This window comes from Rousettus aegyptiacus, unplaced genomic scaffold, assembly GCF_014176215.1.
Source record: "Rousettus aegyptiacus isolate mRouAeg1 unplaced genomic scaffold, mRouAeg1.p scaffold_m13_p_5, whole genome shotgun sequence".
Taxonomy (NCBI): domain Eukaryota; kingdom Metazoa; phylum Chordata; class Mammalia; order Chiroptera; family Pteropodidae; genus Rousettus; species Rousettus aegyptiacus.
Window position 1 is genome coordinate 99,811,179 of NW_023416308.1, and position 121,896 is coordinate 99,933,074.

A 121,896-nucleotide genomic window follows, 5' to 3' on the forward strand; every position below is an offset into this window, starting at 1 on the left:
GGAGGCCAGCGGATCAACCACCTGGGGCAATAATCCAGGAGAGGAAATAAAAACCATAGGAAATGTAATAAGATCAGAAAACTTCTCTTTCCTAGCATCCCCACAGAAAGTATTCTACATTGTTAGGAGGAACATTCTGAAAAATCCCTTGAGCGTGGGTAACACTCCCCAAGGAACATGCGTGAGAAACACTGGCCGAGTACTGAAGGGTGCCTGGCTTGTTTAACATTGAAGTGTCCGATGGGCATAGTGGGGACTGCAAGTTTGGGGCCAGAATGCAACAGCTCAGCACTTTGGGTGTAAGGCTGAGTGTTGACAACAGCAGTCCTCCTTTCTCTACCCTTCCCTCCTGCTTGCGGCCCAACGTCCTTGTCTAGTTGCATTAGGCAGCTCTGGGGGCAGAGGGATGTACCGTCACAAAAATCCTGACGGGTGAGCCACAATCCTGCCTCACGAAGTGCTCAGCTTCTCCTCTAATCAGAGCTGAATGAAGACTTAGAGCACACTGATTTGATGGGGTAGGTACTAGCCTGTCCAAGTGCCCATATATTTCAGTCCAGACACACCTATCAGAGCATCCATTACAAAATAGGAACTTATCCGCAGCCCTCGCTAGAATGTATACACCATAATAATCATTAACACTTGAGCGTTTAATACTATGCCAAGTGTTATTTCATTTAATAGTCAAAATAATCCCTTGAGGTGAGTACTATTTCACTCCCATTTTACAACCGAGGAAACCGAGGCACAAAGAAATAAAGTAATTTACAGAGCTGGATTTTGAACCCAGGCAATGTGGTTCCATCTTGTGCTCTTAACCTGTGTAGTACCTTCCCCCTTGACGATGGGGACTGAGTCATCCTTTTCACTGATGCTGAACACAGACGTAACACACAGAAAAATTAAATAAATATTTGTTGAATGAGTCTTCAATTCGTAGGAGACTGTCATTCGTCTGTTCGACAAATGGGAAGTGGTTCCCACATGCCCACCACTGTTCTGGACAGAGGCGCATAGCTGCATGCCTCAGTAACCAACCCCCTTCTTCAGTCTCAAACTGGATGAAGACGCTTCGTCTCCCACATTCCTGCTGGATAGCCATCCCACCTCTGGCTGAGGAGGTGAGAAGGTCATTGCCCCAAATGGTAACTCCTTTTATTTTTTATTTTCGACAGCTCTTTGATTTTTTTTTTTTCTGGCCTCCCAGAGCCTTCTACCTGAAGTGGCACAATCTTGCTCTACGATCTCATCCACATGACAGCCTTTCACATATGTGATGATAGTTCTCATATCTCCCTTAGGTCTTCTTTCTTTTCATCTAGATCAAGCTCCCTGGGTTCCTTTCTCAGTTTATGATCTGACATGATTCCTGCAGGCGATGCCTTTCATTCATTCACTCACTCATTCATTTAAACTTTTCTAATGACTTACAAGGTACGAGGTACTTTGCTAGGCCCTACAAATACAGCAATGAAGGACATAGTTCCTCCCCTCAAGAAGCACAGGGTCCACTGGGTGAAGGAGGCATTTAAAGAAACAATTTCAACATATCCTAAGTAACAAGAAGTATAACTGGGATATGGCAGGACAATAGAAGCACCCAGTCCCACAAGTGAATTTTAAACTCTGGAGCCATTCAGTTTGACCGTGTCCATCTTGCATAATGACCACCGGGCCTAAAAACAGTAGAAGAATTCTTAAAAATATACCTCCGCCCTTCTGACTTAAATGTTATTTTAAATTTAAATTTAAGTGTTATAGTAAATGTCCTAAGAATGCAGATCAGGACTGTAATTATTATATTTAGCAGATGGCTAACTAAAAAACAAACAAACAAAAAACCCAAACCCCTTAATTTCATGAAGTGCTATTAGGCCTACCCTGTACAAGTGAAATGAGAAACAGATGGTTAGATAGATAGGTAAATAGATAGACAGATAGATAGATGATAGATAGATAGATAGATAGATAGATAGATAGATGGATGGATGATAGAAAATTACTTTACATTATTTGTCCTTGGTAAATATCTTCTTGTTTCAATCTAGCAAAGCACTCAGATACAGCGCCAGGCCTAGGAACCAGGGCCGAACTTCCAGTTCTGCTACTTTTAGCTGCAGGACCAACCTCACAGTTCTGTTCAGAGGATTAAAAGGAATATTATCTGGCATATTACTCATTCTATAGTTGGCGCTCAATAAATGCTAGTGATACTTATTCTTGGCTCACTGATTCGTCGAAATGTTGAAAAACCTGTGTCCAGCACACAATGTATAAGGCCGCACCTCACTTCATGCCAACCGCAAACCTGACAGCGTGTCTTCTGGTTTTCAATAATCATTCCACTCCCAATTCCATTCCTCATCCTCATCTGCTTCCCCTCAAACCCAAGCATTCCTTGGCCTGAGCTTCAGGCTCTCAGAAGGTTGACAAACCAGCATCGCCACCTGGAGGACAGCATGAGAATCTGGGTAAGAAAACAATTTCATGGCACCAGATAAACTAACTCAGCTGTTTCGTGCTGGCGCTAACGAGACCAAGTTCACAGGTTCATCCCCAAAGGGGCCAATTAGCTTTACACAGAGAGACACTTCAGAGCACAGCCTGAGCCTCTAAACTTGGCCCCCCAGTTCACGCATCTGTGGCTGATGGTTAAAAAGTGGGTTCATCAATCCAATCTCATTTTTCATAATTTCTTAAAAACTTAATTGTAAGATGGTGTGGAAACATGAAAATGAACAAGACATGCTCCCTGTTCTTTAAGAGTCTTCGGCCTGCAGCACTATTTCCCGAAATGATTCCTGAGACATTAATAGGAGTTATGAGAATAAATGGCTCCACAGTTTTAAATTAGTTTGGGAAACACTGATCTAATCGAAGTCAAGAAGGTTCTTTATGGAAGGGCTTCTCAGAGCTCTTAACATGCTAATATGTGCTATTAATTTTCCAAGAAGGAAACGTACTGACAGTGTTTCCGAGATTTGGATGGCTGTACGGCATTTCCTTCTCCCCTCCTTTTTTAAAAAGAAGAATAGTAATGAATCTTTAGGTCCAGGGTATGACTGCTTCCACTGGGCCATCTATTTTAGGAAGAAACTCATCCATGGGGAAAAGTTCACAGTCTATTGCTATGTCAAAAAAAGAAGAAGAAGAAAAAAAGCAGACTATAGAACAGTATCCCATGTTGAAAAGATAGAACAAAGATGTACACATACTTGGGAGGGAAAAAAATGAAAAGGCATAAACCAAAATGTTAACCCTGGTGATCTTTTTAGTTGGAAGGATTGTTTTTTGTGTTCTTTATATTTTTTTCAAGTTTGCTTGCATTGAATATACATGCAAATTTTAAAATAAAACCCACAAAGCACATGTTCTAGGTGATACACCATCTTTATAAGACTATGGTTATAGAATACTAGTAAAACCTAACATTTACTGAAGGCTAAGTGCCCAGTGCATGAATTATCTTGATTATCTCGCTGAAACCTCATATAAATCATATGACATGAGGTATCATTTTTTTTTACCCAATTTAAAGTTGGAAAATTAAAGAAAATTAAAGAAAGAAAAAACCCTGTGGAACCAAAATTAGAACTCATTACATCCATTTTTGCTGTCTACCCCTCTTAGCCCCAAGACACACACATACACACACACATACACACACACACACACACACACACACACACACACACACACTATAAAAGAGATGATACTGTTCTCCAGGGAGAGAGACTATTAGAGGGCACAATGACATAGCTTTGCTACATGACTACTAGCTGCCATTTATCAAATGCTCACTGGTGCCAAGAATTATTCTAAGTGTTTTGACGTAAATAAACATGTAAACCGAATAAAGGCTGGGTTCTCCTAGCCCTTTAAGATATGCCTTCCGCAATAGTGCTTGGGCCATCTCTCTCTTACAGGCCACTAGAAACCCCCAAAACTATTTATTAAACCACGAAAAAACTATGTATTGGGTAGAGCAATTTAGCTCTCTCCAGCCTATATAGCCATATTCAGCTGCGGTTCCACCATGCTATATCCAAACACCGTTAACGGGCATGCTCTCTCAAACGGCAGGCCTCTACCCAATCACATGCTAGTGTTCGCTGTCCCTTCCCTCTTTGGGAAGGGCACAAAGGAAAAATCTATTTCCACACTGATACGAAGCATGCCTTCCTCCTTTAAAAGGCAGAAGTGTCTATAGTCAGGTTGGAGTTAAAATATTATTTTTTTTCCATGACACATACAGTATCAAATTAGGTTATTGTATTAATTCCATTTTACATATGAGGAAACTGAGGTCAGGTAATTGGACAGAGGTGCCAGTGCAGGTACGTGGCTGGACCACTATCTGAACCAAGCTAGTTCAACTTCACATGTCACCAAGGAGAAGAACGAGGACACTCGGAGTCACAGGGTCTTCCACTTTTCTGAAGATGTGGCCCTTACACTATGTCAGCCTGACTAAGTTTCTGCAGTGTAAGTAAGAACAAACTGGCTAGACGACGTTCCCGATTGAAGCAAGCACACAATTCTTCATTTTCAGGTCAAGAAATCTGGTCCCACAGACCAATTAGAAATAATTTTTTAATAGCTTACCTCACTGACAACAGTAGCCTCCGATAGTATTCTTCCTTTTTCTCTGCTCCCCACGCCAGCTCCTGTTTCTTCTTTCAGAGCTGGGCAATCATTCACACTCAAAAATTACTCCATTATGTGTTTAATGTTTTTTAAATTATGAAATTTTTTTTTCCTTTTTCCTACTTGGATCTGGGAGGAGATGGTTACAAGATCCTTCTCCTTATATAGAGATATCTTTTACCCCAGCCCAAGGTCCAAGGCTCCTGCAAAGTTGAACAAACCAGTTTTTTGTCTTTCCACTGCCTTGCAAGTGAGCTTGCAGCTAAATTTTCCTGCCAACTGGGCCTTAAAGAGCAAGCATGGCTCAGGGCAGAAGGGATCACAAAGCAATCTTGGACAATATGGGTTCTTCATTAACCTGAAAAATGCCGCTAGCACCTTTGACCAAACGTTAACACCAAACAACTTCAGCATCTTGTGATGTAGCTGGAGTCTGAGAAATGGGGCCGTGGGTTGATTGGAGTCCCCAAAATAAATCTTTTGCCATAGAGCAGTTACAGTTGCACAACTGAAATATCAACCCTTTGGAAAAGCTATCAAACCACTCATGCAATTGAGCAATATCATCACGCAGAGCACTTCTCAGATGCCTGGTGTTCAAAGCACAGTGCAGTGCGAGTTAAGCAGACACAATCTATTATGTGCAACATTCCCAAGGCAGGATATATGTTTTTGCTGTTGGCAGTGAAACTGGCTCAGACAGATGTCAAAGAAGTCCTCTCAGAGGACAGCATGGTACAGTATAATAAAAACTAACATTTACTGGGCCCCTTTCATTTGCCAGTTCCATGCTACATAATCTTCAGGGCAACCTTTAAAGGAGGAGCTGTTGTTACTCTCGTTTTACAGATGAAGAAACACAGGCTCCCAGATGTTAAGTAACCAGCCCAAGATGATATAGCTAGTAAGTGATGGAGCAGAATTCAAATTCGAGAACCCCCAGTATCATGGTTCACACCCTTACCTTTCGCATCATACCTGCATGATTTGTATAGAGTGTTTCTAGCGTGAGTGTTGGATAGCCCTGAATTCAAATTCTGGCTTTATTAATCAATTGGATCAGGTATGTGACTTCTCTAAACTTTCATAATCTCATCTGCTAAACATGAGGATGCTAATGCCTACCTCACAGAGGAGTCAATAAAGAAACCCTTTGGTAACTATATTGTAGCCAAAGATCCACATGGACCAGTCCCAGAACCAGAAACCTTTGTACATGCACAGCAGAAAGAAAAAGACTCCTACATTAATAATTATTGTTGTTGTTGTTTTTATGAAGCCTCTAGCCTACAGTAGGCTACAACTCAATAAGTTGTAGCTATTGTAATTATTTTTATAATACTTTTAAGTTATGTCTTTAAATAACTAACTCAGTGCATCTAACTGAAATGCTACTTAAATCGATCTACTTTCCTACCCTCCCCACTCAAAAAGAACAAAGCAAAACTCTAAGCTGTTTCTTCTCATTTGTGCTAAAACAGAATAAGATGTGTAGCAGAAGCCCCATCTGAGCAACCTCAAGCTATGTTCCCTCAAAATTTTAGGTTGATCTTTACGTATTCGGAAATCTGAAATCAACAGAGCCCAGGACACAGGGTCTCCTGGCAAAGCCATCTGGAGGTGAGGCCCACCTACTGGCCTGGTTTAAGCACAAGTACAACCTCAGGATTGGAAACAAGGCTTAGGTATTTGACACCTAGATTTTCCACCGTCCCAGCTCATGAGAATTTGTGTCTGATCTGACCCAGCAATCCCTACTTCTCCCTTGATCCAAGACTTTTCTTGTATACGACTCTTAACATATATCATTTATCCTCTGCACAGCAGACAGAGCGGTCTTTTTAAAGCGTAAATTAGGCCACGCCAACTCCTCTGTTTAGTTAAAACTTTTAATGACTTCCCATTGCCACAATAAAATCCAAACTTTTATGAGGGGTTATAACAAGATCCTACATGATATTGCCACTGCCTACCTCTCTAAGCTCATTTTCTTCCAATTCTCACTTCACTTACTATACTCTAGCCAAGACGGCCTCCTCCTGTCACCAGCCCTTACTGTTCCTCCTGCCTAGAATACCACCTTAGCTAAAACATTAGCTCCCAGTATCAGGAAGAGCAGCTGGTGAACAGTAGGTCCTCACTCCTCTCTACACTCATCCCCCAGTTTCCAGTGCTGCTCTACGCCTTGGACTTCAGCACAGCTTCTGTCTGCCTTGGCTTGGCAATCCTTCTGGATTTCATTGTCTCTCTTTTTGGCCTCAGCTCATTTGACACTTTTGATTCCATTTGACTCTTGGTTCCAGCACCCAGATTCCTTGGATTCCAGCATTACTCAGAGCTTTGCTCGAGAAACATTTCCTCTGCTATCCTGGGCCCCAGGCCCATTTCTCAGTGAAGAAAGATTTCTGTTTGCTAGCCCATGTGGGAGCAGCAGCCTACACTGGCTCTCAGGACTATAGGAAGGCTTCATGTATAAAGGCCCACTTTGCCCACTTAAGCTTGAAGCAGCTAAAGCCAAAAAAGGAAATGGATCACTCCGAGGGAGATGAGATCCTTTCTTAGTCATTTTCTGCATGTCAGGTAGCCAAAACCATTGGTCTATCCAGGAAACTGGCTGAAGCTTGCCTGATCAGAGCAATCAGACCCAGAACAGAGCTTCCTTCTCATCCTGGTGGTGGCCAGCTGAGACAGCCCATCACACAGGGTATCACACACATGGTATTCCCCGCTACACACAACAAAAACAACTTCTACTATTGTCATTGATTGAACTCTCCAATCAGTACTAGGTGTAGGTGCTATACATTCATGACCCCACTTAATTTTCCCAACAAAATTAAGGTTGGTGATTAGCCCTTTAACAGATAGAAAATCAAGACTCAAAGGCAGGTAAAATAATTTGTTCAAGGTCATATGAGTGCGAGAATGTGAATTTCTGACTTCAAACTCATGCTTGCAAATCCTTACCTTCTAAGTATTCATTCATGGGTCTACACACACACACACACACACACACACACACACACACACACCAAATTATATACTCAAGAGCTAGGATTTATTTTTTATTCATCATCTACATAGCACAGGGCCTCATACTTAGTGGATGGTCAGCATGTTTTTGTAAATGCATTCCTAATTCTATTGCATTAGTGTTAGACTTCATATATACTATAACTAATTGATTAATATAAACATCCATTGCTGTAACGCACCACCGTTGGCTCTCCTATTCCCTACTATTGGCCATTTGAACTATTTCCAATTTTTAGTTTTAATCTGCAGTACAGTAATTTCCTCTTACTGGAACATGGAATGAGAGTGAGAAGTAGAAGATGAACCTGACAAAAGAAGAATAACATTCTGCATCTTTTGTGAGACTATTCAGGGTGAATCCAATTAAGTAATATACTAATTACACAAAATAGATAAACAATCCTGGGTTATGATAATAAAATTGTCAGCCTTTTCTAGTAAACTTAAATACCATGATTTTCACTAGAAAAGCTCTTGTGTTTAATATATTATAAAATACACGGTACCTTCCTATCTAGGCAAGAATCAAAAATTTTTTCAAAAATCACTCTATAAACAGAAATGTCAAAATTTTATAATTTAGAGAAAAAACACATGTGGCTACTTTTTAGTTAATTGAACTTGGTTAATAATGTACCAGAGGCCTTAAAATAACAGTACTTTGGGTCTGGGGTTGCTAGTTCATATTTTTTAATTTGGTTTTTGAGTCCTTTTGTCAAACAACCCTCAGGTACCCTCTAGTGGATGAGATGAAGAACAGTTTGGTGCCAAAAGTGCCATTTGTCATCTATTTGTGTATTATATGCCTAAAAGTAATCATAACTCATACTTCCCGACTTACATAAAGGATATGGGAATAACGATTATTTTTAAGAAACACTTTACATATTTGCAGTCATTCCTAATGCCAGATTTATTAATGTATTAATGGCAGAATTTGGATTTATTAATATTAATAGGTTTGGGGCTTGATAGTTTATTTTAAATAACTGCTACTGGAAATTTACCTTCTATTACTCTCTTTTGAAATATGAGTAAAAAAATTAATGCGATGATTTTAATCATCTTAAGTAGGTCATTAATATCTTTTCAAAGGACACATAGGTAGGTCAAAGAAACACCACAATGCAAAGAATTTTAAAATACACAATACAACCCAATGATAATTTCTGCTTTAAGGTGACTTCAAAAAATGACATAGGCAGAGAAGGTCAGTACTTTCCAAAATGTGGTCTGTTCTCTGAGGTGTTGATGGGAGAAAGAGTGGGTACACTCTTGGTTGAGAAATATTTCAGAAGATTAACTCACTCCCCTTATTTTTTTTTCAATTACAGTTGACATTTGATATTATTGTACATTAGTTTCAGATGTACAGCATAGTGGTTAAACATTTATATAATTTACCAAGCGATCCCCCCAATTAGTCTAGTACTCACCTGGCACTATACATAGGTATGACAATATTGACTGTAGTGCCTATGCTGTACTTTACAGCCCCGTGACTATTTTGTAACTACCAATTCGTACTTCTTAATCCCTTCACCTTTTTCACCCAGCCACTTATAGAAACTGAGGACAAACTGATTGTTGCTCATCCACCCCCTTGTTTTGTTTCTACACTCAGCTCGTAAATTTCTGATAATTTGCCTTTCTGTATGTACTACTTGCTCATGAGAAGAGAATGCGGTGGATTACATGACACGAGCTTTTCAGTCAGCTTCATAACTCAGATTATCGTTGTGAATTTAAATGTTGGCATCATGCTTGTGTAGAAATATATAAGCATGCGTTCCTGTATACATATAGTTAGTTTGTTAGCTAGTTAGTGAATACGGTCAGAGCAAACATACAAATGTTAACTAAACTCTTAACAGTGCTTTTTTTAGGGGGGAGAGGGCGGGGAAGAAGGGAATTTCACTTTCAAAGCTATACTTTCTTTAATATTTAAAATTTTTACAATAGGCATGCTTATCTTTTATAATCAAATATATATAAATACATATAAATATTTTCCTAGTAATGTCCCTAAACACGTGCCCAGACTAATCCAGCCTCTCCCAAGCACAGCCCATCCACCTACCCACTTTGTTCTCTCCCCAAATACCCTGCGTGCTTATACACAAAAGAAAATATCTGGCTAGTTGCTCTTGCTTGGTTCCTATAGTCGAAGCTTACAGCGCCCCCTTGAGGCTTAAAGACTCCACAGTGCTACCCAACTCTGGTTGTCTGAGAAGATAGAACTCACAAAGGTGACTGGTGCCAGAGCTGCAACCTAGACAGTCCCTCGAGACCATCTTGTCATGGCCGGTGTTTCATTCTTCCCAGAAAGTTTCAAGCTCTTTGTAGAAATAGTTTTTTCTCACTGAAAAATATAAAAGTCATCCTCACCAGACTCAAAACTTCTACTTGTTCTGTCTCTCTAACTCCCTCTCCGTCTCCCTCTCTTTCTGCTTCCCCTCCTACTCCTTCTTTTTACACACACACACACACACACACACACACACACACGCACGCACGCATGCACACCAGTGGTGTCCAGTAAGTGCACCCCCCTGTTATAGCCACACTCTCAGGGTGCTGACAAAATCAGGTTTCTGCATCAGCAGGATAAAGACCAGACCCCAGGTCCAGATGAACTCATCAGAATAAACACGATCCCATGGGGCTCTGTCTGGGACCTGGGTAAATTCCGCTTGCGACATCCTTTCTGCCTCATTTTCTGGCCTTCTTCAAAGTGAAACAAGAACCTAATCTCCAGGGTGTGATAATAAGTTAACATTTATTAAACACTTAACACATACCAGGAAATATTCTCTCTGTTTACTTGTGATGTATTATCTCATTTAAACTTCACAGCAACCCTCTGAAGTAGGTACTATTCTCCCCATTTTATAGAGGAGAAGACTGAAGTTCAGAGAGCTTAAATAAATGGCCCCGAGTGATAGCACATGAATGCTCATCTTCTTGTAAGAAAAGGGCATGGAATTCGTATGGAGAAATTCTGTTGCACACATCTGATGAAAGGTTCTGCAGTCTGCACCTAAGATAGTCTAACCCCAGGCTTTTCACTCTGGGATGCATATGCTTCCTGGAATGGTTGGAATGTCACTGGCTGTTGATGCTGTAGGTAAATACATGCATCATCTAAGAGTATTTTTCCTTCCAAGTTTTTGGGGGTGCCATGTTATTTATTTATTTGGTAAGACCGATGGATATATTTAGGAGTATAATGCAACTATTCTGTGTTTTTAAGATAAAAGGTAAAAAGATAAAATAAAATTAAAAGCATCCTTCTGGTGCAAGGCTGCATCTCTGAATCCTCTAGGGTGATGCTTCTCATACTTTGGAGTTCGTGAGCATCACCTCTGGGCAGGGCCGGTCCCATGAGTGTAAGAGCTATACAGTCCCACCCACACTTGGTTTAATGCTCTGCTGCCACTGTCTTGAAAGTCTTGCTCATTTTTAGACTCGTGGCTTTGCATTCTCATTTTGCACTGGGCCCTGCAAATTATCTAGCTGGCCTTGCCTGAGGATCTTGAAAAAATGCAGATCCTGATTCAGTGTCTGGGTAAGAGTTCTGCAATTCTAACCAACTCCCAGGTACTGCCTGTTCTTGGTCCAAGGACCACACACTGCATGGCAAGGCCCAGTCTTTCTCTCTAGTCCACGGTTTGCAGTACTTAACTGGGAAAGTTTGAGAAGCGGTGGGGAAGGGAGGCAGTGAATCATAGTAGTCAAAATGATAGCCATTAAAAACATACGTCTTTACTGCCACTGACTCTGCAAAACACCACAAATTACCTCCTTATGGTTTAGTTTTCTCACCTGCAAAATGGGAGAGTTGTGAGGATGAAATGTGTGTCAGGCATCTTACATTCAGAGTGTTCAATAAAGGTGAGCACCTTAATGCTTCACATCAAGCATACGACCGTGATGGAAAAGAAAACATTTAGGGTGTCTCTTCGTGGTACCACCCCCTCCCACTCTCCAGTCTTTCTTTTTTGTACCCAGAAAAATCCTCTTAGAGAAAGCAATTCTGTTAAGGAAGTATTGTAGGACCCGCTTATTCTTTATGGGAACCTGCTTTGCTGACACCATAAGAAATACCATCAATAACAAGAACCGTAAACACCGTATTAGTTTGCCAGGGCGGCCATCACAAAGCACTGCAGAATGGGCCACTTAAACAACAGAAATTTGTTTTCTCACAGTTCTGGAGCGAGAAGCCCAAAATCAAGGTGGCAGCAAGGTTGGTTTCTGTAGAGGCCTTGGCTTGTTGATGGTCTTTTGTCCTGTGTCTTCACGTGATCTTCCCTCTGTGAATGTGTGCCAACTTTCTCATAATGGCACCAGTCACATTGGATTAGGACCCACACATATAATCTCAATTAACCTTAATCACCTCTTTAAATCTGAGGTATTGGGGGTTAAGGCTTCAACATATGAATTGGGGTGGGGGGGACACGGTTCAGCTCATAACAGGTACAGAGGACAAAGCAAAAGAAACAACACGTGTCAGAGCATCCATATGCAACCCATTCTTGATTTCAGCATTCAGGGCACTGTATCCTTTATTCTTAGGTGAATATTCCACAGGATGAGCAGCGCTTCCATGGTGGGGAGGCAGCCTGGGTCAGGTGCTCTTGAGTCCAACAGAGCTGGCTTTGAATCTTTGCTCTGCTATAAGCCACCAAGAATTTGGACAAGTCACTTCATGTCGCTGGGCCTTAGCGTTCTTACGTATGAAATAAGGGTCACAATAATGCCTATCTCATAGGTTAAAACTGAATGGGTAACCTATGCGCAGCAGATATTTTCTTTCTTATTCTGCAAAAGAAACTGCCAACAGTTTGTTACAGATTACCTTGGAAGGGGTCTTTAGAGACTTCCTACCTAAGAAAACTTCTAGAGGGCCTGATGTGTAACTGAGGGAAGGGCCCTTCTGAGGAGGGTTAGGGTTCAGTTTACAGAGTGAGCCCAGGGATCTTTTGAGAAGAAAAAGACTGATCCATATCCCTATTCCCAAACCTTCTCCCTGAGAGTTTGAGTTAAGGAGGCATATGCAAGTGAATGTGGGCAACCCATAAAAGGATCTAGAAATGGGGAAAGGCAACAGGTCCGAGTCAAGAGATTTGGGACTTGTGGTCAGCCTTGGCCACGAACCCAGAGAAGAGTGTGAGGTGGGGATTCTAGGTCCTTTAAGTACTTGATGCTGTAATTGGTTCTGCCTATCCCTCAGGGCCAGTGTATTTTAAGATCAATAATCCTAGAAGCTCAGCTCTATTAGGAATGACAAAGGGCCTCTTGAGCATAACCCAGAGGCAACCCCTTCCATTGAAAAAACTGCTAACAAGGAGCTGGTTGGTGGGCTGAGGCCCTGCCTCTGGAGCGTCTCAAGCAGTTCTGCTGCTGCTGTCTTGCTAAGTTATTGAGAAGCCGGGCCTGACCTCACCATCCCAGAGTAGCTTGGCTTCCGGCGGATGTGGCTCCAGGTGGATGTGGCTCCATGGGGAGTAAAATGAGAGCAGTGGATGGTTTGGCTGTGAGACCCCTCACAGCCCTGGGGGACATACAGTTCATCCTCCAAGGACTCCCTCCACTCCCCTGCAGGAGATTCCACCCTAGCAGCTGGGGTTACTCCAGGAGCAGAGACCTAGGGCCTACTGCCACTGCCCGCCATGACCAGCTTCCGCCACACTCAATGCCTTTCACTGCAGTCAGTCCACTGAAATCGGACCAAACCGTCTGAACTTCTTGCTGCGAGACACATGTCAGGGCTCCTGGGTTCCAGTACATGTAAAGGGAAGGAAGAAGATGGAGCCCTGAGCACCAGTCGATGGGACTTGTGAACTTCCGGCTCTTACCAGCAGGTGGGGCCTCAAACAATGCGATCTGGGCATTGACAGAGCATTGGACCCAGTAGGAGGGAACCCTCTAGCTTGCAGTACATTCACTAACACAGTAACCACCTTTTAAAACATGGTCATTATTATTTTATTATGGGAAAGGCAACTGCTCACATAATCTTCCCACCACCACCAATTTGTTTCCATAAAGTGAAGAGAAGGACTTTCTCCCTGTTAGCAGAAGAGCGAAACGCTAGTCAGGGATATAATTTTTCCTCAACCTTCAAGGACTGAATAATAGACATGAAAAGCCCTGAAGTAACCTCCCTTTTGCGTTCTCACCTACCCTTCTACCCTTACTCTTTCCATTTCAGTCGCCTACTAGAGCTATAACCATAGCAACCCAGCCGGTGGGAAATTATGGAAACTCCTACTCATTCTTCTAGAGTCAGGTAAGTCTTCACCTGATCCGCGAAACCTCCTCCAAACTTCACTTCAGCCTCGGAGCAGACCACCTCACAGTTATCACGCCACGGATGTCCTGTGCACACCTGTATCAGAACACTTATTGCACGGATTAGGCCTCTCGTTTACTTATTTGTCTCTGTCACAACCCCATGATCTCCTTGGGCCTATTTACACCTCCAGTGCTTGGATGAGTGCCTGGCACATAGGGGCTGCTAAGCACGTTTCCCACTCATGAATGTCGGAAATATACAGGAGGAGGATAGGAGACTGTACTGAATTGGTGTGGGAGGGGCGGGAGGCAGGTTATCCCAGGAATGGAGTTGAGCCAGAGTGGCCTAAAGCGCACTGACCACACAGCCGGGAGGAGATGGAAATCACGTCCTCCTCCAGGAAAGCTATGCCTGGCACGCTCTCCTGTCAAGGGGAGCAAGAGGAGGTAAGAAACGGGAGAAAAGCAGTGAGGATACAAACAGAGATTAGAGGTGGAGGGAGGGAATCGGGAGGGAGAAATTGAAATCAAGATCAGTGTGCAGCCCTTGAAATAGGTCAAGACAAGATGTTCAGGACTGATACTTGGTGAGAGGGGGCTCCAGTCCTATTTTTAAATGATGATGACTGTATGGTGGAAGGGGGAGAGAGGTTGTAGGACAGCACAATTTAGACAGGGAAAAACATCTGTGCAGAATTCCTCTTCGTTGACTCAGGGAGATAGGAAAGGAATCGATGTGGAATGGAAGCCTTGTAATCACACGTGTAACCTTTCAAACTGCTAAATTACAGACATCATCTTGCTTAAAGGCAATATGGAGTGATAGCTAAGCCGACCTTCATTCAGACCCCAGGTCTTTCACTTACTAGCTATGTGAATTTAGATGAATTACTTCAGGTCTCTAAGCTTCAATATATCCTATAAATGAAGAATGTTAAAACCTCCCTCTTGGGTGGTTCCATAGAGTAGTGGTTAGCATGTCTGCTCTAAATGCAGAAGGTCCTGGGTTCAAGCCCCAGCGTGAGCCACGGCCCATACTCTGGGTGTGCCAGGCCCCCCTGGGTGTGCCAGGTCTGTGGGGTGTATGTCATGAACGTGTGGGAGGAGACCCCTCCATCTCCAGAGATCCAGTTCTTAAGGGGAGACTGCAACGTTGGTAGGTCAGGGGTGAAGGTACTGGGGAGGGGGTAATTAAAAAAAATAAAGTAACTGACTTAAAATAACCAGAAAAAAAAAAAACATGTTTTTTAAAAAAGAAAACCTTCCTCGAAGGAGACTAATAAGGAAATTTTAAAATAATATATGTAAATTGATAGCACAGGGCCTGACACAAGTGGACAATTAATACCAGTTTCAGCCTTGGTCTGGTTTTCGCTTTGCAGTGCCAGCCATGATGTGCTTCTCAAACGCTTCTTTCCGAATCCATCTAAACTACACCCCATATTAATCGTGATTTGTTTTTTTTTAAAATAGGGCGTGAGTGCTCGATATGATTGTACAATCCAAAATTAGTACAGGTGTCCTTTTTCAGAGCCCACGGAAGACCATGTGGGTACTTGCTGGCTTTTGGACTATATATATTCTTCTTCTGTCTCTCATCGGTTACCTGGTGGATGCAATCTGTGTCCTTTCACTTTTTTTTTGGTTCTTTCACCTTTGAGTGATGAGGCAATAATCATTGCTGCAGGAGCATTTACTCAGCCAAGCTATTTCACCCTCGAATATACTCTTTGAAAATTGGGCCGTCTTTCATGGACGGAGATGATACTGTGACACTCTTCACCTTCTATGGGCCGTGTTAGTTTTCTTATGATAACAATAGGTTGTGAGCCATCCGCAAACTGTTTCAGTTGGGATCTCAGCCTTATTAATAAGAAACATGATTGGGGGATCGAAGCAGTAGGCTGGGAATTTGTGCAATTACAATTCTAACCTTAACCCTAAAACTGTCACATAGCGGAGGATGAGTGAGTGGACTTATCGACTGAAATTTCAAATAAGAAGTCTCAAGGAGGGCTCTGTTTGTTCGATAGCCATCCTACATACAAAAGGAGGCAGTGGTCTCTCCTGTGTTATATCATTAACCTAACTTACAGCACATTACCCGTCATTTGTCACTACTTTATGGTAATAATGAGATTCCGTAAACACGTTGGAGGACACAAGGAGTCAGTTTTCAATTTAGAGCCAAAACTCAGGGCAAAACACTCATTTTATCTGCTTTATCATTGAGAGATATTTGGAGATACCCAATAGCATTCTTTGTGCCTTAAAGCTGATCATAAAAAAAATTACCTATTCAGTGAAATGGTCAGCATATACTGATGAATTCAAGTCTACAGATGCTTCATTCCCAAATGAAGGTGAGTCTTAGATGGATATTTCCGCTTGTATGACCTTAAACAAGTCACTTAAAAACTCCTTGAACCTCAGTTTTCTCAATAATTCAATATTATACATTCTTTCCTAGCACACATGGAACATTTACAAAACTGACCCCAACCTAGGTTACAGAGAAGTCTCAACAAATATGAAATAGTTTATCATTCAAATACAATGAAATTAAAAATTCTTTAGCAAAAACATAACCAATCACCCCATAGTTAGAAAATTTAAAACACTTTTCTAAATAAGTGCTTGATCAATTAAGAAATATAATAAAAACGATAAAATATTTAGGACAAAATTACAATCAAAGGACTATATATCAAACAGCTAAAGCAGTTTTTGAGGGTATATTTATAACCTTAAATACATATATTGGAAAAGAGATTAAAATTAATTTATCATGCAACTAAAGCAGTTAGAAAAAGAACCACAGATTGTATGCCCAAAAAAGAGGGGGAAAAAAGAAAAACTAAAGATAGGTACAGAAATTAATAAAACATTAAAAAGGAAGATGAAAGAATATTGACAACACCAAAAGCTTATTTTTTGAAAAGATTAATATAGTAGACACTCCTCTAGTGAGATCTATTAGAGAAGACACAAGTAAACAATATCAAGAATGAGTACATAATTACAGTAAATTTTAAAATAACCATTAATCTAACTCACAGCTCATAATCAACTTTATGCCAAGATATTTGAAATGCAGATGAAACGAGCAAGTTTTTTTAAAAAAACCATCAATTACCAAAATTGAGTCAAGAAGAAGTAGATAACTCGAGTGGGCTTTACAATAAGGAAATTGAACAGTTACTTTAAAAATCTATCCATAAGAAAACAATGAGAAATTATTTTTTAGTGGGCAGATTGCTAAAAGTCAAAATGCATGACAATGCCAGGAGTTGTCAAGGATGATAGGATATGAAAATTCTCAAAGTCATGTGATTGGAATGCAGATTGGTACAACCACTTGGGAGAACAATTGGCAGTAGCCTCTACAATTTTAGAAGACACATACCCCATGACCCAGCAATTCTGCTTCCAGGAATTTGCTCTAGAAAAAGCCTGGCACACATCTACAAGAACAGATGTACATCACTGGTCACTGCGGTATCTTTCCAAATGGTACAAAACAGAAAGTTATGTCAATTTCTATCAGTAGGAGACTAGATAAGTAACGTGTGTGTGTGTGTGTGTGTGTGTGTGTGTGTGTGTAGGGAGAGAAACACTAGGAGGTGAAATGAGTGAACTCACAGACATGTTTCGAAAAAGATAAATCTTTTAAAAAAAACTTTGAAAAAGCAAGTTGCAAAAGAATACATATTGTATATTATGTAAAAGTTTTAAGAACACAAAAAATAATAATATCCATTGTGGATTCAGTTGCTATATAAATAGATATAGATACACTATTTTTAAGACCTGGATGGGATGATTCAAACCAATTTAAGGAAAATGGGATGGGAAAGTATTCAATCATATCTATAACATTTTATTTCCTTAAAGAAAAAATATATGTAAATGTGTCAAATCTAGGCAATGTTCATGGATGTCTCCATATTAGTATATTTCTTTTGTAAACTTTAAATGTTTGTAATTTTTAAAAATATAGGGAAAATAGTACCTACTCTGTCTTCTTCTATAAGCATTGAAGAATATTTTTCAAATGTTTTGTGAACTACAAAGTTTTAAATGATTAGGAACTGGTGTTCTCTTCGGCTGTCCTGCCAGTGGGGATCTCCTGTGTGGCAGAGCCTGAGTCAGAAGTGGGGAGCCAAGCCTGAGCTTCTATCACTTGCAGTTTCTACAAGGTCAATGTTAAGATCATTGCCAACATGGAGTGCTGGCTACAGCTCAAGTGGCATGTCAAAATGGATTTAGTCAGAAGTATAGAGAGGCAGAATTGGGAGCTAAGGAAGAGAAGGAAAAGGAGAAAAAAAAGATGCACTAAGAAGATGGAAACACGAGCCCAAGGATCTAACCAGACAAAAGGAAATAAACAAATTCTGGAGGTGAAGGCTGAGGTCCATAGCAGGTTTTTACACGGATCGGTAGCTCACCTCTTTGTGAAGAATGGAAAAGACCGGGAGTGGAGTTACTATTTCTGTTAGCTATGTTACCTTGCCGTTTTGTAGGGTTTGCTTCAGCTGTTCAGGCAGCTTCTTTGATAATGCTTCTTGAGGTTGTATTTCTTACATGTCATGTTTGTCTTTGTGTTGTGGAGTAAGTAAATGTGTGTTCACCGTCAGTTAAGAGCATGCATTCTAGGATTAAACAGACCAGAGTTCGAATCTTGGCTCTACAACTTACTAGATGTGTGCTTTTTCAAGTTGGTTAACTTCTGTGAGCCTTCATATTTTCATCTGTAAGATAGGGCTGACGAAAAAGAGGCCTCTTCCTCACTGGAGTAAGGAATCAATTAGTAGCATGGTACCTGGCAAATAAAACAACACTGACCATTTTCTGTAAAAAAAATTTTTTTAATAATAATTAAATCGTGGTTCCTATAATACTGTCAGTCATCTAAAAGCAACAGTATATTTCACCAATGTAGACCATTTCCTTATTCCAGAGTAGCGTAAGGAGAGACAATACCAATTACCTAGGTAGTTGATTCTTTCCCGGACCAGTCCCTTTGCAGACATGTGGGGTTTCCAGGCAGCAGGGTCCAGGTCCTCTGCTGAAAGTCATACAAATTCCTCAGCCTTGTCAAACCAGTCTGATCAGGGCACATAGCTTCAAGTAATTTCCTTTAGTTCCTGCTCTAGCCAGGTCTATAAACTGAAGTAACCAAGGAAGTTGATTCTAACATTTGGTTTTTAAAAAATAAGAATTAAGAGAAAATGTATTCTGGATCTAGATATGATAGTTGCAAAACATTATGAATGTCTTAAACATCACTAATGGTATTTTTATGTCATGTGTATTTTACCACAATAGAAAGAGAGAATGATGCAAGGCTAACCCCTGAGATCCACAGGCTAATCCACCAGACACAAAATTGGACTGCAATTCCAGTAAGAACAGAGGAGACAAGTAGTCAGTCACTTTATGAACTGACGGAGATGCATAAAAGATGTAAGTATATTGTTCATAACGGATAAAAGAATTCCACGTCATATAAGTGACCTTTAGTTTATAAACATGAACTGAAATCTGGATCTGTCCGACCTCCAAGAAGCAACTGTGTTTTGGGTTCAGCAATTCGAGTTCAGCTTTATGGAAATAAATGACATTTGTCAGGTTCCAATGGCGGCACTCTCTGGCTGCAGTAATGGTAGTGCAGTTCTTCATCTATCGAAGTTGTTTGGATTTCACATTTCCTACGAATGGTATACAACTTCCCACCTGTTCTTTCCCCAAAATGTAAGTCAGGCATTCATTATTTTTTGGCTTTATATTTTTAAAGAGACATAGGTGATCTGACATAGGTGATCTTTCGTTCCTTGTTAAGGGTTTCCAATCCAACGTCACCTGGATTGGAACCACACTTGGGGCCTTCAAGGTCCCCCGCACAGGAGGGAGAATCTCCATGGGAAAGAGGTTTCAAGGGCATCTCGGTACCCACAGCAGTCATTTACTGAGGGCTTATGCTGTGCCCAACATTTTGCTAAGCTCATCACAAATGTTATTACAGTTAATTCTCATAATAATCCTATGAAGGCAGGTACTGTTACTACATTTTACAGATGATGAATCCTGGAGATATTAACTTTCCCAAAGTAACATGGTTAAGAAGTGGCAGAGCCAGGAGGATGAGAACTCAGGGCGTATGACTCCAAATCTTGAGCTCTTAACCACTAGCTCTGTGGCCTCTCTTTTCCACCTGAGTGGAAAACTGAGTTTCACCATTTTTTCCCCCACCTCTTGCCCTGCTTTCCTCTGAGCTGCCTCTGTCCTCAAGCAGACTTTTTCCACATGGCAGCAAAGATGGTCCCAGTAGTTCTGGGTTTGTGTGATTCTTGTTATCTGTGCTTCCCAGCAATTGTCCTGGGGAGGTCTCTGTGGTGGGGTCCCAGCATTTTGGTCACCAATAAGTCTGCCCTTCCCATGTGAACATGCCACTCCTCGCGCGAGAAATGGAGTCTTTTTCTTTTTCTCTTGAATCTGAGGTGGTTTTCTTGGACCAATACAACACAACAAAAGTGACATTCTGGGACCTCTGAGCCCAGACCTGTAGAGTACCACCAGCCTCTGCTTTCTCTATCATGCCATAAAGACGTCCTGGCTATTCCATTGGAGAAGGGCCACACAGGCAGGCCCTGCAGGATGAGATGCCACATGGAAGGAGGCTCCTATCGGAAGATCGAGGCACCTTAGCTGAGAGCCATCGATCACCACGGCATCAGGCCCTTCAGCTCAGCCCACTCGACAGCTGAACGCAGCTGCAGGAGTAAAGCCAGCCAATGCAAATGAACACTCAGTCAACCCAGAGAACCGCGAGAAATAAATCGTTGAGGTTTAAAAGTTACCAGGTGTGGGGATGGATGGTTATGCAGTAATTGGCTAGTCATGGGTCACATCACATGTCCAAGAGCACACAGGCCTCTGATCGGAAAGGTGTGCTTTACCTGGGTCCTCCCTTGGAACCTCAGTGGCTGCTCCTAGAAATGCTAGGCAGATGGAAAAAACTACGTCCACTTGCTTCATGGGAGTTTATATAAATGTAGGAGAAAGAGCAACGACTTTGGGATTCCCTCGTCCCAATGAACAAGACATATTGCCTCTCCGTGTCTTTCTAAAAACTAGAAATAATCTTAACTTTCCACACAAGGCTTTTTCATGGAGATGAAGTGAGATTTATTCTATAGACATTTATTGAGCTCTTCCTATAGACTTGACACTCCCCATTACATCACATTGTCAGCTCCCTGAGAACAGGCTCTTTGTCCTATCGCTTTTCCCCAAATTCCAAAAATATTGTGACATATCCTGGCGGCACAAAGATGAATGCAAAATTGACATCTGAAAAGTTCAAAGTTAATGGTAAAACTGTGTACAAAACTACAAAGTGTTATACAAAATTTCATTATTATTATATTATTATTGTTTAACTTTTTATTTTATTTTTTATTTTTTTTTAAATTAAGTTTACTGGGGTAACATTGGTTAATACAATTACATAATTTTCAGGTATACATTATAATTTGGCATCTGTGTATTCTATTGTGTATTTGTCACCCAAAGTCTAGTTTGCTTAACTTTTTAAATATGATTCACTAATTCATTCATTACATTTACCAACTTTCCCAGCTCATTTCCAAGAGGATTTGCCAAAGCTTAAAAAAAAAAAATCACCAAATATAAAAGGACAAAATATAGATGAGAAAATTAGGGCAAAGGGAAAATAAAGATTCAAACAATGGTTTGTTAACCTATAACATAATTGCGTCATTTTTTTTTTTAAGCTAGTGCCTTCGCTTAAGATCATTAAAGCTATCACGAGTGCCAAGATTTCTAGAAGCAATAAAGTCTGTTAAAATTGGCCACCTGTCCTTTTGCCATAAATCAATCCACTCAGATTTCACAGCGTGTTTCAACTGGCAGCAAAGAACCTGGAAAAACCACCCCTCCTTTGGCTGGTTTAAGTTGGTCAGTTCAGTCTGGGAATGTAACCACTGTGTATATGGTGATCAGGTGGAAAGTGGTGGAAACTAGTAGGTGAAAACAAGAAAATAGCTAGCAGCTAAAAACCAAGCTTCAGACTCCTGGTTCTATCACATAACAAGATATGTGACCTTGAGCAGGTCGTTTTTCTATGCCTCCGTTTCCTTGTCAGTAAAATGGGTGAATAAAAATACTTGCAACATCAGGTTGTGGTGAGAATTCGGTGAGATAATCCACATAGGACATAGCACATTTCTAAATAAATAAATGAATGAATGAATGAATGAATAAAATTAGCTATCGTCGTCACTACAATGGAGAGGACAGATTATAGAAAGGAGTGGGTCTCTGGTTCTTGGGCAGCTGTAATTTTATTGTAAGTCTGAGTAATCGGGACGCTTTGAGAGCAAGTGGAATGCAGGTAATACGGAATTTTGAAATACCTAGTCTTTCTGAGGCATCCTTCTGCCTAGGGAGATGAAAAGTGTTACAGAGGGATGCAGAGAGGAAATCCAGCTTTTGGTACTTAGAAATAAGATTCTTTTGCACCACTCTGGCTCAACAAATCGGTCTATTAAGAGAAAATTGCATAATTTCCTTTATCTCCATCTTTATTTATCAAGATTCGGGCCTGTCGAATTTCATATCAGAAGAATAGGGAGGAAAGTCTGCCCTCCATGTCCCCAGAGATATTGTAGGAGGAAGGATTTTTTAAAAAAGAGGAAAACCCTCAGTTGCCCATTTGCATCTCTGGGAAGAAGACACTTTGAGGACTGTTCTAAAGCAATTAGCAGAGGAGCCAGGTCATATCCATTAAATTTGGTAGTCCAGCTATATCAAGTCTTGAAGTTTACGTTTTCTGAGCTGCTCTGAAGCATGAAGGGGCTGCAATAAGCCTGCCATGCTGGAGCAGAGCCATCTGCCCAACCTAGAAGTTGGTTTGACATACTTAGGGGTGGGGGACCACTGGTTAGGGGCCAGATGGCAGTCTGTAGCCAGGAACGATGAGAGGAGGCCAAGACAGAGAAGGGGAGAACTGACCACAACCTCCACCTCGACCTTCCATTATGCCCATATCCTGTTTTGAAAGAAGCCTGCTCTGTATGACCTTGGACAGACTCCTTAACACTTTGGGCACGCATCTCCTTGTCTGTAAAATGAAGAAGTAGGTGGAATATCCCCAAAGCTCCCTCCAGTCATGAAATTTTATGATTCTGCCATTCGAATTAATATCATATCCCAATACATACAATTTGTAATATTAAAGTCATGGGTAAACCCGGTATATCAAGGGTTGCAACAGTTATGTGGCTTCATGTTTAATGAATTCCAGACATACTACCTCTGCTGTTATATTCAAGTAAAAGATTAAATGCAAGTAACAAAGTTCTACTGTATGAATTTCAAGGTCAGATAGTAAAACTCTATGTTCCTTACTAGTCAGCAATAAAACGGAACAAACTGTTGATACGTGCAAAAACAGATGAATCTCTAAATAATTTATGCTGAGTGAAGAAAGCCAGACTCAAAAGAGTATGTAGTCCAATTGTATTAATGTTTCTGTCTATAATGACAGAAGGCAAATTAGTAGTTTCTTGGGAGAGGGATAAACAGAAAGGATTACTAAAGGGAATGTGAGGAAACTTTTGGGGTGATGGATATGCTCACTATCTTGGTTATTGGTAATAGTCTCACAAGTGTATACATATGTCAAAACTTAGGAGATCATATGCTTTAAATATGTTCAGTTTATTATATGCCATTTATACTTCAATGAATCTTTTTTTAAAAAAATAAAGATTACATTTTGAAAAGTAAAAGAAACTTTATGCATTCCTTCATTTGTCAATTTTAAGGGGAAATATATACTGAAGTAAAAATTTTGATTCTTACCTATTATGAGAAAAAACAGAACAGTAAAAAAAGAGTGTGTATATACAAACGAGGCCTCACCCTTTAACAGTCACGAAGCTGAAATCTGATTCTCTAGACTTGACTAGAACGTGGTCATCCCACAAAGTATTAAAATGTCAAATCATAAGATGCCATACGTTTCTAAAGTACACATGATTCAAGGCAAGTAAAGTTCAAGGATTTCAGTAATAATATTGTCATTTGTTTAGGTTTCCTTTTGGATGATTTGTCTGCAACTAAAGTATGCTGTCATCAGAGAGCAGTTATGTCCCAGCTGCAGTCATCAGGTATAAACAGTGGATCTTCCACCCTAGGTGTGGTTAATTGAGGGAAAGCAGCAGAAATGAAAAAGACTAAATGAAAACTTTTTAAAAATGGTATTTATCAATAGTGGTTATGTTCATTTGTTTTAATTTTAAAAGCAATTTTAGAAATTAACACAGAAATGTAATTCGATTCTTTTCTCATGAATTCCGAATTATTATACCTTTCGGGTCTCTTTTTTGGAAAGCTTTTAAGAAGCAAGCAATATTACTCAGAGAGAGCTTGAGAAAAGTGTGTCAGAGTAGCTAAAACAAAAGTCCCTTCCAGAGAAATCTGTGGATTTGAAAAGATTACCAGAAGACCAGCTCGATTCATGTAGAGGCATACACATTCTCAGTAAACATTCAAAATGCTTTCTAGTTCCAAGCGCTAAACTGATATGCAACAAGATTAAGGCCATATCCATTAGAATTTGCTTGTCTAAAGTCTAAAGTTGACTTTAGATTTGAATGTTGACTTTTCTTCTTTTATAGGCAATGGGATTTTCAAGGCTGAGGGTCAGGGTACCTGGTGACTCAACTTTGTGGGTATGGGCTGACGATTCCAGCTGTTTCTCAAATTCATTGGAGGACCCCTTCATTCTGGAGTGGTCAGACACTACAACTTGTCAGATCAGTGACTCTCCACGCTCCACCATCCTGTCATTATATGAATAGCAGTGGAGAAGAAGGCCAGAACACCAGCAACGGAGAATAGTTTGCTGGAATAGGGATGATGTGGAGAAAGCATATGAAAACATTCTACTTGGGATGGTGAAGGGGAACTCCTGGATTGGGGGACAGCAGGACAAAGTGACTGCGGTGGACATTTCCTCCCCTGATAATAGCCCCCAGGTGTTATTTAGAGGGGAGCACCCCTCCCCGCACCTCTCCCCCATCATTGGTACTGTGGTTTGGGTGGGATTGATTTCAGCTCCAATTCTAGGATGGGATGAAATTGGCTTAAGCCACCCCATGCCCCTTGGTTACCATGTTCTTTCCAAAATAGGCACATAATGCAATTGAAGACAACTGGATGCAAGGACATTTTGGGACATCTAGGTAGGAGGTAATGTGACCTTCCTTTCAGTGGGATTATTATAAGAGACTCTTCCCCTGATAGATGGTTATAAAAACTAGGGGCCTGACCTGCGCGGAATCCCTTTTGTGGAGGTTCAAGTCAGCATAGAAGAGGGCAGAGAAAAAATAGGGAGAGAAACAAGTCCGTAGTTGAAGTCACTTGAGGTATTGGATCAAAACGTACCTGAAGTCAGATACCATTGGTACTTTCGGTTAAACCAATAAACTACCTTTGTTGCTTAAATGAATTTTCTGACTTGAAACGTAAGGAGTCATAACTAATCCCTGACCATTTTACAAGGGTAGTGAACAGTCCTAAAAAATGCCTAAGATTAAAATGGTTAAAATGGCAAATTGTGTATTATGTGTATCTTACCATAATTTTTTTTTTAAATGCAGCAACATCTGGGAGAAAAAAAAGACACCCAAAATTATGAGTCTGGAATTTCTGAGTATCCTTAAGATCCCTGGAGAGGTCATCCAATTGTTCAAAATCTTTCTCTGCCTTCGACCTCTACGAAGGCCTTTTTTCTGGAGGTCTGTATAGGCGGCCACCCTCGAAGACAGCAGCTTTTTATTCTATTACTTCCGGACTATCCGGGCCCAGGTAAAAGAACGAGAGCTAAGTCTCAGCTGGGTGTTTATTCTATACGGGCACTGTGCTGAGTAATTTATGTGAACCATCTCATTTTTTCTTAGTAGCTACTACTGTCATCAGTGTGCCTATTTTCTAGATGGAAAAACTGAGGGTTAGAGCAGTTAGGAAACTTGCCCATGTTCACACAGGTAGCAAGTGACAGGGCTAGGACTTGAGCTATTTCAGGGCCACATTGAAGGGCAAAGGCTCCCCCCTTAATAGTGTTAGTTATCAGTAGAAGAAGCCAAAGCGCTAGTCCAAAGTCTCTGAGGCATAGAGAAGTTATAGCCAACATTTCCTCCTCTCCAGGCAACAAAACCAGAAAAACAAACATTGGTTAGCAGTGCACGTACTTCCGCATCAATTTTATGAAACCCTAGGATCATTTATTTCTAATTAGCTATTTCCCAACAAGCTCTATTTTGGGGATGAAAAGAACTGAAATTTCTTCTGCTTTCGTTACTTTTGGGCTGTCAGTGTATGTGCTAGGCTGTGGTTGGTTAAGTAGAAGGGGGTGGGGCAGGACAGGAGCTGGAAAGATATACTGAAGAGACTTGAAGAGTCCTAAATGATTTGCAGGTTCTAAGCAAGATAGTGACTTGGATTATTGACCTAAAGACAAGGTGAGTCTGAGGTGCGGCATGAGTCGGGCTCCAAAAAGATAGCCTGGGAATGCCTTAACTTGTAAAATGGGCAGACTCTAGAGCAAAGAATGGACAGAGATTGGTATTCAAGTCTGGCAGAAATGCTATCAAAATGCCTAGGCTGGGATTGATGTCCAAACGTCCAGACCAGGAAAAAGGGAATGGGGGAACTGTTGGAATTGTGGCTAAATCTAGGCACGAGGGAATGTCAATAGCACCTATCATTTGAGTGATCATTTGGTGTCCAACTCCATGCAAACTTTACTTAAAGTGTCTCATTTAATCCTCATCCATGAGGTAGGTATAGGTGAGGAAAGCCAGTTAACTCACTACGACTCCCCTACCCGTTCATCATTCATCGCCCTACAGACACCTGGTCTTTGACATAGTCTCCTTAAGAAGAGTTGAGAAAAGATCTCAAGCCTGGAATGAGCATCTCAGCTGTTGGTCTAGGGTTAGAAGATGGAGAATCTGTTCTGATTTTCAGCTGATTAGTTAAGTCAGACTCGGGCAGTCCTGATAATTGCAAAAGCAGAATTGATTCTCCGAGTAGCCACAATTTTCACAATTTGTTCAGAAAAAAATTGCTAAGCCATATCATAGCCAATGATCATAAATGATAATGGATTTGGAATTTTCTATCTCTTGCATCATATGTAGGCAAATTGATTAATTCAACAAACATTTACTAATGCCCTACTATGTGCTGGGCACAATTTTCGTTCAGCACAAAATTTCTGTCGTAAATTTTTCATTTAAGTTTTCTGTTTAAAAAAAATTTCCATCCATTGCATCATATGTTGACAAATTGATTAAGCTGACAAACATTTACTAATGTCCTACTATGTGCCGGGCACTGACCTAATTCAGAACAGCTAAAATACTTTCAAGAACTGGAAAAAGACTTTTATTCTAATTATAAGTACAACATAATCTAGAACATTTGTGCAATACATATATAGTCATGTAAGATGACACCATGGAGTAAACTGAGTGAAGGGTACATGTGACCTCTCTGTACTAGTTTTGCCACTTCCTATGACCATAAAATTATTTCAAAAAAAAAATTTAATGGGATAGAAGCCCATCTACCTAGTTTGGTACTGCTAATTACAAAGATGTTCAATATGTCATTGCAAATGGAATTCTGCTTGTACCTAATTAAAAAACAAAAATTCCAATAAAAAAAGATTAAGTCTAAAATATACCTGAAATATTCCACTTCATCAGTTTGGAGTATGATATAGTTCACATCTCCTAACAGTCAAACATAGAGGACTTGGACTTATAGGAAGACCCATCTCCTGAGGTTCACCCTCACAGATGCCCATTCTCCATGATGCCTGAGGGGCTTACTGCATGTTGTTACTCTAGAAATTCCTGGGCAGTCCTGGGAAATGCTGATTCACTGCTGCCGTCACCACTTCCCTCAGTCATTACTTAGACAGCTTGGTCAGGAAAGGTTCTGGAATCCACCAGTTGTTTCAACCTGATGTATTTTGCTTCACGCCAGTACACAGTTGTCGCTCTTAAATTCTTCCAGATCAAATGTAGACCCCACCATGCAGATAAAGCAATCGTGACAGGAAAGTCCCAGTACTTCCCTCTACTCTCTGAACAGTCTAATCAAATCACTAAAATTATAGAAAGCAATTTCTCTTCCTTCTAAGTCACAGGCTGGCTAAATGCAAGCTCGATTTGCATTACTAAGCAGAACACAAAATCTCAGTCTGTGGCATCAGCATGCAGATTCAAGGTAAGCTGCATAGCTTTCTTGGAGATCAGTGGGTGAATATTTGCCTTACATATAAATAAATGAAGAGCCCATTGTGGTAAAATTCTCCAAACCAAGGAGTCAACTCCAAAGGCAACCCCAAAACTAAAACAAATGACAGTTCCCTTGGATGAATATCTTCACACACAATATGCACGCACATACCTACACACATGTATATATTTTATTGCTAGATTTTTTTTTACTTTTTTTTTTATTACTATTTGAATTCTTTTTTCTGGTACTCCATAAGACAATAAAATAGATCATCTATACACACAAAATTACAAACCAAATTAAATTTTAAGAGTATATATTTTCCACTATCCTTTTGATACATCTAAATATACACAAATGCATACACATATTTCGCTCTAGTGCAACCACTAAATAAGATATGTGAAAATCATGCACTAGATTATATACTTAAAATGCCCCCATCTGTCAGAGCGAGGAAGGAGTACTGACCAAGAAAGGCTGATGGAAGTAAGTCATGAAGGTTAGCATTAGAAGGTATGGTAGCTGGCCTCAGAAGATGGCCCCAATGAACAATACCTCCTAGTAGCCACACCCTTGGATAGTCCCCTCCCACAATGAGTGTGGGCTGACCCTGCTACTTGCTTTAACCAATGGAATGCAGCAGAAGTGATGTGGAGCCAGTTGTGAGCCTAAGCTTTGAAAGCGTCTGACAGTTTCTGCATTGCACATTGAGGAGCCTTGAAACACTATGAAAAGAAGTCTGACTACTCTGTTGGAGAAGCCACATGGTAGGGAAGAAACCCTGAGACCACCTGGAGGCAGAAACAGGACAATCCCTCCTAGCATTCTCACTGAGCTCAACCTCTCAGCCATCCTCATTAGGATGCCAGACATGAGAGTGAGCCATCTTGGACATTCTGGCTAGTGGAGCCCCCAGATGACCGCAAACCCAGCTGACCTTACAGGAGCAGAGGAATTACCCAGCTGAGCCTGGTCAACCCACAAAATTGAGAGGGATTAAAATTTTTTGTTGTTGTTCTAATCCATTAAATTTTGTGATTGTTTGTTATATAACAATAGCCAAAAGAGATGGCATCATAAAAATGATCTAATCAGAAAGATCATCCAACCAAGCGCTCTCATTTGGCTTCTTCAAAGGCACTAATTACTTTCTGACTGGGCCAAAAACAGAATTCTGGTCTCAAGTTTTAGTTGAATATTCTTTCTACTAAATCCTGAAGCATGAAGAATGGCTATTAACTGAGTTTTAAAAAATGATCAAGGTTAGTTTGCTTACAAAGGACTATTCACAGTTACTTGGGCTTTAAATTAATATTCAATTTATTAAAATTATATATTAAAAATATTTTTCTTAGGTTTTTAAGTTTAATTTATAAATCTTCATGTATTTATAAATCTAGTAATGTTCTTTGATATTTAATTTCTTAAAGTTTAACAGATTAAATTCTCCCAAATAACCAGTCTTGAATTTACAAATATACTAATTAAATCCAATTTAATATTTTAAACTGAATTTGAATAATATCCCCACCTCCCAAGTGCTTCAAATAATTTCTAGAAAGGACTTACAAATCTTATTTGCAAAATCTTTTTAAGTACTTCAGCAATTCCTATAAATGTAATAAATCAAACTCATTAATATAATAAATCAGCTTCTCTTATAAAGAGTCTAATTCTGTTAAAAATCATCTTACACCCTTCGACTTAAAATTTCAAGTCTAAAATAAATTACGAATAAGTAATTTGTAATATCTGACTCTCTAACCTGCCAGATTCCCTTAAATAGTAAGCACTGCATCAGTCAGGATGTTTCAGTAACAAACAATCCAAAATCTCAGCAACTTAAAACAATTTGTTTCTCATTCATACTCCATGTTCACTGGCTGTTACTGGAGGGGTCTGCTCCAGGCCTGGTTCACTCTGCAGGTGAAGGATAAAAGAGACAGTGGCAAATTTTATATTAGTTCTTAAAGTTCTCACTCCAAAGTGATCCATGCTATTTCAAATCACATTTTTTTTTTTTAGCTGAACAGGTAACTTGGCCGCCCTTAATTCCAAAAAAGCAGGAAAGTATAATCTCAACCATACTTCTCTGCTCATAAGTGAAGAGCTAGAAATACTTCCTAAGAATAGCACTAATGACCATCACATACACTCTAAATAGGAAATATGCGTATGATCCTGATGATTGAAAACGACGCTAAGCTGATTGTTATCGGTTTACTCATTTTACCCATTGGTGTATTGGAGAAGCCAGCTTCTACTAACTTGCTAGAGTTGATTGTTGCATTTTTAGGAAATTTGCAACCCAGTGGTTAAACAGTCATTATCAAATATTAAATTATATAAACTAAATAAATTTAATGAATTTAATTTAATAAATTAAATAGATTTTTTAAAGGTAACGAATACTCAAAACTCATTATATTCTAATTATTTTACTATTTTCCACTATTACCTATATTCTTGAGGACATTTACTTCTATTGTATCTGTAATGGCAGAAATAATTTCTAATGGTGTTCTACGGTGCATCTCTTTCCAACTCTGAATTTAGTGACATCTCATTGTTTGCTTATAATTGGCCATGGTAGGAGTACTCACATGATAGAAATGAGCAAACACGACATATTGGGGTTTGATTTATGGTTTTTTGGATTGTTTAGATTTAAGAAAGTGATGGAGAAAATGTTAATAATACAGTTTAAACTTAAAAGAGTGTGGTGTTGGTAACCATTTCATGTGAGTAGCATAAGCAATTGAAGAAATAGTCCTCTTGTACTTAAAAATAATCTCATTCAGTAAAGAAATCAATAGCATCATCAGTAAACAAGTGAAGTTCCCACAGGCATCTTCATATTTTCACTTTCATCTTACCATTAACGACAAGGAAACTATTAGCCAACATTCACCAAACTATTAACCAACTTGTTTGTTAGTTGTGACCATTGGTTGGCTGTGGATGTTAAGATTTAGGTAAAAATCAACAAAAGCATTTTGTGACAATCAATTGTCACATAGAATTTATAATAGAAAGCATTAGATAACTTATTTGTATTTTGTGTGCTACTCATTTTTTATAGTAATAATATGTAAAAGAAATACACATGTATAACATTTATATACATATATTCATGAATGCACATACTTTTCCCTCAGAGAGACAGTTGTCGAACAATCAGCTTGGACTTACCTCATCTCAGGAGTTGTAATCTTCTGGAGAAGATCAAGTCCTCAATCCTTTTACTCTGAAATTGGAAGTTCCTAAAATCTGCCAGGGTGGACTTGGGTGACCCTTGGATGCTGGTGATAGGGAAAAAAAAATCACTGTGATAAAACTCCCCACAAGGAAAGAAAGAACGTGGACCAGTGGGTTTGCTTCTGTGTCATGCAAAGGAAAACGAAAGATCCTGATCTATGAAAAGGCCCTGGTTCAACCTCCTTGAGGACAGCTTTCGAGAGAATGACAGTTTTGAAGATGCTGAGTTTGCCTGCCTTAAGATCATGTGGGATAAAGACCATAGGGTCCAGTCCTCAGCCTGACCATCCAGAGTCTCAGCAGGTAGTGAGACGAAGCCCTGGGAGACAGTGTTAAACAGAAACTTCTCTTCACATAGAATAGTTTTCAGCAGCCCAAGCAGGCAGCATCTAGGAGCAGATGCAACAAACTTCAGTCTGACAAGCGATTCATTCTGACAAGCTATAGTAAAGTTTTAGTCTCAGATGAGAATCGTTTTCTAGAGACGTAGCAGGAGCTTAATTTTAGAAAGGAAGAGGGGAAGAGGGAAGAGGAAGAGAAAGGAAAGGACAGTTTTCCTGGTATTTAAAGACCAACATTAAGTTGGGTAGAAATCTAGCATCAAGGCAATGGCCATGGCATTCATCCTTAAAACAGAAGTGGAAGGGGTGTGAGGGTTCTCACATAGACAAAGGTAGCTACGTCCCAGCATACAGGAGAGCATGCTGCCGAAGCCAGAGGTAGGGCGATAAAGGTAGAGATTATTTCCTAAAGAAAGAAGAGACTTAAAAATGTACAATCTTTTAAAATAACTTTTCTTGCTCTCTAAATTTTAGGCCCAACACCAGACAAAGCCTCCGTTACTTTAATCTAAATCGTAGCTCTAGATCTTAGCTAAACATTCTGAGTCTCTGTACTTTCCTATTGGTTAGATAACACTCACCTCACTGGATTGTTGTGCATATTAAATGAGAGCACAGGTGAGGTGCCTGGTGGCACTTGGTAAAAGTTGAACGAATGGTAGTCATAATCATTTCTACTTAGTCCTTTCAATCAGAATTAGACTAGCAGTGTTTCATACTAGATTTCTTTTTAAGTCTAAGAAAGTAAGTACTCAACTTTACTTAGGGTTTATTTCTTTAATTTCTTTTCCTCAAAAATAGTAATTGCTTCATTAATGATTTCTACAGAAAAGTTATTAGAACTCAACAATAAAAAAACAATCCAATTAAAAAATGGGCAGAAGATCTGAACAGATCTTCTCTAAAGAGGAAATATAGATGACCAATAGACATATGAAAAGATGCTCGAGGTCACTAATTATCAGAGAAATGCAAACTAAAACCACAATGAGCTATCACCTGACACCTGTCAGAATGGTTATCATCAATAAATCAAAGAACGATAAGTGTTGGCAAGGATGCAGAGAAAAGAAACCCTCATACATTGTTGGTGGGATTGCAAATTGGTACAGCCGCTATAGAAAACAGTCTGGAGGTTTCTCAAAAAATTTAAAGTAGATATACCTTTTGACCCAGCAATTGCACTTCTGGGTATTTATCTAAAGAAAACCAAAACAATAATATGTAAAGATCTATGCACCCCCATATTCATGGCAGCACAATTTACAATAGCCAAGATACAGAAGCAACCTAAATGTCCATCAACAGATGATTAGATAAAGAAGTTGTGGTTCCTATATACAATGAAATATTACTCGGCCATTAAAAAAATGAAATCCTACCATTTGTAATGACATAGATGGACCTAGAGGTTATTATGCTGGGTGAAATAAGTCAGACAAAGATAAATACCATATGATTTCACTTATTTGTGAAATCTAAGGAACAAAAAGAACAAACTAATCAAAAAACAGATTCACAAATATAGAAGACAATTTGGCGACAGACAGAGGGAGGGGTTGAGGGGCTGGGAGAATAGGGTGAAGGGTTAAAGAAGTACAAATTAGTAGTTGATAGATGGTCACAAGAATTAGGAGCACAGTATAAGGAATGCAGTCAGCATTAATATATTGGCTATGTGGAAAACCAGAGAGCAGGAGCAATTAGGAGGATCATTTTATGAACTATGTAGATGTCTAACCAATGTTCTGTATACTTGAAACTAATAAAAAAAATTTTTTTTTTAAGTTATTGAGAATGTTTGATTAGGGTAGGTTACCTGGCACTTGGAAAAAACAATCCAGTTTAATATATAGTCATATATAGGTGTCTTCACTCATCCTTTTTATGTTACCTAGATTTCAGGCATAGTGTGTAGAAAGAAACAGCCTCTGAAGGACTGTGCACAGCAAACTTTTAAAGACATGTGTGTATTTGGGGGTGGGAGGTGGGGAAGTGCCCCCTGGTGATTCTGCTGTGTTGTCATAAATATTTAGTTGAATGAATGGATTTCCAATCCCCTAAACCCCACAGTGGAGAACCTCTGGGAGCGTTTTTCAAATCCTGTTGCCAAGTTGTGCTCACTGGCCCCAATTTCCAGTTAACTTTAGCATGCTGAGAGGGTACATGGCACAACACTTTTAGAACTTAGAACTTCTAAAGACATACCAGGCAGATATGTTATGTCCTGACAGGTCTCTGATTCTGTAAGGGCTTGCCCTGCTCTCGCCCTGAGCCAGGTACACACAGGCTTTTATGGGTGGTCACACTCTGTTCCCACAGCCAATTAAAGGGAAGGACTCAAAACCATTCCAGTCTCATCTTGAGAAGTAGCAGAAGTGGGATTAGTTTAACTCTTTTCATGAGGACTAATAGGCTAACTTTGAGTCATTAGCCTCCTCTGAAGACCTTGCACGCCTTTATCGTTGGTGCCAGAGGGAGTGTTCCACCTGCAGTCTCCAGAGAGTTGGCTGGGCTCTAACTAAAAAAGCCATTCCTTTTTCTACTGTAGTTCCTGCCTTCTGCTCAGACTGAACTTCCAGCTTTATTCTGACTCACACACTAGTGTTTCTGCCTGAAAGAATACACGTGACTTCTCCCTCTACTTGCAGGCTAGCAGCAAATGATGGCCAGGGGTGATTCATGGACATGTGTATTTTTCCCTGGGAACTTTGCAAATAGGAGAGAGGTAAATCTGATATCATATCATCTTCAAATCTTACATGAATACCCCAAATTTCAGTTCTCCAGCCCTTCTCAAATATTTTCAGGAAAAATGCCGGAAACAATTTGAATTCTGGCTAGTCAATTAGGTAAGGTTTTGGAGAATCAAGATTAGGAGTATTGGTGTATGGGAGGTATTGTGAGTTCATTTCTATCATCCAGCTTGTGAAGTCTGAGACCTAAGAGTTATTGGCAGCTCTCCATCATTTTGTTCTGATCAAGTTGTCTATGCCTGGCAGTGCTTAGTTGTTTCAGGCACTATCACTACTTTTTAGTGGAACCAGGTGCCTGATTATATCACTGCTGAGACTTCACAGTCCAAGCCCTAACAATTCCACTAGAACATAGTCTTAGGCCAGCCTTTAATTCCACTTGGACTTGGTATAAATATCTTCCAATTCACAAGGTAGCGCTGTTCTGTGCTAGACCCCATGATAAAGGTGCATCTTCTCTGGGACTAAACAGACATCATTTGAATTAAGACCAGACCCTCACACCACTGGTTTTAAGCCGATACCACCTAGAGTGAATTGTGCCAGACCTTCCATCCATCAGCCCAGAACCCGACATCCTCCAGGAGATTGTAGGGAGTAAATTCACTCTGCACTCTCATCCTTGTTTTCATTGCCACACCAGTCACTGGTCTTTCTTTACATCCATGGTCTAAAAGTGTGGTCCTCAGATCAAAGCATCCACAGCACGTGGGAACTTGTAATGCAAATTCTCAGGCCCCGCCCAAGATCTACTCAATCAGAAACTATGGGAGTAGAGCCTAGCCATCTGTTTTAACAAGCCCTCCCCATAACTGATGCACATTAAAGTTTGAGAACATCATCTCCATAATACTCCATATTTCCTTGTTCCTAAATTGGTTCCCCACTGTTCTAATACATCCCACCCCCTACCCCTGCTCTCCGATGTACCCTCTGGAGCAGCTTTTCTGTGATCAACAAATTTCTCCTTTATCCTCCACATCTTCCAAGAATGTTCTCCATACCTTCTTGCATTAATTGAAATCTACTCTTTTCTACAGCAACCCTCTATGGTGGTGAATCTGTACTCACGTCTATTTCCTATTTACTTACATCTGTGCAGTATTTGCTCCTTGTTCTCCTTTCTCTCCATCAGTACTTCTAGACCATTACTACTTCTCCGCCCACTTATAAAAACTCCTGCTCCTTTGAGGCTCACACCCTGTGGTTATACCACCCTTCCCACTTCTCATCGTTCAAATCTTTCGTACCAAGCTCATCCTGAGCTACTTCAAAGTCCATAGTGATGGCTAACACCTGAATCTCTCAATTGCTTGACCATCTCCAATGACCTTTTCCTTTGTTTTCTACCATTGATTCCCATAGTTACATACAAAACCTGTACCCCTTGAAACTGCTTTACCTCCAAAATCATAAATACGAGCATCCCATTCTCAGCCACAGATTCCCACAGATTCTTGCATTATAGTTTGCTTGACTAGCTGTTCTCTATTATAATCATTCTCCAATCTCTAGTTCTAAAAATTACCCTTTGACTCTCTTCATGGAGTTATCTCCTTGGTCCCTTATCCAGCTTTGATTGGATGGTCTGTCATTTCAATCAGTCTTGCAAATATCTTCACTTACTGTGTCCTTCTGACCTGTTATTACTACTCTGGCAAAACCCAATCATGCTTGACGTCAAACCATCAATAAACATCACTTTGTGACAAGTGCTTTGATGGGCACGAAAGATACAAAATGGACAAGTCAGATCATGACCTTGGCTTTGTGGAGTTTATATCCTGCCTGGGGATGGGTGGGGTGGCAGAAAATAGGTGCGTAGTTATGTAATATACGTCAGGTCATAGTAAGTGCTTTGAGGAACAATAAGTGCCAGAAAGGGGGACCGAAAGTAATAGGGGCGGGAGGGCGGTGCTATTTTAGACGCAATGATCAAAGAAAGCATCACTGAGGAAGTGACTTTTAAGTAGAGACCTGAATGACGTGAGAACCAAGGCATGTGAGGGCGCTCCAGAGAAGAGCAAGTGCAAAGATCCTGGGGTGGGTGTGTGCTTTGCCTGTCAGAGGAGGAACAAGGTGACAGCATGACTGGAATGTAGAAAGTGGTAGAGGATGAGATTGGAAAGGTATCCAGGGACCACATGTGAAGGCCTTATAGACCCATATGAGGACTTGGGACTTTGCTTCTTCCAAAGAAGCCACTGAAGAGTTTTAAGAAATTGATTGAAATGGTCTACTTTTCTTAAAAACAAAACAAAACAAAAAAACACTCTAGGTACTATACCACTCTGGGTACTGTGTAGAAATTATACTGTGGGCAAAGCATAATGGACAGAGCTGGGACATGGTGAGGGGAATTCTGCTGTGGTCCGACTGGGTGATAAAGGTGTTCCACTAGGGAGTTAACTATACACTTTCTCTACAAATGTGGTGCCTGAACCATGGCATCCGCATCATGGAAACTCCTAATGCAAATCCCCAGGCACCAGCCCATTCATCTACCTACATTTACTAAACTTCCGATCCCTACAGCTCCCCTTATTCTCAGCAAATAACCCTCACCTCCTACTTCACAGGAAAAAAAGCTCCACCATGCAACAATTCCTTCAATTTCTGGCTGGCATGTCTATAAAATTATTTTCTTCCAGTCTATTCACACTAAAGAAGTGTCCCTCCTGTGGCCTCTCCCTCTGTGACTGCCTTGCATGCATGCTCAAACCTCTGCCAGCATGTTCAGAATAAATGATCTCCCCCACCTCTACCTCTGGGCATCGCTCTATCCCAAAGCCACACATCTTGGAAAAGCTGCCTACATTCACTCTCTCTATATTTTCCAATCACCTTATTCTTTCCAACATACTTGAACCTGGCTTTGGCAGCCACTATTCCACTTAGAGATCTCTCGCCAGGGTCTCCAATCATCCCTTGCTGCTAAACCATAGAAAATACTGAGCAATGTCAGAAAAGCATGTCTGTACTTCATGTTAAATTATTGGAATATTTTTGTACCAGTTTTATAAAGAGCCGCCCCCTCAAATCACCCAATACTTCTTTCCTTCTCACTCTTGGACCCTTCCCCTTGGCTCCCCATCATCTAGTAACTAAGGGCTTAATGCCAGGCATAGCGAGGTTCTCCTTACCCAACTCCCATACCAGACTCATATCCATTGTGATGGGTTTGTGCCCAACTCATATCAGTTGTTAAATATGCTTAGTATAACTCATCTCAGCTAAAATCTACATATTTTCTAGACTCCATCTTGACTGTTTAGAATCATTTAACACAGTCAGCTATTTAAAACAATCTCTTCCTTTGATTTCTGTGACGGCACATTCCCCTGGTTTTCTTCCTTCATTTCTTAGTTTCCTGTACTGACTTTCCCAATTGACACTACCTTTAAATGCTGGTATTGTCCTGGGTCAACTTCTCTTTAATATCTCAGTAGATCTTATTCTTAACTTGTAGCTTCAATTATTATGTATATGGGAATGAATCCAACACTAAACGTTTAACCAAGACCTCTCCTCTGAACTCCAGACCTGACTTGAATAATCGCTCAGCAAATCATCTGGGTGTCTCACAAAACCTACAAATGTAACGTTTATAAAATTGAATTTTCCATCTCCTAGCTCCCCATCTGGTTCTTCCGCAGAGACGGTTCTACCAACCACCCAGAGGCACAAATCAGAAACCAAGGAGTCATTTGTGATTCCTCTCCTTCCCTTACCACCCCCTCATATCCCATCAATTACCAAATTCTATTTATTCTCCCTTTAATATATATGGAACATATATTAAGCCCATTCAATATCCCTCCATATCCCTTGCCAGCTTCTGGTTCAAGCCACCACTGCAGAGAACAGTGGCCTCTTGTATTCCTGCATCCATAGTTGCCTCCCTCCAATTTATTTTCTATAAAGCAGCCAAAATGATCTTCTAAAAATGCAAATCTGATTAAACCAATATATCCTGTTTCACTCCCGCGGGGTTCAAAATGAGGTCACATTCCTCTTAATGTTCAAATCAGATGATGTGGAGCCTCTACTTGTTGCCCTTCTATGATAACTTCAGATTCCAGAGGCTCAGATTGTCTTAATGGAACTGGAAAACCTGCTTATATTCTTTTTGATTGCTGTGACCATCGGTAAAACACCAGACTCTACTGGTCCTCTGTCCTTGGGTATTTCTTATCTAAAACTGTATGGTTTGCAGTGATTAGGCACAAAAGTCTGCCAAATAGCTCAGGAAAATCCTTATTCGAAAGAAAGTGTTTTCACAATTGAGGTTCCACTGTGTTTCAGTTCTGAAAGTACAGGAAAAAAAACAACAACAAACTTTCCTTCCAAGGGTTATATTCAGCTCTGATGGCTCAGTGCCATCGTAGGCCTAGGACCCAAAAGTTAAAGCTCTTCCCTCATGCAGCTCTTTCAGTTCATACACATGGATAAGCAGAGCTGGTAGGGGACAGAATCTGCTTAAACTTCCCAAGCCAAAGCCTTCATGCCCTTTCAAATCAGTGCATGCAGATTAATTTGTCCCTGCCCAAGTCTACTCCTGCAGCACATAAGGCCCAAATGTAAAGGATGTCTCCAGAGGCCAGGAGCCTGAACCCCAACATGAATCAGGATATACTTAAAACCTAAGGAGTTAAGGTATAGTCTCCTTTCTGAGAAAGATATTCATTTTTAACCCAAATATTCCCGACACTGTTCCTGTCTTCATTAGGTGGTCTCACCACTAACTCAGTTTAGAAACATAGGAGAATCCCAGAAGCTACCTTCTCCCTCAACCCTCACATCCAGTCCCCCAGCAATCCTTAGAATTTAGCTCTGACACTTAGTTCAAGTCTTTATCTGTTCTTTTACCATTTTAATCAGTTTCTACAGGTCACCCTGGCTCAACTTCCAATCCACTCCCATATTGCATTCATTGATCTAAAATATAAATCTGTTCCTGCTTCTGTTCTGTTTTAAGCTCTTTTAATCCCCGTTGTCTATTGTACGAAAAGAATTCTTTTTCTGAGATGTATAAAGCAGGAGTCAATGGTTGGGCATCAGAGAAATTGTGAATTATATGCAGAATTTTACATGTGCATGTTTCCAATGAGACAGCCCACAATTTTAATCAGAACTTCAGGGGAATATATTTCCATAGAAAGGCTAAAACCTATAGTTCAAGCGCAAGCTGTTTAGCCAAGGTGAAAGAGATTTGCGTGACCTGGTCACTGCTTACCTGGCCAGTCTATCATCTGCATCTTTCTCCCTGCAAAGTAATATACCAACAATATAGAACTGCTTATGATTCTTAAAATGTGCCATACGTTTTATGTCTCCGTGTGCTTTCGAGCATGCTGCTCCATCTGCCTGCAAGGCCTTTCTTCTTACCTTTATCTACTCTTGTCTGCTTGTAAAAATTATCTTTCAAAACCTAGCTCTGGTGACATCTCCAGAGAGCCTTCCCTGATTTCCTCCCATAAAGAGTTAATCATTCCCACTTATGAGCCACCTTTTTTTCTTGTACAGGTTTTGGGTTTTGCCCCTAAAAAACTGAAATATTTTAAAGAGACATTTTTGTTGAAGTAGAAGCCTACAGAAGTGTGCAAACTATAAGCATGCAGCAGCTCAACGATCTGTATAAAGTATAAATACGTCTGTGTAACTACTAGTCTGATCAAGAAATAGATTATTGCCAGGACCCCCAAAATCTCTCTGGTGCTTCATCCCAGTCATTATCGAACCTCAAATGTGACTGACAATTGTTCTGATTTACTTCACCATAAATTAGTTTGCCAATTTTAAAACTCTTACTCTTTGTATCTGGCTTCTTTGATTCAACATTCTGCCTGTTAGACTTGTCCGTGTTGTTACCAGTAAAAGTGGTTTGTCAATTTTCATGGCTGTGTAGTATTCCATTGTATGGACACACTATTTATTTATCCTTTTCTACTATTGATAGACATTTGAATTTTTTCCATTTTTGACTACTAAAAATGAGGCTGCTATGAAGACAAGAATTGTCTATGTCTTTCAGTTACCATACATATTCTTTTAAGAATATATCTAAAAACAAAATTTCTGGATTATAGGGTATAGAAACATTCAGCTTTAGGAGATACTGCCAGATACTGTCCTAAAGTGGTTGGGTCAATTTATTCCCCTATCAATAGTGTATGAGAGTTTCTGTTGGCTTACATTCCTGCCATTATCTGTTCATTTCAGTTTCTAAGTTTTAGCGATTTTGGTGACTGTGTAGTATAGTACCTCACCAAGGTATATGACATTGAATTTTATTTCTTTATATATCTGTCTATTCTTCTCATTATTGGCTTTCTTGAGACCATGGAACTATGCTTTATTCAGCATTATTTATCAACAGGTACAGTGCCTCGGGCATATACAAGGTGTTAAGTGTTTGTTGAGTGAACAGACTGCTGGAGAGGTAATAAAAAGCTAAGAAGTCTCCTTAATGCTAAAATCAAGCTTTTTAGGTAAGTGACTCTATACTTTGTCTAAGTTTAAGTCAAGTCCTAATCGCCAGACATGTTCAAGTGTCTACCCACTGGTAGTATTATTTTTCTGGTACTTTCTCAAAGACTCACTAGAGCTAGGTATTTCACAGCATTGACTGGAAATGTAGATGCCAGGGTTGTGACAATTCTAACCATAAAGGTAAAAGAGACCTTGAAATATAATTGTATTTCCCCTGCTTTCTGGCAAAATTACATCTAAGCCATCCAAAGCAGGGAAGAAGGTAACCCTTGTTTAAAGATACCCAGTGATGCAAATCAAACCCATGATGAGATACCACTTTCTCTCACTGACACATATTGACAAGAATGGCTATAATAAAAAGGTTGATAATAAGTGTTGATGAGGATGTGAAGAAATTAAATGTCTCATATATGGCTGGTAGGGATGTAAAATGATAATAACTACTTTGGAAAACAGTTTGACAGTTGCTCAAAAAGCGTTACCACATGACCCAGAAATTCTACTCTATATATGCAAAGAATTGAAAACATGTTTACACACAAAAAATCTTATACATGAATGTTCACAGTAGCATTATTCATCATAACCAAAAAGTGAAACAATCCAAATATCTATCAGCTGATGAATAGAAAAACAAATTATTGTATATCCACACACTGGAATATTATTCAGCCACAAAAAGGAATGAAATACATGCTACGACATGGATAAATTTTCTAAATATTATGGTAAGTGAAATAAGTCAGATACAAAGGTCACAAATTGTATGGTCCCATCTATATAAAATGTCCAGAATAGGCAAATCCATAGGGACAGAAATTAGATTAGTGGTAGCCAGGGAGGGGCTGGGAAAAGATAAATGGAGAGTGACAACACAATGGGCACATGTTAATTTGGGGGCAATAAAATGTACTAAAATTAGACAATGGTAATGGTTGCATTACTTTGTGACTACACTAAAAACCACCGAATTGTACACTTTAAAAGGGTGACTTTTATGGTATATAAATTGCATCTCCATAAAGCTGTTTTACAACACATTGAACTGTTACATCTCACTTTTTAAAAAAACAATTTACTTTCTATCTGAATTATGTGCAATAAGCTTATGTCATTTGCAATTTTGAAAAACAAAGGTTTTAAAAATATGATTTGTATTTTTCCCCCCTCAAACCAGTCTGTGCCATCCTAAAGAACTGGCCTCTCTCTCATCTCTCTTCTCTCTTCGTTAGCGCAGGATTCATGACAGGAGTGTCACCAGCTCTAACTCCAAAGAATGCCAAGGAATATGATCTTGCAGTACGATAGGGCTGCCAGAGGCATTTGGTTTAGACGAGAAGAGCCTAGAGAAAAGGTTGCTGCCTCTTTCCTCACTGTCCTCTTCCTAGTCTGTCCAATATCCTCTTCCATTTTTTCTCTTTTGGCCTCTTAAAGAGGAAAATACAAAAAGTAGCAGCATAAAACAAAGTATACTACTGTCACCTTCGATTACTTTATAAAATTTCTTCTTCCTCTTAGTTTGTTCCTTGCTTCAATAGTTTAAAAAAAAAAATTTTTTTTTTTAATGCCTCTAACCTGTGCTTCTCAGGATGTGGTTCCCACACCAGCAGCATCCACATCATTGAAGGACTTGTTAGAAATGTAAACTATTGCCTGCCCCAGATCCACACAATCTTGACACTTAGGAGGTGAAGCCCAAGCCGTGGTGGTTAAATATCCCTCCAGGAGATTCTGAAGCATACTCAAGGTTTAGCACCGCTGCTCTAATTCCTGCTCCTTTTTGTAAGCCATCAGCTTTTCAAGTATAATGTATATTAGTAGGTGCAATAGACTTGCTGAGTCACCTTCCTTTCCCTTCCCCTAAACTTCTATTCACCACTCTGTTTGGATTCTTTCCTCAGCATATTTCTTTCAACATTTTGGAATCTGATTGTTCCTTCCTGAATCAGCGACTCTGTCTTTTTCCACCTATCTGGCAATTGTCTACATGTCCTACTTAAGAGATCCTCACTTACTGGGAAGAAAAAAAAGAAGTTTCTATGAAAATAAGAATTTTTGTTTGAACATTTATGGTATTTATCTTTGTGAAAATAAATGCACTACTTCATGGATCACAGAGTCACAAACTTGAATGTGCCAAAGGGATTTTGATTCTGATTAAAATGCATATTCCTAGGTCTCAGATTCTGGGATGTCGATGTAATAATGTCTGTGGTGGAGTCCAGGAATCTTCATTCTCCCAGGTGAAGGTGGTGGGCCTCGCTCTCGCTTTCAGAAACACCAAAGAAAGAATGAGATAGGGGTGGGGTTTCCATACCTCTCCCTTTCGCAAAGTCTAAACCTCCTGGAAATGTATACTACAAGAATAATATAAGTCATCCAGGACCTACATCTTTCTGTAACTTTTTTCATGTCTTTAATTTAGCGATTTGGTGCTTAGGAGACCTTTAAATCAAGTTATTAGACTCTCAAGATTTTTTTTTTTAAAAAATGTGAATGCCTAAAGGATGAATCAGTAGAGGGAGTTGCTCTAGGATCTCAAAATTATTCTTGAAATAATACATATCCTGACCAGTTGTAGAAACAATCCTGAATAGGCTAATTACCTTTATATTTATATTCTCCTAGTATGTATGTAACTTTGAGATAAAGTTTTATTCCTTCCAAAATTTTGTGGAGTTGCATGTTTTAGTGAGAGAAATAACTTGTATACTAGATATACAAATATATCTAGTATACAAGTTTGTGATTATGCATCAGTTGCCAAGACACAGGATGATTGTTTATGGTTTAGTGTTGCATCCTTTCACACTTCCTAAAAACTTATTTTTGCCAGTGTCATCTCAATCTTTTTACTTGTCAAGTGCTAAAACAAATAACCACATTTTTTACTCTCATGAGATAGTTGCTCAGCCTCAGCATTGTTGGCATTTTTGCCTAGAATTCTGTGTTGTTCTGCACATTGCAAGATATTTAGAAGCATCCTTGGCCTCTACTCAGTAGATGTCAGTAGTACCTCCCCCTAAGTTGTGACAACTTAAAAATACCTCCAGATGTTGCCAAATGTCCTTGGGGGGTGTGAAATCTCCGCAGGTTGAGGAGCATTGAAATGGAAACATCAAGTCAAGAGAATGTACAATTCACATAAGTAATTATATAGAACATTTTAATGCCTGTGGTCAAACTATTTTTGCTTTTGTGTTGAAAATAGTGCATAGCTTCTAAAAGCATTCAATAAGAAACAACAGTATTTTGTGAAATCTGAAAAAAAAACAATACTAGACATATTGTACCTCTACAAAATATGAAGCATATTTCTAAGTATAATATTACAATTAAGAAAAGGTAGGCAGAAGAGTGGAAAATAATGTTACTTCAGTTGATAACCACAGTGTAATGAGAAAGAGGCAGTATAGATAAATAATATTAATCCCACACTGTTATGTTATTATAGGCAATATTTATTGACAAGATATTCGTGCCAGGCACATTATTGCTTCTGATGATGCAGAGATGAAAATGAGAACTCTGCTTTCTTTCCTTGAAAAGCTCAGAGTCTAATGGTGGCTTATGAACACATAATTATGACATTATCACAAAAAAGGTAGTACTGGAAAAATTATAGAAATGTCTACTGCTGAGTTGTAAAATGCCTGAAGAACAAGAGGCTTAGCTTCGTCAACAGTGTAGTTCACACCGAGGCCTGGTTTCTGCCAGTCTGATGCAGAAAGGCAGTTAATGTTAATTCAGATGAAAGCTCCCCTCTTTTGCTACCAATAAACCTGGCATTAGCTTATTGGGTGATTCAAGTGGAAGCAATTGAACTATTTTGCCAAAATGATTGTGATTAAGTATTCACTTCATTTGACTATGGAGACTTCAGATTGCTGTTGTCTAATGAATTAAATGAATGAAAGTCCGTTTAGGAGATTTGTGTTATTAAAATATATTAATATTGGGCATAATTTTAATACCACGGTTTTTGGAGAAAGTGTTTTCTGTTTATAGACATATCCTGCTCTCTCACTGGTTTGCTAGAAAAACTCTTTAATTTTTCTATTTCTTCAGTAATATAATGACCCTGACTACTATATGGCTTTAGAAAAAAAGGTTAAAAAAAAAAAGACAATAAAGCATTACGAATTTACATAAACAGCTTCAGTCCCCTTTTTGTCATGTAGGAAATAGACAATTTTGGTTTACTGGGACCATGGCATTGGGCTGAGTAGGACACTGCTTTGCCTTAAATTTCTTGGTCTTTCTGGACTTGCCGACCTGAATGAATGACTACAAGAATGTCAGAACACCAAGGAAGTGGGATTGGGATGATGTAAGAAGTGACAGGTATGTATGCTTAACAATTATTTGTGGTTCAGCTGCCTTCCTCCCAAGCATCAGATAAGAATGGCCTCTCTCCATTTGATGGGGTCATATGGCTCTTCCTGGCCAATGAGGTGAGAGCACACATGATGCAAGTCTACACATCTGGAGTATTTGACTATTCCAGGTTCTTTCTTCTTATGTAATCGGCAACATTTGAACTATGGTTTCTCCCCAACCTGAATGTACTGACAGGCCACTATGGGCAGAGCCATAATGGATACGTATCATTTGTCTTAAGCCAGGGATTGGCAAACTTCTAGAAAGAATGAGGCAGTATTTTAGGTTTTGCACATATTGTCAGAACTACTCAACTCTGCTCTCCTGTGGCATGAAAATGGCCATAATAAGTATATAAATGAATGTGGCTTTGTCTCCAATAATAGATGGAGAGCCACTTGGCCCAGGGACTATAGTTTGCAAATCCCTGTTTTAATTCACAGAGCTTTCAAGATTGTTACTACAGCATAACCTAGTTTATCTTGACATACTATAAACTGTGGGATGGACCCCCAGACAAGATTCTTGGTTATCTGTGTTGTCATCTATCCTGCGCCCTCTCAAGTCTACTTTCCTTTTTCTTGAAAAGCCCAATTTAGCAGACGATGAATCTATTCATAACTGCTACTGTGTAATGTACCAAGGAAAAGGCAGAAGAGGCCTTTCCTTCTTAAACCTTACAAACCCTGTTTAACTCAAACTTGAATCATTAGAGATCTCCAAGTCATCGGTTCTCATACTTTTGCATCGGAATCACCTAGAGGACTTGTTAATGCAGATTGCTGGGCTCCATCCCTGAGTTTGATTCTGTAGGACTGGGGTGAATTTGCCTGCTACAGCAGGGGTCCCCTAGCCTCCGGATGCAGACTGGTTTGGTCCATGGTCTGTTAGGAACAGGGCCGCACAGCGCAGCTTCAGCTTCATCTGTGTTTGCACTAGCGTCACCCTCAGCTCCACCTCATATCACTAGGCATAGATTCTCATAGGAGCACCAGTCCCTGGTGTCAAAAAGGTTGGGGACCACTGTGCTAGAGTATTTCATGCCTAATCTTAAAAACATTGGTCAACTTTTAAGAAATAAAGTGATCCTCCCTGTCCACGCACCACCCCCCTCCCCCCCACAAAATTCAGTGTGCATATAAATCAACTGACAATCTTGTTAAAATGCAGATTAAGTAGGTCTGGGGTGGGGCCCGAGATTTTCATAGTGATAGAGTTCAGGTTGAGTACACTAAAAGCTAAAGGCTTCTGAACTTCCTTTTTTAGCCTCTAGGATAGCAGTGTTTAGCACAGTGCTAAGCACAGTTCAGGTACTTAAACCTTGAATAACCTTAGGTAAACTTTAACTTCTCTCGCACTTAACATACAACTGGTTAGCAAATCCTGTCGGTTCTACTATCACAATGCATAAAGCACCCAATCACTGTCACCACCTTTACTGTAACACTGCTGTTAGCCACCATCATCTCTGGGCTGTATTATTTCAAGAGTCTCCAATTTGGGACCCCAGTGTCTGCTCTTGCTCCCACCCCCTCATCTCTAATGCATTTACTTTATACAATATCAAGAGGATTTAAAATACAGATTGATCTTATTACTCCTCAGCTTAAAACTATGTATACAGTGATTATTTCACTCAGGAAAAGGCAAAGTCCGTACAATGTCCTATCAGGCTTTACAAAACTGGCCCTCTTTTATGTCTTTGACCTCATCTCTTACTCTGTTCTAGCCACCGTTGGGTCCTTGCTGTTCCTTGAATCCGCCAAGCACACTCTCATTTCAGATCCTGCCTGGCACTTGGTATTCCCCTTACCTGCAAAATTCTTGCTGCAAGATAACTGCTTGGCCTTCTTTCTCATTTTCTTGTCTTAGCTCAAGTGCCACTGAGTAAGGCTTTCCCTGGCCACCCTGTTTTATCTATCACTTCACTCTCTGACATGTATTTACTTATCTTCTCCCCATTTCGAATGCAAACTCCATGAAGATGTTTTGTTCATAATCTCTAGCACTAAAAGTTCTTAACACACAGTAAGGTGCTCAATAAATTGAATGAATGGGTAACAGACTTTGCAGCTAACAAATATCTTGAGGCTGGAGGCTGCAGTTTTTCTCTCGGATCCCTCAGGATACACTGTTACCAGCCAGTATTACTCATTTTATTCTCCAGGGAACAGTGGATTTGGTAGAATCCTCAACTTCTTTTTCATGGAATTTAAATTATAAATTGGTCATTTACTGTTGTCATACAACATTATGTTGCTAAATTTTCCACCGGTAAGATTTCTTTTAATACTTTTCCTTCCAGCCCTTGATGTTTATTTTCTGTTCACCAGCCACACCCACAACCACACCCACCCTGCCCCTAGCTTACTTACAAGGCTAGAATAATTTTCTTGGAGCAAAAAATTGTTTTGTGTTTCATTCAACAGTCTCTTAAAGTGTTAGGTAAATCTAAAACAGAAGAAAAGTCTAATTTGAAATACTGAGGCCTATTAGCTAAGTGTAATCTTAAGGTAGCTGAAGATTTTTAACGAGTCTGGAATTTTAAGAGTTTTAAAAAGCCACCCATCTTGCTCATTTCCAACGCGTTCTACAGAGAACTCCTAGGTTACTGGGTGCATATTTTGCGGGGAAACTTGTCTTTTTACAAGACTTTTTTTGGGATGTGGAAGTTTGCTTATTCTGCATATAAGAAATTCTAGGAGCTGGGATTGCACCTCCCTATGCACCCTTTACTTGCAGAAACCTTTGCCATTCTACCACCCCACCCCCACCAAATAAGGGCTCCACACTGGGCAGTCGCCAGCTTCAGATCCAGCTGTTTGACACCTATTGTCCCTGTTTGGACGTCAAGCGATTTCGCCTGAAGGACCCTAGCTTCCATTTCGTTAAAATCTCAAGGCATCGTTCCTGCAGCATCCCCGGGGCCGTTACGACCTGCGCCCAGGGCCGCCCCCCCAGGGCGGGGGCTTGGGCAGGGCTGGTAGGCAGCCAAGGAAAGCCCCTCTTCGCAGGCGTTCGCGCCGGGCAGCCCGAGCAGCCGCAAAGGCCCCCGCCCTCTCTTTCCCCCGCCCCCTCCGCCCCAGAGGGCTGGCTGGCTAAGTCCCTCCTGCTCCCGGCTCTCTGCCTCACTAGCAGCGGCTCTTGGTGCAGTGGGGACAAGTCGAAGCGACCTGCGCCCACGGAGCGCACGACACCGCCCGCAACGTACCACCACCGCTGTCCCCCCAGCCTCCCACTCGAGATCGCCAGCGGCTTCCGCGCGCGCACGGTGAGCGCCACCCCGGACCGAGGCGCTGAAGGGGAAGAGGGGTGCTGCCCCGAGTGTCCTTTACCTCTGGATCCGCTGGACCTTCGCGAGGGGCTTGCTCCTCAAGTCTCCCCGCCCCCTCCCCCACCCGGTCATTTCCAGTGCCCTTTTCCACCCTCCTCTGACTCTTAGCCCGGATCTCTGTCTTCCCTCCCTTTCTCGGAAGGCGACAGTGCTGGCATGCCCTCCCAGGTGGAGACCGTTGCACCGGCCGTTGGCCGGCGCTGCGAGGCCCCGCCCCCGGCGCGAGCCTCGGTGCCCCGGGGCGGGTAGGCTGAGCTGGCGGCCCGCGCGGGGGAGGGGTGGGGCGAGGGGCGGTGCGAGGCCCGGCCGGGCGCCCCGCTGGCGGGTCGCGCGCGCGCGCCGGCCGTCCCTTCCTGCCCTCGCGGCGCGCGCGGCCCCATCTCCGCCCCCACCCTCTCGCGCAGGCTCCCGCCGGCTGCGCGTTTTGTCCCGCGTCTCGCCCCGTCCGCCGCCTGACTCGCCGCTCTTGTCCTTCCTCCCGCTTTTTCTTCTCTCCCATCACGGTCTAAAGATGCCCTCGGCCACCAGCCACAGTGGTAGCGGCAGCAAGTCGTCCGGACCACCACCCCCGTCGGGTTCCACCGGGAGCGAGGCCGCGGCGGCGGGGGCCGGGGCCGCTGCGCCAGCGTCTCAGCACCCCGCAACCGGCACAGGCGCTGTCCAGACCGAGGCCATGAAGCAGATTCTCGGCGTGATCGACAAGAAACTTCGGAACCTGGAGAAGAAAAAGGTGCCAGGAGTTGGCGGGGAAGGGAGGGTTTGATGCTCCAGCCCTGTCCACGGTAGCCTTCACTAGCCTCCGGCGCCTCCCCCCCACCCCCAAACCCAGTGTCCCCAGTAAACGGGAGCTTCGTGTTCAGAAAACGGATTCGTAGGGGAGGTGCTTGTCACCTGACCCGGACGCGGCTTTGCCTCCCAGGCCTCTTGATTACTGTCCCCCTTCTGTGGGCTAGGCCTTTTGAGTGGGATGTGTAAGGGTGGGGACCTGACCTGTCGCCAGATTTAACTGTGCTCGCCCTTCTCTCCGTTATCCAGGCCTGAATTCTCTGACTAGGGCCAGCGGGGAGGAAAAAGGCCCCGGTGTCGGAACTCAGGGCTCCGCTGACTGCCTCGTGGAGTTGGGGCGGCCTACGTCGTCTGGCCGTGGGGTGTTTGACCGCTCCGTTACCGTGTACTTGAGGCCTGCTCAATGTCTTCTTTTCTCCCTTGGGAGAGAAGTGTATTTAGGTTCTTAAGCTAGAATCGTTTCTCCATCAAGACCCGTTCGAGTGGGTTTCGATTTGCCCTCCCCCCAATTTGATGGGCTCCGCTGCGTTTCCTTCTTTGTTTCAATTGTCTAGGTGCCCCCTTAGCCTCACGTTCATCTCGATCCCGAGATATTCTCTAGCGGCTTTTTGTCCCTTGGGGACCCTAAAGAGCATTGGGAGGGAGACTGCACCGATTGAGATTCGTTGGGTGAGGGTGAGTCTGGGTTGAATCGAGAGGTTATCGCTAGGTCTCTGGGCACATGGAGAGAGCGACTAACATGGCGGCGGCGGCTGCGGGGAGAGAGAAGCGCTTTACAGGAGCTGCATTGTGAGCACAAAGCGAAAGCAGAGGGGGAGGGCAGAGACCAGGCAGCCGCTCCGACTAGATTTCCTCGCGTTCCCCCCACCCCACCCCTCAAATCGAGCCACACCCACAGTATTTTGGATTCAGTATTTAGCCATCGTGTGTCACACCATGAGGTTTATCTTCAAGTCAGTCGGCCTTTGTTTTATGCTTTCAGCCCAGGACAGTGTATCAGCTCTATTTTAGAGGGACACGTGTGTGTGTGGTGCGCGTGTGTGTATGTATATGTGTATATGTGGAGAAGGGGTCTTGGCCGAGTGAATAATTCAACCTTCAGTAAGACTGAAGGTGGAAAGGAAGAAACAGAGCAGTAGCACAAAAACCGAGGTGATTACATCAAAGACTATTGTGCAAACTTTTGTCTTTAATAAAAGAAAAATAATAACTTTAATTTGATAACTTCTACTTGTCTGCCGCTGGTAAAACATTTATTATAGCATCTTGAATTTTGAGGAAGTCATTTAAAAATGTTTATTTAGCTAGTCACCTAATAATGTTACTTAAAATGTTGAGATAGTAGTTATTTGGCTAAAATTTGGGCTGCGGGAAAATGAAAAACAATTCAGTTATTTGAATTGTTCGTTTAATGATTCATTTTACATTCTTTTGGAGTTTTAAAAACATTTTAAGATTTGATGCTTTTCTGTCTCATCTGTATTGGGAATTTTACTTAAATTTCTTGGACTTAATTTGAAATGAGAGATGCTCTCTAACTGTGGATTTCTACCTTTTTTCAAGTGTGTGATAAACAAGTGTGGTTTATTATAAATGATTGAATAGATTTGTCAATATCAACAAGGAAACAAAAGTATTTTAATTGTAAAGTAACTATATTCAAATATGTAATAGAATAAGCATGACCAACACCATCTACTGAGTCTGCCCTCTTTTTGTTTTTGCTACTCTGTTTGAAAAAGTATCTTTTAAAAATCTCTTAATGCAGTTAACCTGTCAGTCTGAATGATGCTTGATTGGTTTAATTTTCAAAATTCCTCAGAAATCTCTTCTGGAGTAGGAATCAAGATAAATATGATGTAATATTTTAAGTATACACATTTAAATGTAGACATTTTAATGACAAAAATAATTCTTCAAAGGTGTTAATATAAAATCAGGCATTGATGAACAGCCAGCCTGCTTAGTTGTGAGGTGACTTAGATTCTAATGTCCAACTGTATCTGAAAAAAAAAAAAATCTAGTTTGTAAGTGCCATGAGGGTCCTGAACCGTGACAGGTCATTTGTGGATAGGTTTGTATTACTATACATTGTCTTACCTCCTTCTTCTAAGTTATAGAGGATAAAAGTAATGTAGTTATTACAGAGATAATAAAGTCATAAGTACTGAAAAATTCCCTTGAATGATTGAGGTTTGACAAAGTAACACATGTGCTTCATGTCTTTTTTTTTCATAGTATTTTGGGTGCTAGATAGAGGAAAGGTTAAATTAAAGTTGAGGCTTTTTGATAACTCACTGAGCTATCTACTTGTTAAATGGTTAAATTGGTGGTACTGTTGCGACTTAATTACTTTTAAAACTATAAGTTTCACTTTTTGAGAAACTCAAGGCATTTTTTTTTTGTTTGATATCTAGATGATTCATTGTATAGAAGGGCTTAACTTATTTCTTTTTTCAATACCTAGTGAACATTTCTGATACACCAAAAGAATTTATTTACTAGTCAGTTTTTAATCTATTTAGAAACTGGTGTGTGATAGAGTAAGATACTATTTGCAACTGAATTTCTTTTTGCTTCAGTCCAGTTAGCAACTTACAACTGAGCTGTATTTTCAGTCTTGACCTATTCCAGGAGCCTTCTGGACGAAATGCCTTTTTTCATAGGTTCTAAAATCAAGTATTCTGACACAAATTACTACTAGATATGTAGTATCACTTACATTAAGGTATAGAGAGTTGAAATAATTTCATTTCACTTCATTTTAAAAAAACATTTGTTAATTTTCTAAGTCGGGTCCATTAGAGGAAAGCTAATTATCTGTTCAGTAAGAATGCATACATAACATTGATGAAATATGATCCTGTTGTGCAATGAAACTAAATGGCTTGGTAGTTTTTGAAATTTGGGCTTATAAAAACTATATGAATGTTTAGCAAAGAGGAGAAATGAAGCTATAATAAAAAAAAATCTACTGTAAAACTCGATTATAAATCTTTTGACTGATTAAAGTATAGTGATAATTGAGTGACTGCCTAGTTTTTCTCAGTTTGTTGGTATAGACCTGGGCCCTAGGCTCTGCAAGATGATATTTTGAAGCCAAGTCTAAATTTTAATTGAAGAGAGAGCTCATACAAGAAGATATAATCAGTTTCGATGTAGAATAAAGGACGTTTTAATAGATGACATTTACAATTGTTATACTCTTTGTAAATATGATAGATTTAGACATTAGCGACTTCGGTAGATGAGAGATAAACCAGTGTTCTTTTGCAAAGACAGCTTGACAGCTTTGTAACCAATATGTGACCAGATATGTTAGCCAAAGTATTCTGTTTTTCATACTACTTTCTAAAATCTTCCTGGTCTTTATATTTTTGCAGTTAATGTTATTCTGAAAAAGGATGGGATCTTTATTAGAGAGGATAACATTTCTTTCTAGAGCACTGCAGTGTACCTCTATTTAGAATTTTCAATGCAGCTGTTATACAGAATTTCTTTGTTTTGAAATTAAAAACATTTTAAACTATTATTTTTTCTTGAGGCTAACGTCTGAAGTTTTTCTTGATAGTTAAAATCTCTTGATAGCTTCTCTATTGGTTGCATTAACTTCCTCTGCAATGCAGAGGGCAAGATTACTTTGTTTTACATTCACCTTGTCAGACAGAAAAAACAATCATTTATAATGCTTAATTTGTTTCCCTCTGCCTTCTTGGGTGTGCTGTGTGTGTGTGTGTGTGTGTGTGTGTGTGTGTGATGGGGAAGTATTGAATTTGGAAATTAAAATGGAAATAGAGTATGGGTACTCTCATGTGATAGTACAGGTACTTTTTTCTGGGATGAGGGCAGAGTACTAAGTATTATAATGAGAATGGATTATTTTAACCTGGCCATGTTGTTTTACTCTAGGATAGTTTCCATATAGCAAATATTTGTATAGGAGTACATTTTTTGTGACTTAGAGATTAGCATACAATTTGTCATAATTTTATGTAATTTCCTAGTTTACATTTAGAACTAGATGATTAGTCTAAAACTGTTTTATCTTAAAAAGTAATACTTGCAAAAGGTTAAACTTAAAACATAGCCTTAATTTTATTTACTATACTGTTATAGAATCTAAGATTTTTTAAGAGCTTAAAGCTGTCTTAGAATTTAGTCCAATTCATTTTACAGAAGAGGAAACTAAGATGCTCATGTAAAATGACCCAGGTTGGAATAGGTGAATTCTGAGGTTTCTTGTAATGTTTTATGGGGTTAATTAGAATTTCTAATATTTTGCAACATAAGTATAATTTTTATGTTTAAGCTAATTCTGTAAAACCAAGTAAAACTTCTTATTTTAAATCTTTTAATTTTAGAATTCTTTTGCTTTAAAATAAAAAGCTGAAAGCAAAAGAAAAAGCCTCTCATTTCTTCTTCATGGTTAGACTTTTATTAAAGTCTCATTGTTAAATTTGTGTTTGTAGGCTGTCCAGGTAATGGGGTCCTGAGACTAGCAGTACAGGTAATTTAAAGCCCTGTATTTTTGAGACATCCAGATTGTTGTTATGAAATGAGCCTTTAAAGATTGAACTCGAGTTTCGCTTTATGCTTAGGTAAGCCCCGAATTCACATACTCAAGCTTGGTATGTTGTAGACCGGAAAATTTGGGAAAAGCATTAACAGTAGAGAGGAGTGGGAAGTGTATCAACCTTCTTATCTTAATTCTTGTATTCCAAATTTCTGGATAATTTTTGGTAATTGGGGCTTTCTCTGGAGGAAATAAATGGTATCTCTGTAGCAGAGAAGAATGTGAGTAGTAGTTGAAGAGAAATTCAGCCAAAGTTGGAACTGTAAATTGCTTGACTTCTACTTGTTTTTCCCTCCAGCTATACCAGTGCTTTTGTTGGATAGAATATGAGTGTAAAAACGTAAGAGGAAAGAGCCTTTATTGGAATTTCATATTTCCTCAGGAAATGGGAAGGTGTGCTACTTGACCATGCTCAACTAAAGTAACCTGTTTCCTTTAACTTCCTGTACTACCTATTGTCTGTATACTTCCTTGACATTTTTATATTGCTTTATGTTCTTAACTTACGTGTTTTTCTAAGTAGGTGTTAAGCTTCCCTGAGGCAAAGACTATTAATAATATACCATGCCTTCTGCATGGTATATACTAAACATTTGCTAATTGGACTAAACCATTGCCTAGAAATATTTGTAGGCAAAACCCCGTTAAAATGGATTAATCTGTGAGGGGGGAAATGCTTTTTGGTACAGAGCTATTTACTTGCAATGTTTTTTATTAAAATGGAATTTTTCTTGAAGGATTTTCTTTTTACTTTAAGTGAATAGAGTTGATGAATAGGCAAGGAGATCACACTATTTAAAAAATCTAGGTACTGTAAACAAGATTTGTGAATAATCTTAGGAAGGAAGACATAGATGATTCTTGGTATTTGAACCATTGTACATTTTTAGAAATTTAATTGCATTCCCCATAATACTGTTATTCAGACATAGAAATAACTGAAATATGCATTAATCATTGGGAAAAGACCTTTGGTCTTCACTTTAAATAAATTACAGTTCATATCTTTTTACATTGAACTCCCAATTGAATGTATCCAGTGCATCCTAATGAGTACCTTGGTTGAAGCAACTAATAAGTCAAAAACACCTGTTAAGATTATAAAATGATCATTTGCTTTTCAAATACACAAGCTTTAGATTTTTCAAGAACAAAATTCAAAATAGATGATGCTGGAACTCTTTAACATTATACTTTTTGTTTTCCTGCTTGGGTCAGCAGCTTCCATTCATTCAGACTTACTGCATACTTATAGCCATGGATAAGGAATAAGGGTTTTTACAGGATTATCTTTTATCTTTTTTTTTTTTCTTTTCAGTTGGACAAAAGTCTTGTTAGATTAAATTCCTGGTTACTTATCTGCTTGAAAAATTTTTATAATGAGACCTTAGATAACATTTAATTTAGCATCCTTTTTCTTGGTGTTCAGAAATCCTTCACCCTGCATCCTGGATAGTTAATCAGTCTCAATGAAAATATGTTGAAAATCTATTTTCATTTTTGGACAGGTCATAAGTTCTTGATGTTAAAGTTCTGCTCCCGCTGTTACTTACTATTTAATACTTTGTTTTCTGTAACAACTCAGACTTACACTACATGAGAAAGCTTCCAGCATATGAAGATAGCTATTATGGATCATCTGTGGATTGTACTATATGGTCTCTCTACCCTCCTTTTAAAATTTGAGGAAACTTTTTTTTTTTCTATTTTCATTCCTGTCTATGAATTTAACTAGCAACTAATTTTCGTTTGAATTGGAGGGTGAATGGGAGGCAGAGTGGTATGCCTACCACCATATGGGCTGAGTCAGAACCAGTGTTTCTAGGTGAAGAACAGGGAATATAGGAATTGGGGACTTGAAACAGTATCTAGAGAGGCCATTGAACATCATGGAAAGTTGAGAGGAAAAGGAATCTTTATCTTTTGTCTTCGTATTTGTCTTTACAGGTGTTTTTTTTTGTTTTTGTTTTTTGTTTTTTGTTTTTTTTCCCCAGTACTGTTGAAGTAATTACATGACCTGGAGACAAAGTAATTTAAAGTATAGCTAGGCACTCTTAATACTTTGTTATTTTAGGCTTCATTTCTTAATTGATAACAGGAGTTACGTAGTTTTATGGATAGCCAAACTATTTTTTTTCAGATGTGGTCTCCTCATCTTTCTTGTGATTGTTTGCAGTTGTCCAGTTGAAGAATTTTTGGGTTTTTGAAGTCTTTCATTTCTGCTATGTTTTTTGAATTGTATAATTAAAAAAAAGTGTTTTCCTAAATTATTTATGGAATTTGTTGGATATAATAGGAAGGAAAGCTTAGGAGGAGGACAGCTATTTTGGATATTCATCTTCTGGCACCCTCATGGCACTGTACTGAATTTTTAAAAAAACATTTCACTAAAGTAAGGGTGTTTCTCGATTCAGCAACATAATAATCCTCTGGAGAAGGAAGGAGGAGAACAATGGCAGTAGGGCCAAAATGGAATGCAGTAACAACTGGAATCCAGAGTTGCACAGGCAAAGTGTTGCAAGCACATGATTTTTCTGGAATTTATGACCTTAGGCAAGTTGCTTAATTGCACTCTTTCAGTTTCCACTTATGCAGAATATGATTGATAATGGTGACTTGCCGATAGGGTTAGCTACTTGGTGTTTTAAATTCCAGTATCTGTCACATAGTGGATACTGTTAACTATTATAAGCAACAAAGAAACAAAAGATAGAGTGGGACTGGGTAGCATTTGTTGGGGTAATTATTTCTTGGTACCACATGACTATAGTATTTTGACATTTGCTGAGTATAGTCATGCCTCTGTCTCTTGGTTCCTCTTCATTGGCTTGGTAATCTGGGAGGTGGCCCAGTTTTTATCTTGCTCACATGTGGTACTATAAGTGAATTTTTAATATATTCTGGATGCTCAGTAGTTGAAAAAGGAACCCTAAATTGAATTTTAAGATAGATATTTCAAGATAGAATCTATGAGGGCAGGCTTTTGTTATCAATATTCTAGTAGGCTTTCTGATATTGTCTTTTTTATGCTAGGAAAATGGCTCCATTCTCCAGAAAACATACATGTTTATTTTATGTGGATGATATGAGTAGCTGACCAATTTGTGTCTAACACTGCTAATGTTAGGTCAGCGTGTTTTAGCTTAGGGAAGGAGAAACTGGAGCCCTTTACTCTTATCTTCGCCACCTCTGTTTCTGTTGGAGTTCATGTTGGAAGAGCCAGCATGACAAGCAGGTGCTTATTTATGTATCGATTTAGTTTGTGCTGCAGATTTTAACCCCAAATAAACAATTTTTCTTCTTGGATTTAATATAAGCCCTTTGGCTAGGATGTGACAGTGGGAATGAGCCAGTTAATGATGGTGTCTGTTTCTCTCTGAGTAGTCTATTCTTTCAAAGATTAAGCAAATTGTAGCATTGGGACCATTGCAGATACCACATCCTTTTCCTTATATTGAAAAGCTGCATGGGGTAAGCTGGGGTTGCAAGCTACCTTTATTTTGAAAGGAGAAAATGAGACCAATTGATTGTCTTAAGAGACTGTTTCTAGTGCAAAATTTGGCATTCACCACTGAGTTTAATTGTACTCTAAACTTATGTAGCTTTTGGCTCACCATGCAAGATTTAATAAAAGTACTAAGGAATGAATGGTGGTAAACCCTTCAGTGTAGCGATCACAAATGTATCTTTTTTATGCAAATAATTCCAGGGTTAAATAGATATATAAGCTGGTCTAGAAAACTACCATTCAAGTTTTCAGTATTTAAAGCTAAACCATTAAGCAACCTGTTTCCAAATTGAGGCTGCTGTATAATGGTTTGTAGGCTCACAGCGCCTATGTTTGATTCAGAATAATTTATTTCTGCGTTCTACTAGACTCACTCTTAGAAGAGAATTTCAATGTATTTGACTTAGGCAAGTGTTTCTTGAACTTAAGCACACATTAGACTCAACCAGAGGGCTTAATGAAACTCAGGTTGCTGGGTCCCAGAGTTTCTGATTCAGTAGGTTGGGGATGGTGCCTGAGAGGATGCATTCTAATAAGTTCCCAGGTGATGGCTGAAGTTGCTGGTTTGGGGATCACTTTGAGAATCACCTAGACCAACATAGGGTCTGTGCTATGTAGGGATCTAATTATATGTAATAGTGAATAGAGGACTGTTCAGTTCAGATTCCACAGTGACAAAGTTCTGTATACCTAAGCAGCCAGGAGATCCTATATTATACTGGTAAGGAAAAAACTAGTGCCCTTTACTGTAGAACAGTTTTGTTTGTTTGTTGTTTTGTTATTGTCCTTCCGTACTAGTTTATTAGTAAGTTGTGACATTTCCTCAGATGAGGCCAATTTATTAGGAATTTTGGACTGCAAGTTCTTGCTTTGCTGAAGCTTGGGCAAGGACAAAGGATAGGATATTTATAACAGTGGTGGAGAAAGTGTTAACAGCTTAGGGGAACAAATGTAAAGCTGTGGTGAAAATTTTATTACGATTAGAAAAATGTTTCACAAAAGACTTAGAGTTTCCATTCATTTGATTAACTACATTTTTGCCTGGATGCCTGTATAGAGGCATTAATTCAACTCATTGGGTATAAGGAATTGATCTGCTTTTTGAAAATCTCCTGTTAAAGATCCTTGAGATTTTTCAGTTATATTATGGCTTTTTAATACATTTCTTCCCCCAGAGTAAACTGTCATTTTGTGTGATGTTACTATGAGTCCTTCTCCCTTTAAAAATCATGGCTCTTAGATTATTACGAAAAACTAGAGGCATGTTACAGTAAAAAAAAAAAAAAAATCAAAATAAATAGATATATGAGCTTTAATAAAACCGTAGATCTTTGTTTTGGCTGTACAGAGGTCTTTTTGCATACTTTTTTAGTGATGGCCTTAACATGGAGATTTGTGCTGAAGGTGAGTTTCATGTAGCTCTTTTCCGTTTTTATTTCCCTTTAGGCTTGGTCTCAGTTACTGCTGTGTGTGTGACAGCGTACTTCGAAACTTCACATCATTTTACTCTGCACACAGATTCTGCCTGTCAGGGATTCACACAGGGCACACAGTGGTTTTTAGTGTTTCTGCTCAGTGATGCCTGGGGCCTCAGCAGGAAAGACTAAGGCTTGTTTACTTACATGTCTGATGCCTGGGTTGGGATGACTCTTGATACTAGGACTGCTGACCAGAGTTCTTACACTAGACCTCTCTTCATGGCTTGGCTTCCGCATGGCATGGCAGTTGCAGGGTTATTGGACTTCTTATATGACGCTTTGGGGCTCCAAACATGAGCATTTTTAGTGATCAGCAAACAGGGCAGAGATGCATTGCTTTTATGACTCAGTCTTGAAGTTATGCAGGGTCACTTTTACTGTACTTCGTTGGTAGAAGCCCAGTCAATACAGTGGCAGGGGAATTGGACTAGTTCTTAATGGGGAAGTGCCAAAGTCTAATTGCAGAACAGTATGTGGGACTACAGATGTGGTAGTCATCTTCGTAAAATGAAATCCGCTATAGACCTGGGTTGGATGAATACTCAATTTGCTATTGTGTAGAAAATTGGAGTTTTTCTAGCATAGGATAGTTTGTCCTACTATAGGTTAGTGTAGATTCATATTCAAGGACTACTCTAGGTTAAAGTTGTGACACTGTCCTATCATGTGTCAATCTTAACATCTTTTATGTAGCATGACATTACAATTTTTATTACACAAATTATGTTCACTGCAGAATATCTCTCTGTAAAACAAAACAAAAGGAAAAAAGTTCCACTTATGATTCTAGCACTCAGGTGCCATTCTCCACATTTAAAAAAAATCTTTTCATATTTATTTTTACACATATACACAAGCATTTTTAAAAGAAATTTGACTTAACATCCATTTCGATTGGCATAAATGTTTTACATTCTCAAGATATTAAATGATAAAGTTAAACTAAGTACATAAGACTCTACCTATGAGGGATATATAGTACACTTACTGCATAGATTTAGTAACAATTTCCTTGAAAAATGTATGATACCATAAAAATGGAAGATAATAGTGCCAAGTATAAGCCAGCAGTTTTTCTTTTGTATAGTAGCTTGTTCAGAATTTTAATTTTGTACATGCACTAAATTCCACACCCCCTTCCTATTTGCATATTTTCTGTAATCCATGTATTTTGAAATGAGGAACTCTGACTAATAATTATATCCTAAGTCGTAATTAAAAGCAAATATTAACCTGCTTAGTTTGTTATTTCTTAAAAGTAGCCAATCCTTTAAAATGGATGAACAAAGACAGTTCAAGGGTCAGAAGAGGGAATAAGTAGAAATCTAAATTAAGTGGGGAGGAATTTAAAATTATTTCTATTGAAATTACCTCAGAGTGTTCTGAGGCAGTTGAGCTTGTCTTTTGTACCTGGGATTAGGGCTACCAGATAAGTGTAAAAACTTGATTTTTCAGCTAGTAGATGTGAATCGTATATCTGTTTAGCTGGCAGCTTGTTGATTCGGTGAAATGGTTCACATAAGGATAAAATTGGATACTTTCATCAGCTTTTAATGTTTTGATAATTATCCTGGTTTTACTTACCTCCAGTATAACTAAGGAATTGTGATAGGCTTTTTAAGTTAGGGTAGAATGGTTATGCAAGTTGACTAATGTTTCTGGTGCAAAGAAAATGGATCACTTGACATAAAACAACTCATTAGCATTGTTTTAAAACTTGTTTCCCTGCCTCTGAATGCATTTTTTCAGAACCTTACTTTGTATTTTGTTTCTTGGTTAATTTTATTATTGCTGAGGGTAAGGAACTACATATGTTCATAATTTATTATGATTTAAAATCCCCTCCCTCCCGTTTAGATTTCTACTTACTCCCTCTCCTCTGACCCATAAATAGATAACTGAATTCTTGACTATTGCATTACCTAAATATTTTTCATTGGGGCTTATCTAATAGTAGTAGCCTGAAAAACCTCCACAAAAACAAAACCCAAAAAGGTAACCTTAAACCAGAGGTTAATTTTCTACCCCCACTCTCCTACATTTAATTCTGTTTTTGAGAAAAATAACAAAAGTTGTTGACTTGTGTATTGCCATAGGTGATAAGATAGCTTGAAGCATCTCATGTTGTTGAGAAGTGGATGAGACACATCAAAGACTCGATATGCACACGGGTTTATTCAGGAAAAAATACACAATTTTTATATCACTTATTCACGAGAATTCTTTGGCGGGGAGGGGGTAAAACTTTAACACTTTATATAATGTCCGATAGGCTCACTTGGGTATAAGCAGGATCCTAACTAAACTGGCCCTCACCAGAGTGGGTAGGAGGAACCCTGTGCCTGGGTCATGTGCCACATATCTTTTTTGAGAAACCTAAAGCATAAGCATGTGTTATTGGCTTGTAATACAACATTTGGTATCAATGTTGTATTTAGCAGTGACTGGAGTATTTAAATTCATTTTTTAACTCACTATTAAACTGTTATTTTATGTACTAACTGAAACTGCAGTATATTTAAAGAGTATATTTAGGGCAAGATTTGAGACTTTAAGAGTATTATGTGGGTTTTGTTATTTTAGCATGGTTAAGATAATACATACTTTCAATATGGAATATAATTTTCTTTCACTATAGGGCAAACTTGATGATTACCAGGAACGAATGAACAAAGGAGAAAGGCTTAATCAAGATCAGCTGGTAAAGATGCTACATTTTTATTAAAGATTTTATGCTTGCTTTTAATAAGAAAATTTATTTTTGTGTTTCTTTGTTTTCAGTAAACTTGCATTCTGTCTTTGTTATTTTAGGATGCCGTATCTAAGTACCAGGAAGTCACAAATAACTTGGAGTTTGCAAAAGAATTACAGAGGAGTTTCATGGCATTAAGTCAAGATGTAAGTAAAAGGTGATATGTATATGTTTGCGGAATATCAAAAATAAAGAAGGCAAAAAATTTTATTTCTTGCATTACCATTGACAAGTTCTCTTCCAAGTTGAGGGTATTTGGATCTAATTATTTATAATTCTGTAAAGTGGAACACCTGAAAGGCCTTTTAGATATGATAAACATGTTATAGTAGTTACTCTGAGGATCTCATTGGTTTAAAATATATATATATAAACATGGCAGGCACTTATTTTTCATATATTCCTTTATGCTTAATGATCATCTTACAGTTCCATTAACTCTCAGAAAGTGAAGAAGTGTTTATATAAATTGGTAACTATTCTCTTCATTAAGGCTCCTAAGGGTGTGGCAGACTCTTAAATTGGTCTTGTATCTACTCTTGGTCTGACAAAGTGGTGTGTTTTTCCCAAACATCTTTTAATGTGACAGAAGCCTTTGGGAAAAGGATAAAAATTAAATACAAAGCCAAATAATTTGTTCAAAGTTGAGAATAGAAAATTAATATCTTTCTGAATTACTGTTAATTTCTTTGGAGAAAGGCTAATAACATTGAAATACAAAGTTGCCTCTGACTTGCTGAAATGAATAAACAATTTTATTATGTGATTAGAGAGAATGCAGTACAGAGATTAGAAGTTCTGATCGTGGAGCTAGACTACCTAGTTTGAATCTGTTTCTGCCACTTTTACTTAATAGTTGCATGACCGAGTGTTATTTAACTCTCTATTTCTTTGCCAGTCAGGGTTTTCCAGAGAAACAGAACCAGTAAAATAGAAAGAAGGATGAGAAAAGGTGGGGGAGAGGGGAGAGGCTATCACACTGCTTCAGTCTCCTAATCTGTAAAACGATGATGATAATAGTACCTACTTCATCAGAGGGTTGTGCTTAGAACAGTATTTGACACATAAATCTAAGATATCTCATGCACTTAATGTTGTTACTTATCAAATTTGAATTAAGGTGGAAAATAGTAATGATATCTCTCAAAAATATAGAGGACATTTACGCCCAGTTTGGAATATGTTCTACTTGGCTTAGGTCAGAGCCTCAAGCTTAATGAATCCTGCCCAATTTCTTTTCTGATGCTACACAATTTAATAAAAACTAGTTCTGAAGCTACTGTTGCTATGTGAATGAAAATACTCGTATTTTAACACTAGTGTTTTCAGGAAATTTTCAGCAGGCCTTTAACTTCATTGGCAGTCCTTTGGTTTACTCTGATCCTTTGTCAAACACTTTTTTTTATTTGAGAATTTCTTTAACATAGTTGCAGCCTAACTTTTTTAGTCTTCATATTCTTCCCTACTTTTCATTTTGTCTAAAATGGTTTTATTTCTTTTGCTTTCTTGACTCATTTTCACATTCCTGCCTCTTCCTATGATGTTTCCTGCCTCTGGCTATGTATAAAAGACCTCTTTGCCCTTAAGTCATGCCCTGCCCCCATTAAGATTCATTCATCTTTGGAGTAGATGTCACTTTTTCTCCTTGAAAGCTTTTTGACCACCCTATCTTAAAGAGATCTCATCTTTTTGTTCATATGTAATATTCACTTGCCATTTATGGCTATATCATTTAATCTATTACTCTCTCTGTTGCCATTTATAGATATGTCTTATTATTATTGCAGTCTTCATCATTCCTTCCAGATCTCCCTTATTTCTTTTTTATATATTTTATATGTCCTTATTTTGATTTTCTCTGCCTTGAGAAAGGGGAGAAGGTGAGAAGGAAAACACTGTTGCGGCCCTTGAAAAGACTGACTTTTCTTTGACTCCAAGCTGATACTATACATGAGATAAGAGAAATATTTGACTTTGGCTGATGTTCTACCTTCAGCCTACCTAGGAAAGAAAAAGAGTAGTGGAAAGAAAAGAATAGTGGGAAAAGCACATTCACACTAAGTTTTTATCTCCCTTACTGCCACTTTTTTTTTTTTTCTCTGCCAGCATCCCATTATTTATAAACACAGGTCAGTTTTAGTCACTAACTTCATTTCAGTATGTCAGAATGCTTTTGTAATACCAGCAGCGGATTGTCTGGCGTGAGGGGAGGAGAACGGTGGGTTTTGTCTTCTCTCTGTGAATCAGTAATAGGTACTTCAAATTAGAACTTGGACCATTTTTCCACAGAAGAGATATAGATAATATTTTTTATTGTTGCTGTGGTCAGGTTTCTTTTTTAAATTGACTCAGGGCCTTAATTAAAAATTTTGATTTTTATCTTATTATGGAAAATATCAAAACTAAAGTTACCCCCATGCACTCATACCTGTCTTTTACACTTATCATTTCATGGGCAGTCATATTTCACGTAACCCACGTGTACTCCCTTGTTTCCTGTTTGCTAGATTATTATGAAGCAAAGCCCAAATGTATTATTTCATTGGTAACATTTCAGTACCAATGGGGAAAGCGGTGTTCTGAATTTGTTTAAAATAGATCATGTGTTGAATTCTATTTGTAAGTTGGGAGTCATCCTTTTGTGTATAGGAGCCACATCTACTAGCTCATTGAGTGAAAGGTTTTATTTATATTGGACCCAAAATTGATTGAGGTGAGGGAGTTTTGAAGAACTTATTTTGGTGTCTTATGTTTGTATTTTTATGCAGATTCAGAAAACAATAAAGAAAACAGCACGGCGGGAGCAGCTTATGAGAGAAGAAGCTGAACAGAAACGTTTAAAAACTGTACTTGAGCTGCAGTATGTTTTGGACAAATTGGGAGATGATGAAGTGCGAACTGACTTGAAACAAGGTTTGAATGGAGTGCCAATACTGTCTGAAGAGGAATTATCATTGTTGGATGAATTCTATAAGTTAGCAGACCCTGAACGGGACATGAGCTTGAGGTATAGTGGTATATGATAATAGAAATTTCTAAATATTGCCTTGACAGTTCAAAGATAATTAATTAGCAATTTATTATTAAAAGGTTGAATGAGCAGTATGAACATGCCTCCATTCACCTTTGGGACTTGCTGGAAGGAAAAGAAAAATCTGTATGTGGAACAACCTGTGAGTATTATCGACAGCTTACAATTTTGTAACTAAAAATCTTTAAGAATTAGTTTCTTATTTAAGACTAATGTTAATGGAAGAAATTTTAGAACTGTATAAAATAACATTCATCCACTGTTTACTTTTTCATTTATTTCTTTATTGTATTTTCCTTTTTTTGCATTTTTTTGTGCCTATGTGTGCAAGTCGAAACACCAGCAACAAGCAACCAAAAATCTGTAAAGATGGGAGTCCTAACTTAACATAGTTTTATTTATAACTACTTTACTTGAGGTGGACAAACACCAAATTGACTTTCCAGTTTTTGGTACTAGATGGGGAATGGTTTTTCCTTATGGCTGAAGTTTTTTTGAAAATCATTTATTATACCTCATACATTTTATTCATGGCCTTAGTCTTTAATTTTTCTTAGATATCTGCTAACTTGAGGACATTCATTTTTTACCGTATTTTAAAAAAGCAAGTCTGTAGTTTGGTTTTTTAGATGTGAGCTTCTTAATCTGAAATATGCAATTGTATGTTGATTTTTTTAAAGGACATTGAAGTTTTACTGTGTCAGTAAATTGGGAATTTTAGGTTTTAATCCCTTAGTAAAAGTAGATTCTTGTCTTGACTGTTTATAAAGTTGATTTAGCCAGGTAGATTTTTGAACATACAAAGTTAAAAATATGTGTTTATACCTTGTTTTTATTTATTTGGTTGAAAAGAAATTAAATTGGATTATAAGTTTTAATTGGCAAAACTGTATGATATAATTTGGAGTGTATTTACTTTAAGGAAAGAGGTAAATCATATATGAGGAACCAATCCTTTTGTATCTTCTTGTAAGAAGTAATTTTCTTGGTTTGTTAACTTGTGTTGTATTTTGTGTAAAAAATACTTTTGGCTTGATTTTAGTTCTACAAATATTTACTGAATTCACCACTTGAAGTTTGGAAAGTAAATGACATATAATGTATAAACTTGTTAGCTTAAAAAAGTACTTTTAGGTCAAGCCCGATCCCATTTTCATGAGCATTATTGAGAAGTGACGGGTTAAATGTCTAGCATTGTACCTTGCTTTGATGCTATTTTCTACCTAGTCTTGTTCCCACATCTTAGGAATGTACCGTCTTTATAACTAATGGAAAGGTGCTGATGTACTCACATTAATGTTTTTCTGTGCATTCAGTTTTCACACTTTCAGCTTTTTAAAACAAATTGTTCTGAATCATTAACCTCCTGAAGTAGGGGAAGAAAAACACATCAAGTGGTCAGCATTGAAAAAGTGGTTGTTAAAAAAAAAAAATTTTATTGCTAATAGGATTAATTTTACCATGCTTTGATATAATATAGTCCCTGAAGTTTTCTTTTTCTGTAGCGTAACCTGGTAGAGAATAGCCTTAGTTTATATCTGCTGTGCAACGCCAGGAAATTGAGAATTTAATTGTTGACACACACCTTTGCCTGCTGCCCTGCCCTCCCCTTATATCCTGGTGTGTACCAAATTCTGACAGTTTTATTTGCCTTTTAAATATATTTTGAATCTGTTTACTTCTCTTTCCTATTTTTCTCCTCTTCTACTTTTTGCTTTTCTCTTGTCTAATGTAGTCATCTAACTGAATCCACCCCCATCCCTCTTTAAAATGTGTTAATGGCTTTATTTTAGTTACATTTCATATACATTTGTCCTTAATTTCAAGACCTTGCATGAACTGGCCTGTACCAGTCTCTCTGTTCTCAAATTTCCTTATGCTTTTCCTTACTCCCTATGCTTCAGCCACAGTGTATACTTTCATTTTCTTGTATTTGGCACCCTTCTTTGTACAGGGCATTGTAAATGCTGTTGCCTTTGCCTTGAAACACTTTTCTCTACTACTCATCTTCCAGATCTCAGCTCTTGCAGCACTTACACCAGGAAAACCTCTCGCGGTCTCTCCCTGACTAGGTCCAACCCATTGTACTTCTGTGTAGTACTTTTCACAGATGTAATTTTACTGTTTTTGTGAGTATTTGATAACTCTTCTCTATTGGACTGTAAGCTTAGGGAGGGCAGATACTGTATCTTTTATATACCTTTTTGTAGCCCCGGTGCCTTGCACATTGTCTAACAGGTGCTATGTTGAATGAATAAATGATAACTGTCAGCTTTTTTTTTTAAAACTAACTTACTTAAAATACAATACATTAAGATAAAATTTAATACAAAAAGGTCCTTCTAGTTCTCTGTCATTCTGTAATTAAATTCTGTTCTTGGCGGAATTTAATGTTTTTACGTTTTAGTAACAATTGATGAGGTGTTTTTTTTTTTTTTTAACCACAGTATTTTGTAGAATGTTGAATTTCACTCAACTCAATCATCCCCAGATAGTCCAACATTATAACTGGTATTCTATTTTTAGATAAAGTTCTAAAGGAAATTGTTGAGCGTGTTTTCCAGTCAAACTACTTTGACAGCACCCACAACCACCAGAATGGGCTGTGTGAGGAAGAAGAGGCAGCCTCAGCACCTACAATTGAAGACCAGGTAGCTGAAGCTGGTGAGTACTTAGGTGGATATGAGCTTTAGTTTGGGATCCTGGTTTTACTTTCTTTTGCCACCAATAAGATTTTTATCTGTATGCCACTTTATAATATTAACTTCTAAGGATAGAGAGAAATTTTAACATAGTAGCTCTTAATTGGCATCATACCTGACCCAAAATAACTACTATTGAAACTAAAGTAATTTTTTATAAGTAAATTCAGATGATTTGATGGTAATCTGTTTAGTTATTTGAAGTTCAAATGAATTGTTAACTTTAAAAAAGATTCATACTCTTTTGTATCTTTTTTTAACCTCCTAGAACCCGAGCCAGCAGAAGAATACACTGAACAAAGTGAAGTTGAATCAACAGAGGTACGATTTTTATCTAGTGCTAGCTTTCCCTTTCTGCCTTTCGAACAGAAATCTCAAACATTTACTTTGCTTTGCAGTATGTAAATAGACAATTTATGGCCGAAACACAGTTCAGCAGTGGTGAAAAGGAGCAGGTAGATGAATGGACAGTTGAGACAGTCGAGGTAAGAATTCTCTGTGTTACAAGGTTGATGTGATTTTTTTTTTCTTCAAGATGTCTTTAATTAGTTGTATTTTTCTCTCTCCTAATAACAAAGATTGTTAGTCTTTTGCATTATTAGTATATTTATTGTGATAAACTCATTACACAAGACTGTTTGATTTTTAAAAGGTGATTTTTTTTTTAATCCCTGTGGATGGATGTTTAATAGAATCACTGATGTTGGTCCAATTCCAAAAAATTATAACCAGATATAACTTAGTGTTAAAGTATATGATTTGCCTGTTGTTATCAGGTTACTCTGTATATATCTGGGCTCCCACGTAGATAGCCTTCAGGAAAACCCACCTTACAGGGGATATGTTAGAGTGTCATCTTAGACTTTTCCTTTATTTCAGTGCTGTTTGGTTACCAGGCTGTATTATTTCAGTATTGCTTATAAAGGAAATAAAGTTATGACTTGCCTAGACTTAAAAGCCAAACAGAAGAATATAACTTTGATGTAATAAAAATTAATGAGATTTTCCAGCAGGGCAAGGAATTATTGAAAACAACAATCAGGAGAAATTACTAGAGCTAGGAAGAAGATAGAGCTTTGGCTTTTGTAGCAGTATGGTTGCAGTGATAGAGTTTGATCCTTTAGTATTGGCAGAGTACATGAAATGGTAGGAACTCGAAGCTTGATGATAGTAGCTAACATTTCTTGCGTGCTGACTGTATATTGAGATATGTGTTTGATATATAGATTTAACATAGAAGGCTTAACTGTTTAAACAAAATACATTATTTTATGAAGTAAACATAGTAGTCCTTTGAAAGCAATTTATAAAGTAACTCTGAAATGATACATGGTGATCTTGTGGATTTGAGAACACTTTAGAATTATGGCATTTATCAGAATGTTAAATTTGACAAAACTTTGGTCAGCTTGAGTAACTACATTAAAGTCTACTCTTCTATTTATAGTATAGATAGATAACACATGTAGTTTGGGCACCCGTCATGGTGATAATGAATGGAGTTCTTTCATTCTTTCAATCTGCTCCCATCTCCTTCTCCCACTGTAGGTGGTAAATTCCCTCCAGCAGCAACCTCAGGCTGCATCTCCTTCAGTACCAGAACCCCACGCTTTGACACCAGTAGCTCAGGCAGATCCCCTTGTGAGAAGACAGCGAGTACAGGACCTTATGGCACAAATGCAAGGGCCTTATAATTTCATACAGGTAGGTTCAGTTCAGTCACACACTGTAATAGAAGGTTTAAGTGTTTACGTTAACTTAATTCTATTCTAACTTAACTTGTAGGATTCAATGCTGGATTTTGAAAACCAGACACTTGATCCTGCCATTGTATCTGCGCAGCCTATGAATCCATCGCAAAACATGGACATGCCCCAACTGGTTTGCCCTCCTGGTTAGTAATGGTATATTTTTATATGAGAAATAAATATAAGGCCAGTGCTTTTAGGTTTTGTGAGGTTTGTAAAAACTTTTTCCTTTTAACGCTTGCTTAACTTTTAGATCTGCCTTTTAATTTGATAAGAAACATTCTTTTTACTATAGTATGAATGGTAATTGTAGTTCCATAATTTAATAACTTTTTATTGGCATATAGACATAGAAAAGTATATGCAAATGTGTATTTCGATGAGTTTGCACAAACAACACACTAGCACCCAGAACTGCAATATTACCAGTACTCAGAAGCCTATTTTGGTTCCCTTAGATCATTAGTTATTCTCTCCTCCAGCCCCATGGTATTCCTGATTTGCAAAATTTTAGACCAGTTCTGCCTGCTTCTGTAGTTTACATAAATGAAACTTGGCTTGGCTTTTTAAATTTTGAAGTTAATCTAAGAATAAAAATAATAGATGTATTTTTCCCTGAAGGATGCTTACAACTTTAGGAGAATTTCTAAACATTTTATTTACCTAAATGAAAATGAGATATAATAGTCAGATAGGTAAAGGAATGCTTAAGAGGAAAGGGAAAGAGACCAAAAGACAGTTGAAGTTTCAAACACTTACTTGCTAGTCTTATACCATTATTTAATATAACAGCACTAAATAGAGTTAGTGCCTTGTATTGAGTTAAGTGGACCATTAGTAATTTTACTGAGTCTTGTTTTTTCCCAGAACATGTCAGCATAAAAGCACACAAGTGAAATTATGTAGAGTAACATTTAATGTTGTATAATATTAAATGTCATAAAAGGAGTTGCCAAGTAAAGGTGTGTTAATGATAGAGTTAATTTGCGTAGGTAGGATTTTTCCAAAGTAAAGGGAGCTCATCTCTCTCACACCTTTACCAAGATTTAGAAAACAGATAAGGCTTAGGCCTTCTAGAAAAGACGGAATCATGGTTATTAGTGTTCATTTTCTGAGCTCTATCAGAGGAAGGAAATACGTAGTTTTCTTAGCTGGTAAGTTGAGCCAGAGTCAGTACGTGGCAGCAGCACTGTTGTAATTCACGTAATGCAGAGTCCATTAGATTCTACAGTGGAAACAGGTGATTAAAAATGACTAACTGGAGCTCTTCATTTTTGTTTATCCATTTAACTGTGGTTACTATTGTCTAAGGTCTTGGGTAAGAGTAGTGCTACTCTAAAATGACTACTTTAAAAGAATTTCATGGATAACACTGGCATTCATTCTTATCTGTTCTGCTCTACACCTCTTTGTTAGTACTTTCTTACTAACATCTTTACCTTTGTAAAACACAAAATGAAAGCCACTGCGAGCTGACTAATAATGAATACCAGTAAACTAAAATTTTCGTTTGAGAGCTAAAATTCTACTTACATTTCCCAGTATATTTTCAAGATTGCTGACAAGCTTATTTAGGACTTGGTTATAGAAATGTGCCTTTTGCTACCAAATGAAAGGTATTTATAGATATATGAAAAAATTTGATTTTGTATAACATTATTTTTTGGGTCAATTTTGCAGTTCATTCTGAATCTAGACTCGCTCAACCTAGTCAAGTTCCTGTACAGCCAGAAGCTACACAGGTAAGGGTGATATACATATGTTTGCAGGTTTGTTTCTTAAGTCAGTTCTAAAGTCAGGATATGAATTTGATCAGTGTCCAAATCTGGCGTAGGTAGCTTTTATCCATGTTTACATTTTTTTTTCTTCTGATGACTTAAAATTTTTTTGTTAATTCTTGTATTTTATAATAAGTTGTTATAATGAAAGTAACTTATTTTGAACTGAGTAGAATTCGAGAAGATATATTTTAGACATCATAATTCTAAAATTTAGTGCAGGCATTGCCATCTTAAAAGCATTTGTGGGGAACTTCATTACTGGGCTAGGGTTTTCTTAATAATAAATGTATTTTTTGCAGTTAAAATTTATGGTCTCTAAGAGGCATATCTATTTCTTAGCCCTTTATGTATTAGGGTTGCTTTGTAACAGAAAGAAGCTTTGATTTCTTTACTTCTGTGTAGGTTCCTTTGGTTTCATCCACAAGCGAGGGGTATACAGCATCTCAACCCTTATACCAGCCGTCTCATGCTACAGAGCAACGATCACAGAAGGAACCAATTGACCAGATTCAGGCAAGTTTTGTTACCAGGTTACAAAAACTTGAATTCGTGAATTGGGCTGACAAACATTACTGTTAATATACTGACTCTTCTTTTTGGACCTAATCATGTACTACAGTATTTTTATTTCATGGAATAGTTCAGTTTATTAATATGCATACAGGTAGTAGCCTTAGCTAAGTTTAGTTTATCACTAAAGAACATCTGTTCACTTTGTGTTTAGGCAACAATCTCTTTAAATACAGACCAGACTACAGCATCATCATCCCTTCCTGCTGCTTCTCAGCCCCAGGTGTTCCAGGCTGGGACAAGTAAACCTTTACATAGCAGTGGAATCAATGTAAATGCAGCTCCATTCCAGTCCATGCAAACGGTAAGCAAATTAATTCAACTAACGTTATGTTTTATCATTATGCTAGAGTTTGAACAAATAGTTTTCATTTAACTTTGTGCTTGAGTCTACCCTAACTGTAGAGTATTGAACATAAGTTCTGATTATCCTGCTTCCAAAGGTAGATTTGAGTCTTAAGAGTTGTGTATTCTCATCTTCTTGTCTTTAGTTCACCCTTTTGATTTGATTAAAAATTTTAAACATGCAGAAAAGTAGACTCGTATAATAACCATATATAAAAATTGCCAAGATGTTGTTTACATCTTGCTATATTTGCTTAATCTTTTATTTTACTAAAGTGTATCAAAGTAAATGTCAGACATTATGATACTTCACCCTGCTTCTTCAGTAAGCATCTCTAAATTGCAGAATTTCTGGAAAATGATAATGGCAATACTGTAATTGATGGGTTACAGCTAAATCAGTGTTCACAGGGAGGTACATAGAGTTAAATACTTTAAATATTAGCTTGATTAAAATATCAATAAATAGTCTATGGCCATGCTACTCTGAACAAACCTGATCCTGTCTGATCTTGGAAGCTAAGCAGGGTCAGGCCTGGTTAGTACTTGGATGGGAGGTCACCTAGGAAGACCAGGTGCTATAGGTGTAAAAAAAAAAGGGGTGGGGAGGGAGATTGTAAGCTGACAAGGTTCTTACAATCTGTGAGGTCAACCAAGGATTGCCTCGCCTAAAATAAAATAAAATAATAATAAGCAGATTCCTCTCAAGTTCAAGTTCATAGAATTTCTGTGATAGTTTATCAGTGGTTTGCATCTTTTATAAAGAGTTCTCATTTATAATAGTGTTTCTAAGGCTGCTGATTGTGTGTCTTTTTAAAGACTTAATCCCCATTTATACTCTGCTTTAAATGCTGTGTGGTGTATATATTTTTTCCCACATTGAAGTGCATTAATTGAAGGGTTGTTTGTGTGTGTGTGCGATGTGCAAGACTTCTGTAATGCTCTTTTTTATATTTGAGGTAAAACTAGCATTGAAATCTTCCGTGTTATAAGTAGGGAAATTATTAGCATAGCAGGATGAAGTAATCATTTATTTACTTACAGGTATTCAATATGAATGCCCCAGTTCCTCCTGTTAATGAACCAGAAACTTTAAAACAGCAAAATCAGTACCAGGCCAGTTATAACCAGAGCTTTTCCAGTCAGCCTCACCAAGTAGAACAAACAGAGCTTCAGCAAGAACAGCTTCAAACAGGTAGGACACCCAGTGTCACTTCCTTGGCTACTTGGTTTGACCATATTAGGAAAGTTTTGACCTTAGACTGGCCATATCCAAGAGTTTTAGTTTCAGTATTAGACCTTATGAATTTTTCATTGCTGATCCTGAGTTAAATCAAGCCCATATTTGCTGTATGTGAATTACATGCAATTTTTAGAGGCTGTTTTCCATTGCTCAGTGAGCTTTCAGAATATCCTTTTTCATAATATGATTTTAGTGGAATTAAACTTGTTACTCAATTATGGTCAGCTTTGTTTTTGATTGCTGATTTATTGAAGGATGTTGGCACAATACCTGGCACTTAGTCATACAAAGTTAAAAAGCAGTAAGGAGTTGGCATGACTGCATTTGGTAGACTAGGTTGAAACAGTCCTTGTTGGCAAGTAAGGTCATGATTTGGCCAGTTAGCATGCCTGTCATACTAAGTAGATAGAGATATTTTCGATTTCTTAAATTTGTAAGACATGAAGTATCCTTTTTAGGTCTTTGGATATTTAATTCCCCAGAATTTAATTGGAATCTCAACAAACTAGCAAACCCTGCTAATAGAATCATAGGAGTTAATGCTTAAATTTTATCAGGCTGACTTAAGTAACTATGACATTTTCTTATAGTCTGATTTCTTGATAGACCTGGATCAACGTTGTAGGTCTGTCAGTACTAAATTTTTACATGTCCCTGTAGTGTTCAGCATTACTAATCAGTAGGGAGGTTGAATCAGCCATATTCTGATAGAAATTTGTCAGTAATGCAGTGTGCGCTCAACTTCTGAATGTAACTGAACTTCTTGTTCTCAGGCTCCTTTAATTATTTCATTGCCATGTACTCATAATTTGTGGAGCCATATATATATATATTTGGGACCTTTGGACGTTGTGCTGACATGTTTGCTATTTTGCCATTTTTTTCAGATTGATAAAATTAAAAGTAATGATTGTATATCATTTGATTTGGTTAATTTTTGCCCTTTGTGCCAGTTGACTTCAAACTGTCTTACTCTCATATTATACTTGACTTTACTAGTTGACTATGAAGCACTTGAGCTAGATAGATAACTTTTTGTTACCATTTCAAAATACGCATTATTTATAAAGATTAACTTCATAACATTCACAGATATTTTCAATTAAAAAAAATCGCGCTTTGCTTATTTAAACACTTCCACACTACCCCTCTAATCAGGCAGCCATTATCTCTCATCTGGATTATTGCAGTTGTCTCCCTTGATACTTGTTTTAGCCCAGTTTTTTCTCCACACAGTAACCAAAATGATTATTTTAAAATATAAATCAGGTGACTCACTCTTGCTCAAAATCTTCCAGTGACTTTGCATTTTATTTAGAAAAGAAATCTAAAGCCCTTACGTTGGTTTACAAGATCCTTTGTGATCTGGCCCCTGCCTTGATCCTAAGTTGTATATCCTGTTTTCTTCCTTATGTACACATACCAGCCACAAACACGGCATGTTTTCTCCTCTCAGGGCCTTTACACTTTTTTTTTCCACTCATTGATGTTTATTCCACTGATGTTTGCAAGGCTTTGCTTTGTGACTTCTTTTAGGTCTGTTCCCTTCCTCATCCTGTCATATTAAATACAGCACACTAACTTAGGTCACTCATTTATCCTACTGTGGTTTATTCCTCATCACTTATTAGCTGATATAATATTGACTGTTTCACCTGTATGTGTATTTTATTCACTTTATCTCCCATTATTAAAACATCCATATGGGCAAGGATTATGTGTTGGTAACTGTGATACATCTCTTGTGTCTAGGACGTGCTTTGCATATTAAGGGCAGTCTGATGTTTATTGAACAAACAATTCCATAAGTTTTCATTTGAATTAGTATCTAGTCAGAAACAACATGAAAAGGATCTGGCAAGGATCTTTGGCCATTTTTTATGGACTAGAGTTTTATGCTTTATAAACACTTTAATAGGAATTCTTGTATTTTTAAATAAAGATCACACTTTAATTGTTTTGCTTTGAGTTTCTTGCAGTGAGATTTGACCAAGATTAATAAAATTGTTGATAAAAAGTGAGTCGAAAATTCAGTTCTTTTGACTACTTTCTACATGCCTACAAATGAATATTTTTTAGATAGAAAGTGTTAACTTGTTGTGGTATGTGCTTGTAATTTTAAATTTTGGAAACTTAGTAAAAGGTAATCTATGTGGAAAGATCAGTCACATTGTGAATAGTGTATTTGGGCCATTATGTAGGTGAAAAAGGAATCATGACCCCTTTTCCTTCTAGGCATTCTCTAGCTTTTTTTATTGCAAAGTAGCATCCTAAACACTAATAAGTGTATTTGGGGTTTCTCGAGGATATAAGATAGGTCAGGTAAGGATTTTCAAGAGTCACACCACCTTTTTTCTCTGCCCAAGCATGGGAGATACGGGCTGGCTAGACTCTGCTGACTGTGTTTGTTCCTGGGGTGTGGACCTTCCTTTGGTTTATACTTTCCTCGCCTCCCAAAGGTCCTGTTAGCACCCCCGTTTTGGTCCCCCATGAATTATGAACATTGGGGTAGTATTAGATACATAGCTCAGTATTGAATTTTTGAAAGTTTCTAGATTCCAGACTTCTCCCTATTGTAGAAGACATGGGGTGGGGTGCCAAGGTCGTGTGGCCTTTAGAACCCTTTTTTCACTTCAAGTTGCATGCCAGTGTGAGTACCATTTAACTGTCTTCTAAACTGGCTGTGCTCAATAAAAGTACTTGAAATGGAATCAGTCATTAAGGGGGGTATAAGTCGAAGGCCTCTGCTGGTTTATCTTTGTAACTGGCTGAATATTCTCCATATAGCTACTTAGCTATGAGTGAGCATGGTTTTGTATGTTTTCACTAAGTATTGAGGGAGATTTAAAAGATAAGAAAGCTTCAGCTACTAAGGAGCTTTATAATAGAAGAAAAAAAGCCTAAATGGTACAAAATGGTAATTGTATCGTTTCAATATATAAGATCTTTTGAATTATTTTGGGTCTCTTGTGCTAATAATAGGCAGATTCCTCTCAGAAGATGTTTAATAATGTAGCTTTCAAGTCATTTGAAATGATAGAATTGTGTGCTGTCATGCAGTTGTGTGCTTTGAAAGGTTTGGAATTATTGTTGGAGAAATTTATTCCACTTAGCTTAATATATGGGTAGAAGAAATAATGTGTAGTTTACCCTTTTGTTATAAGAAAATTTATTTAAAGACAAAATTAAACTTTGAGGACACTGTATAAGACACTTCTTAAACCAGAAAGCATGTGGGAGAACGAGTTGTAATGAGCTGTGTGTAAGTATATATATGTCTGTGTATATGTACATACATACACATACATATTTGTTTATTTTTATTTTAGTGGTTGGCACTTATCACGGTTCCCAGGACCAGCCCCATCAAGTGACTGGTAACCACCAGCAGCCTCCCCAGCAGAACACTGGATTTCCTCGTAGCAGTCAGCCCTATTACAATAGTCGTGGTGTGTCTCGCGGAGGCTCCCGTGGTGCTAGAGGCTTGATGAATGGATACAGGGGCCCTGCCAATGGCTTCAGAGGTAAAAACAAACAGAAACAGCAAGTTCAAGTTCTCTTCAGATTTGTGAACTATTCAGAAACATGCCATGGTTTTTGAGAAAGATACTTATCTCTTTCATTAGCCTCTTAAGTACAATTTAAACATTTCTAGTATGTTTTGATACAGTCATTTAAATCGACATTGAGTTTTCTTATATGTCAAATTTATGTTTACCACTGTCCTCTTAAGAGATAATTCCTTTATATACATGATCAGACCTTATGAGGATTTTCGTTTGTTATCTTTTTGTGTATGTGCATGGATGAGTGAAAATTTCATGAAAGTAAAAATTTTTTGTGAAGATAATTATTCCCTTGTCCTAAATTTTAGGAGGATATGATGGTTACCGCCCTTCATTCTCTAACACTCCAAACAGTGGTTATACACAGTCTCAGTTCAGTGCTCCCCGGGACTACTCTGGCTATCAGCGGGTAGGTAAAGTTGTTTTAAGATATAAACCTGACCGAAATGAAAGGGATTGATGTAATTTATTGATGGACTTAAGTAACTAAGTAATTTGGGGCTAATTTTTATACCTTTGTACAAGACACTTCATTACGGGGAATGATGACTTTTGCTTTTCTTAGCGCTCAGTATAGGGTACTCCTTTAATCGAGTGCATTAAAAACTATGATATTCGAGAGCAGAGAAATAAATCTCATGGAATGTTCTTGAGAATAGTAGAAGTATAATTACAGAACAACTTTTAGCTATGATATATTGAAATGTCTGAAAGAATAAGGAAGAATTCTGTATTCTGCAAGTGTTAAGACCTTAAGAACATAAATGGGTAAGCATTAAAAAATTACCTTTTTTTCTCTTCAGTACTAACTAGCTTGTCTTTTAGGATGGATATCAGCAGAATTTCAAGCGAGGCTCTGGGCAGAGTGGACCACGGGGAGCCCCACGAGGTAATATTTTGTGGTGGTGATCCTAGCTCCTAAGTGGAGCTTCTGTTCTGGCCTTGGAAGAGCTGTTCATAATCTGCATGTAGGTTACATGTTAGGAATACATTAATCAATTCCAGACTTGTTGCTAGGGATTAAATGAAATGCTGTTTCTAAAATTTATCTTAAACCCAAATTTAATTTTTTGAATGACTTTCCCTGTTACTATAAAACTGTCTTGACAACTAGAACATTTCTCCTCCTCAGAAAAAGTGTTTTTCCAACTGCAAATTATTTTTCAGGTCCTAACACCTGCTAAATGTTTTTAGGAAGTACTTAACTGAAACATTTTTGTAAGACATTTTTGGAATGAGATTGAACATTTATATAAATTTATTATTCTTTTATTTTTGAAACATGCATATTATATTTTAGGGCCAGAGACCCTTTAATGGCCAAATAAGCCATAGTTACATGTAGAGAACCATTTAGAAGTCATAGAACTTTGAAGTGTCACTGCTTTTTAGATCACACTGTTATATAAATGTCAAATGATTTCTTTTAAACAAAACCTCCAAATCCGTAACTAATTGAATTATACTTAAAAATTATAGGTTTTAAGAGTTTTTGCTTTTGTTCATGTCTGTAGGAAAACTGCTTCCTATTTGGGGAGGAAGTCAACCTATTAACAATTAGGGGTAGCATTTCATATGATCTGAAGTTCTAAATGGTTCTCTGATTTGAGGGAAGTAAATTGAATAGGTTTCCTCTAGATATTGGCCATAAGATGTATAAAATGTATATTAAGGAGGAATTACAAAGTACTTTAATTTCAACGCTAGTAGAAACTGGCCAACTAAAAGGTGCATTAAAAACAAAATTAATGGATCACCGGGGAATTACTGACTTGGAGTATCAAAGGATATTTGCATGTGAATGTAGGTTATTGTTCTTTTTCACCTTGTAGCATATTCTATGAAAGTTGAGTTGACTGGTAGCTAAACTGTTTTAACAGCATGTAAAAAGTTATTTTACCTGTTACAAGTCATTATACAATTTTCAATGTTATGTAGTTTTTTTTTTAACAGTTTAGGTAATAAGGTCTGTTTTTCATTCTGGTGCTTTTATTAATTTTGATAGTATGATGTTACTTACTACTGAAAATGTAAGCTAGAGTGTACACTAGAATGTAAGCTCCATGAGAGCAGGTACTTTGTCTGTCTTCACTGCTGTATCTATTTCCAACGCCTGATGACAGTGCCTGGCACATAGTAGGCACTCAATAAATACTTGTTGAATGAATGAATGAATGAGTACTGGTGGAATACTCCATTAGCTCTACTCTTCTTTTAGCTAGAGAACATGAGCAACTTCCAGGACAGGTGAAACTTGAACACTGAAGAATTGACCTCTTAAACCTAATAATATGATGACAAGCTGCCCACATGCTTCTTGACTTCAGATGAAAATCTGCTTGAAGGCAAAACAAATAGTATTTGAGAGAAAAACCAAATGCCATTTTTGTCTTCTAGGTCGTGGAGGGCCCCCAAGACCCAACAGAGGGATGCCGCAAATGAACACTCAGCAAGTGAATTAATCTGATTCACAGGATTATGTTTAATCGCCAAAAACACACTGGCCAGTGTACCATAATATGTTACCAGAAGAGTTATTATCTATTTGTTCTCCCTTTCAGGAAACTTATTGTAAAGGGACTGTTTTCATCCCATAAAGACAGGACTACAGTTGTCAGCTTTCTATTACCTGGATATGGAAGGAAACTATTTTTACTCTGCATGTTCTGTCCTAAGCGTCATCTTGAGCCTTGCACAATGATACTCAGATTCCTCACCCTTGCTTAGGAGTAAAACACAATATACTTTACAGGGTGATACTATCTCCATAGTTAATTGAAATGACTTGGAAAAAGCAAGACTGACTTTTGACATTGGATAAAATCTACAAACCAGCCCTAGCATTATTCAATGGTAATTGACAAAAATATTTCCTTTGAAAAGAAAGTGGAAGGAGGAGTGTGGTTTAGCAGAACAATTGCATTTCACAGCTTTTCCAGTTAAATTGGAGCACTGAACATTTAGATGCATACCAAATTATGCATGGGCCCTTAATCACACACATAAGGCTGGCTACCAACTTTGACACAGCACTGTTCATCCTCTGGCCAAACGACTGTGGTTATAAAAACACATGTAAATTGCTTCTTAACAGCTGATACTGTATAAGACAAAGCCAAATGCAGAATAAGGCTTCGATTGGCACTTTTTGAAAAATATGCAACAAAAATGGGATGAAATCTGGATGGCCGCTTCTGTACTTAATGTGAAGTATTTAGATACCTTTTGAACACATAACAGTTTCTCTGACAATGACTTTTGTAAGGATTGGTACTATATATCATTCCTTATGACGTACATTGTCTGTCACTAATCTTTGGATTCTTGATGTATTGTCACCTAAATTGGTACAGGTACTGATGAAAATCTATAATGGATAATCATAACACTCTTGGTCACATGTTTTTCTTGCAGCCTGAAGGTTTTTAAAAGATCAAATATATCAAATGACTGCTGCTACCACCCTTTTAAATTGCTATCTTTTGAAAAGCACCAGTATGTGTTTTAGATTGGTTTCCCTATTTTAGGGAAATGACAGTCAGTTTCAGCTCTGATGGTATAATCAAAACAAATAAAACATGTTTCTAAAAGTTGTATCTTGAAACACTGGTGTTCAGCAGCTAGCAGCTTATGTGGTTCCCCCAATGCATTTTTAGTGTTACAAATTTTATGGTTATCTCTCCAGCATCTATTTCTATAGTACTTGTACTTACTTTATCTAACCCTAATTGAATTATCCTTTTCTCACTAGGTATTTATATTCAGAGTTTTGATTCTTTCTCTTAGATGCATAGGGAGAGTCACAAATTTGATGGAGATGGACAGTTTAGTAATTTATATACTATATTGGAATATGTGCTAGCAATTTGAGCACTAGTTCTGTGTGCCTGTGAACTTAATGCTGCTTGTCATATTCCACTTGGACTTCATGGAGAACTAATCCCACCTATTAAGCAAAGGCTACTAAGTTAATGGTATTTTTCTGTGCAGAAATTGAATTTTGTTTTCAGCCTTTAGCTGAAGAATTTTTCCAGTAAGTGCTCAGCTACTTTAAAACAAAACTGTTTTCAAACATTCGTTAGACAGCTGGAGTTTTTGCTGGTTTTATAACCTTACTAAAATGGATAGGCCGTTGAACATTCCACATTCAAAAGTTTTGTAGGGTGATGGGGGTGTGAGGGTGGGGGCGGAATCTTCAATGTTTATTATAAAATAAAAATAAGTTCTCAACTATTCTCATGTGTGGTTGTGGTACATCATATTGGAAGGGTTCTGTTTACTTTTGCAAATGAGTATTTCTTTTGCTAGCACCTCGACTTGTGTGCTTTAAATGACATCTGCCTGGGATGTACCACAACCATATGTTAGCTGTATTTTAGAGGGATTAGATAAAATATTTGTCGTTTCTTGGGGTAATCCCTAGATGATGTATGCTTATAATCCTACATATAAAACTAAATTTGCTCTCTGTGTAGAAAATAATTTCATGACATTTACAATCAGAATTGAAGGATATAAGTTCTTTACACAGTGATCTCTATGAATCAGTTCAGAGATGGGATTGGAGAGAAATGCTTTCTAGATTTCAAACTTCGATGCATTAGTGCAGGTGTTGTGAATGTGTAAAGGTGTTAGTAGTTTGAATATTTCTATGTATGTTTTTAAAGGAATTGTTTCTTTTGAAATACTATATATTTTTTTTCCTTTGGCACTCTACCATTGCAGTCTAAATGTAAAGCTTTTATGCCTCAATTCAGACTATATTTTTTAAAGGAGTGCCTCTTATGGGGCAGAGAACTTTTTTAAAAGTCCCATTAAGATCTGAGTCTTGGTACTAAGTGTTCTGTATAATATGTGAATACTTGTCCTACCTACCAGAAGGCCTTGGTTTGGTCAAATGCATATTTTAGTGGAGTTGCAAGGAAATGATTGTCATACATGTCATTGTAGCTTCTTGGTATAAAAAGACTCCACATATATAAAGAACTTCTGTAAATGCACAAAATCAATCATCTGGCGTGGCTAATGAGACTTCTATTTTAAAGCTTTAAGGTAGAATGTCGTTAATTACCTTGGTTAGGGCAGTTTTATTTCCAGATCCTAATATCCCTGAAGAATATGGAAGAGCTTTTCTGATCATTGTATCTTGATGCTAAAACAAATATCCTTAAAATATTTTTAATCAGTTAGTGTCTACAGTTCTTTTGTCTCCTATACATGCAACTCTGTTTCATGGGAGACTTTTCCACTTACATATGTGAGAATGTGTGTTTATTCTCAGAAGGCTTATTAACTGAGGTGCTCTGTTGACAGCCAGTTCTTAAAATGTAGAAGGTAATTGAGTAGTCAGACTTCTAAGTGTCTTAGGAAATTTGTATTCTTTATATTTTTAATAATATACCTAATTAGGTGAAATGGGATACAGGTAAGCACTGAGTTCAAACCCTCCATTTAATCTTTAAGCTCCTGAATCCCCGACTCACTGGAATTCTTATTAAGCACTCTAACTTTTGTTAAGTTCTATTTAAAAGGTTTGGTATTGCCCTAGAGCTTACTCCTTCTAAAGTTATTGGGGAAGAAAAACCCTCAGGAAAATGAAAGTAAATTGTTAAGGCTCATCTCTATACCTTTTCCAATTTTGAATTCTACAGAAATACTGGAAAAGACTAGTGAATGTTTTAAATTACATTAGATTAAATCATATTAAAACCTGATTCCTATTGTCCTTGAGTGAAGTCTGCTTTAGTTGTATATACCAGCCAGCAAAGCTCTAGAAAAGATATGCTACTCGTGAGAAGAAAAAGCTTAAAGAAATTTCTTTGGTAGCCTTGTCTCCTAAGAAGGCTGGACTACGACATTCTCTCAATCAGGATTTTAATATTTTTAACAGCTGTTCTAAAGCCTAATCCAGTCCCATGCAGAAGACTGGCTCTTTCAGTTTAGGTGGTAAAAAACCATCTTAATCTAGTAAAGCCAGTTTTTAATGTTGTATTCTTATTTGTAACTGCTAATTTTCTTCAAGTACTGTTTATATTAGGGAGCCACCGTATTAAGCCACTGAACTAAAATCTTCATTCAGAAAATTTGGGTATCCTTTGCCCCAGGCATCATACCAAGCACTGAGCATTCAGTGGTGACAAAGTCACTGGTTCCTGCTTTCACTTTGAAGAGTCTAGTCAAAGATAGTGATGTCATGACAGTAAAGTATAGCAAACAGCCATGATGGAGCAACATGGTTGATGATAGATATTAAGGCTTCGACTGATAGGATATGACCTAGTTGAAATGATGAAGAAAGACTTTGTTGAAAGAGATAATTGAACTAAGACTTGAAGGATGAGTAGTAAAGTAGGCAAAGAAGGAGAGTGAAGAGCGTGGCCAAAGAGGTCCAATCTCCAGTGACTGAGACGACTGTCTGGCTCAAGTGGAAGGAGTGCAGATTTAGTGGAGTTAGAGCCTGAAGAAACCTAAGAGCTACTGTGGACATACTTCATGTTAAGTTCTGTCTCTTAACAATTGAAAACTTGAAGATTTTTAAGCTGTGTGTAGAGGGGGATGGGGGTAGGGGGGAAAGGATTGTGGGCCACCTAATAAAATTGCCATTTAAAGATCACTCAGTGCAGTGTTGAGAACAAATTGTACAGGGCAAGAGATGGCTACTGGAGTGGCCCATGTAAGAAATGACAAAGTGAATGGTGGTGGTGAATGGGTTCTATGTATTTCCGATCATACCAGTGCTCAGTATCTTTTGCCAGTGCTCAGTATCCTTTGCCGAGTTCTCCACACTTCTGTTATTAGGCTTCATCTCTAGCTAATCTCTAGGTGATCTCACCTGGTCCCATGATTTGGCATAATCAGGATTTTAGTCCTAAATATTTCTCTGTCCCAAACTCCTGAAAACAAATTCCTACTCAGTATCTTGATTTGAATGTCATGAGTATTCCACATTGACCTGATTAGCCTACATCCATCCAGTTCAGGACAAACACCTTGAACATCATCTTTGATTTTCTTTCATACCCTGTATCTAGTCCTTATGCAAATCCACATACTTCTGCCTTGAAAATATGTCCTGAGTCATCTAGCACTTGTAACCACCACACTACCAACTAGAATAGGTAACTATGGTAGCTTATAAATGGTTCCTGCTTCTACTTACGTTCCTGTAGTATAATTTTTGCATAGTGGCAGGAATGAACCATATAAGAGGGCAAGTCAGATTTTGTCGCTTCTCTGATCCCCAAAGTTCAGTCGTTTCCCATCACACTTAGAATGAAAATGTAAATACGGCCTACGTGCCCTTCATTATCTGGTCTAATTTTCTATTTTCCTTATTGCTCACTACTCGGTCCATGCTGGCTGCTTTGCCAAGATTTTTCGACTCGTGAACGTTTTCTCCCTGGGAAGGCTTTTCACTCAAACATTCTTAAAATGTATACTAAGTTCAGGTCTTTGCTCCAGTGTCAACACTTCAGAGACCTTTCATGTCCACCTCTAAAGCAGTGCCCTCAGTCACTTTTTACTCAATGGATACTTTATTCTTAACATCACTTAAAAACCTAGAATTATGTAAGCTTCATGAGGAACAGAAACATTTTGGTCATTTCCTTGTGTCTGGCATGTTAACATTTGTTGAATTATAAAAATTTGGCGACAGATCTTGGATTAGATGGGTGGTGGTGCTGATGATCACCTTAGATTTAAAAGCGTCTCTTTGGGGAAGCAGTTTCAAGGAGCAAGGGAAATGAGTTCGGCTTCAGACATTCTAAATGTGAGGTATCCGAGAAATGTAACGCAAGCAGTTCGATTTGTTTGCTTTAAGTTCAACGTTCTGGACCAAAGCCAATGTAAAAGTACGCATGGGTGGCCCTTGTAATCACGTGCTTGGGCGCGTTCTCCTGGGAGCTGGACTGGGGGGAGTCACAACAGTGGGTCCCCAGAGCTGGTTTTTAGAAGAGCTCCAGCATTTGACGGCCAGATAACAGGCCTGAAGTTAGGAACCTGCGAAGTACAGCGGATGCAATGGGTAGAAAACCTGCGGAATTCCAGACTACGAGGTTATTACTGCGGTGTGGAGGGTCACGTGAGATGAATGAAATAGGTCTGCTGATCGAATTCCCTCGTGTCACATAAAAATGGGAAGGTATTTAAATAAGAGGATCGGTAAAACTACGCACAGGTCCTGGAGCCAACAGTCTCACATCACCAGGCTAACATTGAAAACTACCACTTATCGTGTGCTGCCCCGATTCTATCTGATCACCTGAGCTATCCCCGGCACACTAGCAGGAGCTAGGGGTGCAGACATTTGTATGCTTATTTTGCCCTTGATAGCCAGGGTATTTTAATTCTGACATGGGGAGAGAGGCAAATTGCATTGGCAACATAGCCATCAAAGGCAGAAGCTAAACTGCACAGCCGCATTGCGATGTAGGCTGCAACTCCGCCTCCTGGGCCTCTGACGTCATCACGCAGCGACAGGATTGTAAAAGGTCCCCCCCATCGCTCGCCGTCGCAGCACCGTTAGCACGCTCGCGTACCCGCCGTCTACTAGCGCCTGAGCGGGACGTGCGCCCCGGAGCCAGGCGAACTCAGCGTGCGGCAGGCATCCGCTAGGGGCAGCCTGCTGCGCCTCCACTCCGGAGTAGTTCGCTTCCCCCACGTGCTTCTGCTTTGCTGCTGGCTGGAATTCACCGGGCTCGGGGCGCAGGTATTCATCACGGGATGGTTGGCAGTGGGTGCCAAGGTGGTTGTCAGTGTCCTCCTTGGGCTCGGGGGTGACTGGCTCGAGGTCGAAGCCTCCGCATCCATGTCGATGCCCGGCCCACACCGACTGCCGCCCCAATCTGGCGCTCCTAGAAGGCAGGATTCTGTTTCCCCAATAGACAGCCGCTCGGGCGTTCCTCTCCAGAACTCTCGGAGGTTGCATGGCTCGATTTCCATTCTCTAGGGACCCGTAGCTGAGGGGTCGGGTAAGTGGGTGGGTGACAACACTTGCTTTTCGCAGACCTTGCCCGCAGTTCCTGGTTGTAGCCCTGGGGATCGAACTAAGGCCATCCGATTCCAGATCGTCCCACACTCTTAGCTACTTTACTATACTCAGTCATTTATACTCTTTATTCAACAGCCAGATTCAGGACTTTATTTACCAGTGCACCTAGAATGGTGCCTGGCACACAGATGCTATGTGTATTAGACGAATATATGAGTGAATGAAAAACCGTTTTCCTCCTTCAAGGCCTTCTTCATCCATCAAGCCTTCCGTGGCAACTCTAAGCCACGGTAATCTCAGAATTTCATCAGGCCACTGGCTGTAGCTATTATTTTTACATCTGTTTTTATCTGTCTTTACACAGATTGTCTCTCATCTCTTTCTCTTAAATATCTTCTCCAAGGAGAATGAAAAGCCCCTTGAAGACAAGGCTTTATCAGGTCCTACTTCTGGGGCTCCCACAGTAACTAGGGCAAAAAGCAGCCCCAATAATTAGTTACTGATTGATTACCGTGGAGTCTTTCTTTATGTGGCAGGCAATACGGCCTGCAAACTGGGCAGGTTGGTGAACTGGAAAGACCTCAGGCTTTGGAGTCAGGCAGAGCTGAGTGGCAGTCCTCTGTCACTTTCTTCCTTGGGCTACTTCAGTAGTTATGCTTGCTCCTTTCCTAATAAAATAGGAACTACTGGTTGTGACACTGTTTAATAGTAAGTGTTAGAACTGCTAAAATTCATATTTGGATTGGGAGATTAGAAGGATAGATAAGGCATGGTTAAGTTTCAATTAATGGGCTTTATATTTAGGATGCAGCAGGCACTGGAATGTCAACTGTGTCATTTTAAAGTTTACGTTATAGCAAGATAAATATATCTGATGTTTCTTTGGTGTATTTCTTTGGTGTAATTATATAGTATTTTATTGTGTGTAATTACAGTAACTTGAGGTCTATCTGTACAGGCTGCAGTATAGTTTTCCCTCCCATGAGGAAACAGCTAGACACATTTCATCATAGTAATCATTTACTTTTTCCCCCTGACTTTATTAGTAATGCACGTGAATTTTTTAAAAAAGCAAAACTCTAAAAAAGAAAGGAACAAAAAGAATCACCTGTAATCTCACCATCCAGAAATAACTGTTTTGGTATTTTCTTCCAGTTATTTTTCTCTATGCATTATTTATATGCATAAAAAATGGTTTCCTACTTTATCCTGCCATGTTATTCTCTCATAAGGGTACATATCTAAGGGTACATCCAAACCCTTAGATAACTTTTAAAAATGATTTTGAAAATGTTCTTTAGAAAACGACCTTATTATACTATAGATATACCATTATGTATTTTAATCATTCTATTTTTTTTTTTGAACACAGTTTCTGATTTTTAAAAAAACTCAATAGAGGTGTAAATTACAGCTTCCCCATTGACTGCCCATGTAGAGGGAACATTTTCTTCATCTTCAAAGCTTCAGTTTTCTTATTTTAAAAATGAAGGTAATATCTTCCCAAAGGAGCTGTTTGAGGGTTAAGATGTTACTTATAAGTGTGTCTAGTACAGTCCCCACAGGAGGCAGCAGCCTCACCCAGAATCTGGTGTTCATGTCCAGTGTGCTTCCTTTCTTTCTGTTTTAGGGATAATCTTTGACCATGCATCGGAAGAAAGTCGATAACCGAATCCGGATTCTCATCGAGAATGGGGTAGCTGAGCGGCAGAGGTCTCTCTTTGTTGTAGTCGGAGATCGAGGAAAAGATCAGGTGAGACCTGGTACACGCTTTCTTGACTGATTTTGTATCATGTCCCAAAGAGTCAGCACGTTACAGGCACTCTCAGGTTTCAGCGCCTAATGAGATTAGGTCCCTTGACTAGTTTTCGTTATCAAAAATGCCTAGGGGGGACCCTCCTTTGATTTTTGTAAGTGATAAATACTCTACATTTAGAATTCCTTGCAGACAGGTTAACAGCTTTTGACACCTGGGGTGGTATACTGAGCACAGGTTAAATGTTCGTGACATGTATCCTAGTCCCAACTTGAGCACTACCTACCTTCTGACCTTAGGCGCCTCCTTTTCCTGGCCCTCAGTTTAGTTTCCATGTATGTCAAATGAGGTCTTGGGCCTAGCAGTCTCAAAGTCTCTTATGACCCTGAGATTCTGTGACTTTTTTCTTTGGCAGGTGGTCATACTCCATCACATGCTATCCAAAGCAACTGTGAAGGCTCGGCCTTCAGTGTTGTGGTGTTATAAGAAAGAACTGGGGTTTAGCAGGTAAGCTTGGCCTTTTGAGTGTCTTATGCCACTTCCAATTCCTGCTTGTTAGTTAAATGTCAGGACATGATTTTTTGACATAGTTTTTCAGGGATCGTTAATGGAGGTGCTGTCTCTGAGGACATTTCCAAATAGAGAAAATAATAGAGTTGATGTCCTTTCTTCATTCCTGGACAATGTTTTAAATTATTTTCTTGCTCTTTAAGTCTCCAGTCCAGTTCTTTGCTTTCTGCACATGATTTTTCAGTCTACTTTTCTAAGGTCACTTAATTCACATTCCTTCAGTTTCCTTTCCATACCTCCATTTCACTCAGTGTTTTTACCCTTCCTTTTCCCTTTTTGTTTCTGAGGAGGCCGTACCTTGTCCCGTGTTTACAGCAAACCCCTTTATCTACTCTGGATCTCTCCTCTCCTTGCAGGACCTTCACCTTCTTTCCTCTCTTGGCCACTCCATGTCCCATTTGAAACTTTCTCCTTTTTCCTGTTAAACATGCTCAGCTCTCTATTCTCATAAATAAAATTAAAATTAAATGATTAGCTACATATCCGGCTTTATCCCTCAGAATAGCATTTTCTCATTTTTATTGCCTTATACTTTGAAACAAGCCTTTTGCACTCCCAGTTACCCTCTTTGCTGTCTGGCTGCTTCTACCATTGTGACCAAATAGTCCTCTTGGAAATCATTTGATGACGTGATGCCTAATGAGACAACTTTTCTTCCTCTTTCTCCTTTTCAGAGCTCTTCCTCTACCACTTTACTGATGTATTTGACAGGTGGCTAATCTTAATTTTTTGAAGCCATAGAACTTAAGACTTCTAGTTGTAAATAGCAGACCTCCAACACAAACACTTAGGCACCAAGGGAGCTTACTGAAGTATAGGGGAGCTCATGAACCCTAAGGGGACGAGATTTCAGCTCTCCCTCGGGTGTAGAGCCAGAGTGCGGATGCTCTCAGTCCTTGCTCAGTCCCTCATCTCTGCATTCGTCTCTGTTTTTTCCCCACTTCAGATCAGCTTTCTGTTTCTTGAGGTCCTAATGGCAGAAGCAGTGCAGGAGTTTTACGTGCTTCAGGTCCAAATATATGGAAATCAGTCTCCCAAATTCTTGAGGGAGGAAGCCCATCCCTGGGCCAAGGGAGGTGGGGTTGATCACCTGGTAGAAACTTGGCAGTTCTACCTACAACTCTGTGTATGGAGAAGTTTGGGGTAAATAACCCGCCATGTGGTCACCTCAGAAATGCTCTCCTTTCTTGGCTTCTAGGTCAGTTACTCAAATGACCAACCAGAGCTCTTCTCTTTCTCTTGATCTTATTATCTCCTACGCTAAACCCAATTAGCATGTGTGATTCTGTCCTTGGGCCTGTAGTCCCAAACATGTTTGTCTCTGATATTGACTCTGAAATCCTATCTCCAGCTCTGACTGCTCTCTGCTGTGACGAAGCGCCCAGCCTTTGCCCCTGCTGCCTCCCTGCTTTGGATGCCACTCCCATCTCTGTCATCACCTATGGAATGCTCCTCTCACCTATCAGGGCCCGCCTCCTTCCTGAAGCTTTTCCTCCATCCTTCAGTCGCAGGGCTCCTCCACCTCTTCAGCACTTGTCTGCTCTTACAGTGTCTGTCACCTTATGTTCTCCCGTTCTCTGGAAATAGTCCCTTGCATGTTGGTCTTTCTTTACTTCCAGGTGTTAAGTTCATTTAGTTAGGAGGCGTCTTCTGCTTATCTTTATATTTTCATACTTTCAAAGGATCTGGCATGTTTGTAGTAGGTGCTCAGTTAATGTTTGTTGCGTTGAATGTATTAACAAGTTCTAAGGTATTTTAATGTTACTTAGTGAAAGGTTAAATTTGATTAGTTTCTATCCTTTGGTCTTAAAGAGTCTTGATTCTGCCTAAGAGAAACTAGATTTTGGGTTACTAGATTTGCTTTTTAAAAAAAGAATTATAAAAGCTTTATTGTAAGAAATATAGAAAAATCACAAAGGTGAAAATAAAAAACACCCACAGTCTTAACACTTAGGTATTGTTAGTATCTAGCTGTATGTCACTGGTATGTAGTTTTAAACCATAATTGATATTTTGTTGTATATATTCTTTCATAATTGGGCAGATTAATTTTAATTCAGATTAAAAATAAGACCTGTTGCCTGTCAGCAGAATTGAAAGTTTTGGGGGCTGCTTCTTCTCTGTTTGTAGATGTTGATAGATGTCAGATGGATGCAGAATTAGGCAGTTCACAGTGTTCTGGGAAGATTTGCCTTTTGAATTTAAGCCATCTGATATCACTGTTAAAAGTCTCTCTCTGCCTCTTGTAGCAATCCCACCCATTTCTTGATGTCATAGGGCATCAGGTTAAAGCTGATAATTTCTTTTACGTTATGGGCTAAGGCCTGAGTCAGAGGGACAGTGGAAATTAATTCTTCTAACTACCTCGTTTCACAGATGAGAAAGTGGAGGCCCACAAGGAGGGCTTTGGTTTTAGCTATTCAGTTAGAGAACTATCATAAAATTTTGATCAGCTATAATCCTCAGTTCTGGAGCTTTCTTGTTCTCTCTTCCCTGTAAAAGACAAAAATATTCAGGAATTTCTAAGAGACTCATATCCTCTATTAGTATTGTCTTAGATTAGAGCCGCCATTGAGGACTCGATCCCACAGGTTGGGAAAGAAGTAGAGGAATTTATTTAGGAAAAACGAATAAAGTAACCCGCCATCACCGTGCCTTCACCGAGCTCCCCAGGTCCTCTGGGGAGCAGCACCGTGTAGTTGAAGCAGTGGCTTGAGACTGAGGTAATGAGGCCACCGAGGTTGGTTTAAAGCTCTGGCCAAATGAGGTTTCGAAACTAGTATTACCCTCCTTTTAAAGTGAAGTAAGTATCTGCTGAAGGTGACGGAGCAAAATAGCAGAGCTGACACACAGACTTACCATTGTCTCCCTCCGAAGCCCATCTTCTTAATCACCCTGTTCCAGTTTTCTTCACCTTTAAAAGGAGGGAATTAGCCCTACAATTTCCAGCCTGCCTTCTAGCTCTGAAGCTCTAAGTGAATGATTATAGTACTCATCTCCTGCTCCCAAGTGTTCAGCACCTCTGGTTAACTGGCTCTCATGGGATGGGGGTTGGTTGCAGTCACCGGAAGAAAAGAATGCGACAGCTACAGAAGAAAATAAAGAACGGGACGCTGAACATAAAGCAAGACGACCCCTTTGAACTCTTCGTCGCAGCCACAAACATTCGCTACTGCTACTACAACGAGACTCACAAGATCCTGGGCAACACCTTCGGCATGTGTGTTCTCCAGGTGGGTGGCGTCTGCCGGCCTGTGACCGGAGCCGGAGCACTGAGGGGGTGTTGGGCTGCGTGGTTCCCCGGAGAACAGGTGTACAGCAAGGAGAGAAGATGCACACGTATCTTCCTCCCCTAAACCTTATCAGTGGAGGACTTGGCCCCTTTCCAAAGGAAACTTGATAACTCATCCCATGTTAAAATAAAATTTTCTACCTAAAGTAGAAAATTTTGTCTAGAGATACCAAAATAGGCAGTGATGCTCTGTCACAACTGGTTCTAACCAACTAAAGCTGATAAAGCACTGTGCACTCACTTCAAGTGACCCTAGGACCCCAGATCGTTATTGGAACTAAGTGAAGACTTCGGTAACAAGCGAGTGATGGGACTTGTTTTTCCAGTTAGGTACAGACCTGTGTGCTCATACGTCCTGTTCAGAGTGCTTGACTAGCATAGCGGCCACCAGGACCTTCTGCACCCCCACCTCTCCTAGTTCTTAAAATCCCCCAGAGAACTACCTGATGAATTTCCTCACTGGTATATATTCTCCTCCCTGGGAGGTTAATAGACTAAGTTTCACATTTTTCTTTGTTTTGAGCCGTGTTGGTCTTTTTTTTATTCTTTGATTCTTTGATACCCTTTCCTCCACCGTAAAAAGAAGACATTTATGCACAAATCCCCACATTTTGGTACCTATTTATCATCTACATGTACTATTATCATTATATACATTATGAAACATCCCTTAAAATATAACTTAAGAAATATGGGGAGAAATCATGAATAGAAGATTTTTTCTTTCTGCATTCCAGTGTGTTGTCTCATCTGCTGCTGGTTTGCATCCTACTTTGGAGGCCAGAAAAATAGCATCGTGCCTCATTCTCACCTGAGCTCAAGCTCACCGCTGTTACCAGTTGCAGTGATAATGGCTTCTTTAAGCAGTAGCTCCCTCATGTGGTGCAGTTGAGTTCTGTCAAGCAATTTTGATCTATAAACATACTAGAAAATGAATGTGAAGTGTTTCTGAAATTCAGGTGTGAATCAGTGAAGACTGAAGGACTTCTTTCCAAATATGATTTTATCAGAGATTATTAGAAACGCTTTTGACATAAAACCAGGTACACATGTTCTCCAGGGCTGCACTTTCTTCTGTGTTACTGCTAAGTAAGGGGCTATGAGAGAGAGAGAGAGCGAGAGAGCCAGAGCACGTGTGTGTGTCCATTCTGGTGAATTGAGTGAGGTGTATGGTCCTGAGTTTGTGCTCGAAAGGCCTCCTTTTACTTTATCACCGGCCCTTGATCGAACTTCTCTGTGGGTGCTCTTTGTATGACCAGCCCTTTCTAAGATCTCCTTCTTCCAGGATTTTGAAGCTTTAACTCCGAACTTGCTGGCCAGGACTGTAGAAACAGTGGAAGGTGGTGGACTGGCGGTCATCCTTCTACGGACCATGAATTCACTCAAGCAGTTGTACACGATGACCATGGTAAGTCTGTTTAACTTACTTATAGGGGATTCAAATCAATCTATGTCTTTATGGTAGGCCACTTTCTTTTAAAAATTCTGGGTGAGCAATTCCAGGGAGTGGTCAGCATAACCTCTGGGCAGGGAGCTCTTTGACTGCAACCAATAAGAAAGCAAGCCACTGCAGAGAAATCTCAGTGACCCTGTGTGTGCCTCGGAATCTCTGAATTTCATATTTGCTGCCAAGCATTTGCAAATTCTACACCAATGAGATGCAGATATGATGCAGCTGTTATGTAGTTAGATATCTGAATAGTATTCTGCAGAGTCATGCCACTGCCTGTATTTGTGTATTGCAAAAAAAAAGAGACTGTGGACAGAGTTCCTCAGCGGCCCTCCTTCGCCAATGGATAATGACGGGACATTTGCTGGTTACACCCCCATGTTGGCAAGAACTTTGACTCTGGCAGGAAAGGTTTTCTCCCAGAGCTGAGGACATGGTTAGGTGTGGGGCTGTGTCTCACCAGATGCCACACGGGCTTTCTGAGTGGCAAGGTGTGAGTTCTGTCCCCAACCCGCTGCTTGGGAATGGTGTTTGGATTGGCCTTAGGGTTTTGCGAGCTGCATTCTTTTGGCAACATGGACTTCCCTCACATTTTAGTACCTGCTTCCTGTCACCACAACTCCTTCCTTACTTGTCACTACAGCCCCTCTGGCCTCCTTGAAGGTCCTCAGAAATGCCCAGCACACATTCACCCGAAGGCCTTTGCGCTTCATATTCGCATGGGAATATCTGCATGGCTCCCTTCCTCACTGCATTCACGTCCCTGCTCAAGTACGACCTCCCCAGTGTGGTCCTTTCTCACACTCTGCGGAGAACCGGCGGTTCTGTCCATCACTCCTTTAACCTGGTGTATTTTTCTTCAGAGAATTTTACAGCTACCTAAAGTTTTATATTTATTTGTTTATTGTCTGCCTTTCTGTGCTCGTCTCTAAACTTCATGACAGCAGGGACTTTGTTTTCCTCACTGTATATTCCCAGATGCTGGAAGAGTCCCTGGTCTTCAGTAAGCACTCATTAAATACTTGTGAATGAACAAATGGCTTTGCGCCCATTGCAGTTGGTTTGCTCTTCCCCACCTCTCAAGTGGCTGCCTGCTTATCACCTCAGAGGGCCTTCTCACTACCCTATATATAGCATTTATACCCTGCATAAGTGCTATCACTGCACCCTGTTTTTCTTTTGTAGCATTTGCCAGAGTTTGTATGTATTTACTCATTTGTCTCACTGCAACCATGAGACTGTAAGCTCCATGAGAACAGGTCGTGCTCTGTGAAACACACTGGTGTGTACCCAGCATGTCGGGCATGGGCATGTACATTTTATCGAATGAATATGTTTCATGATGCTGGATAAAATGTGCTAAAAGTCAGGGGGAGTTAGTTGTAATAAACACTACATTCAGTTAGTGTCTCATCCCAGTTCCAGCGCACAGCATTCGGCCCGTTTGGCACAGCAGAGTATGGAGAAGTGGATTTTGTTTCCAGCAGCATCGCTGGCACCTCCTTTTTCCTAGGGTTGCTCGATGGAACTTCTTCACATTTGGCCCTTAGCCTCAGCACTATGTAAATGCCTTTGTTAATGGTGTTGTCTCTTTTAGGACGTGCATTCAAGATACAGGACCGAGGCTCATCAGGATGTGGTGGGAAGATTTAATGAGAGGTAGGTCTGCAGCACAGTTCTCAGTCCCTTAATTGTGGAGAGCCACCGTGGGAGGACCCAGCTGAAAGCTGCACTTCCGTCTGAGGGAAGTCCAAAATGTTGAGAGTTCTGACTCTTGTAAAGTTAACCGGAAGCAGTGAAAGTGAGTGGAAGGCTGGGGCCAGGAGACCTGGATTCTTTTTTGCTTCTGGCCCTAACCAAGTCACCCTCCTCTGGCTCTTAGCTTACTCTTCTGTCGAATACTCTGTCTGGGTGACTGTTTCCCAAAATGTGTTTTGTAGAACACTGGCGTTTTAAGAGGGACCTTATGACAAAAGGATTTTCTGGCCCAGTATGTCTGGGGGATGCTGATACTGTTTTTCCTTCATGAGGATTCACATTTGCCTGTTGCAGCCTCTGAAAAGCCTTGCAGCAGCAGGGGCCTGTTTAACTGATTATTTCTGAAACTGATTGAGCCACAGGGTCCTTTATTAGGTAACAGTGGTTAACACCTTAAGAAACTGAGGCTCAGATCAGTGGTTGTCAACCTGAGTAGTTTTGCCCCAGGGGACATTTGGCAAGGTCTGGAGACACTTTGATTGTCTTGACTTGGGGGAGAAGGGGACTTGTGGAGGGTGCTGAGGCGTCTGGTGGATAGAGGACAGGGATGCTGCCAAACAGCTTCCAAGGCGCAGAACAACCCTTCCAACAAAAAATTATCTGGTTCAAAATATCAATAGTGCTGACGTTTTGAAATCCTGGCCTTGATGAACCCTGGGGGCTTTCAAATTTCAGTCATCTCTGTTGCTTTAACTTAGTAAAAGGAGTAGGCCAGGAGGTCATTGTGTGCTGCCAGAGAGAATCAAAACTGTGAAAGCATGGGAGACACTTCTCTTGCGGTCGTGGGAGAAACTTGAATTTTATAGTCAAGCCCGTGTTTTTCTACGTGCAGGTTTATGTTATATTTCTTAAAGGAGCTTTCCTCTCTTTAATTTTTTCTTCCTTGCGACACAAGGTAAATCCATTTGTGTATGTATGTATTTCCCCGTGTGACCGATGAGCATATGTGAGGTGTGTTTAAGAGTGGCCTGAGACACCTTAGTGCTGAAAGGTGAGCCTAGGAGGATGCAGAAAGGCCAGATGGCTCAGGGAACAGTGGCGGCTGTGCACGAGAGGAATGCTTGTAACTAGTCTCTTAAGAGAGTTCTCAGTTTTCTTTACTGTATAAAGTGTGTTCAGGTGCCTTATAGAGAAGGCTCGGAATCACCTCATGTTGCTCTCCAACTAGGTTTTGGCTTAGAGACGTGGGGCCAAATGATTTTCCTTGAAGAAAAGCCACAGTTTTTGTTGTGCAGACATTGGCCCCCTCTCCACCAGCACCTCACTATGGTAATTTTGTTCCTCAGATTTATTCTTTCTCTGGCCTCTTGTAAGAAGTGTCTTGTCATCGATGACCAGCTCAACATCCTGCCCATCTCCTCGCACGCCGCCAGCATTGAGGCCCTGCCCCCGCAGACCCCGGTGAGTCAGCCAGGGGCTTGAGAATCTAGGGGAGGCTGCATTTTCGGTGTTTTCCTTCGCATGTCAATGGCAAACCTTCTCTCTCTCTCTGGTAGGATGAGAGTCTTGGTCCTTCTGATCTGGAGCTGAAGGAGCTGAAGGAGAGCTTGCAGGACACCCAGCCTGTGGGCGTGCTGGTGGACTGCTGCAAGACCCTAGACCAGGTGGGTGTGGTGTTCAGAACGTCCTGCTCCAGTATAAACAATGCAGAAAGCAAGAGAAGCCAAGTCAGGACAAGTCAAGACTTCGATCCTCCTTGGGGCAGAGGCCTCTTCACTTGCTCAGACTCATGCAGCAACAGCAGGGCTGTTCCCCGTCGTCTGGGTTCACAGTAGTTGTCCAGGGTTCTGTTCTAGCCTGAGCTGGACGACAGCACAGACCTCTGGACACTAGGCTCTGATATCACGATGGAAAACAGCTGCAGTGACACCTCCCAGTCGGGGCTGAGCCCCAGTAGGCTATTTCTTTTCTTTCTGGAAATAGAATCGCCAACTACGTAGCTCTCTATGCAGTCTAAGCTGTAAGCTCTACAGCTTAGAACCACTGAAAAGATGGAGGAAAGGGCAGGAGAGGGAGACACTACTGTATGAGTAGTAGTGTTGCAGAATTAATGTTAAGAATTTTCATCACAAGGAGAAAATTTTTTTCCTTTATTCTTTCTTTTTATTGTAGCCATATGGGAAGATGGATGTTAGCTGGATATATTATGGTAATTATTTCACAATACAATTGAGCCTTGAACAATGTGGGGTTGAACTGCGTGGGTCTGCTTATATGAGGATTTTGGTCAGTCGACCCACGCAGGTCAAGGGTCAGCTGGTGGTGGGGAAGCTGCATGTGCGGAGGGCATTATATGTGGATTTTTGACTTTGTAGGCGGTGGGTGCCTCTAACCCCACATTGTTCATGGGTCAATTGTATGTGTAAATCAAACCATTATGCTGTACACCTTGAACTTGTACAGTAATGTATGTTAATTATTTCTCAATAAAACTGGAAAAAAATAGTGGAGATTTTACTTGACAGTCCCACTCTGCAGAGACAATTACTATTAACAATTTATTGTGTATCCTTCTGCATCTTTTTCTACGCATGTAAATGAATATTTTAAAAATATACGAAGAGGTCATACTGTAGAGTACAAATGATCCCCTGTTAGATATTTGGGTTGATTTCCACTTCTTTGCGGTTATTAACGATGTTGTTAGGATGTTCTTACAGATACATCTGTGGGCACTATCTCTAGAATAAGTTTTCAGGAGAATTGCTGGATCAGAGTATGTGTACAGTAAAATGGGTGTTGCACCAGTACCTGGAATTACCAACAGTGTGTGAAAATGCCTTTTTCCCTGCAGCTGTGCCAACGCTGGGTGCTAGGAAGCTTGTAAGTCTTTACCAGTCAGGTGTGGGAACATAGGATCATTGTTTTTTCTTGTGTTACTTAAATTATGAAAGAAGCAGGCACCTTTTCACATAATTCCTGGTCACCCATTTTTGTTCTTTTTTGTTTTGTAAACCAGATTGCTTTTTTGTATTGGTTTTTCATTTTAGAAAATTATTTTAGAATGCATTTGTAGTCCCGATTTCGTACCCTTTTATTGTGTTAGTGGATTTTTCCCGTTATGTTTTGTTGGAGTTTGTACTTCCCTACTCTAAAGTAAAAGACAGAAGGGTAAAATACAGTGTTCGGCAAAGGCCGAGTCAGGATGAGTAGATCCTGGATCTCCTCTGAGCGCTTCCATCTGCAGAGACTTCGGCTTCCTGTAGCCCCTCCTTCCATCCACCTGGGCCTGCATCTCTTCAGTGTCTTTGTGTCGCTGCCCAGGCGCTTAAGGCAGCTTCTCTGGGACCCAACAGGCCAGGGCTCTGGCCTTCTTCCCAGTCTCAGTGGCCTGTTCCCGGGGCGGATTCCAGTTGGGGAGCAGAGTTTGGCTCCTGCGTAGCGCGGTAGTCCCTCCTTTCATTCGGTGCCACTGGCATCTTACATACCCTCCCAGGTGCCAAGCACTCTTCTAGGTACTGGACTCAGCAGTAAGCAATAGGAACACGCCTGTTTCATTCTGGTAGGATGAGACAGACAACGAATCAAGGAAACAATCAGATCCTATAGCTTAGTGGATCTTGCTATGAACGATGGAGACATGTAACAAGCAGCAAAGAGGGATAGACAGTGCCAGGAGGAGGCGGGATGCCATGGCTCTAGATGGAGTGGCCAGGGAAAGCCTCATCGAGAAGGCGATATTTTAGCAGACTTGAAGGAGTTGAGGGAATGAGCCATGTGGCTCTCTGAGGAGAGAGCTTCCGGCAGAGGGCTCACCAGATACACAGGCCTGAGGTAGTCTGACTGGTGTGCTCGAGGACTAGCATTGGGCTGAAGCAGAGGGAGTGGATGGGAGCAGGACGAGGAGATGGGAGCGTTGGTGCAGGCCACTGGAAGGGGTTTGGCACTTACTCTACGAGAGAGGGGGGTTCGTGGAGGTAAGTTTTAGGCTTATAGTCTCTTAGCACAGCTGCCAGAGGGATCCCAGGCTTAATTTTAAAAGGCTCTCCGGCTGCTTCGTTGAGTCTAGATCATAGAGGAATGAAAGTGGGAGTAGAAAGACTAATTAGGCAACTGTAACAATGGGGGCAAGACAGGACGGTGGCTTCTACTAGAGTGGTAGAGGAGGATGATGGTGAGGAATGGTAGGACTTTGTGTGTTTTTAAGGTCGCACTGGTGGGATTTGCTGATAAATCAGATGCAGGGAGAAAAGGGAGAAGGCTAAACAGTTGGACATTGAACTGAGATGGGGAAGATTGTAGGTGGAGAGGTTTGAGGGCCACAGTAGGCATTTAGTTTTAAGGTTGACCTGTCTTTTAGAGGTACACGTGGAGATGTGCAGGGGCAGTTGCATGTGTATAAGACTCTGGTATGTTGGGAAGATTGGGTGTGGATTTGGGGATTATCAATATCTTACTGATATTTAAAACCTCAAGACCAAGAGCAAGTGACCACAGGAGTGGAAGTCCAGGTGCACTCTGACCTATAAGAACTGTCCCCATTTTATTTGGCCTTGGCGTCAGCCTGACTTTACGGCAGTGGTGATAGATGGCTGAAAATTGGCCTTTCTCAGAGCTTACCTTATATGTGTCTCTTTCCACAGGCCAAAGCTGTCTTGAAATTCATCGAAGGGATCTCTGAAAAGACCCTGAGGAGTACTGTTGCGCTCACGGCTGCCCGAGGAAGGGGGAAGTCTGCAGCCCTGGGATTGGCTATTGCTGGGGCAGTGGCTTTTGGGTAAGGGAGTCCTATTGCCCATCTCTAGGAGCTCCGGGCTCTGAGGAAGCCGTGGGAAAGATTAGGGCTCAGAGGAATGGGAGACTTCTGGGTCTGAGAGAGCTCTTGCTCTAGGTCTCAGGTTCCTGTCTAGAAACAGCAATTACTTTCCCCCAGCTCCACAGAGGTACAAATATGCATGCACACACACAGACTCACACACACACATGCACACACGCACCAGGGCCTTTGTCATCACTTTTAAAATTGACCAAACACAGAAAAGCAAAGAAATGGGTAAGAAACTTTAAAACTCTCAGGAGATGAGAATGTGTATGACCAGCTTTGCTGACTGAGAGCAGTTCAAGTTTGACGTTTTAATGATTTTGATCAGTGGAAGATCTTGTTTGCTTCTGAGGAGCTGCCTCGAGTGTGACGTTACTTTCTTTTCTTTTACCCTGAGTGGGAGATTCATGCAACTTCCGCAGAGTATGTGCTTCTAACTTTATAGGCATAAACAGTCGCCTGTACTGGATCTAGGAGACCGTGTTCTCCCCTGCACGTCATCTTCCTTGGTGCTCCTTGAGCATTTTACAGATGGAGAAACCCAGGAGTTTCAGTGACTCGGCCAAGATCCCCAGCAAGCCGTTGCCAGTAGCACTGGCACTGAGTTCAGCTCCTGACTCTTAGTCATTTGTTCCTCTTGCTGTTCCAGTGGCGCCACTCGGCCCCTTAGCCGTTAGCATCCTTTACATTTACAGAAATCTCTGAGGTTGCCGGCCCTCTTGTCCTGGGGCACAGGATCGGGGAGCAGCGTGCTGGTTCTGCGTGTCGAAGGAGTTGTCCCCACAGTGCCTGTCAGCAGTGTGCTGGCAGACATGCCTTTAGTTAATTGCTTCCTTCAGACTGTTAATGTGTTTTAGTTAGGAAAAATTTCCACAGGTCTGGAGTTGCTGTACACTTCCTCCCCAAAAGGTTTCCTGAGTTTTCCCCCTGCCATTGTCTCTGGTTATCACCTGTGTGACAGGGGCAACCAGAAATATTTTCTTTATTTCTTAAGTTCCATAAACATTTTTTAGATTTCATAATTACTTAAAAAAATTGCTTCTTTTTCTGTTCAATAGGTACTCCAATATCTTTGTTACCTCCCCAAGCCCTGATAACCTCCACACACTGTTCGAATTTGTATTTAAAGGATTCGATGCTCTGCAATATCAGGTAGGAAATAAAGATAAGAATTTGATTCTTTAGAATGCATACTTCCTTTCTTAATATTTAGTTTGTAAAGCTTATTTCTAAAGTTTGTCATTGTATGACTTTTTCCCCATCAGGAGCATCTGGATTATGAGATTATTCAATCTCTAAATCCTGAATTTAACAAAGCAGTGATCAGAGTGAATGTATTCCGAGAACACAGGCAGACCATCCAGGTGAGGCTCATTCTAAAACCTTGGTGTGTGGGGCCAGTGTCCTGCTGTGTTTAAATGACTCTGAAATGTTTTCTTTTATAGTCATTTCCCATCCTTGTAATTGCATATCTTTTAGACAGTTGTTTTATAAGATTGTTGCAGATCTTCACCCTCTTCTTAAAAAAAAAAAAAAATTTGAAGCAAACTAACAAATGTATGTAGCCAGATTGGAAAGTTAGTTTTGTCCCACAAAAATTGAGTAAGTGGGATTGAGAATATGCTAATCTTCCAAGAGAAATATAATCATTGTTCTGACATAAGTTCTAATTTTGCTTAGTTACAGCAGGTTTTAAAATGGTGCGTCTGTAACTAGAACAATAACCTCACCATTTAAAAGAAAAAGAACTTTGCAAAAATGTACTCCAAATCTTTGTGGTTTAGCGGGTGTCCTGTTTCCCTTTTTAAACAGTGTTTCCCTGAACACTCTATAAATCCCCAGGGCTCTGTAAGCCTGAAGGGTCTGTGCTTGTCCAAAAGCTGCAATTTTGTTAAATCGTAGAGAAGCATCAGTGCGACAGGTTTGCAGAAGGGATGGAGACCCATGGGCTCCTAGCGAAGGAGGCCGATTGATTATTTTTGGAGTTGGGTTGGGGTGGGAAGTGAGCCAGGTAAATTTAGCAGTTTAGCCTTTAACCTTTATGCCGGTCAGGGAGGAGTGAATGCCTGTGAAAGAGGCGTATCTTTTATTAGAGTTCAGATTATAAATGATGTTAAGTGTTTGTGCCTTTTACCTAAGGATCTTAAATTTTTTCCTGTTACGTCTCTAGAATCTCATTCTATGTATTTCTTCCCATTTCATCTTACTCCCTCAACTGAGAGGAGGAAAGACTGATGTTGGGGTGGGCTGGGGTCAGGGGAGATAGGCCGTGGGCAGTGAGAATACAGAGAGAACCCTGTTAAAACTCAAGAAAAATACACACACACCACAGAAGGAGAATCTTTCCCTGAAGTGACCTGGCTCAGCCCTTGGTGCTCCCTGGATTTTTAATCAGAGACCCTCTCACATCACCACAGTCCTTTTGTCTCTAGATTGGCGTTTAAACACAGACGAGGTGACTGACTTTATGAGGCTCCATTTATGTCTCTTTGAGGCCTCCTTCTACTTGCTGGAAATTGAAAAAGAGGAATATTAGATTCAAGTCCGCTATGCCTCCCCTAGGGGACTGCTCTCTGTTGCTTTTATGAGGTGCTTGTTTAGTTGTTCCCCTTAAGAATGCAAGACATGAGGTCCTGTTTGAGGATGTTTATCCTGCTGTTAGAAATGAGTGGGGTCACTGCCTCCCTTTCCCATCAACTTATAGGAAAGGAGTTACAAAATCTTGTAACAAAAACATACAGAAAAATGTAGAGACCAATGTAACACTCAGATTCACAGCCCTCAGGTTTAAGAAATGTTGACATTTTTCTATTTGCTGAGTTTGTTTTGTTTTTAAAAAGTCATTTATATTTTTGTTTTAAAGATCTAAAACATCACAGACAGAGTGAAGTCCCCCTTGGACCCCTCCCCATCCCATTCCCTTCTGTCACTCCCCATAAGCAACTCTATTTTGAAATCGGTGTGTTTCCTTTCAATTCATGTGTTTATATTTTACTCCATAATTATGTACCCATAAATGGTAACATACTATACTTGTTCTTTTTCAGCTTGCCTTTTTTTTACTCAACATTTGTTTTTAAGACTTGTCCAGATTGAAACTTGTAGATCTGGTTGATTTTAACCACTGTATGTATATATATATATACTGCAGTTTATTTATGTTTTTCTTGAAGTGGAATTGTTGGGTTTTAGGGGATGGTAGCTTCCCAGCTCTCTTAGATTTTTCTAAATTTGTCTTTAAATTTACCTTCATACCAGCATTTTTTTTTTTTTTTTTTTGAGTTTTTATTTCCCCAAGTCCTCACCACTGCTGGCTGTTCAGCAGCTATTTAAGTTTTACCTCTCTGCATATGAAATGGATCTCCTTGTTGTCTTCAGCCACCGCATTGATAGAGGCTGAGTGCCTTTGTTTATGTTAATTGGCTAATCAGGTTTCCTCTCCTGTAAAATAACTCTTCACCGCCCTTTTGCAAACTTTAAATACAGCAGGAAATCTTGAAGAAACTGAAGGGGCTGTTTGTGCGCATAAAGATGGCACGCCTATGGCAAGTTTATGGCCTCAGGTGGCCAAGCTAATAATATAAATAAATGTGTGAATGCGTTTGTGTATATTAAGAAGGGACTAAGCCTTCAAAGAATCCCATCACTGCAGGGAGACATGGCCTTTGTAATGATGGCATCAAAGCTGGGTGCACCGTACCTAACGCATAGTAGATGCCTGAGAAACCTGACATCCTCCATTAGTCATCTGCCCCACTGGCCAGAGTGATGATGGCATCAAAGCTGGGTGCACCGTACCTAACGCATAGTAGATGCCTGAGAAACCTGACATCCTCCATTAGTCATCTGCCCCACTGGCCAGAGTGAGGCTGCGGAGATGAGACGCATGAGAAGACAAAGAAGAGAGAAAGGAAGGGGAGGCAACACTTACCAACACTAGCCAGGCACAGGGTGTGGCGATTTTACAGATTTACCCAGTTTTCTTTGAAGCATCCGTCAGACAGGCATGTTCTCCGCAGGAGAGGAATCTGAGGCTCTGTGAGATAAGTGACCTGTCCAGGGTCGCACAATCAGTGGTCGCACTGTTTAAACCCCGGGCGTCTGGCTCCAAGCCCATTGCATTCCATTTTTACCTTGCCAAGGAAAAGTGGAAAGGAGGAAGGAGAGAAAGAAGAAATGGGGAAGGGAGAATAGAGAAAGGAGAGTGGCCTTCATATGCCTCACCAGTGATCATAGCTGCGACATTAGGTGGCCAAGCGAGTAATAGAAAATTTTCGTTCCCACAGTATATACATCCCGCAGATGCTGTGAAACTGGGCCAGGCTGAACTCGTTGTGATCGATGAAGCTGCCGCCATCCCCCTTCCTCTGGTGAAGAGTCTTCTGGGCCCCTACCTCGTTTTCATGGCATCCACCATCAATGGGTGAGGCCTTGGAGTAGTCCTTGCACTTATTGTATGTCCTTGCAGATTAGGTGGCATGTAACGAATGTGGCCTGGGCCTGGATGGGTAAGTAGGTCCGATTCCCGAAATCTGAGTCTTAACAGCTGCTTCACTCTCTCCTGGGGCTTCTGCAAATGGGAGCTGGCTCTTAGTAATCATCGGTAGCTCCCCTCTGGTCTGACATTAAATGGGCACCCCAAACGGAAGACTTTCATAACCCAGGCGATGAGTGTCTCCTGTCTGTAGGCCTGATCAAGTTCTTAAAAGTATATCTTAGAATTATGTGAATGTACAGTATGAAGTAACTATAATTAGCATAAGAAGGCAAGCCTGTAATGGCTCAAGAGGTTTTTCAAAATTTTGAAATATTTAGTTCATGTTTGCTATAGAAAAATTTAAAAAAAAAACAAAAAGCACTGCTGATTCAGCCATCTAGAGATAGCTGCTGGTAGGATTTTGGTGTACATTTTCTGTGCACTTTTTCATTTTGACAAGAACATAAGCATAATTTAGTTATTGTTTTTAAAATGTTTTTTACATTACAATATATTGAAATCTTTCCAGGTCCATAAATACATATTTTTAATATTAGAAAGATTTCTGTATGGAAGTCACATCTTAGAAAGATTAATCTGTATTATAAATTCATTATTATGACTGCTTTACTTGCACTGAAATTAAAAAATTTAAAGAAAGTTGAATTTTACTTTTTTTGGTAATAGTTTCATTGAGATACATAACTCTCATATCACACAATTTACCCATTTAAAGTGTATAATTCAATGGTTTATAGTGTATTCACAGAGTTGTACAATCATCCCCACAATCAATATCAGAACATTTTCATTAGCCCAAAAAGAAACCCAGTACCCTGTAGCTGTCATCTACCAGTCCCTCCCTGCCCTCCAGTCTTAGGGAACCACGAATCTATTTCTCTTCTCTATAGTATCTGCCTATTCTGGCCATTCCGTATTCATGGAATCATACAGTAGGTGGTCTTTCGTGACTAGCTTCTTTCACGTAGCATACTGTTTTAAGGTTCATCCATGTAGCTGGTATCAGTACTTCATTCCTTTTTATGGCCAAATAATATTTCATTGTGTGTTTATACACATTTTGGTTTTCCATTCACCTGTTTATGGACATTCAGGTTGTTTCTATCTTTTGGCAATAAAGAATAATGCTACTGTGAACATTTATGTTCAGGTTTTTGTGTGAGCATGTTTTTAGTTCTCTTAGATATATGTACCTAGGAGTGGAATTACTGGATAAAATGGTAGTTTTTCATTTAACCATTTGCGAGACTGCCAGACTGCTGTCTAAAGCAGCTACACTGTTTTTCGTTTTTCGTTCTTACTAGCAGTGTATAAGGGTTCTAGTTTTTCCATATCCTTGCCAGTGTTTGTCATGTCTTTTTGATTATAGCCATCCTGGTGATCACATAAGCTTATGACAAAAGACAAAGAGGAAATACAGTTAAAAAGTGCTGGTTCGGTGATTAGATTGTAGATGATTCCTTTTTTTTTAATGAGTTGTTTTATGTCACCTTTTAAGTGAAAGTTGTAATGAAGAGAATTACTTGGGCGGTAGATTTGTTTCATCTTGATTTTCCAAACTGGGAAGCGCTCTCTGTTCACTCCTTCAGGCGTGTTACTACTGACAGCAATTCTCGTTAATCGACCATTTAACTGTATCCCAGCTGCAGTATTCTTTTAAAAGCTTTACTCATGTCATCTTTTCAGTCCTTGTATTTTTAGTTCATAGCACAGCCCTGTGAGGTGTGTAGAATCATCCCCTTTTGAGGATGAGGCTAAAAGAGGTTGAGTTCCTTGAACCCAGCATGGCTCCTCATCGAGCCACTGCGCTGCCTTGCCTCTCTTGGGCATGTGCATGCTGTGCTGGAAATTCAGAGGTGAGCGGGGCTGTCCTTGGGGAACAGCAGTCTAGTGTTTTGGTAGAATGAGGAAAGTAGTTCTTTGTCCCCTTCTAGAGAGTGGATTTGCGACCTTGTGTCTGATTGTCTTTGCTTTTGCTCTTAGCTACGAGGGCACTGGCCGGTCACTGTCCCTCAAGCTAATTCAGCAGCTGCGTCAACAGAGTGCCCAGAGCCAGGTCAGCACCACTGCTGAGAACAAGACCACGACGACAGCCAGACTGGCCTCAGGTACCTCATCTCCGAAGGGGCCTTGCAGTCCACAGCAGCTCTTCAGACTCGCACTGGTCCCTTCTCCTTGAGCCATCATGTGTGTAGCAAACCTACAATCAGGCAAAAAGGTTCAGTCCCCAAAGGTGAAGTTGCTTTTCTCAAGGAGCAGCAAACCAGTGACCAGAGGGGGAGCCTGACCGGGCCTTATGGTGGCCAGGCCCTTTTTGTCCCCATCTCAGGGTAGGATTGATGTCATGGTAGGTCGAACACCTATTAGAACAGTTGGTTGAAATTCTAGAGCTACATTTACATAGGCACCCCGTGACAAAGGTAAAGTAGAGCATTTGCCTTGCTCTTTTAGACAGAACGTGTTTAATAACTTTCTCATTGTGTGTGTTTTGTGGGGAACAGCGAGAACGCTGCATGAGGTTTCCCTGCAGGAGTCCATCCGATATGCCCCCGGGGACGCGGTGGAGAAGTGGCTGAATGACTTGCTGTGCCTGGACTGCCTCAACATTACTCGGATAGTGTCAGGCTGCCCCTTGCCTGAAGCCTGTGAACTGTATCCTTCTGGGTTTTATTTGTCCCGTGATGGAGAGAGGGGGCGAGGAAGGAATTACACAAAAGGTTTTGGAGTAAAACCTCTGCTCTCGGGAGTGGAGAAAGTTGAACATTCTCGATTTCCCTTCTTTTCTTTCCCTGATGAGTTTCTGCTCAGATGTGGGGCTCCTCTACTCAAGCTGAGGGAAAGCCACATATCTGAGTGACCCCTGGCATGTCTTGTTTTGGGCTCTCTGGTTTGTTTTGGTTGCTTAACTCCAGACCCAGCTACTACGTTAACAGAGATACCCTTTTCTGCTACCACAAGGCCTCCGAAGTTTTCCTCCAACGGCTTATGGCCCTCTATGTGGCTTCTCACTACAAGGTAACTGCAGCTGGCCCTTGGGTAAACTTGAGCCCCACAGACCCCTTTTACTTGGCTTTTCACATCTTCTGTTACCCAGTGGCGCAGGTGACTATTCCACTGGGACTTACATGTCCTGACATTGGCAAGGGCCGGTGATCTTGCTGGAGGGATTGCATTTCCCATTGTCCTTGCTATTGTCTTGGGCTTCCAGGTTTGTATGCAGGCATGGAATTCCTGCACGTAGCTCCATGCCTGGTTGCTGGAGAGGTGCAAAGCATCACCCAATTTAAAAGGGGCACTTCTCTTTCTTGCCTGTCCGCTAAGCCGATCGGCTGAGAGGACATAGATGTAACCTCGTGGTGCTGTTTAACTTGAGATCTGCCGTGTACTTCTGGGCTATTTTTAAGGAGCAGTGAATGAAAATTCAGAATATTGGAAAGTCTTAAAAACTAAAGGGCACGTTGAAAAGGACACTTGGAGTGTCTAGGTAGCGTTTTTATGAACACCCTTCAATGGAAGGCTGAAGAGTTGGTGTTAGTAGTGGTGACAGCTTTTCTTGAAGTAGCAGTATCTCATCAGGACAGAGTTTACTTCCCAGCTGTGAGAGGCGGTGATCACTAAATGGTTCTCTGCCCCCGCTCTGCAGCCTCAGCACTCGTGGTGAGATGGCAGCAAGCATTTGAAGCCAAGTCCCACTTAAGCCATTTTGAAGAGTCTCAGGCTGGCTGGCTAAGATACTAAAAAGGTGCTTCGCTGGGTTTTGGCTCATCACTTGGCTTTGGGAAAGGCAGTACTCCAGTCATCCGTTGATTCTGAGTGGCCTCTTGAGTAAAGGATAAGAAGAGGAGTGGCTGTCACTGACCTGTGTTTGTGCCCATAGAACTCTCCCAACGACCTTCAGATGCTCTCTGATGCGCCTGCTCACCATCTCTTCTGCCTCCTGCCTCCCGTGCCCCCCACCCAGAATGCCCTTCCCGAAGTGCTTGCCGTCATCCAGGTACAGAAGCAGGTGTCCTTGTGGCGTTGATTTTGGTAACTGCTCAGGTGTTATGGGTTAATGGCTCAGTAATTGCATCATGGGGGGCGGGAGAAGATGTTGATTTCTGGCTTGCAGCCAAGTGGCTGGGTGCATCAAAGCAGGTGATGAGGGTGCATTAAAGAAGGCCCCGCTGTTCTTGGATGGGTAAAAGGACTGGCCACTTGTATTCCGACTTATAGCTCCTCCCAAGACAGAACTTGTTTTCTTCCTTTATTCCAAAGGCAATGCATGATACTTATAAAAAGAGAAAACATAGACTGGAAGAAATAATGTTTTTAATGCCTGGCATATATACATTTTTATATTATTTTTCCTTTTCATAGATATGGGATCATAGTGGTTGACAGTTTTCTTTTTAGCGTGTGAAATATTTATAATCTGCATAATTTTAAAGGCTGCATTTAATTATACGCATGCACCATAACTGTGTTTAATCATTTTCCTATCAGACACTTGAGTCATTGCGAATTTGCACTATTCTGTACAGAGCTACCTGAGCATCCTGTGTCTTGATGTGTGCACATGCACACCATTCGTGGAGACCCTCTTGCAGTGCGGTATTTGCTTTTTGGGCCAGGAAGATGTTCGCACTCAGCCTTGTTATGACGGTGTTAGGATACCCACAGGGCAAAGTAATGAAACTTCCATTGGAAATGGATGAGTCAGTTAAAGGATTAAGCCTGACCTGGGGTGGAAACAGCTCGCTCAGTCACCGAACTAGCAGAATGTTGATGTGTGAGTGGGCTCTGTACCTGGGCCCGGCCTCCTCCTCTGCAGAGTCTTGCTTTCCCCCTAGGTGTGCCTCGAGGGGGAGATCTCTCGCCAGTCCATCTTGAACAGCTTGTCTCGAGGCAAGAAGGCTTCAGGGGACCTGATTCCGTGGACAGTGTCAGAACAGGTGATGCGCCTTCCCTGGCATGTCTGTGTAATCGAAGCTGGCGGTGTTGGAGGATGTGTTGTGTTGCTAAATTACTGGCTTGTGTCTCCCACACAGTTCCAAGACCCAGATTTTGGCGGCCTTTCAGGTGGAAGGGTTGTTCGCATTGCTGTTCACCCGGATTATCAAGGGGTAATGTGTTCTCTTGCCTAAACCTGGTGTGCCGTTACTAGCTGCAGCCGTGTTGCTGGCGGCCTGTTAGGACAGGTGTACTCCATTGTTTGAGTAGGCAGATGGTCAAGGAGCAAGCAGTTCCAGGCACTCCAGTCCTGGAGTTTGCCTGGGGCTGGGGGGTGGTGGGTGGGACGCTCACATATGCTTGCTCTTCCTGTGTGAGGACAGGGGACTTGTGAACCAGATCTATTTTCTGTAATTATCTCCTGTCTCTTAGAAATCCCCACTGAGGAGTTAGCCTTTGAGACATCAGTTTTTGGCTTGCTGATCTGTAGACCAGAAAGCACAGCCAGCCATCCTCACGCTCAGGTGGCAAATGGGCTGTTCTTGATGGGCAGTGCGAGAGCGAGGGTCATACTGTGCTCAGTCGTAAGGGTCTCTGCTTTGGCCTCACTGAGGGATTTCATTGGTTTTCTTTGTCAGGTACACTTTAACCCAGAGTCGAAGGCTTTCTAGGAGCAATACAGGGAGTAGAAGTGATGTGGACAGACTAGAACATCTCTCTTCCCCTTTCCTGTTTGCTCGTAGATGGGCTATGGCAGCCGAGCTCTGCAGCTGCTGCAGATGTACTACGAAGGCAGATTCCCTTGTCTTGAGGAAAAGGTCGTTGAGACGTCACAAGAAATTCACACGGTCAGCAGTGAGGTAAGCATCCCTGGCCAAACTCCTGGTTTCTGGGACGACCTTTTCCTGGGTCTTCATCTTTTTAAGGTAGCATCATCAAGATGCTGGGCTCTCTGAGCAGTAGCAGATTTCCTCTCCCATTTTGGAGAAGCTGCTGCTTTTCTTCAGCCTAACATTGGAGATCTTTAGGTCAGCATCATTAGCATCACTTGGAAACTTGTTAAAAATGCGCATTCTTGAGCCCTGCCCCAGAGCTCCTGAATCAGAAGCTTCAGGCAGGGCCACTATTGTGTCTTAACCAGCTTCCAGGTGATGCTGATTCATGTTCCTGCTTCAAACCACTGCTCTATGCTCTCTTAGTACTAAGCCCATGCTCAGGGGAGTTCTGTCTTTCTTGGTAAGCATGGTTAAAGCTCTGACAGCTTTCACACACATTTCTTTAAATTCTACAGTGTGCCTACTGGGGAGGTAAGGCTTCTATTTAAGGTCGGGCTCAGAGGTTTGTCATTTCTCAAGTCGCAAAGATATCCAGTGACAGAACTGGATCTTCAGCCCCATCTTCAGAACCCTACCTTGTCTCTTTGTGAATCTGTTAGGTATTTATTTCTAAACCGTGTGGTTCTTCTGCATTCTGGGTGCTGAGCAGTGTGAGTCCATGCTCATCTAGGGGTTTGGTATACTTAGGAATGAGCGCTAGACTTAGTCGTGTTCCTATATTTTAAAAACCATGTGAACAAACCAAGAAACCTGTCCTGGTGCTTGTTGTGTTCAGTCTAGAGTCTGGGGTGGCAGAAGTGCTTGGGAATGTCACTGACATCCTTGGTGAACTGTGTGTTCTCTCCCTGGCGTCCTCTAGGCTGTCAGCTTGTTGGAAGAGGTTGTCACTCCCCGAAAGGACCTGCCTCCCTTGCTCCTCAAATTGAATGAGAGGCCTGCCGAGCGCCTGGATTACCTGGGTGTGTCCTATGGCTTGACCCCCAGGCTCCTCAAGTAAGAGTTTGCCTGTCTTTCCTCCCTGCATCACGTCTTTGGCCTGGTGTCCTGAAAATGAGAGTCCTTTGGGCTTCGTGTCTGCCTTTCCAGCGAGGGTCTATCAGATGTTTGTTGGCTCCTCGCTCCTCCTGGCCCTTCCCAGCTGTATCTGTCGGCTACTCTGAGAACGCGCACACGGTGACCTGCTCTCTTTGTATCTTTGCAGATTCTGGAAACGAGCTGGGTTCGTTCCTGTTTATCTGAGACAGACCCCGGTGAGTGAGGCATCTGGCAGAGGAGGGCTGTGGGTTTGTGGTTGTAGCTGGTGACAGGTCTGTCCCTGCACAGAGCCCTGGTGCTCCCAGCTGTGCTCTGAGCGGTGTTCCTTTGCCTCTGAGAGGCTTGTTCTCACGGACACTAGAATAGTCACCGTCACTGACAGGCCGTGGGATCACATCATTTATTCCCTCACTCCTGGTGTCTTCCGGGCTTTATGCTTCATTATAAAATGGCAGAAGTGCACATGGACTTGCTCGTCTGATTCTAGAATTCTGTAACCTACGGCCTTATTGAACTTAAAAAAAAAAGAAAGAAAAGTGGTTTTAGGAGGTGAGTTCATGACAGAGCCATGAAGGATTATTATGGAAGGGGAGAGTGTTCATCACTGGGAGTTCATTACAGAAATATTTAGCACCTTTCAGTGAATCAAGCAGTGGGCATGCTAAGCCATGAAGGTTATTTTCTACTGGGTTGAAACAGGCAACAAAAAAATGAACAGATACGTTTTCAGGTGGTGATATGTGCTGTGAAGAAAACCAAACACTGAAATTATAGTGTAATGAGTAGTCACTGAAAGATGACCTTTCAGACTGAAATGTGAATGATCAGGGGCAGCCATGTGACAGTCCTAGAGAAAGGAGCATTCTCAAGCAGAGGGTACAACAAGCATACAGGCCCGAGGGGGACATGAAATTGGTGATTTGAAGGAAACAAAAGAAGGCCAGCGTGGCTGGAGAGTCTTAAAAGAACAGGGCAGTCAGGTCTAGGTAAGTCGGAGGAAGGGAGTAGAGGAAAGGTTCTGTGGGTGCTGTGGAGACCGCGGGTGGTAGCGGCCCCAAAGTAGAGGCAACAAAAGGAGAGGGTGAGGGATGTGGTGGTCTGGTGTGAGGTGGAAGCAGTGACGGTGGGGAGAAGGGGCCAGATGCGAGGGCCGTGCTGGAGGAGGTCGCGCTCACTGGGACTGTTGAAGCGTCGGGTGTGGAAGGTGAGTGCACAGGAGATCAAGGATAATTCCTAGGCCTTTGGCTTGAGAGACTGGGTATTTGAGACACTGGGGTTTGGAGGTGCTGTTTACTGAGATAACACCCATGGGGGTAGGAACAGGTTTGGAGGGAAAAGTGGGGATTTTTAGCATAGTAACTGAAGATGCCTGTTAGACTTCCCAGTGGAAATATGGCATAGGCAGTTGACTGTCGGCATCTGGAATTCAAGGAGGAGGTTGGGGCTGGCGGTAGTTTTGGGAGTGGTCAGCATCGTTCCAATAGGATATACTTCCCAAGGGCAAGGATCGTGTTGGTCTGTTTTCTTTTTTTTTTTCTTTCTTTCCTTTTTTTTTTTTTTTTTTTGCACCTACAGCACCTAGTCTTCCTAGGTGGTCTCTTATCCAAGTACGAACCAGGCCTGACCCTGCTTAGCTTCCGGACAGGATTGGGCGTGTTCAGGGTAGCATGGCTGAAGACTGTTTTCTTCATTGCTGTAACCCCAGCACTTAATAGCATCTACTATATATAGTATGTGTTCAGGAAATACTTCTGTTCAGTGAATGAATATTTAAAGCTGTTGAAAGTAGGGAGTAAAAGTAGATAGAAAGAGGGTGGGTCTTTGGACTCTCTAGTGTTTATAGAAGTGCGGAAGAAGACACAGCAACAGAGTTAGAAGGAGTCGCTTTGATCCCTAGGAGGAAGTCTGGTTTTGCTGTCACAAGCCAAGGTTAACGTGTTTCAAGAAGGGGAGTCAGTTGCTGTTCAGAGACAAGTAAGATGAGTGAAAACAATTGGCCGTTGGACTTTCCGGCATTGGTGATCTAAATGAAGGCAGCCTCGGTGGACTGGAGGCATCAGCATGGTTGGAGAGGGTGAGAGGTGAGGAAATCGACCATGGATAGATGAGTCACACACAAAGCAAAAGGGAGCAGTGAAACAGGGTGCTGGAGGGAGATGGGAGTAGGGCAGGTTTATCCAACGGGAGATTCTAGAACATGCTGGTTGCTGCAGGGTCTGATCCTGCAGAGGTTATGCAAATAGTAGCACAGGTGAGGGGGACTATTGCAGGAATGCAGCCCTTGTGGAGGCCGGGGGGGGGGGCAGGACCCCGAGTGCAGGAGACGCGGCCACTTATCATTCACAGGAGGGAAGGCAAAGGATGTGGGTATGAAGGTGTCTGCTGTTTGACCTGGTGTTGGGAGGTTTAAAAAGTTCTCTTCTGATTGCTTCTGTTTTCTCAGTGAGGGGAGGTCATCAGCAAAGAGGAAGGAGCGTTGGAGACTTGATTTTTGAGAGCACAAAGCCAGTATCCCAGGTAGTTTCCATTTGAGAGGTCAAGGCTGGATTATAAATTTGATAGTCGACTACAAGGAGAATATAGAACGTTGAGTTCAGCATAACCTCAGTGTGTCCCAATGGTCCGGTGTTGTGTGCTGCTCATTTGTGAGTTGATGCTGGCGTTTTGTTATGAATGCTCTTCTTTTGAAATCCATTAGCTATTTTTATGGTATGGGACTTTGTTGTTATGGAGTAAAAATTTAAAAACCTATGATCTCTATTTTAGTATCTAAAGAAGCCTGCACTTGCAAACTGGTTGCCAGCATGGGAACTCTGGGTTTTGGACATAAAGTTTTTCTTGTAAGGCACCAAAACACATTGATTGGATCATGTAGAGTTTAAACTGTAATAACTCTGAGTTCAGAATCTACTTGACGTGAGCAGGTGGCTCCCTTCCATGGGTCCAGAGCAGAAGTCACGCTCTGAAGATCTGAGCATCTCTGCTCCATTGCCATGGTGCCTGCTGGGAAGCCGCAGGACAACATGGTCTTTGGAAGCGCTGGTGTAGGAAATGAGAAGGCCATGTGAGAACGCGAAGGCGAGGTATCTCTCCTGGCTGGGGAAGAAGGAAAGGCCTGTGGAATCACTGAGCCTGTCATTCTGTATTCTTGCCCATTAGCGGTGACAGATTGTTGACAAAAGGAGTTCTTGGTGCAGTTAGAAATTTGTGTTTTCCAGAATGACCTGACAGGAGAACACTCATGCATCATGCTGAAGACTCTGAGTGATGAGAGCGAGGCTGACCAGGGAGCCTGGCTTGCGGCCTTTTGGAAAGGTGAATCTGAGTGGAAGTGGGGCAGGAGGCGACGAGCTGGGGGCCTCCAGACCTCTAACTCTGTGCGGTTGTGCCCCACAGATTTCCGAAGGCGGTTCCTGGCTCTGCTGTCCTACCAGTTCAGCACGTTCTCTCCTCCCCTGGCTCTGAACATCATTCAGAACAGGAACGTCGGAAAGCCAGCACAGCCGGGTGAGCTGGGCAGGACGGCACGGAGGGCCGGTAGTGGTCTGGTCACGTGGAAGCAGGAGGCAGATGCAGTGGTCCAGAGCGGGGACGGGGTAGGAATCGGGGGGCTGGTTTTAGGCCTTCATCTTCCGCTGGCCGCCTCCTGCTGCCAGGCCCTGCTCCGCCTTAAAGGCGCTGTCACACATAGTGCCTTTCATCTTCATAACAAGACTTGGGGGGATGTAATTTTACTTTAGGTGTCAATTAAGGTCATACACCTACTAAATTATGGAACCCGATTTAAATCCTGTGAATTAAGGTAACTAGCTGAGTTCTGAGGCTCAGTTTCCTCATTTGTGAAATTGTAGTACGTCTACGCCACCAACCTTCTGTGACCAACACGTAGGAGTGCTTTGGGCTTATAAATTGTTCGAATATTTAAAAATGTGTAAGGGATTATTAGTAATAACAGCTGTGGCCTTTTTTTTTTTCTTGTTGCTAAATATGTGCGTGTATACTTTTTTTTGCCAATTACATTTTGATGGGAAAATCTCTGTTTCTTGTGCTGGGCAGAGCATGCACAGTTTCTGTCAAGCTGGGGCCTGAGGAGAGGTGACAGAATGGGGACGTGTTCCTTTAACCATGGGGCTGGGAGCCTTTCCTTGGTCCGATGTGCTCCGTGGATCTCTGAGCAAGGGTCACATGCTACTTGTCTGTCCCTGCATGGACCAGAGCTGCCTCCCCTTGGCAGGCGGAGCGTCCAGGTTGCCCAGGTGGTGTGTTAATGTTGGTGGGCAGGCACTTCCAGGTGGCTCCTTTCCTGCTCTGGCCGAAGGCCCCTAGGAGGCTGTTCGAATGCCTCCCAGGGACTGGGTGTGTGCTATCTGGGAATCCCATCAGCCCCTGGACGGCATCGGGCTGCCCTGACCTGTCTGGCTCTGTCCCCTGTGCAGCCCTACACCAGGAAGAGCTGGAAGCACTCTTCCTCCCCTATGACCTAAAGAGACTAGAGATGTATTCCCGGAACATGGTCGATTATCACCTCATCATGGACCTGATCCCGGCCGTCTCCCGGATGTATTTCCTGAACCAGCTCGGGGACCTGGCCTTGTCTGCTGCCCAGTCAGTAAGTTACCTACTGCTCGTGTGCCGGAAAGGAAGCTGGGTTTGTGGTGTGATTTACGTACTGAATTTGGGGTTGGATGCTTTGCCGTGATTTTGTTCTGATGGGTGGGTGGATAATAGTCTCTCTGCTTTATAGGTAGGAACATTTGGGCTCTGAAATCCAGCCATACAGTTAATAAGTGGAAGAGTTGCAGTTTGAACCCACATTGTTTCCACCCAGCATGTTACCTTGATTCTTACTCTACCTTAGCAGAGGTCCAGGAGTACCCCAAACTTTTAATGTAGTGTGAAGCAGCTGTTTTTCAGGATAAGTAGGTTTGGGGATTTCAGGAAGAGGGAGCGTTCTTGGTAGTTTCAGTAACAGGGTGCAAGAGAAGATTCCAGAATACACAGCGCCAGTCTCTATTTCATACCAGATAGCTTTGTTCTAAAGAGAGCGGCTCTGGTTCTCAGCGCCGTTTTATGTGGGCCAGGGCCTGTGCCAGCGGCCACTCCAGCAGATCTTCCATCCTCCAGGCTCTTCTCTTGGGGATTGGCCTGCAGCATAAGTCCGTGGACCAGCTGGAAAAGGAGATCGAGCTGCCCTCGGGCCAGTTGATGGGACTTTTCAACCGGATCATCCGCAAAGTTGTGAAGGTAACCTCGGTTTTGGTCAGTTATAAATAATGTTAACTCACCCCCTGCCACACAGTGAATAGATCTTAATATTTGGCTGTATCCACTGCAAGTCTATATACATACACACACACCCATGCATGCACATACCTCTGAAAAAATGGGGGACTTCAGCTATATCCGTAATGTCTTATGTTTTCTCCCAGAGGTACCACTGCTGAAATTTGCCGTCCATGCAGTCTGCGTTTTTAACATGAATTCACAGACTCCTAAACTATGCAGTTTGCACTCATTGACTCGATAGCAAGTGACCGGGTTTCTGTTTCTGCTTCATCTTTTGCTTCTTGGCTGTTATCTTTTGTAGCTATTTAACGAAGTGCAGGAAAAGGCTATTGAGGAGCAGATGGTGGCAGTGAAGGATGTGGTCATGGAGCCCACGATGAAGACCCTGAGCGATGACCTGGTACGCTCCCGCGGAAGGCCTCGTGAGCGCCGACTGTCCCCCACCCCTTTAGGGAGGAGGCCACTGCCCTGACTGAGCTTGGTGGTGTCGGTGTTCTGTGGTGTGAGCGAGTGCCGCTCCCCGTCCCTGCCCTGGATGTGCCTGAGCACACACTGCCCTAGACTTTGGCCTCCCACTGAGCGTGTGCGCGTGCATGTGCGCGTGTGCAAACAGTCCAGCAGCTGCTGCTGTTCGTCCCTTTAGACTTTTCAAAATGCACGCTTTATATTCATACACACTCCAGTAAGAGCTGCCTCTGATGGTGCAGGGGGTAAACTGAGGAGCAGGAGATGTCTGCTCATCGTGGTGATACTCTGCCCCCTCACCTCGTTCTGTGATTCGTGCCCTGCTTGACTCTGACCTCCTCTGACCGAAGGATGAAGCAGCAAAGGAGTTCCAGGAGAAACACAAGAAAGAAGTGGGGAAGCTGAAGGACATGGATCTCTCTCAGTAAGGCCCCCCTGCTGCTCGTGGGAAGTGAAGGGAGGGCTCTGCCTCGTCTTCTCGGGCCGCAGAATCTGTCTGCAGGTCTCTTCTACTCCATGTCCCGAGTGCCCTGGAAGCTGTGTTTCCCAGGATCACTTTGGAAGCACTAATAACTGAAAACCTCCTAATTCACGATTTACATAATTATGGAGGACTTTGTTTCTGCACATAAGCGCTGCCACATTGACTTTCTAATCGTGTTTCGAGGTCCCCAGGGTTCCTTGTCATGCCTCAGGTCCCTCAGGAAAGTGGGATGTTGTTTGATGAGCATCCAGTTTTGATGGCCACTTTTCTATATTTGGCTTTTGCACGTACATTTTTTTGAAGAAAGGATTCTCCTGCCAACAAATAACCCAACACAACTCCCTGCTGGGAGCCCTGTGTTACGAGGAGTCCTGGTCCCCTCTGAGCTTAGACTATAATGGCGTTGCCCGCCCTGTGGATTGATGGGAATAACAACTCCAGAGTTAGTGGCCTTCGTGCCTCTCTGACCTGTCATTCCATAGCTGCCGGATCATTACCAATGGTGGTTGTTGGACATGGGGGATGGAGGTGGCCAGGAGGTCTCTGGTCAGGGTTTCGAGCTCTGCCCTCAGCTTTGCAATATCAAACTTTGACTTGCCAGGACTGCTAGACCCCAAGAGGTGGGGAGAGGCACAATTCCAGGGCTTGTGGCAGTAGCAGCGACCAAGAAGGTAGTGGGCAGTTAATGAGAGTTAGGTGCGAGAAGTCGGGCTGCTGCCTGCCCTGCAGGACTGTCCTGTCGCCAATCCCTGCTGGCAAGCCTGGTGACCCTCCTTGCTCCAGAGAAGCTCCCGTCTGTGGAGCAGGTTCCACATCCCACGGCCCCACTGCACGCCTGTTCTCTCTGCAGCTCAAACTCTGACACAGCGTGGCCTGGCGTTCATGGCAGGACATGTCTGATAAGAATGTTGTCACTAGCTTATTTTCTTTTAAGCAGCCCCCTTTTCTTTCAAGCAGGCTTTGATATTCCCTTTTATCTTTTAGATACATAATTCGTGGGGATGATGAAGAGTGGAATGAGGTTTTAAACAAAGCTGGGCAGAATGCTTCGATCGTCAGTCTGAAAAGGTGAGGCCCTGACATCTGATAGGAGAGGCTCTTTGGTCTCTGCGCTTCTTAGTAACTTGCGTTTGGAAATAGGAGGTTGGAACCAAAATTTTGAGAGAAAAGTCACAATTCTTTCTTTTGAGCATCACTATTTTTGTAGCACATTTCCTACAAATCAGGCAGGGCCGCATTTCAGGCCTGAGGCTCTGCATTTCCCAGACGTGTAGGGATGGGCTTGAGGGGACAGTCCCAGAGCCGCCGGTGGCAGAGTGCTTCCCGTGGGCGTTAACGCGGTGTCCGTTCACCTTCAGAACAGCGCCAGGTGGCTCTTTTGTTACCATCACTGCTTTAAAGCTGCAGTGCCCAAGGCTCGAAAGTGTTGAGTAGCTTACGGAGAAGCACACAGCCGGTCTGGGCAGAGCCAGAATCGGGACCAGGTTTGTCCACTGCAGTGCCCGTAGTTATGCCTGCTGTACTCTCCTTCCCCTAAGCCGGCGGTTCTCAAAGTTTTGGGTCTCAGAGTTCCTTTATATTATAACAATTATTGCGGGATTCCAAGGAGCTTTCATTTATGTAGGTTGTATCCATATTTTCCACAGTAGAAGCTAAATACTGAGACATTTTTAAAAATTTCCTTATTCAGAATTAATGAATGGATTCATGGTTTTTTAAAAATCCTTTTTCATAAAAATTTCAGTAAGAAAAATGGTATTTTTTATATTTATATTTTCACAAATCTCTAATATTTGGCTTAAGAGAAAGCAGCTGGATTCTACATTCAATCTTTTGTGCTATCACACATCTTTGTAGCCTCTGAAAAACTGAACAGTTGCGAGAAATAGAAGTGAAAAAGGTGAATAATGTATCATTATGGAAATAGTTTTGACCTCGGGGACCAGCTGGAAGGGTCTTGGGCAACCTGGGAGTCCCTGGACCACTCAGAACCTTTGCTCCAAGCAGCTTCTCTGCGGAGAGCTGCGTTTGTAGATAACCACGATTCCGGGGCTGGAACCTTCATTGGAGTTTTTTTGAAGGGAGAGAATGAGGCCTCCCTGCCCTGGGCCTCTGGAGATGAGGCTGCCACAGCTAGTTTGGGGGTTGGTGAGGAGGGTGAGGTCTTGGCATTGTCAGTTACCGACAGGGTCACCTGCAGGGTTTATTTTGGGAACATTTGGAAAGGGGAGATCGTCTCACTCTAGGAACTGTTGATCCCAGAAACCAGATAGCCTCTTCTGCAGCCTCCACACGTCACTGTGGTATCTGGAAGGTTCAGTGCCGGCCTCATGCCCCAGGTGCTCTGGGATGTGGCATGGAAGCCCACAGTCAGTGTGTCCTAATTTCTGGTTTGCACAGTATAGAAGACATGGCACAGGGCCAGTGATGGCTATGGCTTTTAGTGTGCCCGACACAAAAGGCCAGCGAACACCTATAGCTTGGCCTTTCCTGTGGTTGGTTTGGCTGTCGCTGCCAGCCAGGGGCCTCCTGAATTGACCAGCCTGTGTGGTAGCTCATGTGCTTGAGGGCTCTGAGCTCTTGTGAAATTTCTACCTTTGGAGGTAAAAACACTGATGTCATGTATTCTTTGAGGCCTTGCTTTCTTTTTTTTTTTTTCCCTCCCCAAGTGGTCACTTTATTCAGATGATATTAATGGATATTAATGTTCCCTGGACAGAACTGTTCATTCTCTCCTCATAGGGAGGTGTTCGTTCCCAGGGCAAAATGCCACTGCAAGGAATCTTTAACATGTAAGACAGAAAGAAGGTGGCCGTAAACTGAGTGATTCCCATGCTCATCTATCAATGAGGAAGCCACCAGCCCACTGAAATGTGGAACCTGAGTCATGATTCCTTTGGGCTTTCTTCTCATTTAGGAAAAATAAAATAAAAATAAAATAATACATCAGAAAGCATTGTTGGGTTTGCCTGGGAGTCTCATGCTTTATCTTAAGGACTGTCCTCAGGGCCAGTGGGATAACATGTCTGGTTTCCAGGGTGGTTCTGAGTGGTTAGTGACTGGAGGGACTCTTCCTTGTGATGCCTTAGGTTTTTCCTGAGGTCTTCGGAGAGGGGAGTGTACAGAAGACTGAAGAGAATTAAGACCTCAGATGTTGAGATGTGGATTTGTTCCTCCACAGGCTGAGCTCAGTCAGGACAGGAACTGGGTCACTGTGGTGTGTCCCCAGCCCCCAGCACAATGCCTGGCATTCTGATAGGCTTTCGGAGACCATTTATGTCTCACTGGGCATTCTTACATTATATCAGATTGTGGAAACACTTTTTCAGGCAAATCAAAGCAGTCTGAGAGATGTTAAATCTGTGCATATTTTATTTTTCCTACTGCTTTTTTTTCTTTTCAGTGACAAGAAAAGGAAATCAGAAGCCAAACAAGAACCCAAACAGAACAAGAAGTTGAAGAAAAACAGAGATATGAAGAACAAAAAAGATATGAAACTGAAGCGGAAGAAATAGTGAGGAGAAACTTGGGCGTCAGCGGCGGACTCGTAAGGAGATACCCTGACGTTCTGAACTGCTTCTGGCTGCACTAGGCAGCGGCCTGCACTGTTGAAAGCAACAGGAGCCCCCATCAGACCCAGCAGCTGGCCAGGAATTCAGTCTGGACTGAGGCTGACTTAAAGCAACGTCACTTCTGAATGCGTCTGCTTGGAACTCCATGGAGGGGCAAGGCTGCGGCACGGCCGGGGTCCGTCTCTCCTCCCCCGGCCTCAGGCCTTCCGTTCCCCTAAGTTCATAGTTTGCTTTGGCTCCAGCCCTTTTGGTTCCTTCTTACATGTATAGAAGCCACATTGACACTAGTCTCTTCTCAGGTGTTAAGTACACAGCTTTCTGGTGATGCTCAGGCGGCTGCTGCTGGAGCCCCGGGCTCTCTCGTCACAGACTCGTCCAGACTCCCTGAGGCCTGGAGCAGCAGGAGCGCTGGTCCCACCAGCTGGCCGTGGCAGCCACTGTTGCTCGCACTGGGATTGGACCGCCGCGCACCATCCCCTCCCGGCTCCAGCAGGCCTGCCGTCCCGGTGTCCCAGAAAACCCCGAGCTCTTAATTTAGGAAAGATACGACGTTGGAGTCCCCGAAACTTATTTCATACATTTGGGAAAAAATGTTGGAAAAGACGGTTTCTAGAAGGGGTGAGGAAGGGATAGAGGATCTATTTGATCTATTTTTAATAAATAACATCCTAGAAAGACGAACCGCCTGCGGGTACTCACTGATTCCACATAGGTGAAAGCTGCATCTTGCCGTTTCTTCTGACGGGTATTGGCTGCCAGGCAGGCTTTGGAGGGTGTTGGAATCGAGACTGAGGTTGGCAGTATGGCCAAGGTTTACGAACCCAGGTTCCTATGAAAGTGGCCGGCACGGGCCGGTGCTCACTGTGGTCATTCTAGGGACTTGGTGTTGTGCCCGGAAGCCAGCTAGCTGTGCCTCTTTTCCCCCCTAGCTCCTGCTGGGTGGTTTGGCCCCTTGCATCTGTTGGGAACAGAAATTTTGTGGTGGCTTCACCCTTACTGTAGTTTGTTTGATGGTATCTACTTTCTGACCCCAAATCTGATACCATGTTGCTAAAACCCTGACCGTGAAGGTCCTCTGCTGGTTTCTGTAGGATTGTTCCTTATCCGTGTCACCAAGCTCAGGGTGGAGGTCGGCTCGGTCGCGCTGTCCCTGCCGCAGCCCGTGGGTCGTCGGCAACCCTTCGCGCTCCCTGGCCACATCAGCCTTCAGCTTCTACTCTCATTCT

The 121,896-nt window shown here is 40.8% G+C and overlaps 2 protein-coding genes, 1 long non-coding RNA gene and 1 pseudogene across 4 annotated transcripts; 3 read left to right on the top strand and 1 right to left on the bottom strand.

Moving 5' to 3' along the window:
• Positions 1–29,745: 29,745 nt before the first annotated feature.
• Positions 29,746–49,088, bottom strand: LOC118602826. The gene is made up of 3 exons (XR_004950863.1): positions 48,901–49,088; positions 31,528–31,637; positions 29,746–30,255 (listed from the first exon to the last, which is right to left on the bottom strand). It is a non-coding gene; the product is annotated as an uncharacterized LOC118602826 (long non-coding RNA).
• On the top strand, positions 48,600–82,696 carry CAPRIN1 (cell cycle associated protein 1). The gene is made up of 19 exons (XM_016147126.2): positions 48,600–48,836; positions 49,411–49,629; positions 61,883–61,945; positions 62,056–62,142; positions 64,765–65,003; positions 65,087–65,169; positions 67,554–67,691; positions 67,998–68,050; positions 68,128–68,214; positions 69,278–69,433; positions 69,515–69,623; positions 71,158–71,219; positions 71,661–71,771; positions 71,983–72,132; positions 73,218–73,368; positions 76,746–76,940; positions 77,291–77,391; positions 77,808–77,871; positions 79,380–82,696. The coding sequence occupies exons 2-19, from the start codon at positions 49,411–49,413 to the stop codon at positions 79,442–79,444; spliced, it is 2,133 nt and encodes a 710-aa protein (XP_016002612.1). The 5' UTR covers positions 48,600–48,836; the 3' UTR covers positions 79,445–82,696.
• Positions 72,642–72,760, top strand: LOC118603485 (annotated as a pseudogene).
• Positions 82,697–85,511: 2,815 nt separating the features above from the next.
• On the top strand, positions 85,512–121,351 carry NAT10 (N-acetyltransferase 10). 2 transcript variants are annotated; one of them, XM_016147127.2, is made up of 29 exons: positions 85,512–85,692; positions 87,605–87,727; positions 88,146–88,237; positions 91,362–91,533; positions 92,878–93,000; positions 94,640–94,701; positions 96,087–96,201; positions 96,297–96,404; positions 99,384–99,517; positions 100,621–100,714; positions 100,828–100,926; positions 103,849–103,985; positions 106,044–106,168; positions 106,562–106,712; positions 106,979–107,075; positions 107,938–108,054; positions 108,893–108,994; positions 109,091–109,165; positions 109,736–109,852; positions 110,688–110,821; positions 111,030–111,078; positions 114,082–114,178; positions 114,260–114,370; positions 115,300–115,472; positions 115,988–116,107; positions 116,451–116,549; positions 116,965–117,038; positions 118,083–118,166; positions 120,502–121,351. In XM_016147127.2, the coding sequence occupies exons 2-29, from the start codon at positions 87,620–87,622 to the stop codon at positions 120,611–120,613; spliced, it is 3,081 nt and encodes a 1,026-aa protein (XP_016002613.1). In that variant the 5' UTR covers positions 85,512–85,692; positions 87,605–87,619; the 3' UTR covers positions 120,614–121,351. The 2 variants fall into 2 exon arrangements, with proteins under 2 accessions (XP_016002613.1, XP_036076652.1); XM_036220759.1 differs by lacking the exon at positions 85,512–85,692 and adding an exon at positions 85,748–85,954 and having other exon boundaries at positions 120,502–120,613.
• Positions 121,352–121,896: the final 545 nt, after the last annotated feature.

Excerpts from the sequence above, each read along its gene's own strand:
- CAPRIN1 (XM_016147126.2), top strand. The coding sequence starts at position 49,411 with ATGCCCTCGGCCACCAGCCACAGTGGTAGCGGCAGCAAGTCGTCCGGA. Across the intron at positions 68,051-68,127 it reads GTGAAGTTGAATCAACAGAG|TATGTAAATAGACAATTTAT; the intron begins GTACGATTTTTA and ends TTTGCTTTGCAG. Across the intron at positions 71,220-71,660 it reads TACAGCCAGAAGCTACACAG|GTTCCTTTGGTTTCATCCAC; the intron begins GTAAGGGTGATA and ends ACTTCTGTGTAG.
- NAT10 (XM_016147127.2), top strand. The coding sequence starts at position 87,620 with ATGCATCGGAAGAAAGTCGATAACCGAATCCGGATTCTCATCGAGAAT. Across the intron at positions 88,238-91,361 it reads AAAGAACTGGGGTTTAGCAG|TCACCGGAAGAAAAGAATGC; the intron begins GTAAGCTTGGCC and ends GGTTGGTTGCAG. Across the intron at positions 107,076-107,937 it reads ATGTGGCTTCTCACTACAAG|AACTCTCCCAACGACCTTCA; the intron begins GTAACTGCAGCT and ends TTGTGCCCATAG.